General features: G+C 36.5%; 1 protein-coding gene, 1 long non-coding RNA gene and 1 other non-coding gene across 7 annotated transcripts in view; 2 read left to right on the forward strand and 1 right to left on the reverse strand.

Moving 5' to 3' along the window:
* The first annotated feature begins 15330 nt into the window (after window positions 1-15330).
* LOC128119047 (uncharacterized) lies at window positions 15331-62872 on the forward strand. The gene is made up of 5 exons (XR_008221431.1): window positions 15331-15391; window positions 38879-38974; window positions 45284-45358; window positions 56899-57007; window positions 59445-62872. It is a non-coding gene; the product is annotated as an uncharacterized LOC128119047 (long non-coding RNA).
* Window positions 62873-67291: 4419 nt separating this feature from the next.
* Sgcz (sarcoglycan zeta) overlaps window positions 67292-144179 on the reverse strand; it is a 1001745-nt gene continuing 924857 nt past the window's right edge. For 3 of the 5 annotated variants that reach the window (XM_052752060.1, XM_052752058.1, XM_052752057.1), the window contains 5 exons: window positions 119716-119754; window positions 100936-101058; window positions 82472-82544; window positions 71836-71959; window positions 67292-68773 (listed from right to left, as the gene is read on the reverse strand). In XM_052752060.1, coding sequence (XP_052608020.1) covers window positions 68582-68773; window positions 71836-71959; window positions 82472-82544; window positions 100936-101058; window positions 119716-119754 — 551 coding nt within the window. In that variant the 3' untranslated portion in view covers window positions 67292-68581. The remainder of the gene's footprint in view (window positions 68774-71835; window positions 71960-82471; window positions 82545-100935; window positions 101059-119715; window positions 119755-144179) is intronic. The other 2 variants (XM_052752061.1, XM_052752059.1) reach the window with 1 other exon arrangement.
* On the forward strand, window positions 110774-110881 carry LOC128119516 (U6 spliceosomal RNA). Its single transcript, XR_008221550.1, has one exon. It is a non-coding gene; the product is annotated as a U6 spliceosomal RNA (small nuclear RNA).

Below are 144179 nucleotides of genomic sequence, written 5' to 3' on the forward strand. Positions count from 1 at the left end.
TACCAGCATGAAAAGCACAACATACTCTGGCAACTATGATATGAGAACCTATAATATATTGCAGTAAGGAATACTGAGCTTGGAGATGGAATATGGAATATGGTATAAGGCAGGTGATATCTGGCACTAAAATCCATGCTATGTTTCTTTTAGTCTCTTTATTATTAGCTTGTTTTGGCTACTTACAAGTAAATTTTTATTTACCATGGAAGCAACACTAAATCAAAGTATCTCCTGAACAGTTATTTTCAATGGCAATGATAATAAAGTATAAGATTTTACTTTCCTTTTTCAATCCCCCAAACCCATGGGGAACTAAGGACTGAAGGGAGAAGCTCTTGGAAGGAGCAACAGTTTCTTATGCAGTGGCAGTGTTTTGTAAATTTTAAGAAATAAAAAAACAAGCCTTAATTGTACAGATCTTGCTCTAGCAAAAGGCCCTATCATTTCAAGGGTAATATGTCCCACAATGTCTTCCATCCTTGTGATATTCACTTTTGGGTAGAGATGAAAACCCTGTGCTGTTATAGTGGTTATTTAGCAGTAGCAGCATGTAAATCAAGCCATCAGCTAGCAACAAGCATCCAACAGCCATCTGTTTCAAGACACAGATTTTGTTGTTAAGCTACAATTGCAATGCCTACAAGCATGATTTGAGTAAAATTAAATTACTATTAATTAAGCTCAAAATCACATATAATTTAATAGGGTTCTTTCTATCTAAATATAGGAAATTGACTACCTTGAAATCCTGAACATGATACCATACAAAACACCACTTTCCAACGTGATAGTGGTGTCTTCCTGCTTAGCAAGGCTAATAGCAGTATGTCTATTTCCTGAGCATCTACTACACGTCAATGACTCTGCTTAATGAATGCTTCCAGCTGCATTTTATCCGCAAACAAGTGGCTTCATTTGGATCTAACGAAATTATTTATTCAAGTATAGCCTATTATTCTTCATGCTCTCTAAGCCTCCTCCTATAACTCTTGTTAGATACATTTCAAAACTGCCACACTCTCCCAAGACCGTGATATGTCTTTAATAATTTTTTGTTGTTTTATTTCATTTCTTTTTATTTCTGAGATTGTTACTTGCTTGACCTGATGTGATGAGTCCCAAGAGTGCTTGGGCTTGCATTTTCACTGGTTTTCAACTGTGTCCCAATAAAACTCCCCATGATTCCTAAAGGATCTTCAATCCGTAAGAGAAAAAAGCCTTTGTTATCCCTCACCTCCATCTCCCTTGATTTGCTGGTTTTGAAATTAATCTTTCTCTTTGTTCTAACAACGTGACCTTTACTCACTGGCTTTTGTACCTAAAATGTGAATTTGAATGCATGGTTACACATTTATTCTGATAGTCCCCAAAATCTAGGGTCTCAAGTGGGCGCCCCAAGAACCCAGACTCCGGTCCAGTTGATGCAACAGCAAGAGGTTTATTGCGGCTGTACAGTTGGGTTAACTCAGCTCCAGAGAGCAAGAGTCATGCCTATTGCAATCACATGGGTGCTTTTAAAGGAAAAACCCACAAAACCCACAAAATTACAATTTTTATACAATTTTGTTTCGATTGATTTATGTCTAGAGGCTAATTTCATAAGATCATGGTCTGATCACAGAGTGGGTACAGTCCCGCATGCACATTCTTCCTGAAACCTCAAGGGGGGTATCAGGGCGGGAGTGGAGCTTACACAAAGGTCACAGTGGTCCTTCCTGGAACACTTGCAACTATCCCAGTCACAGTTGAGGGAATCTCTTAATAGAAATCTCTTTACATTGTTACATTGTGGCAGGGGTGATTGAGTAATGATTGAGTCAGCTTGCCCTTGGAACTAGATTTTTAATTTCTCATTTCCTGGGGCTTGGGGGTGTAAGCCTGAGGGGTTAGGATCCTTCAATTCAAGAAGTAAACATGTGTTAACCAACTACTTCATTAAGAGCCTTAATTAACGAATAGGAATTGTGTTCTGGTAGTCTTTGTAACAATGACCTAGAATTTGGAGAGGCAATCATTGCTATCCAGATGATTAGATAGATGACCAAGACAATCAAATTCAGTTTCCAAAACCCAAAAGTTCCCAGTCCTGACTATGAGAGTGATATATTGTGATTACTCTTTTCCATATTTAACACTTGACAGCAGAAATAGGAATCTCACTAATGCAGAGCCATGCTTTCTTCCCAAACAGTTTGCTTTACCAATGGTCTTTCATCTTTCAGTTCTTAGCTCATGTGTGAGTATAGCTTACCTTACCCAACAAAATGTGTTCTTTCTTATATCCTGTTCTTTATTAATCCTCTTGAGTTTTACATATGCAGCTTAGTTGTGATGACTAGTGTGATATTCACACCAACATTTCATAAGGACAGGTGTAGTGGGTAGCCATTCCAGCTTTGATCTGGAAGTTCCAACCCCCATTGAGGCTTCAACAACTGTCACGCCTACAAGGCGGGGCCAAGGGAGGCGCCGAGAGACCCGAGATCTGGATGGGCAAGCACGCTCCTTGTTCCTGGACCCTGGACGGTGGAGGTTGACCGAGCAGAGCTCCAGAGAACACCGCTGGACTGCGATACACCTTCCCCAGACGCCGCAACCTACCTATCCCTTCATTTGTAAGTTACCCACTAAATAAATCATCCTTTTAACTATGTGGAGTGGCCTTAATAATTTCACCAATAGACAGGGGCAGTTTTAATGTATCTTTGTTAATTTATTACCAAGCCTCTCAAGTAGCATCTAGTTTCATTCACATGAACCTTATATGGAATGAAGCAGACAAGGTTTTTCTGCATAGCCCTAGCTGCCCTGGAATTCATTCTGCAGACCAGGCTGGCTTCAAACACATAGACATCTGTCTGCTTCTGCCTACCAAATGCCAGGGTTAAAGGCATGTGCCAGTTTGGCCTTCTGTCTATTCTTATAGCAAGCAATGTGGACCACTTATCTTCTCAAATAAGAATCTGACCATACACCAAATCATACAGTAGTTAAGAAAATCTTTTAAAATGAACAAGTAATACATTTCTTAAGATGTTTAATCTATTCTACAGAAAGTGTTAAACACACTCTTATACACACGTGTAACCTCTATTCTCTGTTAGTGCCTTCTTAGGATAATGCACAAGAAATACTGAAAATATTGCAAATATTATTCTACTTATCATAAAAACATCATAAAATTTTCATTTCCTTTTAATTTATTCATTATTTGGTAATTTTATTCATAAACACGATGTATTTAGAGCATATGTTCTCCTGTGTCGTCCCTCATCAATTCTTCCTAGAACTTCTCAGCACACCCCATTCTCAGACACATCCTTTTCAATTTTAAGTCTTCTATTTATTTTGAATGACCCACTGAGTGCAATTAATGCAGTATACATGCATATGGCTGTAGAGTGATCAGAGTTTACTGAGCATGGACATCAGCCACACTGCTGAAGAAAAAAAAAAAACTCTTCTTCTCTTGGTGGTCAATAGTCCTCAGCCAGGAGTGACTTCACATGAGCCTCTTCCCTCTCCATACAGACTGTTAAGTGGCTTGATATTGTATCGGTCTTGTGCTGGCAACCACAGCTGGTTTGAGTTTCTGAGCCCAAGGTCCTTGCATGTCCAGTAGACATTATTTTAGAATCTTGTCTGACCTTTGTCTCTTACAATCTTTCTGCTACCTTTTTTTGGGATGGTCCCTTGGACCTTGGAGATTGTGTGTTGTGGATGTTTAATAATGGCTGAGAACTCTATGGTCATTTATTTTGACCATTTTTGAGTCTGTATTAGTCACCATCTGCTGCATAAAGAATCTGCTCTGATGAGAAAAAGTGAGAATTGCACTTGCCCATGGGTGACAGGATAAGTAATTACAAGGCTGTATAAAATGTCACATATCTTTGAGTATATAATATTTGGGTTTGTTTTCACTCTGTTTTTATTTGTATGGGTGTTTTGCTTGCATGTATGTCTGTGCACTTCACACCTACAGGACCTGTGGAGGCCAACAGGGGGCATCAGATCCTCCAGGTTGGAGTTACAGGTGATTGTGGGCTCCTGTGTGGGTACTGGGAATAGAACCAGGGACCTCTGGAGGAGCAGACAGTGCTCTTGACCACTGAGCCATCTTTCCAGCCCCTGGTTTATTTTACTTGGAATTGTATTCTACTTTAAAATACACTTCTGTTTTTCTTGTTAATAATTTTCTGGTTCTTTAGGACAGAATTAGTCACACACTCTCTGAGTTCCAACATCACTGGGAACCATTTCTATTTTAATATTTTAAGCACAATGAAGTAATTATCATTGATCTTTTTCTTGTCTATTAAGATGTTTAAGTAGAGGATCCATTATTAATCACCTTCACAAACTAACAAAGTGCCTAAAATTTAGTGGGTTCTCCAAGGAAAATACAAAAAAAAATCTAACTGTAGTCATTTTTCCTAGTGTGTAAGGGGTGTTTAGATTTCGGAAACTATAGCACCACACCCTAGTAGATGCAAGCTTATTGGGTTTTAATGCACTCCAAGGTTGGCATATAGTCCCAGAGTTAGTCTGATGATTATATATATTGTACACTAGCACATTCTTTGTATCACTACTGTTTTTATTTCAGGGCCCATATTAAGTCAAATATGGCAACCCACACACAAGGCCTGTGCGACTGTGACAGTCAGTCAACTTAATAACAGCCAGCATCTGTTTGACCAGAGAGCAGGAGAGTATACAGCAAGGATATATGAAATAAGGGAACATTTACATGCCAGGTGCATCTGAGTGGATGATGTGGCATCATTACAGTACTCAGCACAGCACATTTAGAACTTCTGAATATTAACCTCTAGAGTGTTCCATTTTATATTTTCCAACTGATTATATTTTCAGTTGATTGTAAATAAACAAAAATAGAGAAAGTGAAATTGTGAGTGAATGGTTCTATCTATCCTCAATACTGTGGTGGTTTGAATAAGAATGGCTCCCATAGACACATGGGATGAAAGTAGGAGGTATGGCCTTGTTGGAGTATGTGTGGAGGAAGTATGTCACTGGGGAAAAGCTTTGGGGATTCAGAAGCCCAAGACAGACCCAGTAGCTCTCTTCTGCTGCTTGTAGATTCAGATGTAGAACTCTCAGCTACCTCTCCAGCACCATGTCTGCCTGCATGCCACCATGCTTCCTACCATAACAATAATGGATTAAACCTCTGACCTGTAAGCAATCCCCAATTGAATACTTTCCTTTATAAGAGTTGCCATGGTCATAGTGTCTCTTCACAGCCACAGAACTTTGACTAAGACAAATACTATTACTTTTTCTTCTAATAAATTTCACTGTTAAGTAATTTTAAGACAAATTGTCTTCCCTTGGACATGCTTTGACTTTTTCTGTTATTATTTCCTTAAATTCCAAGACACCTTTCAATTCTTCATTTTTTAATCTTTGTTTATTTATTTGCCTAGTCATTTTGTTTGTGTAGCATGTATGTGTACATGTTCACGTGTGTGTATTTGTGCATAGGGATGCATATGTAAATATGTGCTCCTGCATGTGAAGGCCTAATTCAGAGTCAGTTGTCTTCCTTGATAACTCTCTACCATTTAAATTAATTAATTAATTAATTTGTTTGTTTGTTTTTTGAGACAGGGTCTCTCATTGAGCCAGAAGCTCATTGGATTCTGAATGACTACCTAGCTACCCAGGCTTTGAGATCCTGCCTGTGCTTCTCCAGTGCTAGGGTTATAGGAATGAATCACAATACCTGGCTGCTGTGGGATGGTCCTTCTGTATGCTGTGAATATGTGTTGCTCTCATTGATTGATAATAAAGCTGTTTGGCCAGTGGCAAGGCTGGATAAGGTTAGGTGGAAAAATCAAATTGAGGACTCTGATGGAGAGGGGCAGAGTCTGGAGAGACTTGAGCCAGCCACCCAAGAAGCAAGATACCAGGGACCAGTAAAGCCATGGTCATGTGGCAATACACAAATGGATAAAAATGGGTTAATTTAAATGTAAAAGCTAGTTAAGCCTGAGGCACTGGCCAAACATTTTATAATTGGCCAAACAATATATAATTAATATAAACTTCTGTGTGTTTTTTTGGAACCAGGTGGTGGAGACAGAAAGGCCCCGCCTCTGTTTACACCTGACTTTTTATGTGGGTGCTGGGGGTCAGAGATCAGTTCCTCATGTGTGTACAGAAAGCACGTTATAGACTTAGCCATCTGCACATCTCCCGCCACCTGGGCTACACAAGCCCTTTTTCCTAGCTCAGTGACATTGAGACAAGGAAAATACCACACTGAAAAAAACAACTCCTTCTTAAAGTATACTGTTATAAACTTGGCACCTGGCACATTGTTCTGTGTACCTTTATGCAAAGCACGGGGATGCATTATGTAGCATTCTTTTTCTAGCTCATCTATTAAAAGCAATTAAAACAAAAGGAAGAATAATAGTCTGTAGCTGCCTTACCCCTAGGACCTTCCAGTGGGAGGTGTACCATGAGATGAGCTTCAGCTTTCCTATTTCTGTAGTGTGCTGTCTGGTGTGGCTCTTCACGGCGGCTAACGCCACCTTTCACACATACTTAATTAGATTTGATGTTTTATTTGTCTTCATTAGGAGGCAAATTAATTTTTAATTGAAAAAGAAAAGATTACTGCTCCACTGGATTATTAAAAAGAAGCCAACTTTTTCTTGCATAATTGTATAAGGAAGATGTCATTAGAAATGACTAATGCCAGGGGCAATAATCTAACACCTGAAAGAAACCACTTCCCTGGGGAGACAGAAAATATCAAATAATTACAATTGAGGATTTTTCTATATTTATTCTCATGATATACTTAGGGTTAAATGAATACTCACTGTTCTTAATTGTATGAAAACATATTTCACTGTAGTACCTTTTAAGACAACCAGATTTAGGTCAAAAGGCATTTAGTAAGAGAGTGAATCTCTTGTGTCTATTCCTCCCTTCTTTAATTTTTACTTTGGCTCACAGCAGAATAAAGTTTTCATCAATGGCATAAGTGAAAATATGGAACCAAGACAAGAAGTATAGACACGATTAAAGTACCATGTAGTCAGGTCTGCAGAGATGGCTCAGCAGTTAAGCATTCTTGCTGCTCTTCCATAGCATCCAAGTTAGGTTCCCATTACTCATATTGGATGGTTCACAACTACCTTTCATTCCAGCTTCAGGGGATCTAATGGCCTCTTCTGACTCCCTTAGGTACACACACACACACACACACACACACACACACACACAGAGAGAGAGAGAGAGAGAGAGAGAGAGAGAGAGAGAGAGAGAGAGAGATACATTTAGAAAAAATAAATCCCACCCCCTAAAAAATACCATACAGCCATACACGAAGAAATAACTATGTAAAATAGGCTGTGTTATAACTTATAAAATATCATGTTAAGATACATAATGCTTGAAAATGAAATAAGCAAAGAAGATACTTATTTTGAACTCATTGACCAAAACATTGCCCATTGCATAAAGATAAAAAAAAAAAAAGCTCAAACTGTTGATTTGCACAGCTGCTTTGAGTGAGACCAGAGTTGGAGCAATAATGAGCAGAAAACAAAGAACGAGAGTGATAAGAACCTAGAGGTTTTGCTGCTAAAACGTGAAGCACACCAACTGTTTTGTAGTTTAGAGCATCTGCTGTCTATTACCTTGCTGATGATGTTGGTTACAAAACCCTGTGCACTGAGAGCAGATGCACACATGAGCACTCGGAGGGAAACCGAAACAGTGTTTTGGGTGAGGAACTGAGTCCATTGCTGGGAGTTTAGACCTGACTCAGATATTCACTTCTAGATTACCCTCTAAACTAGTGGTGTCAAGATCAACTGAAATCAAATGCCCTCTTTAAAAATTCTTTTCTCCACTCTACATTTGCTCTGTATCACTCCATGTTGGGAGGGAGATGGGAAGGTAAGGCAGGGGAGGACACTGGGGAGTGGATAGCTAATACTAAAGAAATTAGAAAAAGTTATATGGAAGCCTCTTTTATAGGATCCATCCATCTATCTGTCTGTCTATCTATCTATCTATCTATCTATCTATCTATCTATTATCACCATCTCTAATCTCTTATCAAACCCATGAGGAATGACATAAAAATATTTTCTGATTTTGACTACAAATTTTCTATAGAAATTTAGAGGCAGAGCACAGCTAATTTAATGAGAGTCTAATTTACACTCCTTGAAATAAGAGTTATAATAAATAATTTTAGAGTGGTAAAACCAAAACAATTTGGACTCAAAAATTTGTTTCAAATTGGTGCTTTGTCTTTCATTTGCTGGTACTGAGAAGTAAACTCCTAAGGAATACTTCTCTCAGAAATGGCGAGCATAGGGGCCTGCAGACATAGCTCAGTGGTTAAAAGCACCAGCTGTTTTTGCAAAGGACATTTGATTCCCAGTATCCACATGGCAACTCAGAACCACCTGTAGCACCAGTTCCAGGGGGGAAACCAGGCATACATGGTGTATGCTCAGGCATTTATACAGGAAAAATACCCATGTGCATAAAATACCAGAAAATGTTGTAATTAAAAAAATGCCAAGCATAAATATTTGATAAAATACAGATAAGTAAATAAATGTGTAAACACAGAAACATTTGTCCAAATGCTCTCTATAGTGAACGAGAGCAACCAAATTTTTGGCTGGGAGTAAAAATTTAGAGGAAGCACTCAGTAGACAAGGAGTTCCCTTCTTTGCAAGGACAGCTGAAGTCATGCGTGGCCTACTGGTCAGCTGTAATTGATATTAAAGATCTCTTCCCTTTTCATGTTAGTAGAACTAGAGAGCTGCTACAATCAGAGACAACAGAGAGTGCTGTGGGGTTGGGAGTGGCATCCAGATGATCTGCAGTTCCTTTCTCAGACACAAACCCTAACCCAAATGTGTCCATGTGATTGTGGAAAACAATTGGTGTGAGATAAAGTCTAAGAGGAATTCTTATCCAATTTCAAAACTCTTAATAATTATACTTCTTTAAAGAAAAGAGAGAGAGATTGAAGCAGAGGAGGAAACACTGACTGAAAACGACCCAAATGTGATGAGAGATGTAAATTCTACAAGTTAAGTAAACATTAACCTTGGATAGCTAATTCTACCTAAGCTCATCCTGGCTGTGCTGTCAAAAACTAGAGAGGAAAGCACTTCCTCAATGGAGCTAGGAAAAAATCACACGTTACCAAGAGATGCACAGTTATCTGAACACTGTGGGAGGCTGTGGGGCTGGCCTGAAGCTAAGAGGGGGTCAAAGCATGCCTAAAACCCAGATTTCTCATCCTGAGAGCTGCAGGAGTTGGAGGCCTCTCCACCTTGCCCAGGCCTACCCCTGCAGTTAGGCTTCCCGAAGTAAGGACTTGCCTAGATGCACAGAACACAACTCCAGGGAGGAACTGGTTGCTGCTTATCTGACCCAGGAAATACCCCGGATTGGGCTTCCTATATGACCTTGTAAGGCTTCATCCTCTGGCTCCTACGTATGCAAATGAGGCACCATGGATGTTCTTGCTCCAACCAATGATATACTACTTTATGGACTCAACCGGCCACTCTTCCTAGGATATAAATATCCTTTGCCTCCTCCAAACACACAAGCTGTCCACTGACACAGCCTCCTGGGTGTCTTTTTCCTGTTATACTCATGGCCGTTAGGGATCTGGCTTTGACTCTGTCAGTGCTCAGCCCGGTTTCCCCTCCTGACCATGTGGGAACCATGCAGAGCACCAGCTTGACCAAAGGTATTTTCATAAGGGATGGGGATGCAAGGTGTTCATTAAAATTTCCACTCCAATGGAAGCATGCTCCTAGGATGAGCAATGTCAAATAGAAGCATGTTGAAGTACGTATTTTCTTATTCACATTACGTTTTATTGTTTGTAGAGCAATGCATGAGACTGAAATGTGAATTTAGAGGCTGGTGAAATGGTTCAGTAGGTAAAGGCACCTGCCGTAAAGCCTAGAGGTCTGATTTCAATCTCTGGAAGCATTATGGTGGCAGAAGAGAAATGATGCCTGTAAGGTGTCCTCTCACCTCCACACATGCTCCTTGCATGCCTACATTCCCACAAAAAAACTGTAACAAAAAAATGTGAATCTTTAAGAATTAGTGAAGAAACAAACAAACAAACAAACAAAAACAAACCAAGCCGGGTGGTGGTGGCATACGCCTTTAATCCCAGCACTTGGGAGGCAGAGGCAGCCGGATCTCTGTGAGTTCGAGGCCAGCCTGGGCTACCAAGTGAGTTCCAGGAAAGGTACAAAGCTACACAGAGAAACCATGTCTCAAAAAAAAAAAAAAAAAAAAAAAAAAGAATTAGTGAAGAAGGACAAGTGAGATGGCTTAGAAATTAACTGTGAACTGGCCCCTAGAATGTGAGCTTAGGAACGCTTGCCCTGGTCCTCATCTGCCATCTGGAGGTCATAAGAGTGGGAGAGCTGCCCCTGTCCCTCACCAGCTGCAGCACTCGGGAGAGTATCCCTGCATCATCTCACCTGGGCAACATAGTAGAGCTGTGGGTGTGGGAGAGGCTACCCTGAGGACCTAAAAGAAGAATGCATTCCATCTCTTGCAGAAATAAGCAAGGGGTGAGCTAACTGGGTCAGTGCCAGAGTGCCTACCTTGCTTGTGAGGAATGGGGAGAGCTGGAGGGCTGACCAACCCTGCAACTACCCAGGCCCAGCTTATGAATTGGCCCACCCCAACATCCACCCCATCTATGATCTGCTAGAGCACGTGAAGGGGCCCATCCTATAGACCTAAAGCTGCAGGGTCTTCACAACACAGGGTGACAAAAAGATAAAAGAGAAGTCCCACTGAGTGCCCAGTATTGATAGTGTAGCAAAAACCAGAGGCCTTGAACAAGGCCAAAGACTCTTTGCAATTATCATTTGCAAGTAAAGATATATGGGAAAAAATAAACTATGTGACTCACTGTGTCACACTACAGCTTCTATGACAGATTTTTCTTTTTTCTTTTTTTTTCTCTTAAATTTTATTTTATTTTATTTTGGCGGGGTGGGGGAGAGGTTGCAAGGACAGAGGGAACAGGAAGCGACAGGGAGATGAATAGGATTGAGACACATGATGAGAAAGACACAATGAATGAAAAGAAAGTTATAAATAAATAAAAATAATAAGTCTTTTTTTCCTTAGACCCCAAATTAAAATAACATTCAATGGATTACATTTTCTGATTAGAGGCAGAAGTGATGAGAACACACACACAAAAGAAAAGAATAATGTAGACAAGTATGTGAGTTACCTAGCTCCTAATCCACTTAAACTAAAATTCCTATCCACACACAAAACTTCTTAGCATGATTACTGCATTTCCAGGTTTTCAAGAGTAGAACTTTGTCAGTTACAGCTGTAGTGACTTTGAATAATTAGTAAAAACAAATGAATGTAATCATGTAGAGATAAATACTTCTTGGAATATTTGTTTAAAGTCTTTTATTTCTGCCTTTTGTGCAAGTATTGGAGGAAATATGGACTGTCCTATCAAAGCTTACTCAGGAAGAAATAGAAAACACAAGAGCCCTCTAAAGTAATAAAATTGTTTTCCAAATTCTTTCATTCAAAGAAAATTCCAGCTGTTGATGTTTCATTATAATTCTGTGCAAAAGAATTTAAGAACAAAATAACCAATCTTACATAACTTCTTTCATACTTATATAGAATTCACTCATTATCATTCTGGTAGGAAAAGTGTAGTTATTGAATAAAACAATAGACTAATGCCTCCTTATCACAAACAATACTATATTTGATTATGAAGGGAAATAGACTCAAATAATGTTCAAAAAACTATTGGATTATGACCAAATAGGATTAATTCCACATTTGAAAAAATTGATGTAGCATTCTTAAATAAATTTATAAAATGTATCAGGTTTAAAACTGAAAACTTAAAACTGGAAAAAGCACATCATCATTTCTACAGCTATGGATAAGCCACTGAAACATTCAGCATCTAATGAAACATCTTAGCAAACTAGGACTATTAGTGAACATATGGAAATTTCTCCAGCAAAATCATATTTAATTTGTTAAAATGAAGCACTTTTCTTTAAGTTCAGATTTCAAATCTACTTAATTTCAATAAAGCCTGAATTATGTATTCTATCAAATCAAGTAGGAGCAAATTAATATGGTATATATGATCACCTTGTAGACACCTATCATTGATAAGGAGACAGATTATAGGTCAACACATAAATAATATCTAGAAAATAGATAGATAGACAGACATATAGATAATAGGTAGGTAGATAGATGATAGAGAATATCTACATCAGAAAGAAACTCACATTGTAGATGAGAAGAAATGTTAATATTCTTTGTCTTGTAGAGAATATTTTTTGTCTTAAGATTGTTTTCTCTCTATATATAACTCGTTTGTTCCTAAGAATAGGAGCCATATTGTCTTAGGGTCCTACCTACTCTACTATAATCAGTTTTACTTAATTATTTTAATACACAATGATGCTCGTTCCCAATCAATTTACATTTTGAAATAATGGCCATTGGGAATTAGGAAAATCTGTTATTCAGGGATTCCAATTAACATATACTTCAAATCCAGAAACATCTCAAGTATGTACCAACAAGGTAAATGTACATACAATTCTGTTGTATACAAGCTGCTACTTAGCAATAGAGAACAGTGATTAAAGAATTCATATTTTTTCAAAAATCATATATGAGATTTAAAATACTATGAATAAGTGAAGGAAGCAGAAAAATGATGAATTTGCTTTGGATGATTCCACTTCTAAAATGTTCTAGAAAACACCAACCAATCTACAGTGACAGAAAGACCAATCTGTTCCAGTGTATATAGTGACTATGGGAGTGTGATGAAGAGGATCTACAGAGGAGATCACAAAAAAAAAGCCTTAGGAAATTGACTAGTTAAGACATTTATTATCTTGATTGCTTTGATGGTTTCATAGGGTTATATATTTAGATGCAAATATACATCAATTTTCATCACTTTATATTATTTAAGCACAGAGATATTTTAGCATATAAATTGTACTCCAATATAAAACTTCGGGAATCTAAATGTTTTCACAAATCTCCATCTTCTCAATAAGAGTTCAAAATGCACTCAGTAAAATGCTATGGTTTAATAAACATTATTTTGGTTTATAGAAGGGAAAATATCTTTGATTTCCAATGAGATGGCCAAATGTAGGAGATCAAATTGTCATAATTAGTTTGGAGAAATGTGGTTGCACAAGTAAATAAAATTCTTGTAAATGTTTCTTCTAGCTTTCAACTCATGATATAGAAACATGATTGCCCATGTGACAGACTTTCCAAGCTGTTTTATCAACCACATTTATGGTACATACCTGTGATCCCAGCATTCCAGAGGCTGAGGCAAGAGGGACAGCATGTGTTCAAGTCCAGTTTGGCTACTAATAAGTTGATTGTCTCAAAAAAGGAAAGTAGACAAACAAAATCCCATAAACATCACCCCCTCACACAAAAAGTTGGCTTGGTCAAGTTGATAAAAAAGTGCTTTGACTTTAGAAAAAAACACTCTGATTTCTAGGGGATAATAGTGCTTATGTGAGCAATTTGTTAACTGCTAGAAAGAGCATGTGATACAGAAAGAGCATTTCTAATCATGAGTACAGTTTCATATACTTACCAATGTTTCTATCCTCATATGACTATATTAGATGTTTTTTGCTGCTATAACAAATAATGAAACTTAGTGAAGTTTTCAACATTTTGAAGTCCTTACATCACAGTTCTGTAAGTGTTCATACATACTGATGTAGCTTGATGGAGCTACAGCTCCACTCTGGGTCTCTCAAAAGACAGACACCAGTTTATCTTTGAACCTACCAGCATATCTTCTTTTCCTGGTAGTGATTGAATTCATTTGCATGAAGCAACCTTTTAGAAGATTAATAACTTCATGCTTCTTCTGTCCTTGTTCACTGTCTGCTCGGGATCTATCTCGACTCAGATTCCCTTCATCACCAAAGCCAGAATCAGTAGGCTAAACTGTTCTCTGCTCATGCATCACTGTAATCCATGCTCTGTCTCAACTCTTGGACTATTCTTTGTGCTATATCTCTTTGACACTAGCAAGATAAAAATCCTCTGATTTTAAGAGGTGTTCTGATGAGATTGGACTTACAGGAAAAAAATTCTTGTATTTGTTAAGGTACATAGAACATGTCTAGTGGTCTCAAGTGTCAGGCATCTTTATACTTTTATGAGATGGATTGCGTATTGGGAATGGTGGGCATTAGTAGCCTCCCCAAAATCTGTCTATTTCCATTTTATTCACCAAGAAACTGTTATTGCTCAATAACCTTTTGAAAAACAGAAGTACAGGAATCAGTGTAACAATTTTTGTATATGAGACATGAAGGCATACAACTGCCTTTTCCCTAATTATATCAGAATAGCTGTTGTCACTTTCTCTATACTTCTTGTATAACTGTTCTAATATACATTTATCAGTCACTAAAGGTTTTCCCTCTTCATATGGTAAATAAATCAATACTAAAGTTCTAATTCATTTACAAACTGAATGTAATGCCTTTCTCGGATTAGTTCCCCCAATAAACACTATTTTCTTTTCTTTATTTGTGCTCATTATTTTTTTAATTCTTAAATTATTTCTCTATTTTTTAAAAATCGTATGTGTATAAGCATTCTACCTGCATGTGTGTATATGAATCACATGCTTGCCTTTTGCCCAGAGAGGTCAGAAGAGAGCATAGGATCCCCTGAACTGGAGTTATGGATGGCTGTGATCATGGGTGGATATGGGGAATAGAACCTGAGTCCTCTGCGAGAGCAAGTGCTGTCAACCTCTGAGCCCCCTCTTCAGCCCCATGTTTTTAAATGTTCATTTGTATTCTTAATTATGTGCATGTCGTGTGTGGATGGGGCATGCGCACATGAGTACAGCTGCCCATGAAGCTAGAAAAAGATGATAGCATGATGAGACAGGCATGGTTGCTGGAAACCAGACTCAAATCTTCGACCAGAGCAGCAGATACCCAGCTGCCAAGTCATTTCCCAGTCTCTCTACCATATCTGATGTTCTTCCTGCCTCTGTTTCAAAAATCATTGTTGAAACCCCACAGAAACCTTTTTTTTTTCAGGTGTCCATTATGGAATAATTATAGTTCCCATTAACTAATCTCTTTCCTGAAGTAGTCCCTCATTTCTAATTTCATCACATATTAAGTGAACACATTCCTGCTACATTTCTTTGTGTGTTACTGTTGCTATGACAACAGTGAATGTGGTAATTCTTCAGGATAAAATAGAAAGCTGCACCACACTCTCCTGAACCATCTCAGTATTGTCCTGAATAGTAAGTATCTGTTTAAAAGGGCGTGGGCTGATATCAGCTTTTTTGTTCTGTAGATACAGAGGTCAGGCATGCACTGTGAGAGGATAAGATGATTTTTACATTAGACATGGAATGTGTCATTATCTGATTTGCACTGAAATATCAAAAGGAAAGGAAAACGGTAGCTTCAAGTTCTATCAGTGCCCAATGATTTCAATACAAAAGCAAAACACTCACACACAGTCACAGATGCACACACACACACACACACACCTGCGCGCACACACAAACAGCCACACAGAGTCACAATTCTTCACCTGGAACTACAAAGCTCTGTCTTTGAAAGCAAGGAACTTCCGCAATTCACATGACAGTAATAGCTAATCCCCAAACACTTAAGAAACAAAACAATATTACAAATTGATATTCAGTCTCTATTTATGCCATGCTGGTATTGACACAAAGTTCCTCAGGAATTTTGACACAGTTTTTCAGATGCTTTCTCCGAATCTGGACAAACTGTACCATAACTGCAGGAGGTCTTTCTAACATCTGAAATGGAGAGAAAGGATCTAAACTCCCAAGCACATTTATATGAGAAGGTAAGGTTGGAGACAGTTGAATCTCACATCTGTAAAGCAAGGATTTTAGCTTTAAATAATGAGTGAATGATTAAGGTAAATTACAGATTTGAAATGTTTTTCAAGATTCACAAAACTGGAATTTTAAAATTGAAAGTATATATAAGGTATTTGGTATCTTTTTAATAAGAAGTCCATTACTAGAAGAAATAGGGGACTCAATCTATAAGAACAGATGTCCACAACCCAAGTTTCCTGGCCATTCAAGTGTCATAGAAGAAGGTTTTGTTTCCTGATCTCACTGGTGGAGCTGACCTTCTGAATTTACTGTTAACATAGTGTGGAAAAAATGACAAAGGAAAACGATAAAAAAAATCCATTATTAAATATTGTTTAAATTCTTCTATTATCAACTATGTAAATATATTTGTACAACTATTCCTGTAAGATCCTATTATTCTATTGGACTATATAAGACTTAGCATGATTAATTTCATTAAAAACGTAATTTATTAGTAAAATAGCAAATAACTGGCTCTGAATTCTTATCAAAATGCAATTCGATTGTGCAACCATGATTGGTCTCAGTCTTTATTTTACAATTAGTGTTTTTAACTATTTTGGAACTCTTTGAATTTTATTTTAATACAACGGACTTGATTTAAACTTTCTCCTCACATTTGGCATTTCTGGAGAATGGTTTTCTTATCTGCTATGGTTTTTTTATCAGCTATTTATTACAGTTTGAACATGGCAAATTGTTCAAGCTGTAACAAATATGATACTGTCTTCATAAATTCTGTTCCTATAGGATGTGCTCCTACTTGCAATATCTCATATATAGGTGCTCTAATAGAAAACATCACTTGAGACATAGTGTTATACATATGATTTTATCAAAAACGTGCAACAGCATGTTTACCTTTCAGATTATCAGTGTTCTTAGTAGAGGGAAAGAGGATCCTATTTAACAAATGGGTAATGTGAGGGCTAGACCATTTCTGTCATTTCTCTCAGCACAAACAAATAATTTCCGATAATTGAATATTATCTGTAACTATTTGTCACTTCAAGAGAGAAAGGAGCCTTCCATCTGAGCAAACCCGAGTTCAATCCTTGAGACTCACATGGTGGAGAGTACTGACTATGCAAACTGACCTCTGATCATAACAAGCACCCCCTCCAACACACACACACACACACACACACACACACACACACACACACACACACACAAATAAATAAATAAATAAATAATTCCATTTAAATTTATGTAATTGGAAAGTAGAATCATCTTCACCTAGTAAAAAGGGACTTTTCTCATAATTATAAATGTGGAATGTCCTTTCGTTTGGTCAGGATGGCCCATATTCTTTATGTGTATGAGTGCATGTGATTTTGTGTATATATCTGCATGCACTAGTGTTGTGTGTGTCTGAGTTTGCATATATCTAAGGCAGGGATCAACTCAGTTTGTCTTCCTCAGTTGCTTTCCTGTTTGTTGTATGAGACAGGATCTTTTACTTTATTTGGAACTGTGATCATGATAGGTTGCCTGGCCAGTGCATCCCATGGAGCTGCTATCTGCTGCTCCTGTGCTGAGATCCAAACTTGTACAGTCACATTTTCCTTTTTCTTGTGGATCCTGGGGATCAAACTCAGGTCCTTATCTTGCATGCCAAGGCCTTTACTAAAGGAGCAACCTCTCCAGTCCAATTTATTAATTTTTGAATAATAATGAAAAAATTTGACTTTTAGTGGCTTATTTTCCTTTTACCATGTGAATAATTTTATAGAGGAAGGCATATATATGTTAAGCAGTAATTCTATTCTCTGTTGTTTATCCATGAGAAATGAAGATGTGTGATCACAAAGGCACTTGCATGTGCATATACACAGGGTCTTTGGTTTGAATAAATGCTCATACTGGAAAAACATCTATGAAGCCTGAGCAAGTGTATGGATGAGTTGAGCAGCAAACCATGGTGTACCCATATAAAAGAAAATTGCTCAAGAATTTCAGAGACGTATAAATGTCCAGCAGCAACATGGACAACTACCAACACCATTATCCTGATCAAAAGGAGACACAATCAAAAGAGTACTTACTGTATAATTTAAATTTTTGAAACTGTGAAACATGTAAAATTAATCTAAAGTAAAGTTCAACAAGTCAGGCATTATATGGAACTGGGACTTTTTCACTGGAAAGATAAATAGTCCATAAGGGACAGGGTAGAGTTTGCTGAAAGAAGAATGTTTCATATCTTGATTGTCATGTAGATATGTAATTGTGCACATTTGTAAAACTTCACAATTTTATACTTAAATGAAGCCATTGTGTTACAGGTATGACACCTTTCCATTTATTTTCTTTAAAAACTACAGTACCATTCTGTTTTTATGACTATAGCTCAGTAATATGTGTTGATGTCTGAGATGATAATTTTTACAGCATTATTCTTTATGATCAAGACTGTTGAATCTATGTAGTGGGTAGCTGTTCCAGTTTTGACCTGGAAGTACTATCCCCATTGAGGCTTCGGTAACTGTCATGCCTACAAGGTGGGCCGAGACAGGAGCCCTAAAGACCTGAGATCCGGATGTGCCAGCTCTCTTGTTTCCTGGATCCTGGAGCTGGAATGGCAGGAGGTTGTGAGCCACTTGACATGGGAACTGAACCCCGGTCCTCTGGAAGAGTTGCTCAATATTTACAAATTTTCAGCTGGTTATATTGGTATTTTGAATTCTCGGGAATATCTTTCATTTATTACTTTTCAGGTAATCCCCAAAACCTATTGACTGCTTCCATGCCTTTCATGCTTAAGCAACCACAGTAAGTGGAACTGTAGTTACCCTCATTTTATGAGTAAAGAATAGAATTTGAGGTTTAGATAAATCTAAACACTCAAAGCCAACACCTGATAATATAAAAAATATTATCAAAATAAAGTATCATCCAATCTTGGTGGTAGTGGCACATGCCTTTAATCCCAGCACTCAGGAGACAGATCCAGGTGGTACTCTATGAGTTTGAGGCCAGACTGGTCTACAGAGCAAGATCCAGGACAGGCACCAAAACTACATGGAGAAACCCTGTCTCAAAACAAACAAACAAACAAACAAAAAAGTATCATCCAATATGTCAGCTCATATCTTCCTCTTGCATCTGAGAAAATTGTACCTAAACAGGTGTACTCAAAAGTGAACAGTACTCTTACATTCCTTAGTATCCACTCTTTACCTAAATCCAGCTTTCTCAATAAAGAATCAGCACCATTCAAAATAAAGTTTTTTTTTAAATGATATTATAATTACAAAGTACCAAACTGCTGCAAATGATATGCTTCATTGATTCATTTAATCTCACACCACACATGGGGGCACTATTATTTCTATTGCTTTATCCATGAATAGACTGTGAAGAAATATTATCATGTTATTGGGTATGGAGCTAGACAGTGGGAGTTCAGACTTTTTGACCATGTAATTTGTGATAAAGAAGATTAATAATTCCAATATAATTCCATGCACTTATAAATCTGAACATTTATTATCTTACTCTTTTCTAGAAAAGAATTTAATTATAATAGATGTCATGGCATTTCTACTCTAGTATGCATATGCTATTATATTTATTGCCATTGAAATAAGTTACAGATATTTGAAATTACCATTTAAAAATTTTTAAATTATTTCTTTTATTTTTTGACATTATATCATTTCTTCTATTCAGTTCTTTTTTTTCCAAATTCTCCCAAATCTCCCTGCTTTTTCTCTTTCAAATTCATGTCTTATTTATACAGAATTCTAACTCTGTATAATCTCATGTCTATGTAGATTTTCATGCCTGACTATATGGTATTGGCTAATTCATTGGTGTACTCTTCCCTGGGGAAAATTACTTTTTCCACTCTCAGCATTCCTTAGTTGCTTGTAGGTTTGTTGGTAGGGTTGAGGTCTCATGAGCTTTCACCTGCCCACTTAGCATGTATATTGATTGCTGTTGTCTTGTTTAGCTCATGTTTAGGAAGTCATGTTGGTGAACCTTCATTGATGTGGCTTCTGACAAACATAGGAAACACAATCTCATAGAAAACTCCCAATCCTTTGGCTCTTACATTATTTATATCCACTCTTTCATCATAATGATCCCTGGGTCATAGGTGTTGGAGTTGTATATGTGTGTGTTGGGACTGGCCTCCACAACTCTGCATCTTTATTAGTTGCAATTTCCTGTCATAGCCTGCATTTGTTGGAAACAGAACTTTACTTGATGAGGAGTGAGGACTGCATTTATTATTAATATTATTACTAATGCATTATAATATTATTATTAATATTATAATTGTTAATTTGTGTCTTTAGATTCATCAGTTCTTTTCTTTTTGATTTATGAAATCTGATGCCCCAGAGTTTGATGCATATGTGTTTAGGACAGTAATAGATTTTTGGCTAACTGTTTCCTTGATTAGAATGAAGTGTACCTCCTTATCTCTTCTAATTAGTTTTAATTTGAAGTTTATTTTGTGAGATATTAGGATAGCAATGCCTGCATGTTTCCTGGTCTGATTTTTTGTAGTATAATTATACCTCATTTTACTCCAAGGCAGTGTCTATCTTTAAAGTTAAAATGTGTTTCATGTAGACGAACAACAGACAGACACTGCTTCTTGATTCATTTAGCCAGCCTGTGTCTTTTGACTGGAAAATTGAGGCCATCAATATTTAAAGTTATCATTGAGATGCATTATGTTACTGATACAATAATGGCACAAATGTGGGGCTATCTCATTGGATTTCAGGTTCACTCCATGAAATGGAACCCATACCTGACCCTGCTTGGGTGGCCAAGATTCTGAGCTTAGATAGGCCATGAATCTAAGGAAAAAACAAATACTGTTGTCCTAAAGGAACATAGTTATAAAAAATGACTCCTAACAATATTCCATGGTACTCATAGATCTGTGTGTCACTTGCCATCATCAGAAAAGATTCCTCCTGCATAGATGAGAGCTAAGACAGAGACCCACAACTGGGCAGTGTGCAGAAAGTGAGAGACTTTGGAACACTCAGACCTAATTGGGATGTTTTCATCAAAACCCTCCCCTCAGGGTTCAGAGAGCTGTGCAGAAGAGACAAGGAACATAAGAGCTAGAGAAGATAGATGATACAAACAGCGTCTTTCAGACTCAACAGGACACACATACGAGCTCACGGAGATTGTAGAAATATAAACACCATCTGCACAGATACAAGCCAGGTGGGGTCCTAGCATTGAGAGAAAGAAGTAGACCAAGCTTCCATCCCTAAACCCTATTCCTTCAATACAACTGTTCTCAAAGAAAAAATGAGTTACTCCAAAGGAGTTTCACTGGGTAGGCAAATCATACTTAAGGATGGGCCCCATCCCCAGCAGCAGATAACCAATCTAAAATTAACTCAACAGCATTTTTGGAGATTATTTGAGGGTTTCATATTGCTTTATTTGGGTATTTTCAACCTCATTGGTCTTTTGCTTATACATTATGGTTTCCAATTTTGTGCATTTTATAGATTTTATTTGAATATGTCTTTGCATGTGAATTCATTTCTCATGCCTTTTCTTTTTGTCTGTTTTGTTTGTTGGTTTGTTTTATTCTTTTTTATTTGCCTATCTGTACTCTTAAAGGAGAAAGAAAGAAGGTATGACATTGGAAAGAGGGGAATCTGAGGAGAATCCTAGGAGAGATGGGGAGGCATGAAAAAATATTTTCAATAAAAAATTTTAAAAAGGAATGTGTGTGTTAATTGTGGCCATTGTGCTGTTGATTTTGGTGTTGTTTGTTCTCAGTGCCACTTTGTGTTTTAGGAATTATGGTTTCATATTTCTCTTCATAATCTCTTTGTTATGCTAGTTCCTCTCTTCAGCCTGAAATATTACTTCCTGCATTTTCTTTAGTTTTGGTGTCTGGAATATAGTTTTTTCGATTTATTTATCATGGACTATTTTTCTTTCTCCTTCAATTATGACAGATGATTTTGCTGGGTATATCAGTCTCGGTTGGATCCCTTGGTCTTTTAGGACTTGGGATGTATTGCTCCAGACCCTTTTGACTTCCATTCATTGAGAAATCAGCTGCTACTCTGATTTTCTGTTATATGTGACTTGTGCTTTTTTTTTCCTCTTGCAGCTCTTAATACACTTTCTTTGTTCTGTACACTTAGGATTTTAATTGTGATATGCTGTGGGGACTTTCTTTTCTGATCTTGTCTATTTGTTGTTTTGTATGCTTCTATTATCACTATGGGTGTGTCTTTCCTTAGTTTAGGGGAATTTTCTTCTACAATCATGTCAATGCCATTGATTTGGGGATTCTTCTCCCTCATATATGTCTATAATTCAAAGATTAGATCTTTCATGGAATCTCACATCTTATGTTCTTTTCCTGTGTTTTCTTTAACTTTTTTTTACACTCCTTCTTTATTTGGTCTTGTTTTTCTACTTTATCTTGAGTCCAGTTATTCTATCGTTACTGATCCATTCTACTTTTAAAGTTTTTCTTTGAATTTTCTATTTGGGTTATTAAGCTACAGATCTTTAAAATGACTTGACCGTTCACAACTTTAATACAAATTTCCGTTATACAATTTTTTTTTTTGATTTTTCGAGACAGGGTTTCTCTGTGTAGCTTTGCGCCTAAAGAGTTTGTGTAATCACATTTACATTTATTACTGAGGACCTAGGAGATAAACAGACTCCTGACAGACACAGTGATAAGGAGAGCGGTTACATGGAAATTACTAAGATGGCAAACATCTGGCTGCTTATTCATGCTCCTGAGACAAAAGCCTGAGGAACATTTTTTTCCCCCTGTGGGGACCCCTGTGGACCCCTTCTGACTGACTCGACCAGACTGGTCAGATATGCTCAGGGCTGGTCCTGAACATGTTTGCCTGAAGCCATAGTCCTATCAGCCTGCCTTTCTTTGTCTAAGCTGACCAATATGAGATGATGGAAACAAGGCCCATTCAAGGCTACCAAAGCCATTTAGAACATCTTGGCTCTGGGAGACAATATATTTTTGATTTCTGGGTACTTGATACTGGATACTTCCCACTTGGTGGGGAGTCTTTTTCTCTGTATGCCCCTTTACGTGCTTCTTCACTTTTTATGAAGTTTGTTACCTGCTGCTATCTGCAATGCTGGATACTTTTCATGCCTTTGAATTCTTTAGTTGGAAGGAAAAACCAGTAAAATTCCAATCAAGACCTGTAGCCTTTAACATTACAGATATTGCAACTGTATTATCTGCATTTAAAATGGGAGAGATTTTTCAAGATCTCTGAAATGAAAATCACATTCCGTATCAAAGCATTTCTTCTGGTTAGATATTAAAATGTGCCACCTAGAGCAGACAAGGGTCAGGCATATAGCATTTGGATAAAGAGGAAATTGCTCAAACCTAGCATCATTCAATATTGAAAAGTAAGCTCTCATGTGATGAGCCCCACCCTATACAGTAGGAAAATTATTCTTAGAAATGAAGAAAACAGGATTTAGAAAGAAATAGTCCTTTTTTTCACTACCATGATTAGATGGTAAGGCTGAGATCTGAATCTGAACCAGGTCTTCAGCAAAGTTAATTCACCTGCCAGTAGTGCCTATGCTCTGGCTTATTTGTTGATTATGTGTTTCAAATTTCATCCTTCAGAAGGTGCTAAAATGACTGCATTTACCTCTGATCTACGTTGGATATTTCACCAGAGCACGTTTTAGAAACTAGATAGCCAGGAGTCAACTAGGGAACATAAGCTTTAAAGTTCAGGTAAAGGAAAATATTTTCACTGTAAGCTATGAAATTTCATCAGTCTTAAACAGTATTCCAGAGGGCTTCAATGTCTTCTACCATATATCGTAGCCAACCAAATAAGATGAAATGGAAGTTCAAAAGATACGTAGTATATGCTAAAACACATCTGTTAGCATTTACAGCAATTCATTCAAGGTATCAGTGTGCATAATTAATTTAACAAGGCTTTGTTGCTCACCTGCTTACACAAGACTGGGGTGGGGGATGGTAATTGTCGAGCTTTGTTGTAGTAATCGGTAATGCAACAAACAAGAAAGCAGATAAAGCAACTGTAAGTGGAAGATCACGTAGGAGTGGTTGTCAGTGCTTTACCCTGAAGCACCGCCCCTAGTGCATGGCCTAGAAGGGGAACTCTCTTGACTTAGGAGGCTTAGTGCCTGTTCTCTCTCTGCTGCCTTGTGGTCTTGGATGCTGGTGCTGCAGATCAAGGCAGAGCTCTCCTGAGAACCGCGTTGGGCTGCGCCCCACTCCTCCTGGAATTCCCGGACCAACTCAATTATTCTTGTTGTGATTTAAACCCTGAATAAATCCCTTTGACCCTGAAATAGACTGCATGGAATTTCCCCATTAAGATCCTGACCAAATTTGGAGAGGGACTCAACTAATTGTCAGTGAACTAATAGACACACAGTACATCAAGTGGGAAAGTGCTGTGGGAAATGCATCAAGATTCAGGAACGTAGAAATGGAGGACTTGAGACAAGTGTTCTGACAATACTTAGTATTTTCAGAGGAAGTTCCTACACCACAACCATGTTTGGGCAGGTAATTCGGGAACTAACTGAGGACATTTCAGGAGGAATGGCTGAAACTGAAGGTCTGGCCGCAGGAGATGGCACGTCATGCCTAACAATCCAGAAGATCTTTAGATCTGAAGCACAGGAAGAGACCAGAGGATGTCAGAGGAGATATGGCCGGGGCCATGTTAGGCTTGGGTGTGATGAAGAAGATTGTCATTGATCTTATCATCAAGATTCTCTGAGGCTACATATTTGGAAAAGGCTAATGCAGGGGAGAAACAGAGGAAGGCTAGGCGAGTCGTTATGATCAACTAGGCAGGCATATTTTCAGTTGTCATCAACGGCAGTAGAAGAGGTGGATTTTTTTTTTTAATAGTTTAAATCGTAGTAAGACTGGTCTTCTGAAAAGAAAGAGATTGTGCATTTCAGTCTGAGCTCCAAAGGAAACACACATTTACAATTTTAAACTAGAAGATTAAACTAGATAGAAATGAAAGGGAGAAAATAACAGAAAGGTGGGGATGAAGAAAACCCCTTAGAAGTCAAGGGCACAGACTGATACCAGAAGCAGCTGGAGGGGCTGGGCGGGGGGCACGGGAGCCAGACAGAATATGGGCTAGAAGCCCATAGAAGGAAAACATTTAGAAAGTAACTGTCATACTGTTTCACAGGCCCTTGAGAGATCCTGTCTGCCCTGAGAAGTGATTGAAATTTAACAAGAGGCAGGTTGTGTTGGCCTTGAAAAGAATTGTTGGGACCTGATTAAGTCATTATATGATTTCAAGATGGAATGAGCTGAGAGGAGTTGGCTGGCCTTCAAGATTCGCTGACTGCAGAAGCAGGAAAACAGGACAATAACTGAAGGAAGTGATGGGGTTGAGATATTTGTTATTTAAACACTCTTACCCACCAGTGGAAAACATGTTTTTTGAAAACTAAGGAGGAAAACACATCGTTAATTCAGAAGGGAGAGGAAGAATGCTCCTGTGTTCTTGAAGACATAAAGTGAGAGCCTGTGTATCATGGAGAGATGGTTTAGATGGCCTTGGCAGCTGAGTCAGAGGCACAGGAGTCAGGCAGAGGCAGAATGTGCTAGCTGAATGGATGTTGGCTGAGCACATGTGGATGTTGCTCTACACTATTTCTAATCTGCTGGGGAGATTAAATCAGATCACTGAGAATACACAGGAAGACTGTTAAAATTGAGGAGATGAGACATGTCTAGCTAAGGTTTCTTGATTCTTGTATTATCATCTTAAAAAGGCCTTTATTCTCTGCTTTTAGAAACTAGAGTATGTACATAGCACTCTTATGGTTAGTTTGTTTATTTTATTAACAATTCTGATCTATAAACTTTAACCTGTCAATTGCATCTAACTTTGCATTAACACCAAAATATATAAGTATCTGGGCACAGAACCAAATCCCAATTCCCAATATGCTCTTTCATAGTGAAAGAGTCCTTCAACTTTTCTTAAGAGCATGTATACATAGATTTAACGGAACAGCTGACCATCTTTAGTTCCCTCTTAATAGAAATAGAAATATTAGATTGACAGGATTCCTAAATTCACAGAATAGTAAAACTCGAAAGCACATGAGACCTTTGGGTATTGTAGTGCATTTAATTCATTAATGATAAGAAAAAGTGGAAAAAGAAGAATTTACACATTTACAAAAATCCCAAACTTGCTGATGGACTTAAATATAGCTCTGGTTTATATTTAGATGGGCGTGCCTTCCTGTCATCATTATCTTTTGTCTTAAATTTCTTCCTTCTTCAGTTTTACAATGAATTATTATTCAATTGCATGATCATGTGCATTATTCAGTCATGAATTTTTTTACAAACTATATTAAGCAACCAGTACATGTACAGAAGAGTATGCTGCTCTGGAGATAGTGATTAAAAGGTGACTTTATGTTCAGAGTATTTTCAATCCTACTGGTCTCCTAAGCCCAGTAAGAGTTTCTTTATAAATGGCAGAGGTACCCAGATTCCCGGAGAAGGCATTTGAGGATGGAAGCTGAGAAGGGAAACTGAGCCACCAACTGAAAAGTGACAATGGTTATCAGTGTTTATCAGAGAGAAAAACAGAATTTGTGACACTCACAAGCTTTAACACACAGAGTTTTCAGAGGGAACTGACTTTGCTGGCATCTTGATTCTTAGAGCCTCTGAATGTGTGAGTCAATGACTTTCTGTTGTTTTCAGTCATTCTGTCTGTGGTGTAGACCATGTCATTGGGTCACAATGAACAGAGGCAAATCCTTCAGATTCTGTCCTACTTTTCACTCCAAGACTACAGAATATCCCTTCTATCATTGTGTACATCCCAAGAAAGATGCTATGTAACATGGGAAGAATAGTTATTTAATTAGTAGCTAATCTGCACAGGCAGCGTTTGCCTTTAGATGTTTTAGCTCATTTATAACAAAGTATCAACATAGTGTCTGTGTGGCTCACTCAGTCAGTTGGTAAATTGCTTGCTGTGCAGATATGAGGACCTGAATTTGACTCCCCAGCACCCATACAAAACAACAACAGAAGCTGAGGCTGACAGTGTGTGCCTGTAACCTGGAGGTGGAGACCGAAGAAGATCAAGTACTTTCTAGCCTGCTAGTCTTGCTGAATGGTGAACTCCATTTTCAGTGAGAGAAACTGTCTTAAAAATAAGATGTATAGTCATTGAGGAGCACACCTAACACCGACCTCTAGTCTTTACACATGTGCATACACGTGGGTCCAAAATGTGAGGGTATTATGTCAAGCCCATGAAAGCAGATGACAGGATTCAGGTCTTTGCAATTGCAGAGCACCTGTGTCTCTAGCCTATGTTCTTTTGTGTTGTCTAGTTGTAGAACATGACAACATTGAAACTCTTTGTGAACTGCATGTGGCAACGTCCCTAAAGATAGGCTCTGTAGCTTTACTGAGGAAAATAAGCCTAGGATAAGGGTCTGGAGGAGGGTCCAGTGTGCTCTCCAGCCATAAAGCACAAAGGTCATCAGGATAGAATGCATGTCTGCTCCCAGCATTCTGGGAAGATAACAGGTTATGCATCTCTTCCATTGAAGGAGCAACCTGGTATGCTAACATTCAGTGAGAACATGGACCTCCATACGTTCTACAGCGGCTGAGGTGCTCTTAGGAGAAGTTGGCCCATGTTACACATTCCTCCCTGTGTGTAACCTATGGATGGCATCTTTGCTGTCTTCTAGTACTTTGTCTGTGTCACTCTCTGACTTTCTCTTTGCCTGAAGTTTTCAACATCTGTTGAAGTTTAGAAAATTCCACCTGAAACCAGCCTATCTATTAGGTTGTGGATGTATGTATGTTTGTATGCATACATGTAGGATTGTATCAAGGCAGTATCTCACTATGTGATAGCCCCAGCTAGCCTGGAACTCACTATATAGACCTGTCCTCAAACTCACAGAGACCCACATGTCTCTGTCTTCTGAGTACTGGAGATGAAGGCTTGCATCACTACTCCTGCCCGGAATGAGAAAACATAACCGAAACATGGAGGAGAACCCCGGCATGACAAATCCTTCCCATATTCAAGGGGAGAAGAGTATGTGAGAATCAAGGTGATCAATCAAGGTGATTTAGAACTCTTAGCAACATTAATGGGTAAGTATTTATTCATTTCTAGACACAGTTGGGCTGAAGAAATGGCTCAGCGATTAGAATCAAACACTTCAGAGAATTTGAGTTCTGCTCCCAGCACTTATGTTGGGTAGCTCACAAGCACCTTCAACTCCAGCTGCTGGAAATATGCTGTCCCCTTCTGGTATCATTTGGCACTGCACCCACAGGCACAAATCCACACACTCCACACATGCATTCTCATCATTAAATTAAAAAAAAAAATCTAGAGACGCTTACATGTCTTTTGGTTTTGCAATATTCACCCTAGGGGAGATTTCGGAGGTTATCTGACTACTGTTTTTCCTACTCCTGTGAACTTCCTTCTTCCTGTAGGATTTCTCCTTATTTTTATTATGACAGACTCATACATGCATGCAGCTAATTTTATTACCTCTTGCCCCCTGCTACCTTTTTTTTTTTTAAATCTTCTCTTCCTTCCACCACTGGATCCCTTCTTCTTCCCGACAAATTCTACTAATTTCATGTCTTTTTATATCTTTACCCCACCAAGATGAAATAAATTTGCCTGCCTAGCATCGGTGAGAAGTTGCTTACTGGAATATGGACAACTAGTACAGATACCACCTATACAAGATTGGACATCTCAACTTTTCATTACAGGAAGGGTAAGGGCTCATAAGGCCCCACTCCTTCCTGAGGAACTATGGTGACTGGGGGTAGGAATATCACTTAATGTTTTGGATACTAAAGCAGTAACGTGACCTCAGTGTTTTCACGTGCTTGCTTCTCACTTATTTGCAACCCCAGGAGGTGGCTCATCCTACTATAGGATTCAGTTCAGAACAAACTCACTAGAGTAAAATATGAGACCTATATTATAAATAAAATCAAGTGGTCAGTGTTGAGTCTGTGTTTTAGGGTTCAGGGAATATATGTGCCTTCATCATTTCTTTAAGATAGGGTTTGCTTAGCAACTCAAGTATGATCTCCTTTGGGTCCTTACTGAATTAGCCACAACATTACAGGGCAAAAAGTTGGAAACTAAGAAGTACTAGGGACTTTATCTAGCAAAGATCTTCCACTATCTGCAGTCCTGATGGATGTGTTGTGTTGTGGGTTGAGAAATTCATGAAGTCCCTACTTTTTTCCGAAATGGCACATAGCATGAGCATGGCCACCCAAGAGTGTAAATGTTTACAAAATTGACATGTCCGCATTTTACTGGTTTTCCTTGGTGTTTGTGCTTTAGCTTCTGTTTAATAATGTGTTCTTCAAGGATTAACTAAGCAAGTATTTTCTGTGTCACCTAGAATTGCACCTTACTGACATTATTCTCAATGTTTCAAGTTATAAATACAAAGCAAAAGCGGAGTATTAGGTAAAGAAGTGTACTAGGAGAACATGAGAGAGGAGGGTGTACAGTCCTCTTCATGGGGATAGTCACCAAAAAGAAATCAGTGTCAAGTGTTGGATGTATTAGCATTAGTCAGTATTTGCTACAAAACAAAGCTGAAGGATGTAAAGAAAATAGTAGCAAGCTAAAATCACATCTGAGTGTGGCAGAACCATGTGTGTGTTAGAATTATACTGAGTTTCTACTGTGAAGAGCAACAAATCAGAACTCAATCACTCAGAAAACAGGGTCAAGGGCAATTCTCATCCTTACATTTTAGCAAATAGTAGGAAGAAAATGATTTTCTGTCATCTAAACATCAGTTTCCAGAAAAATAAATCAGCAAGCAGCTTATGAAATGCATTCCAGGAAAAAAAATATTCGTCCTTGGGATATTTTTCTAAAGACTCAGAAAGCTGCAAGCTTGGGTAAAAATATAGGAAAATAGCTAACAGATGTCAAAAACATAATCAATGAACAAACCAAAGATTTGGATAATTACATGTAGACAAACAGACACAAGGTTAATATTTAATGCTTATAAAAATTTTACAAAGTGACAGGCGTAAGATAAATAAACAATTAAGATAAGAGCCACTGTCAGAAGAATAAATCATAATATTTGAACATAAACAAATGTAGATGAATTTCTAAATGGTCTTATTAAATAAAAAAACAAGGAGCCAAATATAGGGGTGAAAGCCTTAGATCAGGGAAATAGGGAAAGCCACCAGCCAACCTTACCTCACCAACTCTGCAGCTTCCAAATGCTAGTTACTTCCTGTCTACCCACACCTTTATTGCCTTGCTATTCTTCTCTCTCATTGGCTATCTTAGCCCAGCTACCTCACTTCCTCTTCCGACACAGCTTTGTCACTTTCTGTCTGTCTGTACAGACCTCCAGTCCTCTATGGTTGGTACTGGGATTAAAGGCGTGTGTCATCACACTTGACTCTGTTCCCTAGTGTGGCCTTGAATACACAGAACACCTGCCTGCTAAGTGATAGGATTAAGGGCATGTGCTACCACTGCCTGACTTCTTTGTTTGCTTAAAATGGCTGGCCTTTTCCCCCTGATCTCCAGGCAAGCTTTATTTATCAACACACAAGTAAAATATCACCACACCACATTCCAGCACAAATAAAATATCACCACAACCAAATCCATCCAGGCCTAATGTTGCAGTTCTATTACCTCAGATACTTGACTGGCGGAAGCATTGACAGTTCAAAGCCAGCCTGGATTACAGAGTGAGTGCAAAGCTAGCTGCCTCCATAGGACTGGGGTTATAGCTCAGTGGCACAGTGCTTACCTAGTGTGCAAATAGCTCTGTATTTGATCACTTGTACTCCAAAAAGAGAAATACAAATTCAATTAAGAAGATAGCAATGCTACCTGTACAAGAATGCCAAACAGGGCAAAAAGACAGCAACAACATTGTGAGACATGTGGCATAAGAAAAGGGGAAAGGTGTAATTTCTTTGTTACGTGAAAATGCAAAATTTAAACCTGTACATTGGCTATCATAATTACAAAACAGAACCAAATATTCTAAACTGACATATGGATGAGTTGCTATGTATTACATTGTATTAGGTTTACATCTAGTTATATGTGCATATAGAGAAACATGTAATGATAATGATTTCTGCACAATTAATACTGAACAGTGGAAGAATTAAAACAAATGCAAGGGATGATTTGCTTAATCAGTGAAAGAAACAAAGAAAAGGAACATAAAATAGACAGGAATAGCATATTCACACTAGATTTTTTTTATATACCTCTTTTTCTGTCTAGAAATAAATATATTTATTTTTAAGTGCACTGAATAATCAATAATAGAGAAAGCAGTATAGTATTCCAAAATCATAGAACCTGTTCTTTTTAGGGATGGAATTCAGAGAAATTTTCACTTTTTTTATACATATTGTTTTTCTGTAGTCTCTACTTTTTCATAATGAAATTTTTCATAACTAGTCCAATCTGCTTTAAATATCTTCTATTTTAAATTAGGTAAATATATTTTAAAAATGATTTTCATTTTAAAGAGGAGAAATAAACTCTATTTTGAAATAATATCAATGACTGACAGGAAAGCTCATCATCTAAAGATGCTTATACCAAGCTTGTAGATTTCTAGAAACTACTTGACTGAAGGACTCATAAGTTGTCCTTTGACCTACACACACACACACACACACACACACACACACACACACACACACACACACACAAATGTAATTTAAAAATTAAAAAATTATACCAAAGGGGAGTGGCCAATAGACAAGAATATTTAGTAGATATATCTAAAATAAGAAATTGAAGAAATTGTGACTGTCCTCATGTCAATATACTTTGATAACAAAACTACCAAATCCTGACATAATCTTTATTTAATAGATGAGTAGATATCTTTACTTAGAGGCACACCATTTTAGTATTTAAGATACACAGGGGTTTTGCATTGTTTGGATTTATTCTTAGTTGGAACCCAAAGCACACTTTATATCTTGTAGATATAAAGACATAAAAGACATTAAAATTGATTACTCAAGATTATACATGTGAGAAAAGAATAAATTAGCTATCATATACTCAATCCCTTGATGTGCTGTTATATTCAAATTAAGAAATATTTTTTTAGCATTTGAAGTATAAAAAGACTTACCGTGAGAAATTGCATTACAATAGGTTTACAAGACATGTTTAAAGCATTATAAAGATGTTTTGAGTGCAGGAAAGACTAACAGTAGAGCAAAAGTTTAAAAATAAGTCTCTTAAAGATTGTTTGATTTCAGTAGAATGTAAAAGGATTCCGAAGAACTATTAGAAATGTCAAAGAGGAATATAGTTCACAGAAGAAAGTGTGAAGGACACTTAAAGCTAGTTGAGTTTTTTAATGCTTGCTGTATGTGGGGTACAACTGTCATGCTGGAAATACACTGATATTGTCATCCCTACTGCACATGTATAAGGAGCATAGACTACCAAGAAGTAACTGTCATCAAAACTGATGGCAACCTGTAGCCAGTCCAGTGTCTTCTCTGATTTCTCTTTCTTCCACTTGCCCCCACTGGCAATCTATCTGTCTAGTTCAGTGGTTTTCAACCTTCCTAATGCTGCAGCTCGTTAATACAGTTCCTCATGTTGTGGGGACCCTCAACCATAAAGCTCCTACTTTGTAACTGTAATTTTGCTAACCACTGCTCTGGTTAGCCATGGAAATAAAAACTGGCCCCAAAGTTTCCAGTTCACTGCTATTGCTGTATTTAACTTTACGTTGTGCTTTTGGTAGAAACAATTTCTTTAGTTTTTGTTGTTTGCGATTTTTTTTTTCGAGACAGGGTTTCTCTAGCTTTGTGCCTTTCCTGGGTCTCGCTCTGTAGACCAGGCTGGCCTTGAACTCACAGAGAGCCACCTGCCTCTGCCTCCCAAGTGCTGGCATTCATTAAAGGCATCTGTCACCACCGTCTGACATGATTTTTTTTTTAATTTTGTCTGCTTAGTTGCTTTTGACATTTAAAAGAAGTTTTTTGCTGTGTCTGAAAGAAATTTCCAGAAAAGTAAAATTTGCTGAAGAAAGCATGTCTATTATTTGGGGATGAAGAGTAGGATTTCTACATAAAACAGAAGATGTAATACTTAGAGAGCATAGTATTTGTAATGAAAATGTGGACTCAATAACTGGAGATAGTAAGTTGGGTGGAAAAAGAAAAAATCAAAGGTAAAATGTTTATGTTAGGATAAGAAAAGATAGGGTGGCATTTTAGGCATGGGGGATAGCAATACAGCTGGGATAAAGGATCTCATGAGCAGCTAAACTTCTGTTTCTCAGATTTGTGTTTCGATTTTAAAAATTGACAATTAGCAAACTCTTAATTCTTTCATCAAGATTTCTGAGGATGTAGAATGTGTATTATGTTGCATCCCCAGCAGCAGATTCTAAAATGTACACCCTCTCCATTTCTCCATGTGTCTCCCCTATGCACCAGAATCTAAAATGTACACTTTCATGTCTCACCTAAGTTTTAGAGGAGCTCCATTTCAGGCCTGTCTCTTGCCATGTAGAGCCAAATAATTTATTACAAAATTGATTTTACTTTCTCCTCCATGGACACATCCCATAGATACTACCTACCCAGCTGGACACCTGTTAAGTAGTTCTATATATCATTGTGCTACTCACTTGTCTTGCCACCATTCAAGAGACACATGGATAATTGATGCCGATGCAATGTTGCCAGAAGATCTATTTCGCCAACCACAAGGAACTTTTCAAGTGGTTGCTGAATCCTCTCAACAGTTTCCAAATGATACATGGGAACTCATGCTTTTAAAAGAAGAAAGATTTTTGACCGTTTTAACTTGAGAACAAATCTATGACAAAGAGCTATGGCACCTTCTTCCCAATGCTTCTCTGCATCCCTGCAGCAGCTCAGCACCAGACTGTTGTGTGAACTCTTTGAAAAGATTCTTATGTTCTCTTTGCTTATTACAAACCAGCCCCTGATATCACACAGACCTTTATTAGGACACTAGCTGATTTCCATTTGATCTGGCTCTCTGAATCTTGTCACAAGGATGGGAACTTCATTTCATGGTTGTCTTAATAATAATGTTAGGCATGTCATCCCTTTTACTTTTTAAATTTAGAAGCTAAATTGATACAATTGACTTAGTGCCTCCTTCCTGGATTTCTTAATGCATTCTTAAATAGGTGACAACCAGATTTACGACTTGGGGCATAACCCAAACACATAGAACAGAGTTGGGGTGTGTGTTAAACTCTATTGGTGCTTCATCTCCTGCCATACTTGTGTGGTGTGGAAGATCACAGTACACTTGAGGTCTTAGAATCTCAGAAAAGGCAAATCATGCTAGTTCAGGAAGCACTGCTGCACAAAAACATTTATTATTCACCAAGGTTGATTTTCTGTCTCACGTGTTTATTTCATATTGTTAATTTGCAAGCAAACCTGTTATTGTTAAGCTTTTACAAAAATATCTCTAACAGCATATTATATAAGCCAATCGAAGTCAGTTTCTCAAGCAAGAAAAAGTGCTAAAAGCCTTGTTAAGCATCTCTAATTTTGTCACTGACATAATTTTGCTCTTTAAAAATAATCAGAATAATGAATCACAAACTTAAGCATTATATTTCCCTAACTTGAAATAAATCTTAATCCTAAAGGTTTGAGTTTGAAGAAAGCCAAAGGGGAGTTCAATAAATTTTGTATACTAATCTAACATAAGTTATACCTTGGTTTCAAATATAAGATCAAATTTGTATAACTTTAAGGCTACAGTACAATTTATATGTCTTTCCTTTGGAGATGAAATCTTCTGGCCCTTCACCAGGAGACTCTCCTTAAAGTGCATTTGAAGTTAAGACTCTTGATGAGTAAGGCAACTTCTGCTATGCTAGTGTGACAAGTATTTTACCTATCTCCAGTTTTAAGAGAATATTCTTCAGGAAATGTTTTGTAAGTAGAGTTATTTATATTTCCTCTCTTTGTGTACTGTGCAAGGTACTAAGAAAAACTTTGTCTTGCACATAGTATAATTTTTGCTTTCATGTTTACATTTCCATTATCAGTAATCTAAAAGCTCTGTTATATTTTTGATAAATGCTGTGAAATTATGATTTAATATAAAAACACCATCTTCATTTTCTGAGCTGATGTCAGGGACCAGTCAAATGTGAGGAAAATATGTGGATAAGAAGTTACTTTACTGTACAAATAAATAGCATAATGTCTGTGTAATATGGGAGGAAGCCTTCTAGGTACATTTACAATTAAATATATGAAGATCCATGACTTCCAGGAACAAAGATAATTTTAGACCATCCAGAGCCAATATGCCAAAATAGAGCTGACCTTTTTTGTATGATAAAAAGAGTTTTCTAATATATAAATATTTGTAGTAGACTTAATATCAAGGAACACTTATTTTACACCCCTAATAAATGAAGATTTTATTACTTACAAACAAATTACATTATGTTCAACACTGGACTAGTACTATTCCCTGAAATATAATTGGAATATTTTCTATCTGTTTTGTTGTTCTGTCTTTTGTTGAAACAACATGCTCATTTCTATTTCAGAGCAATGTGAGAATCTGTACTATAGTTTTTCTTATGCTTAAAAACTCCAACCTTCTATGGAAATAGGGCTAATATTGAGTCCAGACACTGTAAGTTATGAATTGTATGTGTGGATAAGTCATTTGAAATCACTAAATTATGAACATGAATCATTGTGGAGATTTTAATGAACTTTACAGTAATTCTATCTGTAACTAGAGGGTTCTCTCCTGCCAGTCAGTCCCCACCCCCCAAAAAGAAGAAACAACTCAGAGGCTTCATATTACTTATAAATGCTTGGCCAGTGGCTCAGGCTTATTACTAACTAGCACTCGCACTTCAGTTAACCCATAATTCTTGTCTGTTTAGTCACATGGTTGGTGGCTTGTTACCTCATTTTCTACATGTCTTCATTCATTGGCAGCTGGCTGGTGGCTGCTGACTATGCCCTTCTCCTTCCCAGCTTTCTCAGTTTGACTTTCTCACTGAAATTCTTGCCCAGCTACTGGTCTGTCAGCTTTTTTTTTAAACCAATGAGCATAACACATATTCACACATACAGAAAGACACCCCACAATATCTATGAACAAACACTAAACTGTCAGCCATTGTAACTTGCACATATAGTCTCAGCACTCAGCTTGCAGAAGCTGCAGGCTCGTGAGTTTACAGACAACTTCATAGGGATTTTCAGGCCACTGTGGGTTATATATCTTGAACTTATTACCAAACATATGAATAAGAAAAAATAAACAATACATTGCCAGGATCATAATAAAGAACTATGTTTAGATGGTCAACGTGATTTTATATCAATTCTTGGCAAGCCCCACAGACCTTTAGAAACACACAAGCATCATAATGAAGGCAAATATACTTCCTGATACTCTAAGAATGAGTTTAAAGAATGACCCAATTTCCTTTTCAGTGTGCTTTTGATGTAACTTGTTTTATTTAATGGCTTGTTTTTCCTTTGATATCAATTAGGACTTAGATTTAATAGTCCATCATGATCAGTTCTATGCTGGGATAAGTTTCAAAACTGAGCAAGAACATACATGTAAAGCAAGATGCTTATTGTAAAGTATCACCATCATCCCCTCCCAGAGATCTGGGCATGATTCAGTGAACATTTTCTGGATTCTTGCCTTCTTTACCATTTTAAACCAAGGAAGTACTAAAAAAGTTTTCCCATCGAAAGAGGACTGGAGGTCTGGTTGCCCAACCACGATAGGTCACAGTTTTCGCTAGAACCAACTAGTTATCACATAAATGACCAAGAATCCCTCCTTTTGCCTATGTCTTTTGTTTGCAATGTGACTTTATCTCTTATGAACCACTTACTCTACATGAAAAAGAGAAGTCACTCTGTCTCATTCCTTCAGAGAAGGTATTCCAACAGAGGAGGTACCAGGCTTGTTTTTATGTACTAATCCAGATACCATTCATGGATTCTTCTAAGGTGCCACAGGATACTTCAATAGCCAAGCTACACAGAAAATCCCTATAGAAGAAATTATGATCCCTGGTATGGAGCGACTCCAAGTGAGTAATTGTGACTTCTGGAGCAAGGAATCTTTTCTCTCTCTTTAAAATACCAAGCAAAAGAGTAAATAAATGGTTCTCTGTCTTGCCTAGTGTGGCAGTAGACTTGGAGGCAGGTTCATTTGATCACAGAGTAAAGGCATCATAAGAGAGCTAACAGCACAAGTGTGTTAAGTGACAAATATTGAAACCTTATGATTTTAAACACCTACTAACTATCTCCTAGAAGTCACATTTATGTCACAAAATTCTGTTTCCTACTGAGCAACTTCTGTACCACAAAAAAAGCAAAATGGATGAGCCATAAATCACCTTAACCATTTCTCATCACCATTCCTAACGTTACTACATCATCTTAAATATAAGGAAGATTGAAAATGTGGTTGATATGCTTTATGGTTGGCTATACTTTTCCTGAATAAATAACTTGCTTTTTATGAATTTTCCTAAGTAAATGAAAACAGTGTGCATAACTCATTAATGATCCTCTTTTCAGCAAGAACATGCTCTTAATTTTATGAATCCATAAACATGTCTTTTCCTCATGTGAATAAAAAATAATATATTGTGTGTCAGAATTGAAATTCAAATACTGGTTTTTGAAGAGCAGAAGTCATGTTAAGAGTTTCAACATTTCAAAAATATTCACTGTAAATTGACATACCTAAAATGTATTAATGGCACAGTGAACTCTTATACGGTTAGCCTTGGCTCATGAACTTCCATGTGAGAGGCCCAATTTCTTCCTTCCTTGTGATTAATATTTTGTATTTTTAATCTGATAAGAAAATGTGGTGCTGAGGAATTATGTTTCTAGACATTCGATAAAGTAACATTTTAATGATTATTATAATTTATAATTATAGAAGTGTGTTTCTTTGAGAAATGTTTTCTATTTCTATGTTTAGTTTTTAAAGGTATTATAATTAAGAAAATTAAAACAACTTGGTGTTTGAGGTAAAATCTTAATCCCACAAATTCAGAAGAAAGACACGACAGTATTAGCAACTTTAGATGAAATATAAATTAGTTTTAAAATATTGTTAGAATGAACTTCATTGAGGTAGTTTCATGTGTGACTTTATTTTTGTTCCCTCTTTGATTAATTCAAACTATAGCTATTAGATTACAGTTATATATAGTAAATTCTACAATGAATCAAAGCTTTCAAAATAAAAAGACATAATTTATCTTTCATATGCTCAATGAGATAACTTAAATAATGAAAGGGAGAATAATTCAATGTAGTAACAGACAAATGTACAATGGATTAGCATAGCACGCGAGCAGGAGTTTAGATATCAGACACTGAGGCTACTCAGAAGTTGTGTATCAACTGAGATTTTTAACAAAGAGAGTTAACTAAATGAGGAGAGGGGCTTAATTCCTATGTAGCACGTGAAGAAATACAGATCATTGATCAAACATTACAGTTTCACACACTGAGCAAAAAGCAAGGACACTGAAGATGTTGGTGAGAGACCAGGGAGTGACCATTTATCCTGGAATTTGGAATTTTGACACTTAACAAGTGAGATAAAGGTTGATGCATAGTTAATTATGGCTAATTATAAAGAGGTTTGCTTGATTCTCAGGTCTTTAACATTCTTTTATAAAAAAAAAAAAAAAAACGTCGACACACTCTTAGTTTTCAACATGCAGAAAAGCCCAATGCCTTTATTTTTATAGATGAAGATACTGGACACAAAACTTCCTTGACCAGGTCCTTAGAGCCACAATGACATGATTTATCAGCATCAGAGGCAGCATTCTTCATTTTCTCAGGTAAGTTATTGGGGATATTACACACCTATTTTTACCTATTTTTTAGTAATTCTATGAGAATATTTTACAATATGTTTTGATTATATTCACATCTCCCCTCCCTCTTCCAAGATCCACCCATCATCCATAATACCCACCCAACTTTGTACTTTGTGTCTGATTGTGTTCTCTCTCTCTCTCTCTCTCTCTCTCTCTCTCTCTCTCTCTCTCTCTGTGTGTGTGTGTGTGTGTGTGTGTGTGTGTGCATGCGTGTGTGTTTTTCTCTCTTTTACCCATCAAGTTCAGTTTGTGCTACCTATTCCTTTGGATAAATGACCTTCCATGGGAGTGTGGTCAACCTGTTAGGCGCCACACCCTTAGAGAAAATTTCCCAATTTCCTAGCAGCTATCAATTGCCAATAGCTCCTTATCCAGATTTGAGACTTTATGCCCACTCTCCCTCTTCATGCTTAGATTTTTGTCTGACTTGAGCTTGTACAGGTCTTGGGCATGCTGTTACAACCATCTTGAATTCATATGTGTATTTACCCTGATGTTTCTGGAAAACATTTTATGGTCATCCACCACTTCTGGCTCTTACAGTCTCTCTACCCCACCTTCTGTCATGATCCTTGAGCCTCGGAGGGGGGTTTTCTGAGCTTGGACCATTTGTTGGTCTCTGCGTTAATTGCCATCTACTGCAAAAAGAATCTTCCTTGGTGAGGCTTGAGAAATACACTAATCTATTGATGTAGCAATAAATCATTAGGAGTGAGTTTAATACTATGCCCATTTAGCAGAGTAACAGTAGGTTATTTCCTAATACCTATGACCTATCTAATCACAGGTTGTTGGCACTAATAATGGTTCCAGCTATAGGTCCCAACATGTAGAGTGGAGCTGTAAATTCAGTCAGAAAGTGGTTTGATATTCCCATGGCATTTTCTGCCACTTTTGCATCAATGTACATGTCTTACCAGGCCAGTTGTTATTAGAGCTTATAGTGTTAACAACTGGTAAGGTTGATTATTCCTTTTCTCCTCCAGTAGTGTGCATACTACCTTTCATGACTATGAAAATTAGCCAGTAGGTATGAAAATTCTAGATCGCAACCAGCACTCCATGTTCTATGATCCAAGTATATAAGGCCTTGAACAACAGGGTCCTATTGTCAAATTGCAGACATTTAATGCTTAGACTATCTACTCCCAAGGTAATGTTGAATAAATTAATAAGGAGCATAGATAAATATTATAGTTATATGCATACATTTATATATTTTAGTATAACTGTAATGGCTGTAGGTTTACAAGCATATAGTCTATGCCCAGAATATACTAAACTTAGTTGTTCAGAAGAAGTCACTTGCCTTATTCTCTTATTAGACAGAAAGTATGTCTATTCCAAGTGGCAGCTGTTGCTGTCTGGTGTGCAGAAAATCAACCATGAAAATGCCCTGTGGACTAGCCATCTCAGTTGCTTGTGCTTTTAAGAGACACCTGTGAATTTTCTTTGCTAGTTTCTAACTTTTAAGTCTTACTCAGCTTCTACAACTTTTAAATCATTATGCATGCAATAGAAATTTTATATCAAAGAAACAAATATTGAAGAAATGGATGCTCTTTCAATTCAGTTAGTCCTGGTACACAAAAATACTTAAATCTACATTCATTCACAATATGTAAAAGTAGAATATGAAGTTGAAATTCTGCTTAAGATATTAAAAGAATAACTTGGAGTGAACTGAATTTAATGATTTGAGCAATGATTGGCTCCTGAATCAGTCATTCTAAAAACCAGGAGAGGTTCAGTGAACTAGAACTCGAATAAAGTTCTTTCTTAGATACTTATTTTAAAATCGTCCATGGCCACAAGAGATCACTCAACTATTCATTCCTTTTCCTTTTCTTTCTCGTTCCCTTTTTATTATCTTCTTGTAGTTTCTTTTAAGGTAGTCTTTACTTCTTTGCATGTCAGTGTGTATATAATGTGTGCATTAGAGAAAACTGAACTTAATGATTTTAACTTCCTAATAGCTCTAACATTCTTTTTTGTTATTAAGCCTAGTCATAATGGTTTTGCTGTACCTTCTCTTTTCAATATACATGGCAGTTTCTGTAGCTAGAGTTTTCCTGCCTGGCCCACAGTCAGGACAAATCTTTGTCCCACAGCCGCTCAGACCCAACCAAGTAAACACAGAGACTTATATTGCTTACAAACTGTATGGCCATGGCAGGCTTCTTGCTAACTGTTCTTATAGCTTAAATGAATCCATTTCCATAAATCTATACCTTGCCACGTGGCTCGTGGCTTACCAGCATCTTCACATGCTGCTTGTCCTGGCGGCAGCTGGCAGTGACTTTTTTTGCCTTCCTAGTCTTTCTTTTCTCCTCTCTGTTAGTCCCGCCTATACTTCCTGCCTAGCCACTGGCCAATCAGTGTTTTATTTATTGACCAATCAGAGCAATTTGACATACAGACCATCCCACAGCAAGTTTCCACTGGAGAGACATAATTTTGTGGAAGCTCATATCATCATGATTCATTATTCATATCAAAGGAAAAGTGGGGCTCCTTCCCTCAGCCATTGACTAAGCTTATAAAAATCAAGACATAATCTGTTGGTTCTGGTAGATCCTAGAACTCAACTCATAGGGTCATTGGATATGAATATCTACTTCACTGTATACTGACAAATTTCTCTCCAGCATGCTTACATGTGTTATGTTCTCTTAGAAAGACTCAACAGTTTGTAATATCCAGTGTTCATGTGATGGCTCTGGAAAGACATATTACTGTTGGTAATACACAAAAAAATTCAAGATACATTGCTTTTATAAGAATGTACATGCATATGTCAAGAATTTAGTTTTTTATGAAAATTCATTTTCCCTCACAAAAGAGTTTAAATTTTAAAATTTTTAATCAAATTTTTAGATTAAAGATTATATGAACCATTATCATGTGCTGACCAAAAATTGTAAACTTTATGGGCATCTGCTTAAGACTCAGAGGTACCAAAATTTGATCATGTTATAATCAAAAGTCTATTTAAGTCATGCATTCAAAGTTTGCAAAACATGTACAGGCTTTATAGCAATGAATGTGTGCATGAAAATTATTTTTGTGCAAAGAAATTATGTCAATTGTGATAAAATGTCTAGCAAACTACTTTTAAAAAAATATGTCAGGAACAAAGATAAGGGCAAATGAATCAGAGATTTATGTGTGAATTTTCACCATAATGATTCTAGAAGAAAATAAAGGTAAATATTTCATTATATTTCAGGTTCAGACATTTTCCAAATTATTTAGGTAATACAGAGATCATATGTAAATAATGATTACATATGAACTGGTAAGGCATTAATTTAAAAGATGTGAAGGCAAACAAAGCTGAGAAACTTTCCTCAAGCTAGCATGCCATCCAAGGCACTAACATCCTCTTTACACAGGATGCTTACAAACCAAACAAATGTAATCAGATAGCAATGCAAATACCAATAGTGAATATAAATTTTATAATACAACTTAAATCACACAGTAAATGGTAGTTTCTGGTAACCATATGCTGATAATACTACTTCAGCATATGGATGAAATCATTCCTTCAATTTACTAATAACTAAATCAGAATAATCTATGTTTCAAAATTTTTTTTCACCGCAATGTGTTCATAAACTGATATGCCAAATTAAATGTAATGAGATGTTTCATCAAATTAATTGTTATTGTTATCCTGTCCCCGAACTGGAAGTACTTAGTTATATTAGTAGAGTTTGGCTAAACTGACTTTTATATTTTAAGCAGCGGCATATGATGAGTCATTAGAAATTCTACATATCTAAGATGTACTTAATACCTCGTGTGCACGCATGTTCAAGTCTGTTTGGTCACACACTTTGCATGTGTGTAGTGAGATGACAAACTGGAGCGTCAGTCCTGACCTTGTGAAGGTGGAGACTGGAAACTATGGACAGGTACACACAGGTGTCGGTACCAAAGGTAAGGAGCACACTGTCCAGCTGTGCTCAATAAAGTTGGTATAAGAGAAAGTGATATGTTTAATAGGATGCATAGTCTTTGCTCTGTCTTCTGTTGCTTCCACAAATGGATGAACATAATGAGAAGCAGGTACTGGAATCCAGGCACTTCTTTTTTTATTGACACAGGGTCTCTTCTATTAACTGTTGGTTAAGCTGTCTTGCGAGCCTGTGATGATTCTTCTGCTTCTATCTTCCTTTCCTTGAAAAGGGCTAGCTAGCCTGGGCTAGAGTTACATGTCTGCCTCTCACACTTACATGGGTGCTGAAATGCTAAACATGCCATCAGGTTTGTGAAGCAAGTGCTTTATGCCTCCCCCATTTCACTAGCCCCATTAATAGGTTTTTTTTTTTTTTTTTTTTTTTTTTGAGTAGGAAACACTTCTTACAAAAACGTAGGGTATATAATCCCTCCTCTCTCTCACCGATTGGACTCCTGGAACTCCATCTGGGGCTTGGCCGTGGATCCCTGCATCTGCTTCCATCAGACACTGGATGAGAGTTCTATCATGACAGGTAGTTCGGCCAGCCGATCACCAGAGTAGGTCACTCAGGCACTCTCTCTATCATTGCCAGTAGTCTATAGTGGAGGTATCTTTGTGGATTTCTGGGGACCTCTCTAGAACTCTGCTTCTTCCTATTCCCATAGGGTCTACATTTATCATGGTCTCTCTTTCCTTGTTCTCCCACTCTGTTCCTGATCCAACTGGGACCTCCCACCCCCATAAGCTCTCTTTCCCCCAACCCTTGCCCTCCACTATCCCCCACCCCCAGTTTGCTCATGTAGATCTCATCGATTTCTCTGTCATTGGGAGATCCCTGTGTCTTTCTTAGGGTCCTCTTTACTAGGTAGCCTCCCTGAAGTTGTGAGTTGAAGTATGGTTATCCTTTACTTTACATCTAGTATCTATTTATGAGTGAGTACATACCATGTTTGTCTTTCTGAGTCTGGGTTACCTCACTCAGGATGATTTTTTTCTAGTTCCATCCATTTGCCTGCAAACCTCATGATGTCATTGTTTTCCTCTGCTGAGTAGTACTCCATTGTGTATATGTACCACATTTTATTTATCCATTCAAGAGATATTGAGACCATGACTGGAAAAAGCACAGGGACAAATAGCCAAACTAGTGGAAACAAATGAACTGTGAACCAATAGCTGAGGAGCTCCCATGGAACTGGATCAGGCTTTCTGGATAAGTGAGACAGTTGATTAGCTTGAACTGTTTAGGAGTCCCCCAGACAGTGGAACCGGGACCTGTCCTTAGTGCATGAGCTGTCTTTTTAGAACCTAGGGCCTATGCCGAGACATTTTGCTCAGCCATGGTGTAGGGAGGAGGGGACTGGACCTGCCTCAACTGAGTCTACCAGGCTAGGCTGACTCCCCAGGGGAGACCTTGCCTTTGAGGAGGTGGGAATAGGGGATGGATTGGGGGGAAGGCTGGGGTGTGGGAGGAGGGAGGACAGGGGAGTCCGTGGCTGATATGTAAAATTAAATTAATTATAAAATAAAAATATTTAAAAAGAAAAAAATGTGGGGTATAGTATACAATTAAAAAGATAATTTATTGTATTGATTTTATATAGAATTATCAGTATTAATTTAACTTATTAAATTGATACAAGACTAATGTGAATTATTATCCATTCAAGATTATATGTAACTGCATGCATATTTAAACATATACACATCCATCTGTCTATATATCTATGTATCTATATATCTATAGATATATGTATTCCACTGAGTGAGGCTGACCTAGTAAATTTCAAGTGGAAAAACCTGCTTTGTTTTTCTCAGACCGGTGCTTCCATCACATTTCATCAGCTCTTCAATGGCTTTCGGGTGATATTTCTGACAGATCCCATATGTATGAGTCTGGGTCACATCAGGGAACAGATGGTACACTCAGCATTGAAATGCAAAAGAGTTTAATAAGTTGGTCTGTGCAGAGATACAGGTAAAATTAAGAAACCAAGGAGAAATTGTGAAGCACCCAGGCACTCTCACCAGTGAACACTAACAAGTTTGCTGGCTTTCTTAGCTACTATTGGCCACCATTGGCTTTCTTATGCATAATCTTTTCCTGTCATCCATGAATCATAGTTCAAGGAAAAATTGCACCTTACAATCTTACAGTGGACCTTTGACTAGCCTGACTAACTGACTAAAACTTTAATGACCTAGAGAGGTTGGGATGCCGCAATCCAGAGCCAAATTACAATGTATTTGTGGCTATCTTTATCCCCTTACTAGGCATTACTTGCTCACATATGTTTCTTTAGAGCTCCTGCATGTAAGGTGGATTCGCTCCAGTCAGATCAGAGGATGACTTCTGCTGTCTACTCCATTCTGTAATTGTGAGTGTATTTCCTCAATTTATAACAATAAATTCTGTTATCTATTTAATAGGCTCAGAGGGGTTGATCGTAATAAGTGTAAATCAAGACAAGTTTCAAATGCATTGTTGGAAATGGCAGGAAGGCAGAATATGCAAAGTGGGGCAATCTCAGCTCTAGACTTTGGATGCTGTCTGATGGCACGTCTAGCTTTTGATGAAAGTTATTGGTCTGTTAATATATTACAAATAGTTTGACAACTGGCAGCCTGGACAGTCACCTAAAGTTTCTCAGCATTGTTGTTGCATTCAAATTGGCTACAGGCCTAGAGTATCTGACAGACCATCTTCAGAAGCAGGTATTTTGGAAGACCATCTTACCCTGTTTTGGCAGAGTTCAGAAGTCACTTTTCCTTGTGTCCCACTCCTCCAGAAAGGACAGCATTTGTACTCTTAAGAGTTGAAAAAGAAGACAAACTTCCAAACAGAAATGTTTTAGAAGCCCAGCATTCTCTCAGGATCAGATTGGTGCTGTCATGAGCAATAATGTCTCACGTCAACAGAAATCTAAGTTATCAAAACATTTAAATGCTATATTCTCTAGGTCTATGAAGTGTTTGAAGATTACCTATCCATCTGACATATGTTTCTGTAAGTCTGGATAACCTAACTAGCATAACTATAGAAATGACAAGCATGAGTGACTATAGCTCAGTAAGTCTTCTCTACTAAATAACTTAAGGACTAAGGCTTCACATCAGCAAGATAAACAGTCTGTAGGCAGATGTACCATATAAGAACAGTGGCCTCAAATTGTGACAGTACACAAAATAGCTTAAACAGAGGTAGTAGTATATAGCACAACATGCAATATGACAATAATCCTAAATATATATCAATATACAAAATATCCTAAACAGAGGTAGAACATACATACAGTATGACAAGTATAATATTACATTTGTGTCAATATACAAAATATTTCAAACAGGAGTATGAATATGTGTATAATACAACGAATAAAGTTTTGTGTTTGCATATAAGGTCATTGGTGGAGTAAATACCACTACACATGCTGGTCTTTGTTCTGTTACTAAACAAGTTCCAGAAACTGTTGTGCCAGTGGAACATGGAATTTGGTGTTTTCTCAAGCTGGGGTCACTCATATTTGGCTCTAGACTCATGTTTAGCTCCAGAATAAACTCTCTTTTACTTCCTCTGAGGTGAGAACTGTGCTTTTTTAATGACATCCCCATCGTTGTGTCTTCAGTTTTTCCAGAAAGGGTCAAGTCTAAGGAATAGAAGGAAGGTAGGAGGGCAGAGACCTTTTGCTCATTTAATTCTGATTCTTGATCTCATTCAACTGGAAAACAGTGCCCATCGTGGCAAAAACAAAACTGATCGACTACTCAGTGAGATGAAAAGGGAATCATATGTGGTGAGCCACGCCCTTGACACAGACCATCACTCTTCAGCTGACGTTCTGAGAAGTTTCTCCATTTCTGCCTTTGGTTGCTATGAGGATTTTGGTGGGTGTCTCTGTGGGTTATCTGCTTGAGCTTACTCTCTAATTCAGAACTCTGTAGCTATAGAAAACTGAACAATGCCAGTGATTCCTGTTCATGGAAATGTAAAGTGTGACACTTTGAATGCAATTGCTTGTCAACCTGTGGATTTTTCCTATTTTGCCTGTATTACGTTGGCATTCCTTGTGTGCTTACAATTATTGTGTTTAGTAGCTTCTCCTTTAAACCACTTGTGACCTCTCACTGAATCTCTTATTGGTAAATGAGATAAGTTCTTTGAGTTTGTCTTAAATGTTGGTCATTATCATTCTATTTGTGGTACTTTGAATATATGTCTCCTCTCAAACTCATGCTGATATACAATTTTCATCGTAATAGTATTAAGAGATGGGCCACACAATTTCAGAGGTTAGCAAAGGAAGTGAAGAAACAAAACTGAACATGAAAAGCTTACTCTCGAAATGACATTTAGTACACTCTCAACTGAACTAAAGGATGAGTCTTTTATGTATTTTACCACATTGGATTTCTTCTAGTTTGCTTTTTGTTTCTCTGATAAAACACTAGACAAAACCCACTTGGGGAGAGCAAGATTTACTTCAGCAGTAGTTCACAATGGAGGCAAGTCAGGGCAGGACCTTAAAGTCAGAACCTTGCCATCAGGAAGGGAAGCAAAGACTAGAGAGGAGCATGATTTTCTGGCTTGCTCAGCTGTCTTTCTTATGTACCTGCCCTGAGCCCTCTCATATCAATGAGAAACCTAGTAAATATGCCACAGATATGCCTCTAGGTCACGCTGATGGAGGCGAATCCTCAGTCGATGTTCCCTCTTGTTAAGTATTTCAAACTGGCAGCTAAAGCAAACAATGACAGATGGGCACTGTGTTAGCTGCTGCCAGCCTGCCTCAGTGGTGGTAGTTACTTCATCACCTGCTGCCAGGTGCGGTGCATTTTCGCCATCAGCTAACAGCTGCATACTTCCATACGGAACACACGCACCCCTAAAAGTATCCGTCTGTCACATTCTCCCTTTACCCTCTTCTTGCTCTCTTGCCTGGATCTCTCTGTCTGTTTGCTTTTCTCATGTCCCCGCTCTGAGATGGCCTTTTGTCTTCCCTGCTCCCCAGTAACCCTCTTACTCTGGAACTGTTGCATGTGGCATGATCTCTTAGTGGCATACCTTGACAAGGTCCACCAAAGGTACCCAGTTGGCCACTTTTTCTTTTCACACTGCCCCTGAGGAGGGTTGTCATCTGGAAATGATAACACTCTTTAGCCATGTGAAAGTTGTGGGTAGACTATTACTAAAAAACCTAACACTTGCCTCTTAGGACTCTTAGTCTCATACTGGGTTGCCTCGCCAAGGGTTTGTGCCTAGTTGTGTTGTATCTTGCTATGCTGTGTCCCACTGATATTCCTGGGAGGCCTTTTTTTTCTGAAGGGAAATGGAAGAGGAGTGGATCTGGGTGGAGATAGAAGGTAGGGGGGTGACTGGGAGGGGTGGAGGGAGGGGAAACTGTGGTTGGGATGTACTGTATGAGAGAAGAATAAGTAATGTTTTAAAAAAGTTGAAAAAATATATGATTCACACAAGAAATATGTGGGCAAAGCACCATAGAAAACAATACAACTATCTTTTAATTAAAAACAAGAAAATACTCTTTTTTTCATTCTTAGCCCTTATGAAAGGTGTATGATGGAATCCAAGAGTCTTTTTGATTTGCATTTTCCTGACAGCTAAGGATGTTGAACATTTCTTTAAGTGTTTCTTGGCCACTTGAAATTCTTCTGTTGAGAATTCTCTGTTTAAATCAGTACCCCATTTTTAATTGGACTATTTAGGGTTTTTTTCATATCTAGTTTCTTGTGTTCTTTATATATCTTTGAAATTAGCCCTCTGTTGGATGCTGGGTTGGTGAAGAAATTTCCCATTATGTATCCCTTAATATCAATTCATCTATAAAAAGACACAGAATAACAGAACGGATACATTAACAGGATCCATCCTTCTGCTGCATACAAGAAACACATCTCAACCTCAAAGACAGATATTACCTCAGAGTAAAGGGTTGGGAAAAGAAACTTTCCAATCAAATGGACTTAAGAAACAAGCTGATGTAGCTATCCTAATATCTAACAAAATAGACTTCAAACTAAAATCAATCAAAAGAGATAAAGAAGGGCACTTAATATTCAGCACAGGAAAAATCCATCAAGAGGAAGTCTCAATTCTGAACATTTGTGCTCGGAGATTAACACTATTAAACTTCACAGTAGAAAAGATGCCTTGAATGCAAGACCCCACCAATCAAAGGCTCATACTTGTAAAGATACAAATTGATGTGAAGAAAGTTAGCCTGAACTGAGAAAGCATCTGAATAGCTTCCCTGTTCCTTGAAAGCAACTCTGTTGGGATGTTTCTTCAGACTCAGTACTGAGCAGCTGACGTAGCTCTGATCCAAAGAAGCCAAGCTCAAATCATGACCTGGCAGCAGAACATGACAATGTCATACCCTTGGTACTAGTTTTGAAGGCAAAAAAGTTAAAAGATTGACAGAGTTATGGATAGAAGCCGACACAAGGCAATGTATCTCAAGGTTGGAGTCCAGGCAAGGAAGCCCTGAGAGGCCATTGAGTCATTTTCTGAAGGTGAACCCTAATTCCCAATGGAGACTCTAGGATTAGAGATGCCAGGGACATTGTTGCAGGCATGGAACAGAGATGGTCCAAGAGAGAACCCATGTGTATGATAGGCAGCTGAGCTGTGAGGCTGTGGCAACCTAAGCCATTTGGAGCCAATTTCATCATTGAGTGAAAAAAGAAACAAAACAGAAAGGAAAGTACATGACCGCTCCTAGGTATGGTGGAGGAGAAAGTTTATTATAGATAAAAAGGAGAGTGTAGGTAGAGGCAGGGACATCTGGGAGAGTCCAGAGTGGACATGACCAGACTGAGCTAGACCATGTGGAAGATGGGGAGGAGAAGAGATAGAGGGTAGGGTATGCCAACCATACCTAATTCCATTTTTTTTTTAACAGTAACCAGTGTCCAAATTTTTCAGTTCCTAGTCTTACAAACTGTAAATTGTGTGTGGGTGGTCTACTTTTAATTATGTATTAAAGCCTGTTAACATCTAATTAGCTACCTACTAGCAGAGGTTTTTGTTGCTGTTTGCATGCTTCATACCTACTTAAAATGAATAACATGATAGTATCAACTAAGAAGTAACTGAGTGTCCACAGTATTACTAATATATTAAGTACAATTGTTCTATTAACATGATAATAGCAGGGTAACAAATTTTCTGTTTGAGAATCTTTCTTGGGAGTATTGGTAATTATGTTATGCCTAATGCAACAAAACTACTAACAATTTTACAATAGATAACTAAATGGAAAATTGCCAATTAGATCTTATAGTATGTACATATTTTATTTGTTACTGGCTATTATTCAACATTATGCTTGCAATAATTGTCAGCATTCTTGTACTTGCACAAAATTATCCCTTCTTTAAGTGCATGGTTTAGTTAGAAAGAGAATAATGCACTTGCATAAAAATTCTCAAACAAATGTCATTTATTTTTGTTTTAGACGCAAAATTTCCAAAGGCCATGTAGCCATGAAAATGACCCTGGGAAGCTTATATGGCATAATACTTTATTACATTCATCAAAGAACTGCTACTGTGTTTAATATGACACCATGTTTTAAAGACAAATTTGTAGCAAAATGACATATTTTTAGTCTATAATCTTTGGTACGTAACTTACATGAGTCATATATTAACATTAGCTAAAATACACAATATGCATGGCTTTAGTTATTAAGTGTAAGAATAATATCTTGCTTTTCTACAATCAGAACACAGTATATAAACATCATTTTGTCAACTGACAGCAATGTGCCCAGTTTTCCTTAGTTTCCAGTAACACTGCCAGGGAAGAATATCTTGGGTTATAAACTAAATTGCAGTGAAAGTGAGAAATATACATACATCATGTAAAATGTCTTCTGTGGTGATGACACGATAGTTTTAGGAATCAATAGCAATAAAAATGGAAGCTTTTATAAATTTGTGGATATAAACATCATGTTCTTAATCAACAAATGTACCAATGAATAAATAAAAATGGAAATTAGAAAATACAGATGAAAGAAAAGAAAAATATAACATGTTAAAATTCATAAACATTCCACTTAAAGAACTGGGAGAAAAAAGAACAAATTGACCCTGAACATCAAACAACGAAAAAGTAATACATACGACAGAAAGGTTAGTTTAAATAAAAAATAGTAGAGAAATACCCCAAATCAATGAAATGAAGTATTGATTCCTTGACACATACTGAACTAAATGGAAGGGTGAGGTAGAAAGACAGGGTCAACTAACTGAAATCAGAAATGAATTTGGGACGGTAACACTGATTTCACAGAAATTAAGAAGCTAAAAGTTGTTACAGGGGAGTATCGTGAACAACTGGGCATCAATACCTGAGATAGGTGGCAAAAATGACCGATCCCTAGAAACATAAAAGCTACACACAGAGGAAGAAGGCCACTGCAAGAGCAGCCCACAGGAAGTACGTGAGGGGTTCCTGCATCTTAATTACCTTTGTTTTATATCTAAACTTATTCTCACTGCATCTCTCAATTGAGTTTTAAATAGTGGGCAAAAGTCTGCAAATACGTCCCAATGTGACCACCTTCCTTGCAAAGCCTTCTCTTATTTCTACAGAGCAAAACTCTTGATCTTCAGAGCAAACGCTCCATTAAATTTTCTCCAAGTCCTGCTGTCCCTGCAGATGAGATGGACTCAGCCTTCTTCCTCTGCAGGCTGAGCAGACCTGGTGACTTCTGTGATATTTCCGATGCCCGAAGGCATTCTAATTTCATGATGCTTCTTGCTCTGAGTTTCTGACCCAATTATCTGCTAGTGTTAAACTCGGGGGGTGTTACATTTTTCTTTCTGACATTTCTCCAAATGTAGAGACTAGGGCTATAAGTGTATAAAATACAATACAAACAAAATAAGCAAAACTTATTTTTGTCCAAGGGCTTTACTCTTAGGCTCTTTTGGAAAACAGAAAGGATTTATTTGAAAATCAATATAAAATTTAACATGTCCTGAGAAATCCTTATGTTACTCTATTATGTCTATAAGCCTCTGTGCTTATCATCAATTCTCAGGAGGAATACGAAACAAAGCAAAACCAACACATACATACCAAAATTCTAAAGTAGTTTTCTGTAGCTAAAGTTTTCCTGTGTCCCACCTGGTCCATGGTCAGGGCAAATCTCTCTTACCTGCTGCTCCTGCAGCTGAGGTAACTTTACATCTTGCTTCTCATGGCATCGGCTGGCAGCGTCCTTACTCAGGCTTCCCCTTCCCAGAAGTCTCCTTGTCTGTTTGTCCTGTCTATACTATACTTACTGCCTGGCTACTGGCCAATCAGCATTTTATTTATCAATCAAATCAGAACAACACACATTCACAGCATACAGAAAGACATCCCCAGCAGATTTCTATAGGGTAGTTCTCCATTTTGTCTTAGACTTTACAGTACTTTGTCCTGAGACCTTCATATTCCTACCCAGAAGTCCCTGAGGGGTCTTCTCTGAATGTATGAAATCTAAGGATTTCTGGTGGTTCTGGGTTGTAGCATATTACCTGTGAGTTACCCTCAGAAGTGTGCTCTGAGATTCAGTAATGGATCCAGAGAGCAGCAAGCTCCTGATACAAAATTCATTGGTTTCAGGAGTCATACAACTCCTGAAAAATGTATCGTTCATATGTAGTCCAGCCCAGTTTCACAAGTGTTTGAACTGCACTTCCATAGATGGATCTGACTCACAACATTTTCTGTCCAATATGCTACTACTGAATATTGCTTGCAAACAACCACAGTTATCTTAGATATAATTGAACACTTTCTTGTTATATGATAACACTTATGTTCATAATTCAAATACACACACACACACACATTCACACATGCACACACATACCATCTTGCAGTACTTCACTTACCCTTATAATGGAATTATTCGTATGTGGTGGTGATCATATAGTATGCTATCAATTTATTTATTTTTATAGGTAGGCATCTGCTGAGCTCATTTGAACTGGGATAGTGAAAACAGAAACAGTCTTTAAAAGTTTGGCCTGTATAATGATATCTCTCTCTCTCTCTCTCTCTCTCTCTCTCTCTCTCTCTGTGTGTGTGTGTGTGTGTGTGTGTGTGTGTGTGTGTGTGTGTGTGTGTGTGTGTGTCTTTAAATACAAGTGGAAGAGAATGATGAAGGGGCAAAGCCTGTATGCCAAACTTATCAGACTGAGGATTGATACTGACAGTTCTTTTACCATCACCATCAATAAAGTACTGGCATTTTGCCCTTCAGACTTTTTGTTTTTAAAATATAAATGTGGAGCTCAGTGATTAAGAGCTCTTGCAGAGGACTCAGGTTCTATTTCCAGAACCCATATTAGTGAGTTCCAATAGATCTGACACCCTCTTCTGGCCTCTGTAGGCACTTAGGAGCTTGTGTGTGGAGCACACAGCCACACTCATTGTCAAATAAATAAATATTTAAAATACCAAATTTTGTTGACTTATGGTCTCATGTATTATGATGTTTAATTGGCATTGTAACTTGATTGCATTACAATCACTAGCAGACAAACTTTTGAGTCTGCCCGTGAAGGTGCTTCTAGACAGATTTACTCAAGATACAACTCAATTAGAATATGGTCAGTACCATGCCATGGAGTGAGTTCCCCTGGAGTGAATAAAAAAGAATGTGGAATACCAAATCAATATTAGCTTCCTCTATATCATGACCCTCAGGCTTGTGCCACCCTGCCTTCCCTGTGTGATAGATGGCACCCTCAAACCGAGAGCCCCCGCCCCCATCACTCCCTTCTTTGAGTTGCTTTTGGCAGATATTTCATCACAGTCAGGAGCCATATAACTAATACATATAAATATCCATCTCTTGGTGGGAGGTGAAGGATGGTCGTGGCCTGGTGGTTCCTGGTCAACCTGAAATTGACTAATGCCAACTTGACACTTGTGCTGGAGGTTAGAGCATGCCCTATTAACAGAGTAGTGGAGCCTTCGTTAACAAACTTTTGACATTATTAAGCACTGTGTCTTATCTTAACCCATCACAGTTTCAAGAAAGAGTTCCTTGAGAAGCAGTGTGGAGAAAAGCAGCCCCAAGGTCAGCAGCAGGAGGGAACTTTAAAAATGTATGAAAGTTCTATGATGAAATACGGAAATGCTTTGCTTTGTAGTCTAATAAAGAAATAAACAAGTACAGTGAATGGTACTATCCTCAATAAAAAACAAACAAATAAAACCCAAACCTGCTCTACCTGATGTACACAATCTTCCAAGTGAAACATTAACTGTTACTGTTGGTGACATACCTAAGTAGATTGCATTACTTTGTGAAAACAATGCAATGTTAACCTATGTAAAAGTGAAAACTGAAATAAGAACTTGTAAAAACTGTAGGTTGGAAGGACACATGATGCAATGTGATCATCACTGGCCAGCAATTCTTTGCTTAAATAGCAGTTACTCAAATCTACCTCATTCTGCAAATGATTTGGTCAGTGTTAAGAGCTTTGACAGGAAGACAGGTTGCTTTCTATTTGCAGTTACGTTTATTTTGTTTCATTGTTTATTGTTGCTTGGAGGTTTTTGTTATTGTTGTTTCAAGGACCATTTTCTACCAATTTTTTTGGTGGGGCTGGGGTTTTATAGAACAAATGTTCAGGGACACAGATACTTCCAAACAGTTTTTTTTTCCAATGCTAAACTCCTTTCCCACTGTGACTGGGAATGGAGACTGTGGTCTCCTGCATGCTGGCTCCAAAGACAAACTGGTGGTAGAAGTAGGTATTTCCATAATGTCTTCAGTAATGAAAAACAAAAGCACAGTATCATGATAGGAAAAAAAATGAAAAGCTCTGCTTGCCTCCTTACTGACTATTTAAGTCCAGAATTCATTTGGTCATATAATTTGATATTATATGTACCATTATCTCATAAAAATTATTTCTAAAATGCTTAATATTGAAAAAGCATAAACTTTCTATTTAATATGAAACAGAGATTATATGTGACTACAATTTTCACAAAATACTTTATGTGTGTCTGAATATGCTATGCGTTAGAGTTAAAAACATACATTATGTGTATATATTTAATAATCTAGTATGAATATTTCTAAAATATATAATATATTATGTAGAAACTGTTTATTATAGCAACAATTTAGCTAAAGTGATTTTTAAAAATTAAACTATGCAGTATACTGTTGAGAGGTATATACCATAAAATTATATTAGTGCAAATCAGGCAACTGATTGATATTAGCCTCCATAAGTGGGCTTATATCATAAAATTTATTTTCTTTTTACCCTAAAAGTGGGAACTATTAAATTTTTGTTTTATAGAATAATTTCAATTTATTAAAAAGTCTAAAATGTACTCCACTATGCAAGTATGGTTTTATTCATTTTATTTTTAATTATATGCATGAGGGGGATATGTGTATATGAATGCAGGTGTCCTCTGATGAATCAAACACATTGGAGCTAGAGTTACAGGGAGTTTGATCTACGAGACAGGTGCTGGGAACTGAACTCAGCTACTCTGCAAGAGCACTATGTGCTCTTAACAGCTGAAACATCTTCTTCGGTTCTTTAAAAAAATGTTTTTGAATACTCAATAGTATTTTTTAACAATACAAGGCTTTTGAAACAAGGTTATGAAAGACTAATGAAAAATGTATTAAATTCCCAGAACTTCTTACATCACACATGGTTTTTTTTGTTTGTTTGCTTTCACGTTGCTAAAAACTAGCTTTGCAATCAAGGAAAAAAAAATCCAGAGAGATAATAAATGTCACCTGGAAGAGCTGTCATATTCCTCCTCGGTTTCCCAAGTCTAATTTAGGATGTGTCACAATCAGGTAATATAGGAATCCTACACACTTCAAGTAAGCAGAAATATACTTTGATTAGTGGCATTCTACCTATCTATATTTATTTGAAAGGTTAAATTTTAGATGAGTAGAACAGATGTGCATTGTTGTATGATGACAAGAGGATTAAACTACTTTAATATAAAATTTCGATAAGTAAGCTATTATAAGTTTCGATAAGTAAGCTATTACAAAGAGAAATGTACTAAAAATTGTCCCCAATACCTATTTTGTGATAGGAAAACCCAAACTTTTAGAAAGGGGTTTTTATTCTTGTAATTGTTACTGCTTTCCAAATAGAACATCTAAGTGAATTAGCTGAAAGCCATAGGCTCAAGATTGCCTGAGTAAAGGAAAATTATATTATTCTGTATGATAAATATTTTGGAGAAATGTGCAGAGAATATAATGAAGAAAGTTATGTTTCTCATTAATTTTTATATAAAATTTCAATGTCTTAAAAAGTCTAAAACATACTCCAATATGCAAATGTAGTTCTATTTTGTTTCATTTTAATTATATGTGTATATATGTGGAGGGCTGTGAACATATAAATGCAGGTGTCCTCTGATGAATCAGACCCCACTGGAGCTGGAGTTTCAGGCAGTTTGACCTACCAGATCAACTGGGCCCTTGTCTTCAGAGTACAAGGCTCAGGAAAATTCCAAATTTTTCAAACAAAATATTCAATATTTGAAACAGGTAATTTCTTTCATATATATGTAATATTTATATGTATATTTCAGACCTATTATACTTGAGATTATTTTCCTTTTCTGGCATCATAATGCAAGAAGAATAATCCTAACACTGTGTCCTGAGAAGCTTGGCCTGTAGAAGTACAGAATTTAAAACAGTCATCTCCATTTTATATTATATATTGAAAAATATTTAATTGACTGCAGTTATCATGGGTGAATTCCTATATACAAATACCAATGTTTCATCTAAAGTCAATTACGTGTTTTAATTGAGAATGATTGAATTCAGCCTGTGACTGATATTTCTTTTGTTTTGTTTTTTTTGTTTTTTTGAAACAGGGTTTCTCTGTGCAGTTTTGGTGCCTGTCCTGGAACTCACTCTGTAGACCAGGCTAGCCTCAAAATCAGAGATCTGCCTGGCTCTGCCTCCTGAGTGCTGGGATGAGAGGTATGTGCTACCACTGCCTGGCTCTGTGACTGATTTCTGATAATCCATTTTCATACCACAACTAAATTTCTACGATGCATTCACAGGTTTGAACACATAGACTCTTTTCTGAACAATGAGGGATCACTGGTCTGTTGCCAGGAGCTGTTTGCTGCTCTCTGATCACCTCTCTGCATAGCAATGTACGACTGAGAGACCTCAGCACAAGAACTACCTCCCCCTCATCTAGATAAACAATTTTCCTGCGTCCATAGTGGCTTAATGCATGCGCCCCTCATAGCAAAGGAATTCGTTGAAAAGAAAATGCCTTTCTTTGGAAGTTTTAAATTACAACTTTAATTTAAAAATATGTAGATGAAGAAAGAATCACTAAGCTTTAAAATAGCTTCTAGGTTCAAACACTATTCTAACTTTACTTTCACACAATCTTTAAAAATCAACAGTTTTGCATTTTTAATATAATCACATTAATCCCACGAGATTGACTTTACTTCAACTCTTGTTCCATTTGTTATTTTACTATAATAACATTTAGGTCCGTTTCATTGTTTATTCATCTTAACAGATCCGTATCAAAAGGAAAACAGGTTTTAAAAAAAGAGAAAAGAAAAAGAAAAAGACATCCTTTAACATGACATGAATCACACTTGATGCTCTCAAGAATTTTATTAAGGCAAAAATTCAGGGTTAACTGTGACTTTCTGATAGAATACGATAACACTATCATTTGAGACTCCTTTTTCTGATATGAAAGCTCTTCATTCTCATTAGAATATCATTTTTCCTGAGAGAGACATTCCATACTGAAATAGAATTCTTGTAAGTGTTCGGGAATTTCTTACCCTTACACTCAAATAAGTACAGTTTTCCACATGTGACCAGGAGACAAAGTCAACAGCTGTCTTGGTGTGTGTCAAAAGAGGGCCACTGGGTCTGCGGAAGACAGAAAGTCAGGATGGAAGTGTTGCCATCAGGCTGTGGTTTGGAAGTCAGGTGTTGATTAAAAACTGAAGTGCACATTTGCATTTGATTTTGATTCCCCCTTTCAGAGCATGTTTTGATAACCTTAAGGCTCAAGAAGTACACTGCAGCAGAATGCTATGAACATGTGAAATGAGATTTTTATGGCTTGAAATCTTAAGTCTCTTTATTTTTACTGTGTTCATCATTATCAGAATATTCATCACCCCAACCATCTCTTCCGTATTGTCTCATTGAACTTACTACGTTATGATATATGTTTATTCATTTTTACATTGCTTATGATCTGCCTTTGCCCACCATCATAGAAATACCAACTTTCAGTCCTGTCTATTCTTTGATAAGTATATTTTTAATAATTTCCACAATTGTATCTGATGTCCAGGTAGTCAACGTGATATATTAAATAAATGACCAAGTATATGCACTAAAAATTTAAAAAGCACTAGAAATTGGTTACTTAATTTCTTTAAACATAGCATTTTTGTGTGTGTATAAAACCAGGAGTAATTAGGTTTACTCTAACTTATTTTTTTTAATTGATATATGTAATATTTGCTAAATGCATGTCTTTTGTTCAAAGTCTTGGAAAATAGTTTATCAAGTAAAACCATTCTGAAGAGATTAGACAACTTTCATAACTGATATAACTTCATTTTGCATTACATGATAGAACATAATTTATCAGGTGCTTGAAAACTTGTCATCTCGATTCCTCATTCCCTCTATTTCAGTACTTTGCTTCGATGCCACACTTCCTCATTAGAGTAAAAGGAAATTGTGTGTAACATATGAAAATGTGCAACTCTAAGCTCATTCAAGTGCCACCGATGTGTCTGAAATAAGCCCCTTGGTTTGTAATTCAAGGAATTAAGTGCCACTGTCCACTGGCGTGAATGCCAAATCCTATCACTGCTCATCTAGAGCAGATCTGACATAACCAATGGATCACTCCAGATCCCTTGACATGTAGTCCTCAAGTCACTCTTTCCTGAAGAGCTCTTGGAATCATTCTTCAGAGTGCTCCATTGTTGATAGCTCCAGGCTGCTGACATGAGAGCATGAAAAGTAGTTCCATGTTTGCTATAACCTGCTTCAAGCCCTCAGTTAGTTTAGGAGTAGCTAAGTCATCCCAGACACTCAAAGCAGCAAGGCAATTAGAATCTTACGTTTTGATTGTAATTTTCTCCCCTCTCTAAATTGTCAAATCCATTTTATAGGTGAGAATTTTAATTCAAGATGGACAGGGGGTTACAATAAAAACATGCAACTTTAGAGTATGAAAGACAAAACATAGAAGGAAAAGTACTTGGTTTTAACATTTTACTTTGGTGTTTAAAGATTACGCATTCATTGATCTTTCTGTTAACATTTCCCTTTTATTTTGATTGAAAACAGATTCTCGTCTCATACAATATAACCTGAGCACATTCTGCCTTCTCTCCGTTACTCCCAGGTGCCCCTCACCTCCTCTCTCTCCCTCAGATACACCCCTCCCCTCTCTCCCAGATACACCCCTCCCTTTTCCTTCAGAAAAGAGCAGTCCTCCAAGAGGTGGGATCCAAATAGGACAAAACAAAGTGCAGTAAGTCAAGGCAAGCATCCTCAGGTGGAGGCTGAACAAGGCAACCCGGCTGGACGAAAAGAGTCCCAAGAACAGGCGAAGAAGTCAGAGACAGATGTGCTCTTTCTGTTAGGAGTCTCACATGTAATCTCCTAATATCTTGTCTTCTATATTTATAAACAGTTAATAGATGAGAGAAATTTTAATAAAATTTGTAAAATTTAATAAAATTAAAGTTAAATATTAAACTAAATGCATGAAATAAAACCATTTTCTTGTAACACTTTTCTTCACTTCAGAATAAGTATTTAAGCAATAATAAATCTTTGAACTTAATATGAAAAAATATATATGGAGTAATGGTAAATTTACTTTACTTAAATAAACTGCTGTGACACTGCTTTTTATTCTTTCTTTGGGGATTATTTATTAATTTTTGGCACAAGGGATTGATTGAATCCCAAACCTAGAAAATGTTAGACAAGTGAATTCCCACTGGGCTATATTCCCAAATCCTTTCAAGTCTCTCTCTCTCTCTCTCTCTCTCTCTCTCTCTCTCTCTCTCTCTCTCTCTCTCTCTCTGTGTGTGTGTGTGTGTGTGTGTGTGTGTGTGTGTGTGTGTGTGTGTGTGAAGTCAAGGTTTCACCCTACTTCCCAGACTGGCACTGAGAATTTTCTGTAGCGCTGGCTAGCCTTGAACCCACAATTCTCCCTCTTATCCTCCTGAACTACCCTGTGTATACCATATGTCAAGGGTATCTCTTTAACTGTTTGATTATTATGTGATGTATCTGTTAATTTATACTTTCAACTTCAAGTGATTCCTGCGTTGAGTTGAAATAATTTTCTTACTTGACTATATTTAATTTTTTAAAATATCAACATTAAATCATTTAGCAGCAAGACCTATTTGTGATTATGAAACCTATTTTCATGGCAACTAATTGGGAGGGAAAGAATAATGTCAAAATACATCTTCCTTTTAAAAGTTTGTCCCATGGACTGAAAAGATAGTTACTTTTGACTGGTGATTGGGGGATACTTACTAGACTTCTAAGGTTCACAAGGGTGATGTTTTCTGTAGCAACTTTTTTTTAGCAGGATGGCAATGATCTGAAATGTAACAGTAGAATTATCTGGCTAAGTATCCTTACCCAACTTCCATTTTCCAATATCCCCAAGTGAAATTATACATATGGATACACATTAAGGTTGCAGTCCACCGTGTCTGGACAGCTCTCTGGGCTCCGTGCAAAATGGAAGATTCCTTTTCCAGTAGGACTTCCTCCAGACCTGGATATTGTCTCTAGGATTGGAGGCCTGACCCTATCTGGAAGCTGTCCCTAAGCCTGAATGCCTAACCTATCTCAAGGGAGGCCTTTGACACAGATTCCTGCAGACACTCTCGCCCTGCTGCCCATGTGATAATTCAGTTTTGTGCTCCCAGCTGTGTGGTAGGACAATGTTGCCAAACGCAAATTAATTAGGTGATGCCGGGGATGCTGTTCCCATCCTCTATATCTTCCCTCACTCTGGAATAAAAGTGAGCTGTTACATTGAAGCAGTCTCCTTGAAAGTTATTTCCATGGTACTCACAAGCCCTCTAAACTCTGTTGCCTGCTTCTGCTTCCTCCTCCCTCGTGGACTAGCTGCCAAAGATGCCAAGGAAGAGGGAGACCCACATGCCTATTCAATGCAACTTCTTACAAAGTCTTGAGGTCTGAGTTTTAGCCATTTGCCACTTAGTGAAAATGTCTGTGGAAGCCTGCCCACTCCAACTCTACACTCTGGATCCCTTCAGAACTCAGCCACCATTGCGTCTTCTTTGAGTTGCTGATTTGTAGCCTTATACTATCCTTTGCAATAAATGAGCAACAGTTTAGGTGGGATGCTTTCCTGAACCACCCTAACAAATTACTGAAGCTAGGGAAGGGTCAAAGGACCTTCTGATTTGGAGCCCTTCCAGTCAAAAGTTGTGGGTAATCTGAGTTCTGCCTGTGGGAGGGAGGTGTTGTAGGAGTGAGCTCTTGTCCTATGTGGTCTGAGCTCACAACAGTGCCACAGTTGAATTGAATTGTAAGATAAACCAGCTGGTGCAAGATGGTTGGTTGCTACAGAAAGAAAAATAAAAGATCCCCCATGCATCTTGTTTCGTAAGCAATAGTGTGAACAGAGAGAAAACTGCTCATTTTTCTCTCCCTTCTTCTCTCTCCCTCCCTCTCTCTTTCTCCCTCTCAAACCTCTTTTTTTCAGGAGAAAAGTGTGTATCAATCCAGACATTACTATATTACAGTGGTTTGCTGGCAAATAGCCTGAGGATTTGAAAGGAAAAAATATGCAAACAAACATTTGGAACCATTCAAATCATTTTGAAGGTTAAGTGCAGCCAAGGAGCATATATTATCCTCAGTCTAAAAGCAATCCTTTGTGTTCTACTTAGAAGTAACATTTGAAAGATGTGGCTAGGTATAGATGTTCTATTTTTGTTTTAAGTATTTGGACCAGTTTATAAGAATAAAGGAGAAATGAAGGTTATCACTGTTTTCAAAAAAGACTTTAAGTGGATACTAACTTATTTTTGTAATCGATAAAGAACAATGTTACTCTCAAAGGATTATAGAAATGAATTGTCCATATGGTTACATAGTAACAATATTCCTCTCTTTTTTTTCAAACTGTACTGATTTTTTACTGAATATAATGAAAGAAAGAAGATATGAAACCTAAAATGGAGAATCCTTATTAGCTTGAGTTTCTCTTTACTGTGGTGTTTGGGGCTGTTGTTTAATAGATACATAAACATATAGATGTTTGTATACACAACAAACTTTTCTAATTTTACACCAAGTACAAACCATTAGAATTTCAGAACAGGTAAACTATTTGCTAATTTCATGGTAAGTGAATTAATCTTATTGTTAAATCATTTTAAGATTCTTAGATCACTGGGTGTGAGTTTCAGAGGAAAACTATAGTGAAGAATTTTATCAAGTGTACATATTAAACTTAATTTTGTCAAAGCACATATATTCATGGAAGTGATATTTATTGGACAACACATTATTGGAAAGGTCTCTGTTCAAGGCCAATATTCCCCCAAACTGTTTTTTTTTTTTTTTTTTTGTTCAGGAAGATAAATGAAATGATAGCACCTGAGTTCAGGTTTTCTTTGTTTGACTATCACATTTAATCATGGTTACACAGTAGCACCGAAATCAGGACAAAATACAAGAATTACAAGAGAGATCTTAAATAATATGGGCTCATTGCATGCTTTGTAAGGATTCATTTCTGAGAAAAGAATTCCCATTGCCAAAATTTTGCTGTGTTTTCACTCAAAAGAAATAGACCCCGCCCAAACTAAACAAAAGAATACAATAGACTTATTTTTGAATAGATATGTTAACTACAGTTCATAGGAAGGAGTCCCTTTAAATAGAAAAATGTTTTGTTTGTTTTTTTTTTTTTACATAAAGCAAGATAAAGTACAAAAGCACAGCTTTTGTAATTTTGGTAATTTTGCAATTGTACAAACATATTGCATAGTATGTATAAGAAAATAGTTCCATTTTTCATATATCTATATATACAAGAAAACATTTACATGAAAGTTACAAAACAAAGTAAATGAGTAGTGGACCTGATTTAAAGAACTATAGAAATAAAGAAACAAACTCCAAGTTGTGGATCTCCACTGTTAGTAAATGTCCTTGCACATCTTTAACCCTGTTTGGCTTTTACTTACAAATAGTCAAACAAAATTTTTTTTTTAAGACGGGAGATCAAGAAAGAATCACAGTTCATTGTACCTCACACCCTTCAGTGTTTGTCCTTACTATCCGAAAGACTGACCCACATCAATTAACACTTAAAAAAATAGCCCTCCTGTTCTAGAAGTACTTCAAATTAATTATTATTTTCCAGAGATATTTTTTGGCAAGCAATGAAATTTTAAACCCAACTAAGTTAACCCATCCTGAGGCCGTTTTGGGTGTAGTCTTTATATCCTGGTTTTAAGAATACTGAGGCATTCATTACATGTATATAAAAATATGCAGAGCACACTACTGAAGTCTTCTTTCTAAAACTAAAGAAGTAACTAATGGCTGTAGCTCAGATTCCTGCAAGAAGCATGTTTACTTCCTTGTGTCATAACTATAACCCCTATTTATTTCAATAAATTAGTAGAAGCAATAGTGGTCTAGAGTTAAATACAACAGAATTTCTGGTCTTTGGTCTTTGACATTTCAATGATTACTAGGTTGCAGGTTAAAGCAATGTCTAAAAATGTGTCCAATGAGATCATTCATTAATTTATAATTGGAGATAAATGTGATATTATTTTCCTTGTTATAATGACATTCTGCATGAATCATTAGCATAATATATGCTAGTGTATGCAACAAATGACTTAATGAAGGGTCACATGAGCAATTGTAATGAGACCAAAGCTACAGGCAGATAAGGTACCAATACCTCAAATGTACAAAACTCAAAAATGAGTTTGGTGATGATGGTTGTATATAGAAGATTAGGCCATTAAATACCTTCAATTATAATTTAATGTGATATTGAAATTGTATGCTGTAAACAATAATTCTAACAGCATCAGATATTCTCCTGGCTATTGCTACCTTATGAAGAGCTACTACATTTACAATGATGAAGTCCATTAGAGATATTATTGTACCAATGGTGTGTTTGGAAAATGAAGAACTGTTGAATTGAGACATTAAAGTAGTAGTCTATGAAGGAATTTTGATAGGCATAAAAAGTTTAGTACTTGGCCATATTGATTTAAAAAACATATTTTTCAAATACCTAAGGTTTTGAGTTTGATGAAGATCAATAATAATAGAACAGAAAGCAGGTTGCTTATACATGGTGGTGTTATTTTGAAGTCCTAAAACAGGATTTAAAATAAGAGCCACAAGCATTCTTCTTCTTAATATCATCCATATCACAGAATACATCAATCAAACATGAATTCCCCAAAGGGAACTGATGTCCAATTGGTAAGAGCACAATCAGGTATAAGGAGAAAAATAATAGGATGCTGGGAAGATTTTCTTTTTGACATGGATGAACAGCTTTTTAAGGAGTAGATCATTGCAAATTCTAGCTTGGCAGAGTCTGATGAACTCAGAGAAGGTCATTAAACATCTTTAAAGAATCAGTGGAATTAAGAGATGGACATGATCAAAGAGAACACCTCACTTAATGTACCTTTCTTACAAAGAACTATACTGCAGCCAAAATGATTGAGTATTTCTAACACAATTAAAATCATTACATGCAGCCAGAACCCAATTCAGAATTCCTGCAAATATTTTCAAAGATCCAGGGCTGTATAGTCTAAGATTTGCAAATTGTAGTGTCACTGAATGTTGTTAGTGTCCAAACTCAGAGAAATGATTATTTTCCATATTGCAAAAATATGACTCACAATAAAAACCAAGACTAAGACCACAGTGCAGAATGTTGGAGATACTCGCCACATGGGCCACGAAATCCTAAAAGAGTATTTGTTTGGTGTTTAGTGTGTTTGGATTGTTTTGTGATTTTTTTAAATTTCATCACTGAAGAATTATGAACTCAAAGTAATAATGCATACTCTTTATATCTCTTTGAGCCCCAGAGACACTGAACTTGAAATGTATGTGCGTTTATCCATTTCTAGATCATGATTGAAATGCCAGCAGTTTTCCTTCTCCAATACCTCCGTTTCCCTCCTTGCCTGCAGGATCTAAACTAAATATGATGTTAAGATAGAGGTAACATCATGGCTGAGTAACGTTCATGCGGCACACCTAAGAGTAATATTTTTTCCTTGTGATTTAGAGAAGAGAGAATTTGCATCATTTAAATAAGCTACAGTGTGTGTGTGTGTGTGTGTGTGTGTGTGTGTGTGTGTGTGTGTGTGTGTGTGTGTTTGTGTGTGTGTGTGTGTGTGTTTATGAACATTTGGTCTCTAAAATTTAATTTGGAAAGCAAAGAATAAATTTGTTCTTCAGCTCCTGGAACTTTTTATTGTCAAGGAAACAATGATTCTCTGTTAGGAATTCAAAGACTTTAGATTTCATCTTCTAAGCCTCTAATAAAAGCTTAACCTTTGAGATTATTGTACCTGAAGAATCTACAAAAGTCAAGCCATCAATTCAAGTCATTTGTTTAGTATTGTAGAAGGAAGTCATCTATAGCATTCTGTCTTTTATATTTAACAAGTATTTGAACAACATTCTGAATGTCCCAAGTTTCTATGATATTTTCATGTCTGTACTTTTCAGAATATCATCAAGTTGAAAATTTTACCAGCCTTGTACATGTGTGTGTTTTGTTTTCTGTTTTATCTTTGAGACATGTTCTCTGAATAGCCCTGGCTATCCTGGATCTCCTTCTGCAGACCACACAGGCCCTAAACTCACAAAAAAATCTTCCTGTACTGCCTCCCAAGTGCTGGATGGAATTAAAAATGTGAGCCACCATTTCCAGCTTATAATTTGTGTCTTATCTCCTTTTTTCTCACCACCCTTCACTCTTGGCATCTTGTGATATGCATATAAATTCTCAGTGTTCCCTTTTACCTTTTGAAATATATGTTCTTAGAACATGTTAGTGCTTGAAAAAGCCTTCAGATGATGTTTGATTCGGTATTTTTGTTGTTTGTAAAGTGTTCATTTTAAGCTGAAGCCTGGAGAGAGTCTCAGATTGCCCAACTCAGCTTGATTGATTAGTAAAAGACTTTAGAAATAGGGAGGATTATGAATCACAGTCATTAATATCCTTTCATTAGGAAATTTTCTAATTGTTTTAATTTAGCATGGCTAAAACGCTGGTATGTCTCAAATTAATGCCCATTGTCTTCTTTACATAACACAGTGATCAGCATCCATGGCTCTCAAACTTTTTGTCTTAGACACTGTGAGACTCTTTTGTGAAGACTAATGTGTGAACTTCATATATTAAATTTTGTGAAAAATGAATTAAGCTCTTTGTTACGACTTTTCAAGCAATTATATATCTCAACTTTTATTTTGATTTTAATTTACAGACTTATATAATAACCCCGAAGAGCCGGGCGGTGGTGGCGCACGCCTTTAATCCCAGCACTCGGGAGGCAGAGCCAGGCGGATCTCTGTGAGTTCGAGGCCAGCCTGGGCTACCAAGTGAGTTCCAGGAAAGGCGCAAAGCTACACAGAGAAACCCTGTCTCGAAAAACCAAAAATAATAATAATAATAATAATAATAATAATAATAATAATAACCCCGAAGAACAAGTCCAATACTACTTTAAAAACGATCCAAGTGAAATACCTTACAGAGACTTCTGCAGAATGTGGAATGTGCTCAGTGATAGGGAGCTTTGCCTGTTATTAGAAGTGCTAGGAACCCGAACGAGATAACTTTGGACAAAGAGGTTACTTTGCCGGTTGCATTACCCAATTTTCTAATATTTGCTAACCAAATTATATCAACATGTTTCAATCTTTTGCTTCATTCTCAGCTACAGAGGACAGAATTTCAAAGATTCTGCCATCACAGAGCCCTAAAGTGCAGCTTCCACACAGCTGTTAATGGTGTGCACAGGTGCCAGGTGGGAATGATGAGACAATTAAAGACTTACCTTGTAGTCATCAAGTCACGTTCCCAAACTAGGAAATCTAAAATACAAGTTTACATTCTTGTATTCTGTCGGTTTCAATAATTTGAGATTAAGAGTACTGTAATGAACAAATCTATAATTTTCTGGAATTATTTATTGGGAACTCAGTAACAAAAATAAACAGCGGAGAATGGAAAGAGCTACGGTTCATGATGTCATGGTAACTTAACAGTCTAATAGAAGTGACTAAATGTTAACAGTCAAAGAACAGAGGCGTGACTAGATTCCTAAACGGAGAAAGCACTCATCCAACACTCTGCTGAACCCTTGTCTTTTTACCATTTCCTTTTCTGGAATTTATAATTTAATTTCTAACCTTCTTAAATATGAACCTGAAATTAAAAGAAGGATACTTAATTTGAAGTTGATGTCCCTGTGGAAAGTGAACCCGTTCTCAGCATTATGCATAACATTAGCATTTAATTAGAGGCTGGTTTAACTTTAGCAGTTAAAAATCGAGTTTAATGTAAATGGAGCAAACAAAAGAGTATTATTAAAACCTAAGGGTAAAGGACACCATGTGAATTATTAACGAAATAACTGATGGGTTCCACACTGTAAGTATATCCCTCCTATCTTATATTGCAATTGTTCCGATGTTTTGTTAAAAGCAAATGTGTCACATGCAATAGCCACATAAATAGAAGGCCATCCAGATCTGACAAATGAGAGCATAATGGTATTTTTGTTAATTTTGTAAAGATTATATTGCTGAGCGCTTTTAAAATTATCTAATGTACAAAATTCCAGGCTTAGTAGACAAAGAGTACCAACACACTGAATTTAAAGAAACAAAAACAACTCAGGGACTCTGTCTTGTCTTGTTTCATTTAGTTAAAAACCATGTATTGAATTTAATTTTTTAGTAAAGCAAGCATTACATAATGCTTCAAAATTTTAAAATTCGGGGATAAAAGTTTACGTCCAAAAAAGATGAATGGAAAATTGTGCTTTCGGACTGCAGAATTAGTCTTCTGACGGGGGTCAGCGTTTCATGTCACCATTGGATTTGGGAATTTCATCTGGTAATGTGTTCGTGCGCAGTTCGTAGCCAGGTTCTGCAAAAATCTAAAACTGTGTGCTTCACTCCGCGTAGCAAAGGCACCTAAGTTATTCTCCTTTTCGAGCAAATGTCATGATCCAGGTTTCCTGCTGGAGATGCTTCTCCCACGGCCGAGTCAGTCACACTGTGTTGAGTCAGGTGAATCAGGAGAAGGTGGGCGCCAATCCCTGCTGATCCTGGACAAGTTTGCTCTGTGGTCCATCTGAAGAAGCTCTGCACTGATCACACGGGAAAACGAGCAAAACTGTGAAGCAGACGGACGGGAACAAAAGGCTATTCTGGTGTGAGGAGAAATCAGTCGCTTCAGCTCCACAAGCAAATGCTGCTACTGGACTGACAGGTGGAGCCTACTCCAGCTGGAGAAAGATAGAGTTTGCCATTGGGGCAGACACACAGTTCATACACTGTCTGTCGAGAAGTTGAGGAGCTGGGTGAAGAAGAGAAGGAACCGGTTGGTAGATTTCCTAGCCGGATTGTATCTGCATTTAGAAAAATCTAGGAAGAAAGGAAAAAACAAATCTCAATTTGTTTTCAGCATGGTACCTCCCTCAGAACGTTGCAACTTGGTTTGTCATGGAGTTATGAACAGGTTACAAGTCTGTGTGCCATTTAAAACCTTTGCTGCGGTCTCCACTTTAAGAGTCAGAGTTCGGAGAGCAACTGTTCAACATGAAAGGCAGTACTGAGTAATTTGCTCATGGAGCCAACAGTTACTAAAAACAATAAGAACAATAGAAAGAGAAGAGAAGAGAAGAGGAGAGAGAGAGAGAGAGAGAGAGAGAGAGAGAGAGAGAGAGAGAGAGAGAGAGAGAGAGAGAGAGAGAGAGAGAGAGAATGAATACCAGTTGGGCTGATATTAATGAAGAGGGAGGGAATTAATTAAAAATATACTCCTTCACCTGTTTTTTAATCTTTGTGAAAGAATGAGTAAAGTCATTTCTAAAACAAAGTCTCACAGTCTAAAGATCAGGTGATGTAGGAAATCATGAGAACTAAGAGATAATTCTACATATTATTATGCTTGAATTCTCTATTAAATGTTACTGGTTTCAGCAACTAATTTTCTAATTTTTCAATTTGGGGAGTTACTTCCCTTATTTAAGTATTTCTATTACACTGATTATTTTGTGTGTGTGTGTGTGTGTGTGTGTGTGTGTGTGTGTGTGTGTGTGTACTAGTGTGCATGTCAGAGGACACTAACCAAAGTTGGTTCTTACCTTCCACCCTCTGGTCCTCGGGATGAACTCAGGTCATCAGACTTTGCAGCATGTGCCTTTACCTATCATGCTATCTCATTGACTCTTAACTTATTCTGAATTATAGACTCCCAAAGTTGACAGGAGGATGAGAGAGTGCTCAATTCTCTCCTTTCTTTACCTTGTTATTTCTTTTTTTTTTTTTTTTTTTTTTTTTTTTTTTTTTTTTTTTTTTTGGTTTTTCGAGACAGGGTTTCTCTGTGTAGCTTTGCGCCTTTCCTGGGACTCACTTGGTAGCCCAGGCTGGCCTCGAACTCACAGAGATCCGCCTGGCTCTGCCTCCCGAGTGCTGGGATTAAAGGCGTGCGCCACCACTTAATAGTACTTCTGTTGCAGGCTTTGAGGCCATCCACATCCATTTTGTACTCTCCTTGTCTATTCATCACATTGTTAGGGTGAACTTTAAAGAAATGTAAATTGAACAATGTTTCTCTAATACTCAAAGCTCTTTTATAGTTTCCCTCTCATTTCAAATAAAAACGGATTCCCCCCGAGGCCATATATCTTGCATGATCTGCCCTATTCCCCTAACATCATCAGCTGTAGCTCATCTTGCTCATATTGTGTATTTCCTATGACTTAAGCAAAGCACATGTTTCAGAACTGTTTTATATTTTATTCTCTCAGTGTGGGGAATTTGTTTTACATACTTACAAGTTTATATATATATATATATATATATATATATATATATATATATATATATATATATATATATACACACACACACACACACACACACACACACTATATGCTTAAGGAATATCTTCACTCATGTAAAGGGGATATTTTCATTAATAAGTCCATTCACATTGGCTGCTTTCATTTCTTTCATTCAGAAAGTTGGCAGGAAGTTAAGAAAACTGAGATATTGAATGAGAACACCAAATGTCTGAGCCTCTCCAGGTTGCAGCAGTGATGGGCTTGCCCACCTCTTTCTCTTTTGCCAAGGCAGTTACAGTGATGTTGTTCACTTTCCAACTTCTGAAATTGGTATATCTGCTCTGTATTGCCCCATAAACAACATAATCCATCTGCTCTGAAACTCAATCCTGTCACTAGAATGGTATCCCCAAGCTTTGAATTCCACACTCCCCATCTTCTCTCTAACAAGAACTCATTTATCTCATTCATACCTGTTGAAATCAGTGGTATTTGTCTCTTTGAAAATGCTAATCAAATTTTTGAATATAAAGTCTCCCTCACCAATATTCCAGCATGTATACTGTTGTGTGTTATAGCCCTGTGGATATAGTCATATCACTATAACCCTTCATTTACAGTTATGACTCTTGTTTCCTTCAATGCCAAATTGGAAGTTCCTTGTAGCATTGAATCTAAAATGGCATTGATTGTCCACAGCACAACCTTGGATTTTCAGTACAATTCATTTCTCTTCATTTTAACTACTATGTGTAATGCCTGAATGCAGTATCTTCATTTCAACTACTATGTGTAATGCAGTATATTATTTTGAATAAAAACAGACCAGAAAATTAAAAAAAAATACTCAGAGTCTCACTACTTAGTAAAATCTACCACTAACCTTTTCCATATAGTATCAGATGGAGTTTAGACTCCATCTGAATGTTGGAACTTTTGTTTTTAATAGTGATCATTTCTCCTTTTGTGGTGTAGTTATTGTAGAACACAGAAATGAACAAACATACCAACATCGAAGTACTTTGGCAAAAACATTTCCCTTCTTTTGAATGAATTGTAATTAGATATATAAAAGTATAAAAAATGTAGGTTAGTGGATGCTTACAATTTTCAACATATGCATGCAATGTATAATATTTAAATCAGGTTCACTATATTTAGCTACTCAGAGAATTATTTATTTTTTTTATGGTGAAAACCTTCCAAATTTTGTCTCCAAGCCTTCTGAAATGTCTACATCATTATTGTTGTCTATAGTGGCCCATTTGGGCAACAGCAATGTATCCAAAATTCTTGTTCCTCTCTGACTCAAACCTACCATTCAAACAGATTAATCTATTGAAGAAACATTCTGAAGATCCACAGAGAAAAGTAAAAAGGGGCCGTTTTTCATTTTAATGTTTAAAGCTGATATTGAAGCAACAAGAATGTGGAGGCCTGTTTCAAACTGTCCTGGGAATGAATACTTTTCAGTAGAAAGTAATAGCTGCTTGATAAATCCCATAATTAAGAGGATTCAAGATTTCCCAGGTTTGCAATTTCTCATGAAGTGGCTCCTTGTGACTTGTGGAACCTGATGCATAAGAAAGACATGTAAAACAGCAGCTTCAGCATCTGAGGGTCAGCATGGACACTCACCTCCCCTTCTGTAGACTGCAAGTGCAGTTCCTTCCTGCAGGCAGCCTTGAAGTCACCTGCAGCTGCGCTCACCTGGACCCCTCGTGGAGCTTCCATTATCAAGGATCTGGTTGGTGATTCAAGCCTAAAGGAAGGCAAAGTATCATTTACAAACGAGAGAAAACTTATAATGAACTGGAAAAAAGGCATTAGGATTTAACTAATCTTTACACAAAGCCAGCATAAATCCACATCCTCACAATGTATTACAAGGATTACAAGCCCAGTTAAGTTTTAGGATATTTTTCATTACTTTATCATTTTTTTGGCTCATTATAAAATCTTCATTTGTTCTTATCAATTATTTACTCTCATATATAATAATTTAATAACATTTTCTTATGGTAGTTCTCTTTATCACGCTCCAAAAGTAGGTCATTATGAGTTTACATGTTTAAATCTTTAATATATTATCAATATTAATGATGAAGTTTTAATAAATAAATTGGCATAATTTAGCATGCACATATTTTTCAATAAAGAGTTCCAACTTTGTATGAGAACCTTAATGAAAATCATTAATATTGCAATCCTTCAAGAGTGCACCCTCAAAATTTTGTGAACTTGAAAATTTTCAAAAGGTGCATTAAAAAATTTGGAAGTTAGCATAACAAAGATCACCATTTTACATGTTGAATGACCTTCATTGGTTCATTGCAATGACCCCAGACTAAATGACTCCATTTGCAGAAGAAGGAAATCAGCGGACAACAGAATGCAAGCTATAAAATCCCTAGCATGAAAACTGGTGGACACCAGCTGGTCTTTGGGGGGCATGCTCTTCTGTTGCTGATGCAGCTGCTTTGCTTGTTTTCATCATAGGACATCAGGAAGAGGCTTCCCTCAGTCTTACTGTCACCAAGTTCCAGAGTCACTGCTTTCCTCTGAGACAAGATCCAGAGCTGTTTTGCAGAAAGAACTCCAAGCAACGGGTCTCTGAAATGCAAGCACTCAATAGAGGAACCACATTTGCAGCCTTGAAGGTGGCATCCAAGAGGAGAATCATAATTAAGAAGTGATTTCAATAATTGTAAATCTTGGCCTTATTCCACCGTCATTAATAAAAACAACTTTGAAACTTTTACCTCTATTGATCACTTGAACATCTTCATAGCATTCCTGGAGCTGAAAAGCTATACAAATACCTGTTTTTAAGCTATGCCTATATATTATTTTGAATAAAAACAGACCAGAAAATTAAAAAAAATACTCAGAGTCTCACTACTTAGTAAAATCTACCACTAACCTTTTCCATATAGTATCAAAAATTAAAAATCTGAATTTTGAAATTGTATTTTATAACCCTTATACAATATACAATACTGCCTTGAGTAGTATAACTGTGGTCAATGCCATCTTAGTGTTTTGTTGGATAACAATAACTTTATAATTGTTGTTATTAACAACAACAACATTATTGAAATCACTCATGATTGATATGATTGAATCATTTGAATAACAGTCAGATAAGAACGTTTAAAAAATAAATTAATAACTTAAGACAAATTATATATTTTTTATTCATCTATTTACTTTAATCCCAGCCACAGCCTCCCCGCATCCTCCCCTCCTGGCCCCTACCCCTACCCCCCCTACTTCCATCCTCCAATCCCCTCCCTCTTCCATCTCCATCCAGAAAAGGGCAGATCTCCCATGAGTATCAATAAAACATGGCATATCAAATTGCAATAAGACTGACCACCTCTCCTTGTATTAAGGCTGGGTGAGGCAACCAAATATGAGGGGTAGGGTTCCAAAAGCCAGTATATAACTCCAATATTCATAAAAGGTAACTTGGCACATATATAAGTAAAGGGAAAAACAAACTAATTTTACCCAGTAATCAACATGATTCAACTTATTTCTGAAGAGTCAAGCTTATTTCTCATATATTTGATAGCCAATTGCTCATATAAGATTTGCAAAGGTTTCATTTATGCTGTGTTTGACATTTAGTAAAATAACATTAAACACATTAAGTATGCTGAGTGTTTGAGATTTTCTAATTTGATCTTTATCAAATGATTAATTAGGAAATGCTAGCTATATTGTATTTATTTTATGCATCAGATACTCATGGTCAAACTGTACTAGAGTAGTATTGATTTAAAGGCTCTGTGTCCAAAATATGTAAAGCTCAGGGTGTTCAGCCAGAGATAATGTCTCAATTTTATCTGCTCTGAATTGACAATTACCATTTCCTCTGCGAACTGAGCAAAGCCACACCTGAGCTAAAGATTCTGTTAATCTGATTGACTTATTAGCGCTTCCATGATGGTAGAAAGTAGGAATGTTACTGATCCAGAGTTCAATTATCTTGGGCTGTCTTTTACTCCCTTAGTGGCTACTCACCTAACACCATTGTGACTATCAAGTGCATCATTTTGGAATTGCCTCATTTTCCAGCAACACCCAAATTCCAAACAAAGAATACCATCAGAAGCATCTCAAACCTGTGACAGAAATGTCCCCCCTCTGCTGCACCTATGAGACTGAGCCTTTCACCGAGGGTATTTGAAAAGTGCTTCTAATTTCTTTTCTTCATTAACAACAACAACAACACAACAACAACAACAAAACCATTTCCACATTAAACTATGGATTTTGGAGGAAGTCTGAGTCCATATTCTCAGGCCATAGTCACTCATATTTGGCTCGGAAATGTATTTTCTTTGAGGTGAGAATTGAGTTTTGTTTCGTTGCTGTAAAATTTCAGTAACATGATATGTGTCAGAGTGTGATAGCATGTGGTAGGACAATACTTTGTGTTCTCTCTCTCTCTCTCTCTCTCTCTCTCTCTCTCTCTCTCTCTCTCTCTCTCTCTCTCTCTCTGTGTGTGTGTGTGTGTGTGTGTGTGTGTGTGTCCCCATTTTCCTCAAATCCCTCTCCCATGACCACCTATTTGTTGCTCATATACTTGTTGACAAGAATGCCATCACATATGACAGAAACTGATCAAAATCATTTGGATTGCCTAAACTTAAAGACATTTGGAAAAACCAGAGCCATTTTGCTGTAGTGGAAATCGTTTTGAACATAAGTGAAAACACCAGAAGGAGGAAGGAAATGGACAATAATTGTTTACTTCTACCTCTTAAAGAACTGCTTGCTTGATTCATAGAACAGGTAGACACAGATGGAAATTAACAGTTTAAAGAATTCTCTATGTTCCACTTCCTGACATCAATCATGAATAGTGGGATGCCGGAGGTAGATTTCTCAGAATAATTGCGGGTACAAGCATCAAAGTACAAAAACCCAGCAGTAATGCATGGTGAATGAAGTGTGAGGGAATATTGGGAACCTTTTAACAGATGAGAGCTCGGATCTCTGAGACATCCATTGACCAAATACCAATATAAATGCTTCAGTGCTGAGCAAGCTCTTTGGTTCAGTGACTCAAGACTGGGGAAAATAAATCAGATTCTCTGAACTTAGTTTCTAATACTCAATGCATGAAGTTCAAACTTGCAAATTATGTTTTATGAGAATATTTTTATTTTATCTGAAACGAGACTTTTTCTGAAAATATGTAATTGCTAAATACTTGTATTTATGAATTGCCTGCTATGTACAAGCATTACCAAAATTGTAGAAACTTTATACTACTGCAAAATTCCTTAAGTGCTGAGGTAATTAAGACTTTGAATTAAATAAGCCTCAGTCGTATACTTTGCTAGTATTGGTGTAATAAAATGTGATAATTATAAAAAAAAATTCAAGTGTTATTAAAATAGCACATTCTGTTTTGAATAATAAGCAATACTCAGACAAGCAATACACACAAATAATTTTAAAAGAGAATTTAGTTAAAGAGTATGTGTAATAAAACTTACTAGACTAGTTGGAGGATTTCTTACATTTTTAGTTTAATGTTGAACAAAGTAAGTGGCATTCATCACGTATTTCTTAAGCACATGAAAACTGAAGCAATCTGAAGCATTTTGATAAGTTTTTCTGACTACTTAGTGTAATTTTTTTCATGGGAAAAAACATCATGTAATAACATATTAACCTGGTGTATACATGGTTCCAGAATCAAAACTTTCCTAACTTTACCACTGGCATTTTTGTGAACTGGAAGGTTTCATTTTTAGCAATTAGAGATGCAGATTATCTGAGTTATCTACCTTCAGCATTTATAATGACCAATAGGGGCATGGACTTTAACTGGAGTAGGACATTGTCTCTCGTATCGTGTGTTGAATGGGTAAGAAGCCACCTCTTCACACAAACATTATACCCACAGGGTGTTGTCCCTCAGGTATACCACAAGAGGATTAAAATTTTTCATATGTGGACAATAATAAGACAAATTTTATACTTACTCAAAAGTTTTATCACACTTTTAAAAGGCATTAGAATCCTTGCAGAGTCCACAAACTACATTATTGAACAAACATATTTAGACAAAGTTTCCAAGATTTGAAGTAAGAAGCACTGTAACTAGCCTTGACAACTTATCAAAATAGGTTGGACATTGTGTAATTATGCATTTGATTCATATTAATATTTCCAAGGCACTTATTAGAAGCTAGTGCTTCTAGGAGCTATGATACAAACTTCAGGATAATAGAATGACATCCCTTACTTTGAACATGCTGCTGCAAAGTCTTTCATTGTGCCAATTACTCCCAAAGAGCAACAAAGTAGCAAATCGAAGTATAAGCTACTCAAACCAAATTACTATGTGCAAAAGCCATATCAATCTAATGAATGAATTCAACACAGGAATTGAAATAAGAAACTACGAATTTTCTCTACTTCAAATATCAATTGCTGTTATACTTTCTAGTGATCAGCCATCTACTCATAGTTTAAAGCATTTTCAAAAACGGAATGTTACAGTCCTCACAATACGTAGTTAGAGTTTTGTCTTCTATAATAATTACAGTAACGTAATATGAACTAACTTCCAATACTGGAACATTGCTATATAGTTAAACTACAATTATTACACCCATACTAAAATTGGATGCTCTAATTATCCATATGGTACCTATAATATACATTATTATAACTTAAATATTACAGTGGTTGCTTCATTTCCTCTGGGTTATGCTGCTAGTGCAACCATCCCTAAGTACCCCAAGCAGTAATCAAGACAGAACTGACACTGTTCCACAACTGATACAGTGAAATAAAACGTGTTTTATAAACAAGTTGTTTGACTTGTACATACAACTGACTTGGACAGGGGCAGTGAAGTTTTTCAGAGAAGAAAGCAATGTCTTTGTCACAAATAATACTGGAATAACTGGATATCTATATGACAAAATAAACTTCAGTATCTACCATACACTACCATACAGAAGTTGAGGTCATAAGGCTTTCAATAGAAAATATCTTCGTGGTTGGAAGGATCACAGTGTCACAGGCCACAGCATATACTATTTATTACACATTTAAAACTGTGTTCGATATTGTCAGATTAAAGTGTACTTTCAAGATTACCACAAATGAAGTGAATACAAAATGGACTGGAAAATAATATCCACAACATGATATATCATAAATACCTGGTACCAGGATATGTGAAAAAAATCATCCAGTATTTACAGAATACGTGAACATGTCAGGAAAGGTACATGACTTTCAGATATGTGCATGAAAAGTGGTTCATATTGTTACCTGCTGGATAATAGCAAACAGCAGAAATGCAACATCAGCCTGTTCTCTCTGCAACTACTTGAATCAGTAAGCTTGCTAACACCAAATATTGGTGAGACTGGACAGCAACTGATAGTATTTATTTTGGTGGAAAGATATTAAGCATTTCTGGAATAGGCAGTTTGGCATAAAGCCTAACAAGCAGAAACATCTTACACAAAGGTGAATGTGTGTATGTGTGTATGTCTACATGTTTGTGTGTGTATATAACATTATAATATTAAATAATAGTGTGCATATGCACATATAATATTGCATATATATTATACCTTTATCAATACTTTGCTTACTTAAGAGTATTTTTGCTATATAAGGCCCTAATATGCAGAAATACTGTCTTAAAAGTAAAACAAGTGTGCATTTGAAGTTTCCATGAAACTTAGTACAGAGCTCAGAACATATTAAATACTCATAAAAATCTGTTGAATAAACTCTACAAACTCACATTTCCAAAAACAGATGTCTATTCTCTATTGCATCTCATAAAGACTTATTCTTGATAACATCATCATGACTGTGTACTGCTTTATTTACTCAGCCAAACCCATTTCACTTGCCTGATGAGCATCGCATCAGCTAAAAGAACTTCCTGTTGAAAATTGTCAGCAACATCAATATGTCAAGATCTCAGGCATTCTGTTTTAGATTCGAGTACACAAATGAATAATTAAATAGCCCAATTATCACTGTACTGTTTCTGCTTCAGTTTTGAAATTTAAATTAGCAACCCTCATCTTGGGAGTAGTCAGACTATTTTAGCTTTGGTGATAAGTCAAACCTATTCAGCGTTAAAGTAATGGGTGATCAGAATAGAAAAAAAAAATCAGAAACACCATATACCAACTATAATTTATTTCACACATATACTTGCAAATTTTGAGACATCTGTAGGACATTTAAAGTCACACATAGTGCAATTCCCATAGTAGTAGACTTTTCATAATAAGATGATATAACATACACATAATGACTAAAATTATAGAACCAAAATGATTATTTTAGGACTCACAAACTAACACAAAGAATTAGTCTCTTCTAATACATACAGTTTTTATTTAGGTATATCCTAATTTTGCACATACATTTGAATACCAAATTTAAATTAATTTAAACATTTAAATGGAAAGAAAACAGATATCTTTATAGAATCCTGGGAATATTTGTTGACTTACATATATCATGCATTGCTGAAATCAGATTGAACACAGTTTTCTCACAAAGCCTTCACTGCCCCTGCCTGATGGAAACACTACGAGTCATTTCCTCTAGCTTTCACATTATCTATGATCCACTTGCTTTGAAAAGGGACACCTGAGCATCTCAACTATAACTATGCATCCTTGACCAACATCTTCTCAATCCACCCTTCTCTCTCATATTCAGCATTTGAAACCATTCTGTTTCAAACTTCCAGAGGTTGGCTGTGTTTATATGCCACATGAGTGATAACATGGACTACTGTATATAAAAGCTACATTAGACCAGTCTACAACAATTGGAATTGATGTCATCCATATGCATCCAGAGGAGATTTAATTTCTTAGATCACATTTATTTAGTCACTGTCTCATTATTTGGAGACACTTTGTTACAATCATTCAAACTGACAACTACCTTTCACACCATGACACATGAGATACATTGTTTTCTGTTACAATATTCAGAATATGCAGAGAGCATGTGAGTCCTGTATACCAGGAATGTACTCTCTAATGTGGAGAAGGATCACAGTTATCCCAAACATTCTAAATTCCTAAGGGCCATGAATGTGAGTGAGTGTGTGTGTGTGTGTGTGTGTGTGTGTGTGTGTGTGTGTGTGTGTGACTATGTATGTGCCAATATGTGTGTTATGTCTTTGTAGCATATGTAGTATGTATGTGCACACACATGTGGAAGCCAGAGAAGAGCATTGAATGTTCTTCTTTATCATCTATTATTTTATTTCTTGAGACAGACCCTCAAGACTAAAAGTACATTAAAAAGTGTGGTTTATGCACTGCCTTTAACATTTCTCAATCCCTCCAGGTTTTGCATAGAATATGTAGTTTGTGAATTAATAGTTTGATTAAAACTAAAAATTAAGGATCACATAAAAAAACACCTTCTGGTAATAATCAATGGATTATTGAACCTGTGTTTCTCCATTAGTCAGAACAGAAGTCACAGAAAATAGGACAAGACTATGAAATTCTGAATATATGTTATTATAAAAATGCTTGTTCTTTTGTACTAAAATTTTCAACTCATTTTGCAGGTGTGTGACAAGATACTCTGCAGGCTATGGAAAGAGAAACCTGGACACCACAACCCTCCACCTTCAATGTGTCCTGTGTGCAAGATATGCTGGAGCAATGGAGGAGCAGAACTTGTGGGAGGGACCAACTAATGTTTGGTTTAACTTGAGGCGCATGCCACTAGAGGGAGCCCATGTTCTACACTGCCTAGATGGCAAGGAATCTGAGTCTGGATGGGCAAGCTACTTAGGGTAGAACCAAACACAACTGGCAAAACCAAACCAAACAATGAGAGAGAGAGAGAGCGAGAGAGAGAGAGAGAGAGAGAGAGAGAGAGAGAGAGAGAGAGACAGAGACAGAGACAGAGACAGAGACAGAGACAGACAGAGAGACAGAGAGAGAGAGACAGAGAGAGAGACAGAGAGACAGAGAGAGACAGAGAGAGAGAGAGACAGAGAGAGACAGAGACAGAGAGAGACAGAGAGAGAGACAGAGAGAGAGAGAGACAGAGAGAGAGGGAGGGAGGGAGGGAGGGAGGGAGGGAGGGAGAGGAGGGAGGGAGGGAGAGAGGAAGGGATGTAAGAAAACAATGAAATGATTCCAAATGGTATTCTGGTGTATTCATAGATTGGTGCGTTGCCCAGGATTCATCAGAGAGGCTCTCTCCCGCAGTAGATGGGAGCAGGTGCAGAGGCCAATAGTCAGACATTGGCAGAGAGAGAGTCTAAATTGGAGGCCTTTTTCAGATCCCTCCCCTCAGAGCTCAAGGAATCCCATGGAAGAGGGGGAGGAAAGAATGTAGGAGTCAGAGGAGATGGAGGACACCAGGAGAACATGGCCACTGAATGAACTAAGCAGGGCTCCCAGAGACTGACTTGACAAGCAAGGGGCCTGCAGGGGTCTGCACCAGATCTTTTGCATGTTTTGTTATGGCTGTTAGCAGCTTGGTGTTTTTGTGGGACTCCTCACAGTGGGAGCAGGTGTATCTCTGACTCTTACCTGCTCTGTATCTGTTTTCCTCCTATTGAGCTGCCTTGTCTAGGCTCAATCTTTCTTATTATATCTTTTTTTTTTCCTGTTTGGATGTCATCTCTTAGAGACCTGCTCTTTCCTGAAGAGGAAATAGGATTGGGAGTTGATCTGGGTAAGAGGGGAGGTTGGGGGTGGAGGGAATGTGACTGGAATGTATTATATGAGAGAAGAATATATTTTAAATTTTAAAAAAAATCACCTCTATTTTCATTTGACCATGTTTCTGTTTATTCAATGACAGAAGCTGACCAATGACTTTCATAAAATAAAATGTGTGTGTGTGTGTGTGTGTGTGTGTGTGTGTGTGTGTGTGTGTGTGAATGAATGTGAGTTTGCTTTTTGTTTTTGTAGCATATGGACTGTTCATCTGCATGTTTGTATCTGTGTGCTCACACATACACATTTGTGGACACATGTGTGGAAGCCAGAGTAGAACACTAAGTGTTTTGTTTTATCACTTATTGTTTTGTTCCTCTCAGTCAGACCCTCTTTCTGAATCTATAACTAGGCTGATGGCCAGGAAGTCATGGATCTTTCTATTTCCCCACCCCACCATCTCTCTCATAGTACCGAGGATACAGTCATATTAGCTAAGTCATGAATAGCTCCTACACACATGTTATTTTTTGCTTTCACATCATTTTGTGAGTATGTCAAGAACTCTCACTCCCTTGGCCATCTCTCTAAACTAGACATCAAATGTTTTTATTAAGAATCTTACTGAGTATTTTTTCAAGAGATTCTATCTCTGATACAGTTATCTCATAATAGTGATTTTAATATTAGATTTTTGCCTTTTACAAACCCATTGCAGCAGATACATTTTGGAGTGTAATTTTCTGAACAGAAATCAAGTAATCCATCCTATTCCATCAAATGTTAATATATTTGTTGAATTAAGAATGTCTGTGCAAGCCAGGCGGTGATAGCACATGCCTTTAATCCCAGCACTTGGGAGGCAGAGACAGGTGGATCTAGGTGAGTTCGAAGTCAGCCTTGTCTACAGAGCAAGTCCCAGGACAAGCTCCAAAGCTACACAGAGAAACCTTGTCTCAAAAAAAAAAAAAAGAGTGTGCAGTAGTTATAGATATTCTTTCATGTTTTAATACAAGTTTCCATGACTGTCTTGGAGAGATCTCTTACAATGTTGTGGGTAGGGATAGCTTTTGCATGGCATCAAGGCTTAGACAGATTGCAGTACTATTAATATTATACTGAGGTACCACGGCATTATGCTGAGGTACTACGGCATTATACTGAGGTACTACGGCAGGACAAAGCACTATTAAATGTTTCTTTCAGTGTCTCTTTTGCTCTGTGTTCTACCTACTTCACATGTCTTGATTCTTTGATTTTCTCTCCCGATCCTTCTTCCTTTGTTTCCTTTATGCCTGTTCATCTATACTTCCTCAATTGCTGTCTCTTTTCATTTGCTAAACTCGTTCTCATTATTTTTGTGTTCATGTCATGTATGTTTGGGAAAATAGAGAAGTTAGAATAACTAACTATCTTCCCTTCAAATATCTGACTACTATGAAGTTATGAAATGTTGATTTCTGTTTTGTATAGATTCATAACACAAGCACCCTTTTACTTGTCCATACGTCTAAGGTGGTAAATAATGAGGGGAACTATGACATGGTCCAAGGAGAAGGACTTACCTGAGGTCTTGGGATGGCTCTGCTCTGATATGAGGTGTTTCCACAGAGTGCCCAAATACTGCTCCTTCAGTTCCTGAAGACAGCATGAACACAGCAGTCAGTATAAGCAAATCTGTATACACAGTGGCTCTCATCTGAGTCTATGCATCAATATTCTTCCCTGAACTGAAAACAGGTGCAGGTCAATTGAAAATTTAGCATTGGAAAAGGAGTACAAGACAGAGGGAGACAGGCCAAAGAAGGTGGATATGAATACTGTGTGTTAACTGCTTTTATGATTAAATTATTACTACTGTAGATAGAGACAAGTCACCTTCTGTTCCAATCAACGAACAAAGACCCCTCTCTTTCATTGCTTTATTTCAGAGCTAAGTGGATTTGAGAAATAGGATAGGCTGAAATACTTAGGTCAGATTTCCCATATCTCAAGAGCGTGAAGAAACTGCCGTTGGTGAGCTCAGGTCAGCACGGTGCTGGACATTTACAGACAGGTTTCAAATAGCACTTAGCCACTGTCTACCAGAGAGCTTTGCAGAGACCACAGAATCCATGATACTTTGACTTCTGTAGAGTTAAGGCTCTATCTAAAACTGAGAGCCACTTTAATTCATTTCATTATAGTTGAGTTCATCTAGGGTCATTGTTGTCTGAAGAGGTCAGGGACTCCAGTGTCTTGTTCAGATAGTAGAGTGACACCTGACCTGAACATACTTACTGACTGATTTTCCAGACTACTAGAGCTTTTCTACAATTTGAGTGAGAAAAAGAGAGTGTTTTTCTTTCTAAAAATGAAGGGAAGTCTTTCTCTTTTAAAGTTATAATGACAAAATTGCTTTGCAGTAAAACTCAAGCAAATGTTGTAAATCTTTTTTTCAGATTACACCTTATTTTCTTTTGATCTAGCTTTCTTCATATATTTTGATGTAAGAATGTCATGCTTGTTTCGTAAATGTCATGAAGCCTATATTAATAATACAGTGCAATTCAAAACTTTTCACTGAAATCCGAACAAATATGGCTGTACCATCCTGTGGAGGAGAATATAAAACATGTCAGTTCTTCAGGCAGGACCGGTATTGTCAGGAGTAAATATTGTTAAGGCTTAAATTATCTTAAAATAACTAATGACACAGGGAAATGGATTAGGTCTACTTAATGATCTTTTAAAATAAATATTAATGCACACCTGGATGTGGAGCAATGGAGGAAGACTACTAGGTCCAGAGGCAAAACTATTAGGTTTTGCCTTTGTAACTCCTGTATTACAGATTTTACTTCCTGGACTAACAGCTATTGGCATCTGCCTGTCTCTGAGCCTTAATAGATATTTCTCCATGTAACAAAAACTCTGTAGAGCATACAATGCTTGTTTGCTTGTTTTTTATAATTTTATTAATTTAGAGTACTCATTGCTTTAAAGGATTCATTCTCGTGATACTTTGATTCTGCAAATGGGAAATTCCTTATTATGGGTATGAAAGGTAACATAATTGTTTCAGCTAAGGTAAATTAATAATTCTGTGATTTGGCTGGGGGGGTTGGCATTTGAAAGAATATCCCCAGATGAAGATTTATATATATCAAGGAGAGATATTTACATATATCAATGACTGACATTTTAATACAGACTGTAACATCCTGATAGGATAGTTATCCTTGCGCAAAGTTCAAATACTAATCTTTAGTGCTGTGTGATTATGAAAGTTTCCTAGACAAGGTGACAGAAATATGATTAGAGAACAGTGACAATATTTATTTTCAAACACTGGTTCACACGACTAGTAACAATACAGGATCTGTATGGCTGAATGCAAGAGCAGAAATCAACCAAAACTTCAATTTGTCAGTAAAGATTAAATCCAAATGAACACAATTAGAGATGGTGAAGGGGCCATAAGAACAAACACCAAGGAAATCCAGAGAATCATAATAGCGTACTTTAAAAGCCTGCATTCCACCAAATTGAAAAATCTAAAATAAATGGCTAATTTTCTCAATAAATACCATCCACCAAAGTTAATGAAGATCAGATAAAAAAAACTTAAACAGACCTATAACCTATAGTGAAGTAGAAGTAGTATTTAAAAGTCTACCAACCAAAAAATAAATAAATAAATAAAACCTAGGTGTAAGTGGTTTTATTGTCTAATTCCCCTGGGCCTTCTGAGAAGGGTTAACACCAATGTTCCTCAAGGTATTTCACATAATAGAAACAGAAGGGACATTTGTTTCATGAGGATAGTTACTCTGACACTCAAAACACACAAAGACCTGACAAACAGAACAGATTATACATCAATTTCCATTATGAAACTGGGTGCAAAAAATCTCAATAAAATACTTGCACACTGAATCCAAGAACACATCAAAAAAATCATCCGCCCTGATCTAGTAGGCTCCATCCCAGAGATGCAGGGATGTTTCAACATAGGAAAATCTGTCAATGTAATCCACCATATAAACAAACTGAAAGACAAAAACCACATGATTATATCTTAAATGCACAAAAGGCCTTTGCCAGAATCCATCACCCCTTCCTGATAAAACCGGTGAAATCAGGAATATAATGGACAGAACTTAACATAACAAAGGCAGTTTAGAGCAAGACCATAGCCAATATCAACTCAAACGAAAAAAAAAACCAAAAAACACTCAAGCAATTCCACAAAAATCAGGAGTAAGGCAAGCTTGTATCCTTTATCCATATCTATTCAATACAGTACTTGAAGTCCTAGCTAGAGCAATTCTAAACTGAAGGTAATCAAGGTGATATAAATTGGAAAGGAGGAAGTCAAAATACATTAGTGACCCTAAAAATTCTACCAGGAAACTCTTACAGCTGATAAATAAACACTTTCTGCAAAGTAGCAGGATACAAAGTAAACTCACAAAAATCGGTAGCCCTCACGTATACAAAAGGACAAATGGACTGAGAAAGGAATCAGGGTAAAATCGCCTTTTAAAATAGCCTCAAATAATATAAAATAAAACAAATTGGAATATCTCTAACCAAGCAAGAGAAGGACTTGTATGATTAAAAAGTTTAAGACATAAAGAAAGAAATTGAAGAAGATATAAGAAGATGGAAAGATCGCTCATGTCCATGGATTGGTATTATTAATATAGAAGAAATGGCTATCCTACCAAAAGCAATCTACAGATTCAATATAATTCCCATCAAAATTCCAATACAAATCTTGAAGGGACAATTTTCAGCTTCACACAGAAAGACAAAAAAAAAAAAAAATAGTTAAAACAACCCTGAATAAAAAGAACGAAAACAAAAACAAAAACAAAACAAAACAAAACTGCTAGAGGTATCACCATCCCCAACCTTAGGTTGTACCAAGAGGTACAGAAAAAAAACCAAAATATTGACACAAAAACAGGTATGTTGATCAATGGAATTGAACTGAAGATCCAGACATTGGCAATAATTAAAAATCACTAAAATGATCTTTATAGGTATTAGATCAAAACTGTTTACGCTAGATGTTCACTGTAACATTGGGGAATCTAATGTCAAATATTAATTTTCTTTTAATTAGGAATTCTCTCAAGTGCCAGACTGCTATATTTGTCATGTTAGATAGGCAACTGAGTCAGTTCTGAATTTCAAATAAATAAGAAATCATTTTAATCTAATTGTCATTGCTTTTAGAAGTTATACACTAAATATATTTGAATATACAAATACATTTAAACTGCATTCAAATGAGTTGAAAATTAAATAAAGCACTATAAATTTATCTAAAAATATTATTTATAATAATTGGTCATTATTTATTGGGACACAGTAAAATTTTCTTTTGCCTCACTCCAGCATATGTCATGAACTCACATGACAAACTATAGAAAAATATGTATTATGCTGATTCATATGCAGAAGAATGTATAAGATATCAGTCAGGATGTTATCCTTTATACATCTCAAAAAACCATATTTAATGAAATAGAAATGCCATTAAAGTTAAATTTATCTCTTTTTCCTCCTCCTCTTTTTCTTCCTCATCCTCTTCCTGCTCCTTCTTCTGAGACAGGGTTTCAATATTTAGCTCTGGCTGTCGTGAAAGTCACTAAGTAGAACATGCTGGTACAGGACTGGGTTTCAACATGTTCTTACCCCTAAGGCTTGGAACTAGAAGTGAGCACTTCAACACCTAATTTCAATGGACCTTTTGACAGAATAATCTTTATTCTCTACACCCTGAATGTGTTTTCCAAATCATTAGTCACTAGGTACTCATTATCTACTCATTGGCTTATATGTTTTTATGGAGGCCATTTTCTGTCTAAGTCCAAGCAGAAGAGTTCTACAGTGAGGATCACGGTGACAGTGGACAGGAGACATATAGCCAAGTGGAAGAGAACAGTTGGGACACCTCAGTTCTCTCTTTGGAACTTAATCAACATAAGAAATGTCTCGATTATATTTGTATTTGTTCTTATATTTGTCAAGAGGAATTTCTAATTTTTAGTTTTTCTGTTAAAATGACAATGACCATGAATATATTTCGCTTCTTTTTTGAATGGAGGCAAAGAAGAAAGTGACTTTTGCATACAATTATGCTTCTCCTTAAGGACTCCAGAATCTTAAGACAAAGGAAGTAAGAAGAACAGGAGGTTGTAGTGTAGTGCTCTAACTCTCTTTGCATAACCAATCACAACAGTAGTTAAAGACTGACTCTCATTTACAACATTAGGTTCCGGACAACACGAATTTTCAGACACCTTCAATGTCTAACAATTACAGTAGGCTTTTGTTTGTAAACACATCAAAACGTGAATACTGTAATTCACCTCATTTCTCTTTCCTCTCAAGTGGGATGGATTTGCTCCTACAAATGGAGGGAAAATACATTATGTTGGGCACAGGATGGAATAATCATATTAAAAATACATTAGCTATGCTATTTTTACTCTATTTAAATGTGCTTCTCTAATTTAAAAGGCATTCTCTCTTAAGAAAAGAGACAGTGGGGTCAGGAGGTAAGAGAAGACTAGCAGGGTAGAGAGAATATGAAATGGGGACCTGTAATGTGGGGTTCCAACGGGGGAAGAGCAAGGAAGATAAACACAGGAGAAAGAGGGAGGAGGGACAAGTAACACAAAGGTTGTTTGATAAAACCTCAATGAATCATACTATTTTATATTTACCTAAAATTATGCTTCATACATACACACACACACACACACACACACACACACACACACACACACACACACATTCTGTCAATATCCTCATATAATAAGAAATCTGGAACTCTAATAACTTCAAGATATTCTTCTATCAAATCCAGACAAATAAAATAAGAAAAGACATTTAAAGGCTTCTGTTTATTCATAGAACAGGTAACAGTCTTATAACAATGTTATCATGCTGAAAACAGGAGGTAATTCTTCAGAATATATTCCATGAATATAAATTTGTCTTAACATTACAAAATCAATCAATAAAATTAATATTAGCAATTTATTGATGAAGAATATTACATTATAATATCTAAAAATATAAACAAAGCAATTCAAACTTTAATATTTGTTATATTTTGATAACAAGCTCCAAAATCTAATAAAAAATATCGTGGTTTCTAGGGTGACATTATTAGAGGGCTGTACATCTTTTAGTTGGTGGAGACAAAAACAATATTCTAGGTCATGTGATGTGTCCAAAGGGATTGTGGGTCTGTGGCCACTTCCTCTTCCTGGTGCAAGAACTGAGCAGGGTGTTTACCTTCTGTTCTCGATCCTTAAAATCTAGTATTCCTCACAAAATAGTCCAAAGCAGTGGGTGTACATACCATTGAGCTGGCACTTCTAAAATTATGAGTCAATATAAACTATTCATCTCTAGTTATAGACAATGTCAGTTTCTCATTATAGTGAAATGACCCTAATTATTTTTCTTCATCAATGTCAATGATAATTAGTATCATTCAGGTAAATAGCAATGAGAATATACTTCCTCTACCCAACGGAATCATTAGCAGTAAAATGTGCAATGTACTCTAACTTATTGGTGATATGCTAAAACATTTTATTTAAAGGTAGTCATATTTCAACTAACCACATTGAATAAAATATGATGTGATTTTGTCGTTTGGTTCGAATGACCACTTCAGCTCAACTTTGTGCAGAGCTGTCTTCTTATTAACCACATTGTAGTTAGGAAAATGAAAATATATCAAAAGCATACTGATTTGGACTTCTACAACAAAAGTTTAAAAAGATCCTACATTGGTAATATGAAATAAATGAAGAGTTGAAAATAGATGTTATTCTAAAAATCATTTGTAATTAACTCTTATGCTTTTTTAAAAATCAGTTAATATTTGCCATTTTGAGAAATTCCACAAGCACTTTAGATGGGTCACTTTGAAAACACACTATGTAAGACAAACATTGAGAACCTCTCTTCTCATGTTCTCCAAGGCTGTAAAATCACATATGACCTTGTCCTCCATACTCCACACAGGAGACATACTCAGGAAAGATTGACCAGCATAGACTCCAGTTCTGTGTGTGTATACTGTTTGGTTTGGTTTGGAATTTTTCTCTTATTGTTTATTTCAATTTTGTTTTTTTGTGTTTTGTTGTTTCTTGACACACACATACAGAAGAGAAAGAGTGAGAGACAGAGAGAGAGAGAAAGACAGAGAGATAGAACCTGAGGTAGGGTGGATATGGAGGTCGGGAGGATATGGGAGGAGTTGGGAGAAGGAGAAGAGTATAAAAAATATATTATATAAAAATTTTAATAAAAACATAAAGAAAAAGAAAATAAAGATACAAATGCCAGAAAACATGTGAGAAGGAATCTAGAAGCTGGAAAAGGGAAGGTGTGATTCTTTCAGAAATCTAACACCATCCAGCCAACACTTGAAGATAGTGAAAAATGCTTCAAGCTTCTAATGCCTAGAATTAGAAATAATAAAAAAAAGAAAAATTAGCAACATGGAACTAAGATAATTAATTAGTAATTGAAAAATGTACAAGCAATTAACTCCAAAACATGTTTTTCTTTTTTCTCTTTCATTCTCCCTTTATGCCTCCCTTCCAAATTTTACAGGAAATGAAACACTGCACTGGTTATCAGGGACAAAATCGTGATCCTGGAGAGCTTTTCCAGCTTACACAAAGCGCACCCATGCAGATGTGTTCAGATGAAGTTGGGATGAAAATTTATTTTCACAGGCCATAGTGAGTTCCATTCCAGGACAGTGTTCAGCATGATGATGGGGGTTCAGCTGACCCAAAGCTAAAATGAAGCCTTTCTCAATATGCAACAGGCATTAGTAACCAAAAACCAAATTCATCCATTCTGTCCTCATCCATTAGGCATTGCCAAGATTTCCATTTCCACAGCCACTTCAAGACACAAAGGTTATTTATGCTCAGGGCTATCTGTTATTTAGTTGAAGAGTCCAGGACAAAGTGTGCTCAGTTATCTTCACCTCTAACTTTACCAGACAAATATGGCCAGTCAATTAATCAGATCTTAAAGGTCTCAATCCTGCTGCAGAAATGCTTATTCAAGGTCAGGATGTGTTGTATAAACAGATGAATACTGACAGATAAAATGATTTAGACATGAGAGTAGATGATAAGCAAGGAGACACAGATCTAGTTCCCTCTGTCTGCCACTGAGCACAGTATTCATTTCCTGAAAGTAGCTTAACTAGAGACAAGGTGAGACTAGTAATGCTAATAAAACACCCTCATTATTGAGGAATTAATAAATTACTGCAAATGCCTATTATCATCAGTGGCAAAACTTATGCTTGTGTTATGAATCAGATCACATGACATTAATTTGGCTAATTTAATTATGATAAAGTTCTAATTTTTTTTAAAAAATACTGTGTAATGTATTTTCAAAAATTTCCCTTATTGTCATGTTTTTCACTTCAGCACCTTGAAATATCTAACAGTTATTACATTGAATTCAATATAATGCATATAAAATGGTCTAAATTATTGTGTATAGTTATATGAAGTTTAGAGAAAGAAAAGAGAAACTAAAATGATAAAGAAGTGTAAGATGTCTTCACAGGAAATGTTTTAAGAGCAAAAGTCATTCCACTAACACATAACATTATGATGCTTATTTATTATTCACTTTAATATCTGTAATAACCTCCAATATCTGCTGATCTATTACTATGTGCCAAGCATCCTGTTTACATGGACCAGCTCACATTACTTCAGAGCAATATTCATCAAGGTGTTATCATTTATGATCCTCACATCCTATGACTGAGGAACTGATGACTGAGACACTGATTACCTTCATTGGTACAGGGTTACTGTATCATTAAGCATTGCATCTCCAGTATCAAAGCATCTGGGAACCAAGCCATTCGAAGCCTTCATCACTGTCTAGCTGGATCCTGCCACAGCCCCCTGTGGTGACCGCAACGGAAGACCCCCAAACAAGACCACCGCAGAGCCAATATCCGATGCAAAACACAAAGGGGTTTATTGGTAACAAGCAAGCTCAGGCTTGGTCCACGTCCAACATCCAACATAGCTGGTGGAAGAGGAAGGCCCGAGCACTCACTTGAAGGGGTTTGTATAAGAAAAGTTTACATGCAGTTTGGGATTGGACGAGGGCCCTCGGGGTGAGGTAGTTCTTTGAAGTTACTGGCTGAACTTTAAGCATGAGGTTACTGATGGCTAACAGGATTCAGGGTATTTATAGAGACATAAATTTTTACTTCCTATGTCCTGCTTTTGTTGAACCCAGGATATATACATTCAGATTTATTGTTCCAGTCCTACTCTCCCCTGAGTTCAACTTCTGGTCAGTTGAGCCCCTTACTCCCCATATCTTGTTTTGCCAAGTCCAGGATATATAGATTTATTGTTTCAGCCTTATCTTCCCATAAGTTCAATTTCTGGTCAGTTCTAAAACTGCTGGTCAGCAAATACCTTTGTGGGGGGTGACATCTCTCAAGATGGCTACTGAATTTTCCCTTTCACCCCCCTGTAGCAGGAATCTTAAAAGTTCCTTATTAATAAAATCAAACCTGAGGCCAGTTATTGGGGTGAATGCTGGAAGATCAGAGAAGCAGAACAAGCCACAGCTACCTCACCTCTCTAGTTCCTCAGCTGATCCTGTTTCCTCAGAATGGAAGCTTCTCAGTCCTCATCCAGAATGAATCTCAGCTGAACTGTGCTGCTCAAAGCCTAAAAGCTTAACCAGCCAAAAGCTTCTAGTTTCTGGTCTTCACGTCTTATATATCTTTCTGTTTTTGCCATCACTCCCTGGGATTAAAGGCTCACTTCTTGGGATTAAAGGCGTGTGTCACCATGCCTGGCTGTTTCCAATGTGGCCTTGAACTCACAGAGATCCAGAGGGATTTCTACCTCTGGAATGCTAGGATTAAAGGTGTGAGTGCCACCATTTTCTAGCCTTTGCATCTAGTGGCTGTTCTGTCTCTGACCCCAGATAAGTTTATTAGGGTGCACAATATTTTGGGGAACACAATACCACCACACACCCCTTTTCCTGATTTACTCCTCACAGTAGACATAGTTATCAGGGCACTAAGAATGATTGTTTCAGTCATGTGTTATCATTAACACAACCTGATTTTTAAGTAACTCTGATATTTAGCTCTTAATGAGCCAGAATTAAATATTTTTAAGTTTTTAAAAATATTTAGTGTTTTCCAGTATTGTAAGGAAACTGATAGATGGACTTTCAAATTGCATGTAAACCCTGTCACCACTAGTATGTATCAACACTTAATTAGTGTGTTGGACTTAGATCTACATTTTGTGCCCCTTTCTATGAAAAGTTATTGCTAAACACTTGTGGCTAATAATATTTGTTATTTCTGTATTATTAACTTTTATCATAGTGTTCAATTAGCAAAACTATTAATATCAGTTTTCAATAAAAATTAGTGCTTCATGGTAGCTGGACATTTAATTTCCTCTTTACTATAAATATCTGTTGATTTCTTAAGTGCTATAAAACTAATAACTTTGAAGGTACTGCTTAACACTGAAATTTTAACCAACACATATAAACATAAAGATATACATCTTATGTGATATTGTTGATATTTTGATACAAGTAAACATTATTTTCTAGTTTTTAAATAAGGGGAAACCTATATTTTCAGACATCATTTCTTTATGGTGGCAATCCTTCCTTGAAGCTTTATTTTTTTTAAGTATGCAGTGTATAAAGTCTTGTGGTCTGCAAGAATATATTATAGAGATTCAGGTGTGTATTCAACCTATACTTTGACCAGCCAAGGGTCTGTTGAAAGGCAAGCCATTTATTATGACATTTGGTGATATCCAGCCTTTAGTATTTCAGCTGTCTTCTGCTATGAAATCCTTGCATGCCCAGACCAACTGGCAAACAGTTCAGCTCCCTAGACCTGCTGACCTACTAAGTTACTAACTCCCCTGCTGAACTTAGGAGACAAGCTGGCTTGTTTCTTTTGCTAATGAAGCTCAGACCATCCCCTTGCCTTGAGGAGGCCTGGTCGTTTTCCAGAGCAATTGACTGAGAACAAAAGAGGTTTTTTACTTATCAAGGTGGGAAGTAAAACAACACTCCTGAGGAGTCAGAGAACCACTCGCCCAGGGAAAGAAAGGGCAGGCAGTTTCTGTAGACACAGACAGAATGGTATGGCGAGAGAGAAGAGAGGAAGACAGAGGTTCAGTAGAGGGTAAGCAGATCTCAGGTAGAGTTTTCTGAGTGCCAGGAGTAAAGAATGGCAGAGATGGGGAAAGAGCATACAGAGGGTGAAGATGAGGCTGGAAGTATAGGAGTTTAGTCGTTAGCAGGACTATGAGCTAGGGAACTGGACAGAACTGTAGTTATGGAGACAGGATTTCATCCCAGAGAAATAAAGTAGATGGATACAGAGCTTGGTATGTCTAGAGTTATTCCTGCCTTGAATGCCTGGTGGAGCTATAGCTAAATTGATAGAATTTTGTCCTAGAGTAATAAAGTCAACAGACATAAGAACATAGTGTACGTAGAATTTTTTCCCTCAGATATCCCATGCCAGATGTAGCTAAACCCCGGGATCCCTGGGAACTCCATAATAAAGGATTTCTGATCATTTTATAATGGAATGATAACACAAACATTTTACTTCTATGGAACTATAATGTGAGGGTTTTCTGTAGCCATGTATGAGTGTGCTATAGTTATGACTTGAAGGAGAGTCCTTGTTAAAGGGCCACACAAAGCCTGGTATTGTCTAATAGGTGATATTTAAAAATGACACTTCTATTTTGTTTTTGTTTTAGGGTTTTAATATTATTAAGTCACTTAAAATATTCTAAATTTACTTATTTTTATATGTATGGGTATGCGGCCTGCCTTATGTGTGAGCAGTTGCTGGCGGAGGACAGAAAAGGCCAGAAGAGGGCGATAGAATCTCTGAGACTGGAGTTTTAGACAGTTGTGAGACACTAAGTTGATGCTGGAAGTTAAACACATCTTCTCTGGTAGAGCAACATTATCTTAACCACCAAGCCATCCCTCTAGCCTCTACTGGGTCTCTTTTTTATTTTAATGGTAGAAATAGTTTCTTATCTACTTCATTCTGCTTTTATTAATTTTTTTACCAAAAGGCTTAGGATCCAGTAGAATTTAGATGCCATTGTTTACCTTACAGGTACACACAAACCCAGTTTTAAAATGAGATAAATGGGATATATAAATGACAAAGCTATTATATCTAGGTTGTAATGATATAAAAAATATTTTCCATATATCCTTTTTGTGCACACTTCACCCATTCTGGAACTCATGATGTTTTAGTCAGGTTCACTATTGTAATGAAACACCATGACCATCACAACTTGGGGAAGAAAGGGTTTATTTAGCTTATTCCTCCATGTCACCATTCGTTACTGAAGGAAGTCGGGACAGGAACTCAAACAGAGCAGGAACCTGGAGGCAGAAGCTGATGCAGGGCCATGGAGTTTGCTGCTTACTGGCTTGCTCCCCATGGCATCCTCAGCCTGTTTTCTTATAGAATGCTTGGACCACCAGCCCAAGGATGGCCCCTTTCATAATGGACTGGACCTTCTCTCATCAATCGCTAACTAAGAAAATCTCCTGAAAGTTTGCATGCAGCCTGATCTTGTGGAGGCATTTTCGTAATTGAGGTTACCTCCTCTCAGATGATTTTAGCTTGTGACAAGTTGACATAAAACTAGTCAGAACACATGGTATATGACAGCTTCAAGTCTATAACCAGAGACCAAAACTGAGGATTATTGAGGTGTAAATCTCTTACTCTTCAGTGGCTTATAACATCCTTGACTTTCAGGGTCTAGTCACATGGAATGCTGCATAAGAGAAGAATAAAACACCTATTGTCTAAGTTATTATTTGGGTGATACAAATAATACTACTTTTAAAAAATTAATATTTTATATATTCTTTGGCAATTTTAACATGTATACAATGTATCTCCATCAAATCCACCACACTTCTACTTCCTGCCTTCCACCTTTTGCCTGAACCACTGTCAAAGAATCCACTTTCTGCCTTCATAACCTCTTTTATTTTTATAACTTACTGAGTCCAATTCTGCTGACCATATGTGCATGGGTGTGCATCTATCGACAGAAGTATGGCAACAGACCAGCAGCATGACCCTGAGTGAAAATGATTCCTCCCAGAACAGCCAGAAACTGTCATGGGAGTCACTTTATACGTTCTCCTATTCTTTTTATTTTTACTCAAGGAGTTTTTTGATACCTCCAATTATGTATTGATGAGTATAAATTTACATTTGCTATTCCAACAGCATTTTTTCTACTTCTTAATTGCCATTTTCATATTTCAGCCAATATATTTTATTTTTTACAAGTACTTAACAAATTTAAAATGCATAAGAATAGCAGTAACATTTAAAATTACAATTTTAGTAGAAATTGCATTTGCTAGATATAAATTTGACCCAGGATTTTTCTTCACTTAGTTTTATTGTCTCTTTTCTTTACCCAAACCCTACCTGTTAGACATTAAAAAAATAATAATACTTAAAAGAAGAAAACCAGACTTGAAAGAATCCATATTTTTCCCCAGTGTGTTAGGTAGGATAACAGTGACTGTTGCCCATCAGCCCAAGGAGTTCATTCCTTGGGTCTTTGTGAATATGGATAGTATGTAGTATATATGTTATGTTACATGAGAAATGTGATTTATTCAAATTTATCATCAGTGAACTAGGAGTTTTTTCCTGGAACGTCCAGGAGTTTGATAATGTAAACTGAATAGCATAGTGAAGTGCCATTTGCGGTACCTAATTTTATGTCAACCTGACACAAACTAGAGTCATTTTAGAAGAAGGAACCCTAGTTGGGAGAATATCCCCAAAAGAATGACATGTGGGTAAGTCTGTGGTGCATATTCTTTGATTTAAGATCAAAGTGGTAGGATCTAGGCCACTGTGGGTGGTGCTACCCATAGGTTGGTGGCTCTGGGTGCTATAAGAATGTTAAGTTGAGCAAGTCATGGAGAGCAAGACAATAAAGAACATTTCTCCATGGCTTCAGCATCAGTTCCTGCTTACAGGTTCCTGCCTTGAGTTTCTGCCCCAACTTCACTGGATGATGGACTACAAAATATAAGATGGAATAAACCTTTCCTTTCAAGTGGCTTTTGGTCATGGTGTTTTATCACAATAATAGAAACTTAACTATGGTACCAACATATGAATCATTAAATGGGGACATTTCCCAGCTGATGGAAGAAAATGAAATGAGAAAAACATAACAGAAACGAAGCTGAAGAAACCCACATTGGGAAGAGGTTGAAGACACTCTGCCTACAGGTAGGATCCACTGGAGTGTGTAAGAAGCAGAGGCATCTTCTAGGAGCCATAGCCATCATTCTCTTACCCACAGCAAGTAAGGAAAGAAAGATATTGCAAAAATGCCCACTAAATCTGCAATGCATAAGAAATCGGACAGTTCATTTATGCTACTGCAACATTAATTATATCTCTAAGAATTTTCCTAGCTCTAACACAAAGAAGAACGTTGAGCATCAAATGGAATCCGTTGACTGCACTGAACAGAGATGTTCCCTTTAAAACATAAAGTTTTAAAATTTGGAATTAAAGTACAATTATATAAATTTCCCCTTCCCTTTCCTCCCTCCAACCCTTCCCATGAACCCCTCTTTGCTTTGTCTTAAATTTGTGGTCTCTATTACTTTAATTGTTGAGCTGTATCAATGTAATATATATGAATAAAATAATATACATCAATATAATACAATATGTACACACACACACACACACATACACACACACACACACACACACACACACACACACACACATATATATATATATATATATATATATATATATATATATATATACTTCCAAGTATATAAATACAACCTGATCATCCTTATAAAGTTTTTTACGTGTATATGATTTCGGGGCTTATAATTAACTTGGAGAGATGGGTCTTCACTAGAGTAGACTATTTATCACATTCCCAGCATTCCTTTGTTGCCTGTAGTTTTCTGTCTGTGGTTAGTGTTTGGAAGCACATTGCCTTTCATTATGAATATCTTCATACTTCACATTATGCAGTTGTATTTTCAATATTTGCTTTAACAGAGTAAGAAATAAGGAACATTTCCTTGAGACCTTGGATAAAAATAAGTGATGGAAACGTCTGCTAGCAAAGACCTCTGATAAAACAGCTTATTTGTGATAATGGCTGTGACTTGCATATGTACTTCAAAACCGGAACTCAATTTCCATTTAGAAATTCATAGGAGCATAAAACAGTGTTTCCTCATGTCTCTGAAGTCCCCATCACCAGGAAATTTAAGAAACAACTAGAGGCCGGGCGGTGGTGGCGCACGCCTTTAATCCCAGCACTCGGGAGGCAGAGCCAGGCGGATCTCTGTGAGTTCGAGGCCAGCCTGGGCTACCAAGTGAGTTCCAGGAAAGGCGCAAAGCTACACAGAGAAACCCTGTCTCGAAAAACCAAAAAAAAAAAAAAAAAAAAGAAACAACTAGAAAGCTGAGTTGAGTGATTACATCAAGTGTATAAACCTGAATAGTGTCACTAGGGGAAATTAAGGGACCATACATCACTTTTCTTCACCTGACTTAGTCAGTTCTCCAGCAGCTTTTCAGACAAACTGCTTTTTCCTGGTGTCTGAGTGTTATTGCGGTCTCAGCATTTGGACAGCTCTGAGGAACAAAAGCCCTACCTTAAGAAAAGCTGATTGTAAAGCTGACCTCATCACAGTAGGCTAGTGTAATGGACAAGAATGGGGAAGTAGAAGCCAGGTAATAAAAACAAACTAGGAAATATTGATTCCAACCCAGCAGCACCCTGTTTAATTTAAAAGACAGCTCCTCAGAAAATCCTTTCTTGTGTTGTCAAACAAGCACTGGAACCTGTCTATCCTTCCAATCATTCCATTAGAAGCACACGGAGGTGAGATGCTCTTGGCTTTCCAACAAACAGGAGGGCATAGGGGACATGCAGTTGGATTTCTCTATTCTTACAGACTGCCACTTTTAATTGCTGCTATTTGGGGAAAAGAGAGATACTTTCTTCTCATACACTTCCCTAATGTCTGCTTTCTGCCAACGCAAAACAAATGTCTGTGTCCAATTAATAGTTTTCCTTTAACTTGAAGACTTTCACCTCCCAAAGTCAGACTTATCGTTTAACCTTCTCTTTGTTTGCTAGGTTTCTATGGTACGTGGACTCCAAGTGAAAGTGCTGATTGTATTTGATGGATGCAGCCTGAAAGCACTGAACTTGAGTCTCCTCTATAGAAAAGTTTCTGTCCTTTATGTTCTTACTGGGTCTCAGAAGATAATTGCATTAGGCGATATCTTGAGTTCATAGTAGGGAATACAAAACAAACAGAATTGTAAAGGATGTAGATTTGAAATAAAGTCTAAAACTCCTTTTTATCAAGGAATGTTAAGGAATATTAAGAACAAATACACATTTTAGTTATTTTAAGCAAATTCCTACCAAGAACAGCTAATCCATCCGAGAACACCTTAATTATGATTCTCCCCCCCCTTTTTTTTACTAAGAAGTTTTTATTCATTTTACATACCAACCACAGATCTCTCTCTCTTCTTTCCTTCTGTTCTGCCCCAAGCCTTCTCCTCCCAACCCACCCCTCATTCCTTCTCCTGAAAAGGTTGGGGAATCAGCAAAGCTGGTGCATTCAGTTGAAGCAGGACCAAGACCCTCCTCTTGCACCAAGGCTGTGCAAGGTGGCCCACCATAAGTAATGGGCTCCATAAAGCCAGCTCATGCACCAGGAATACATCCTGATCCTACTGCCAGGGGGCCCCTTAAGCAGACCAAGCTACACAACTGTCTCATTTATGCAGAGGGCCTAGTCCAGTCCCATGCAGGCTCCACAGCTGTTGGTCTAAAGCTCATGAGTTCTCACTAGCTAGGTTCTGTTGTTTCTGTAGGTTTCCCCATTATGATCTTGATGCCACTGATGTAAAGCCAAGGATAACCAGACTACAATCCAAAGCTCCACAGAAGCTAGCTAACAAGGAGGACCCTAAGAGAGAGGCATGGGTCACCCTGGGAAGAGGAAATAGATGAGATCTCCTGAGTAAGCTGGGGGTGATGGGGGGCAATAGAGGGTAGGGGATGGGGGATGAGAACATAAGGGAAAGGGATGGTCAAGCTGGAACAGGGACAGAGTGTGAGAGCAATGAAAGAGGTATCTTGATAGAGGGAGACATCATGGGGTTCCAAGAAACCTGGTGCTAGGGAAGTTCCCAGGAATCCACAAGAATGGCCCCAGGTTACTAGTAATAGTGGAGAGGGTGCCTGAGCTGGCTTATCAGATTGGTGAATACCCTAACTGTCATCATAGAGCCTTCATCCAGTAACTGATGAAAGCAGATGGAGAGATCCACAGCCAAGCACCAGGCCGAGCTTCAGGAGTCCAGTTACGATTCTTGAGTAAGTGATTATCTATTATGGCAATAGAGTGACGATATTGCTTATTATGGCTTGAATCTCAAATTTCACCCTGATTGTTTATGTGTTAAAGGCTGGCTGAAAGCTGATCCTTTAAGTGCTCTATATTCCTCATGGATTAATTGATAGAAGAATTTGAAGGTATGTGGAGCCTGGCTGGCTACAGATCACAATAGAAATGACTTTGAGGGATACATTTTCATTCTGACACTCTTTCTCTTCATGACTTTGTTTCTCATCTGCACTGGGCAGGACTTATATTTAACACCCTTTTTGCTGTGAGGCTCTTCAGGACCTCTGGCTTAAAACGATTGGAGCTGTTCAAATGCAAACACGGGCTGCCAAATCTCTGCAACAAGGGTCCAGATTCTTTGCTTCTCTCAAATTGGTGTTAAATAGTTAGTTAGATTGTTTTGTCATCGTGTATTTTGTTGCAGTAATGGAAAACTGAGGCAGTGATGTTCAGATTATGGTGTGATCTCTAATTTGTACCCACCTGTATTCTAAGTAGGCTAAATATAAATATGCTAAAATCTATTAGCACTGTGATTTGGTCTCAGCCATTGTATAAATCATCCTCTTCCTTCTAAAACAAGAGTCCCTCAAAAAAGTTGTTATTCATAAAGTGAAAGAAAGTGAGAAGGGATTCATCCTAATTTTAATTCCTAAGGATATTGCTTGAATGGGAAAACTTTCATGCCACTAATTTACAATTCATACGGATCTTTTGTCACAGGTACTTTGAATAGTTACCTAATTTATAAGGCTCACCCTGGAGTCAGTGTCTCTTTGTAGTGTTATTTATCAAAAGACTGGGGTCTTGCTTTAAAGTATATGTGAGGGGACCAGCCAATCCCTTGCCTTCATAATGCAGTCTATGCTTTGTTCAATTTTCTCTCCTATGTGTGTGAAATTATAAACTATATTCGTCTTTGATATTTTCATTTTAGGAGTGTCATAGACAAGAGTGAAGCAGTTCTGAAGTTAAAACATGCTATCCTGGTAAAGGAGGACAGATTTAGTGTGAATTTGTATGTGTCTCTGTCTGTTTGTTTCTCTGTGTGTTGGAGGGAGAAGGCTGTGTAAACAGGGAGGGTTCACATACAGGGAAGCCATTCACAAAAAGATTTTTCTCCTTGGAACAATGTATATAACACTTCTAGATTTATTACCTTTACTCATATCACTTCATACCACCTAACCTATTTTTCTTAGTTTATCTGAGTGACCCAGCTGATGACTTTAATTGAAGTTATTTGAAAAGTATACATATATATATATATATATATATATATATATATATATGTGTGTGTGTGTGTGTGTGTGTGTGTGTGTGTGTGTGTGTGTGTGTGTATTATCATATGGGAGACTCAATTTTGAGGAAGGAAGCCAGAAATCCTGCCAAGGACCTTCCAGGCAATGGCGTATGCTTACGTTAGGTAAACCACATTCAAAGATCTCCATGACAGTACCTGTAACCTTTAGCTTCTCAGCCCCAATAGTTATCTCGTCTTCATCTGCAGAGAACAGCACCCTGCCATCTTCGCTTGCTCTTACTTCAAATCTTTTACACTGCGCCTCCACAGCCTCAGCTCCTGCAGTCAGAGGGGAGGTTTGAAAATGAAGCTGGGAATGCAGAACACCATTCACATATATATAATTTTTTTTATAAACATAAAAGAAAAACACATATTGTTCAGCTTGTTCGTCTCAGCTGCAGGTTTTACATCCGAATGAACACTTTTAAGATGTTATCATTTTCAAAAAAATCCCTGATTGCACTGAATATTTCCAGAGTATATTAAATGGCCATGCCTATTATTTCTAAATGTTTAAGGATGTTTTAATATAGTGTATGCACTTAGCCAAATAAAAAACACCTGATATAGTCACAGGGGAGGCAATGTCTTCTTTGATCTTTACTTGGGTGAAGATTTGTCATTCACTTCAATGGGCATGTAGTATATGCTCAATAAATGGGGCCCAAATGACTCACATCTTTTCACAGTGCAGACCACAGAACTCACATTGCTACCTCTTTGTGGGTTCTAAAGCATCTATCACTTGTAAATCTTTAACTATTTCACATTTCATAGATTTTAGGGTAGTTATCTTCTTACCCTTTAATAACAATGAATTTTAATCCATTTTATAATAACTCTTTCAATGGATTTGTTTTCCATAATGAAGTTTTAATAATTAATTTTCCATATTTATTGAACTGTAAGGAACTTAACTACTCTAAAGTAAGCAACTTAACTACTCCAAAGTTTGATTCAAAGTAGAAAGAGGAATCCCTCCAATATGCCCCTCACCATTCTCCTTCAAATTCATGGCCTCTTTTTACTAATTGTTTTATATATATATATATATATATATATATATATATATATATATATATATATATATATATATATATATATACAACCTGTTCAGTCTATATGTATGTTTTCAGGACAGACCATTTGACACTGTTATTCCCTGGGGTAGACCACCTCTCCCAGCTTTCCTCGGTTGCCTATAGTTCTTTGTTTTGTGGGCTTTTCTCATTCATGTTGGCATGTCATTTGGTATAGTTCCTGTTCAGCTCATGTTTGAGTAGTAATGTTGCTGAGACGTCATGAGTGTGTTTTCTGATATTACAATGAGACACAATCTCACAGCAACTCCCTGATTCTCTAGATCTTAGAATTTTGTCATCTCCTCTTTCACAAAACAACCTATTGCCTTTGACTTTGGTTCTCCTCAGAGATGGAAGGTATGTCCCTATTGCTGTGGACACTATATACTTCACAAACAGGCCCCAGAGACCCCTGAGTTGGAACTGGACACCCTGTCTTTGAGGACTAGCTTTCATTGTACCAGGAGGTATAAAGCTTCCAAAGGAGAGAGGCAACCAACAGTCCTACCCAGCTTTGATGCCTATGGAGCATATCAACCTACAGCATGACAATATAACCCTAAGGGTACAGTAGTGACACACACACACCTCCACGTTAATCATTAGTTCTCTAATTGGAATGAGATGCACTTAAGAGCAGGGAAACAATTCCTGGTACTGGAAACTTAGCTAACTACTCAGTAATAGTGAATTCATGGCAATTGGAGGAGAACCTATAACCGCTAATTTACCAACCCAACATAATCCCTAACAACAATCTATCAACATTTGTCCTTATAGACAAGGTAGTTTTCACCCCTAATTAAGAAAACTTTTGTTTGCAGCAAATGGAAAACCACAACCAGTTAAAATCATTGATCTTTTTAAAATCAACTATCTTTTCTTACAAAGTTTAAAGACGATATTGAGGTGAACACTGAAGACTTTGGTCATCATCTTGACTTGGTGAATATTATTTGAGAAGGTGGTATTCACTTGAATGTTTTGTTGTCTATTTTCAGCCTAAACTTCTATGTTTGCGTTTAGTCATTGCAGCACAGTAACTCAACTGAGAGTCAAAACATGGAGGCCAATGTGTTGAGAAATTTGACTTCCAGGTTTACCTACCTCTGCACTTAAATCTATCTTCAAGAGACTTGGGCACACTTTAAGCCTCAGTGACCTTTGAGTTATAGATCTTTTATAACATTGATGCCATATTGACATCTTCAAATATACTCAACTGCTGAGCTGAACCATTTCACAAGTTATATTTGATGTCACGGACGTGCATTAGATAGTTACATGCATATAAAGGCATTCTATGCACACACAGATTAACAAGAATTTTCTAGGAATAGTGATTAATATCTTTATTCAGAAGATGCTATAGAAATATTAAAATATTACATGGCATGTCACAGAAACTATTATAAATAAACTATTAGAAATAGCTATTAGAAGCTTCATAGGGTAGAGTCTGGCTCTGGCAAAGGAGTTGAAATTTTAATTCATTAACTTTAAATGAGCAAAGTCAAATAAGCAAATTGCACAATATTTATGCATGCGGAATTGAGAGATGCATCTAAGTCATAAATTAATGCATGCAAAAACCATCCAATTGAAAAACAGATATAAAATTAATACTTCAGAGTACACTTTATTCACTATATTAGCATAATTACAGATGGCAAAATTGGAGGCAATTAGTAATGACTTTATAGTAAATAAATGTTTTATATCAGAAAATAATTACATAGCATCACATTTACATGCACTGTTTTTCTTTTCTACAAATGAAAAATAAATAAACCTATATAATTAGAGATATATTCAGTAACTGGGACTATCAGTGTTTAACATTAATATATTATATATCATAATACTGAACTTAGTATATTTGAACTTGTTTTTGGTGGCCTATCATTTGTTTGCTTCTAGTATCATGTTTTATTAGGCAAGGTTCAATTGGCCAAAGGTACAATTACGTTAAGTAGAAAATGAATAATGAACTATTGTCTTTGCATTTTCTACATTAAATTGATAAAATACTAGAACTGGAAATTCTTTTTTGATAAGAACATCCATGATGCTTATATAATACACTTGCAAGGGATTTCTATGTTTCCTTTAGGACTGATTCAAAGAAAACTAAATAGCGATCTAAGTGGTTATGTCTGCCTGTCTCTGATGTGTCTTTCTCAAACATTGCATGATCTGTTATTACAGCCTACATAACTTTGCACTTTAATTTTATATGTATTCAACATTTTCATGTTCTTGAATATCTTTAAGAGATTAGAAATTCCCACAGCAAAATAAAACTGGGATTCACAATTCTTCATTCAGAAATTACTGTTTTAAAATTACCGTGTGTGCAGATAAATTCTAAAAACAAAAAAAATAGCAGCCAAATTACTATGAGCTATGTGAATAAATTCTAAAAACCCAAATAGTCACAGCCACCATTGGAGACCGACAGCCATGGCTTTGAAGCACGTCATGGCTACAGGTCTCAAAAGGGCCACAAGATGTAGATGAATTATCACAAGCTTGCACAGAGAGAGCGTCAGCTAACACACCAAGTTCATGTGGGACATGATGTGATGTGTGTTGCTTTGAGTAATACACCATGGAGCTGCTCAGGATCTTCAAGTGTGCCCTCATGATCATCAAGATGGTAGGTATGTACATCCATGCCAAGAATAGTGGGAGGAACTGAACAACAGTCAGCTGCTATGAGGAAAGGTGCAGCTAAGGACTGATTGCCCCTATCCATTCCTCAATAAACATTTATGCCATGTGAGTGTGCACACACACTGTACGCTGTATGTATAAACATATATATATATATATATATATATATATATATATATATATATATATACTTTTCTGAATATAAAAATGACAATAAATGTTCAAGTACACATGTTTATCAGTATATGTTGGACTTTATTTTGTTATATAATACAAGTGTCATCAAAAACTTACATGTGAAATGTATCCTAGGAAGGTCTGTCATGGTTAAAGATATGTTAGAGAATGAAGAAGAGCAACTTCAAGCTAGTCTGGAGGATTCTCCTCTCCTGACTCTGAAGGCTTTGGTATTTGTAGTTCTCCTGGGATCCTGTGAGAGTTATGTTTATCCCTACAAGCACTGACCAGTGGATCAAGACCAGAGCTGCCCTTTGACCTCCAGAAACTAATATAGTGATGGGAATACTCAAATTCAGGGGGTTACCTTTGCCCTTCTGTTTCTCTCCCTGATAACATTAATCAACTTTTGTCAAAACTAATAGTTTGTATGAACTAGTTATTCCCCAATAAAAGTTTACTTTTAGTATGTTGTGATGAATGCCATTATTTGTCATCATTTGAATTATTTCCTTACCTATAATTCATATCCATACCTCTTGATCTCCATTTTTGTTTAAAAAAATCAACTAAGAAGTGGGCTGTCGAATTGGGTTGTGAAGAGCACTTGCTGCTCTCACAGAGGAATGATATTTGATTCCCAACACCAAAAGGCAGCTATCAACTACCTGTAACTCTAGTTAGGGGATCCTATGCTATTATCTGGCCTCCATGGGCACTAGAGGTACATAGTGAACTTACATGGCAACAAAGCACGCATACATATAAAATAAAAGTAGATAAGGCTTATGAAATTATCTAAAACTTATGCTGATAAAAGTATGCAAATACTTTTGCCTAGTGCCTCCTGAAAGAAATAGCTGTTACCATCAACATTGTTGAAGTCATTATTGTCACTGTTCCTTAAGCACGTGTCTCTCCATCCTGGTCCCTGAGAAAAGTTTAGTCTGCAGAATAACTTATAACCACTTATTTATTGTATATTTTTATGATTTATAACTCAGATGTAGATAATCTATTTTAGGGTCATTAATATTTCAAAATCTATTCATTTAAACTTAATTAACATTTAAACTTCTGATGAAATTAGTTTTTATCATTCTCATCTTCTAAAATGTTACTTATGTGTGGTGTCCACTACTGGTGGAAGTATTAAGGCAACTCCATGTAGTTAAAAGGGAGGTTTATTTTGTGGGGTAACTTACAAGTAAAGGGACTGGTTAGAGGGTCCAGGAAAGGTGTAGTTCAGTCCAGTGGTGTTCTCTGGAGAACTCTGCTCAATCTACCTCCATTGTCCAGGATCCAGGAACCAAGAGAGCCAGCACATCTGGATCTCGGGTCTTAAGGGCTCCTCTCTTGGCCCCACCTCATAGGCATGTCAGTTACCGGAAGCCTCATTGTGGGTAGTACTTCCAGGGCAAAGCTGGAACAGCTAACCACTGCACTTCACTTTTCAAATGCTTTCTTAGTTGTGGTATATAAACACATTCTTATTTCTTGTGTTAATTATACTCTTATTTTTTTGTGTATACCTCTCTGCCTCTCTGTCTCTCTGTGCCCCCCCCCGCCGTGTGTGTGTGTGTGTGTGTGTGTGTGTGTGTGTGTGTGTGTGTGTATGTGTGTGTGTGTGTGTGTGTGTGTGTGTGTGTGTGTGTGTGTTCGTGCGTGCTTGTGTGAGGGGTATATTTAATTCAAAGCCTCATACCTTCTGAGTTTGAATCTGAAAGGTGGAAAAAGCCACTGCCAGGAATCACAAGATTGTTGAGTGAAAATCTCAGTACCAGGCATGTGTTATTTCACAGGTTTCATATGTAATAAAGATTATTGCAAACCTGGGCATGCGTTTCATACTGTAATCACAGGATGGGAAGTGGAAGCAGAATGATTATATGGATATGGAAGCAGAAGTATCAGGAATTCAAGGCCATTATAAGAAGTAAGTTGTTGTGGTCCATTATTTTTAATTTTAAAGCATCAGAAATAAGCAGAAGATATTGGCACCTCTCTTCCCTAGCAGGCAGCTGGTTCTTGTTTCTCTCAGAACTCCAGGGACTAAAAAGTTATAGGCAGTCTGGTACATTACTGTGCCCAGGATGAGAAAGAGATGTAGCCTCAAGGCCTAGGATATGCGTTAGACAAAGATTTGTGTAGAGAATTTGGGGTGGGGACTGTGTTTGAAGAGCGTGAAAATTGTACCAGCCAATGGGACAAAGAAGTCAAGGATGTCCCAGCATCAGTAACCTGAAGACCACTCTCTATTGCCAATTCTCACACCACCCATTTCTGACTTTTCTCTAAGGTGGCATCTCAGGTCTGCGGAGTTGCATTTTGAAAACTGTTTCACTTTTGCTATTCTTTGAATTTGCAATTACACTATGAGAATTTTTTTTTTCTCGCAGTCCTCCACAACCACTTAGTGAGTTCAAGATGAGTCTAGGATGGGCTACATATAACTCTGTCCTCAGACAAAGACAAACAATAAAGGAAAGAAAGAAACAAAGAAAGAGAAGAAAGATGACAAAGAAAGGAAGGGATGGAAAAAGTCAGGAAGGAGAGAGGGAGGGACAGAGGGAGGAAGGAAGGAAGGAAGGAAGGAAGGAAGGAAGGAAGGAAGGAAGGAGGAAGAAAGAAAGGAAGGAAGGAGGAAGAAAGGAAGGAAGGTAGGAAGAAAGGAAGGAAGCAAGGAAGGAACAAAGGAAGGAAGGAACGAACGAAGGAAGGAGAGAGGGAACAGTGACTGTCATACTGCTGCTCATATGAAATCTCCACTATTAAAGACACAACGTACTTTGGCACTAGGATCTGGAGAACTCAAACAGACAAGAGCCAGAGCAACTCCCTCTGGCTGGTGCTTGTAAAGCCAGAAGGGACTAAGCAGGGTTTTGGAAAAAAAAAAATTGTCACTACCCATCTTTCCGCGTCACAGCTTCTTCATACTCTATTATCAACATAACTGGCATGGTGTGCCTGTTAATTCAGTTGTGACACAGCTATTATGATTACAACAACTGTTTTGTGATTGGATTTAATGTGCACATCACAGGAAAGAGCTCATGTCGGATACTGAAAGCCAAGGCAAAAGCCCCTAGGCAGGAAGGACAGAATCACCAGTGGAGAAACAAATGCTACTGTTTTGTTAAATGGATATCATGTGCCCATGAAATTGCCTCCTACACATTAGCATTTATACTCACAGCATATGATGAAGAAAAACTTTTCTTTTTTCTGCTTTTTATTTTGATAGGGTAATGGATGTGCTGGGACTAAGCATTCAACGAAGTGCTGAGACTAGGTGATCCTTACCAGGACACAGTGGCCACCTTCTCAGCGATATACAGAGGAGAATAATGAATTTTATATCTCTTTCATGTCTCATGAAAAAAGAAAGCAGAAAGAATGTAAAAGCTCAAGATGTCAGACCAAAACACACATATATATGGGCAATATGGTATGAACTCAGCAGGTTGTTTTTTAATAAATTTAAATAAGTATATGTATATCTGTAATAACAGTAATTAGAGAATAAGAGGCCATACATTTGAAAAGGAGGTGGTGGGGAACATTGAAAAAATTAGAAAAAGGAAAGAGAGATAAAAAATGATTTAAACACGGTACTCATGTATGAAGTCCTCAATAAGTGAATAAATAACTATTAAAACTAGTAAAAGCCAGAAGAATGGATAGCATGTTGTGCAGATATTTCCTCTGAACTGAAACATTCACTCCTGGGGGAAAGGGCTAGGGTCCAAGGACTCAGGGCATTAATAGGACTTAGAAGCTCAGATACCTCAAGTAACATAAGAAAGCTCTGAAAGTCCAAAGATTCACCAGTCCTGACTCAAAAGGAATGTAGACAGCAATGACCTGCTGGGGAAATGAGAAATGAGGCTAGAGTGGAGCTGCTTGCAAATTTGCCAGGGGTGTAGGGATCCAGCTTTCATGAGCTGATACCCATGCTGAGGCACTTTTTTTTTAGGTGATGCTATTGCCTTTGAGTGCAGTAGATCCTCTAGATAATTCATCCCTTAGTTCCTGTAAGACTGTCTGGTGACCTCAGTAATTTGCTAGTTTAGGCCTGGTAAAATTGTTTCTTTGTTTTTCTACCTATGAGTTATCTAGAAGGAATACATATTTACCAATAAAATATTAAATTAACACAACAAAGAATTTTTGAGAGTTTGATACTTGTTCTTGGTGTGAAAATTTTAACTTGCTAAAATAAATAATTAAAAGTTTTAAGTTCGGGGCGGGAGAGATGGCTCAGCGGTTAAGAGCACTGACTGCTCTTCCAGAGGTTCTGAGTTCAATTCCCAGCAACCACATGGTGGCTCACAGCCTCCTGTAATGAGATCTGGTACCCTCTTCTGTCCTGCAAGGACACATGCAGGAAGAATACTGTATACATAATAAACAAATAAATCTTTTAAAAAAAGTTTTAAGTTCTATCTTTCTTCTCAGAATGGTATGCATCAGTTAATACTTTTTCCCTAGGAACTTACTCATTTGAACTAATTTATAATATTGTGAAACATTTTATTAAGTTACATCATATATATATATATATATATATATATGTGTGTGTGTGTGTGTGTGTGTGTGTGTGTGTGTGTGTGTGTGTGTGTTGGATTATGTGCATTAGTTTATTAGGTTTGCTGTAATAGAGTAAAACTGATTGACTGCCATCCCCACAGGTAGAAACATTTAGCCTTGCACTGTACAATGACATGAGTCAGTTACTTCCCTGTCCTCATTTTTATTATATCTTTTCTGTTTTGAAGTATCTTTAATTACAGCCTTGCAGTTTCTCTTTCTAGTTTCTTTAAATTTTCATCTTCCTGTATCATTCCTTCTCTGGCTCTCTGAAGCCTGTCTATATTAAGGAATGTCTACATATCTCCTTCAGCACTCTTCTCCCAATACACAAAGACCATCAGTCTTGAGTTGTAAGGAAAAAGAAACTTCCATAAGTTTTTCAGAAATTATCCATGGGGAAGCATAAAACTAAGCAAATTCCTGTAAGGTGCAAACTGAATTTCTATTTAAGTGAGTTCGATCCTGCCTCCTTTAGCAATTATATAATTATGTAATATCATTTACAGTTTTCTCTTTAGCAGTTCCTGAAACAAGATCACATAATTGTACTGAATAATACCTGTGACAACTAATGAGGTCTTCTATAAACTATTTTTTGCTTCTTGATTTATATTGAACGTTGAAAGCTTCAGGTAAAAGCTGCTTCTTAATATCACTTCTATTGTTCGAATGGTTTTTTATTACTATAGCTCTGTAGTAGAGCCTGAAATCGGAGATGCTGATACCTCCAGAAGTTATTTTATTGTTCAGGTTGTTTTAGCTCTCCTGGATTTTTTGTTTTTCCATATGAAGTTGAGTACTGTCTTTCAAGGTTCATAAGGAATTGTGTTGGGATTTTAATGGGGATTGCATTAAATCTGTGGATTGATTTTGGTTAGATGGCCATTTTTACTATGGTAATCCTATGGACTCATGAGCATAGGAGCTATTTCTATCTTCTGATATCTTCTTCAATTTCTTTCTTCAAAGACTCAAAGTTCTTGTCATACAGGCCTTTCATTTGCTTTGTTAGAATTACACCAAGATATTTTATATTATTTGAGGCTATTGTGAAGGGTGTTGATTCTCTGATTTCTTTCTCAGTCCCTTCGTCATTTGTATAAAGGAGGGCTACTGATTTTTTGAGTTAATCTTGTCTCCTGACATTTGACTAAAGGTGTTTATCAGTTCAAGAAGATCCCTGGTAGAGTTTTGAGGGTCACTTATGTATACTGTCATATCATCTATGAATAATGATACTTTGACTTCTTTCTTTCCAATTTTTATCTCCTTAATTTCCTTTGGCTGTCCATTTGCTCTAGTTCAGACTTCAAGTACTATATTGAATAGGTATGGAGAGAGTGGATAACCTTGTCGAGTTCCTGATTTTAGTGGAAAAGCTTTGAGTTTCTTCTCTCTATTTAATTTGATGTTGGCAATCAACTTGCTGGATATTGCCTTTATTAGGTTAAGGTGTGTCCCTTGTTGCTTGCTTCAGCAGCACATACTGAAATTCGAACAATACAGAGAAGATTAGCGTGGCCACTGAGCAAGGATGATGGGCGCAAATTCTTGAAGTGTTCCATATTAAAAAAAAAAAATGTGTCCCTTGTACCCCTCATCTCTCCAAGATGAAGAGTTGTTGAATTTTGTCAAAGGCTTTTTCAGCATCTAACAAGATGACCATGTGGGTTTTTTCTTTCAGCTTGTTTATATGGTAGATTACATTGACAGATTTTCTTATGTTGAACCATCCCTGCATTTCTGGGATGAAGACTACTTGTTCCTTGGTGTCTCTTTCCTTTCTGGTCTTCCGGCCTAAATGGCCAAGGGTTCTGGTGGCTGGCATGTCTTCAGCTCCCATATGGTATCCACTCTGGGGTTTTTTGGGCTAGGGGTCCCTAGGTCTAGCCTGGCCTCTGGGAAAGCTGAAGTCTTCTTCCGAAGTTGTGGACCAGGATATGGAGCCTAGGGGAGAGAATGTAGTCTATGGTCCCTAGATCTAGTTTGGCCTTGGGGTCTCTAGGACCAGCCTGGCCTCCAGTACAGCTGCAAGGGCTTTGGTCTCTAGATCCAGCCTGTTCTCTGGTAAAGCTGAAGTCTGCTTTGATGTTATAGACCTGGGTTCCCTAAATCTGGCCTGGACTCTGGTAAAGAAGATATCTTCTTTCGAAGTTGTAGACCAGGATAGTTGTAGCCCAGGGGTTCGGGGTGTAGTCTGGGGTTGCTGGGAAGGATTAAAGGGGTTTGCTGGGCAGTGAACAATGTGTTCCCTGGGGTTCCTAGGACCAACTCAGCCTCTAGTAAAGTTGAAGTCTTCTTCTAAAGCAGTAAGCAGGGATATGGAGCCCAGGGTTGGGGGTGCAATTTGAGTTTGTTGAACAGACTTAAAGAGGTTTAGTGGGCAGTGGATGGTGTCTTTCTTGGACCCATAGCATCACTCTGGCCTCCAGTAAAGCTTCAGGGGCTGTGTACTGTAGTATGGAGCCCATGGGAGGAGGTGATCATATTGTTTTTGAAAATAAATTCAAATAACACTGAAGTAACATCTTTCTAAGTAAACCAACTGAATAATACATTCAAAGCATTCTGTTTATTTGAATATTACACAACCCAGGCCTCTATCATTTTTATATTCCCTAGAACACAAAGTTGGTAGGCAAGAGTTTACTCTGTAAATTCTTTCCATGCTTTATTTTCATCCAAGATGATTCATTGCTTTTAAGGAGAGATCAGAAGCAAACTGTGAGAACATCTTACCTAATACTGACAGAAAAGCACTGTCAGTATTAGGTAAACAAGAAGCCCTGAACAATTAGTAAAAGGAAGTATCTTGCTATTGAGTTTTGTTCATTCTTCTGTAATAGAAAATGAAAAAAAAAAGATTGATAACCATTTATTCGCTCTCTCTCTCTTGATTTCATATTTTGTACTTATTCAGAATGTGTAATATGTTCATATTTCTTTTGTGGAAGATGAGAAGGTAGGATAAGAGTGGCAATCTCAGTAATGTAGAATTAAAACAATTTCCATCACAATCAGTGACTTTCTTTTCTATTTTATAAGGAAGAAAATAACTAATACATCAGACTTTTCTCTTGTCCTCTCTTCATCAACTTTCTGTGAGATTTGCATATATATGTATATGCATATATGTGCATATACATATGCATATATATTATCAGATAGAGATGTAGCCACATATATAGTGTTTTAATACTTTGTAGTTTTATATGCATTTGCTTATTGTTTTCCAAATAGCAATTGTCAATAAGATATATCAGTATTATATCTCAAACATTCTTAAAAATTATGTGATATAAACATTTTCTTATATTTTAATGCCTATTTACTCCAAATTATATGCAATACAATTAAATTATCTGTGATACTATACATTGCAGCTACATTCAAGTAATCATGAGGTCTTGTGGTATCAATTAAATTATAAACATTATACCAAATTATAAAATTATTCTTCTTAACCTTTGAAATTCATTTTGACAGTTCATTGGATAAATATAATGACAATCATACTTCCACTTCCATATCCCTATTACTTCCCTTTTAGATTCCTGTCCTTTATTATTTTTGTTCTAGCTAACAAATACAATAGAAACCATGCTACAGGAAAGATGTGTGACCAGTTAAGTATTAGTTATGTCAGAAATTGTGGAACTTTTATTTGGAATAGGGCATGTATTTTCATTGTCTAATAAAAGAAAACTTGCATAGAAACCATTCCTGGTCGAAAAATGTATTCTTGAAAAAGTCACTAAAGCCTTTCCCTCTCCTCTAGAAAATGACACACAGTGTGTTTAAACTGCCATTCAAATGTTTTCATAGAGACACTGATGTATGCTTACTGATATTTTAGGATTTTTAGTTTTTAACATAGTAATTTATATTGCTCTTTAATCTAAATGATTGTAAACTTTCCTGTCTTCTCTCTGAAATCCACTTATTCTGTAAACATAACTTTTAGTGTTGAAGCAAGTGAACCTAATAGTAAACAAGAATAATCTTCAAAGAAAACAATTTAAGAAATCATAAGACATTGTTATTCTGTCAGGTAAATAATAATAAACTGTCTTTGTGAGGTAGCTATTCATTGTTTGTGATGCTTTATTGTGAATTCAGTCACTGATGGTTACATGAATTCTTAAATTTCTTTGCTTTGAAAATCATTATTTATGTTTCCTAAAGAGGCACCAAACTCTCTTTGGTCTCTAGAGAAATGATGAGGTGGTGTGTTTGGATTACAACCTTTCCATTAAGAAGGATGATTTAGCTCCTGATACAATGTAAGAATCTGGCAGATTTTAATGGCTGGCTTCAGCAATGCTTTATTGGTGCTTTCATCACTGTGGCCAGTCAGAGGAACATAGTCTGAAGGCTTCATTTGAAATCATTTTTAGCACTCCCAATTTTAAAATGAAGTATTGGCATATATTGAATGCTTAGAATAAAAGATTTCTGTGTGATAATTCTATATGAAATGTGCACTTTGATATTATTCACTCTGTTTTACTTTCTTTTCTGGCTGTGAAGACAGAGTCCCCTACAAAAGGGTTTGTTTTATTTCACAGTTTGAGAGCAATGTGTATTATGGTGGGAAAGTTATGAGGACAGGAGTATGATATAGCTGGACACAATGTGTCTAAATATAGCTGGACACAATGTATCTAAATCCAGTAGGAAAGGGGAGATGAATGCAGACAATCACTTTAGTTTCTCCTTTTTATTTATTCAAAGATGAAAATCCATAGAGAATTGCTGTCTACAATTAAGTTTTTCTCCCTATCAACTAACCTAATCTATAGATTTCCTCATAGACTCACCCACAATTGTGTTTCCAAGGTGAATAACCCAGTCAGGTTGACAATAAAGATTGACTATCGTTCACTCAATTACTCTTTCTTATCCCTTCTGGCATTCTTCAACTTCCATATCCTTATTGTTCCCCTTTTAGATTCCTGTCCTTTATTATTTTTTTCATAGCTAACAAATAAAATAAAAACCATGCTACAGGAAATATGTGTGTTCAGTTAAGTATTAGTTGTGTCAGAAATTGTGGAACTTTTATTTGTGACTGGTAGTACAGAACTTTAGTATCTGCTCCATGGGATACTAAGTTAGGAAGATGGCATGTCCAAGTTCTCCCTGGGCTGCAGAGCAAGCTCAGTCAAACTTGAGCAATCTAGTAAGACCATGACTCAAAACAGATCAACAAACCAAATATCAAAAAAAAAAAAAAAAAAAACAAAGACGTAAAAATGTACTAGTGGTGAAGGTTAGTGGTGGGCATTTTCTTGCCATGCATGAGGCCAGGGTTCTATTTCCAGTATAATAAAAATAAGAAAATTAGGGAGATTAAACAGGAGTAGAAATAGCAGGAGGAGGAGGGAGGGAAAGAGGAGAATTAACAGTGAAATCATAGAGTTTTTATCTGACCAGAGTGCAATAAATCTTTCAACAGCAGAATTTGACTATGGAAGTTATTATATTTAAAAGTGAACAGGTTCATTTTAAAATGGGCCATGAGAAAGCTTAGAAATGATAATGGGAAATTGTGAAATATTTCAAACTGAACACTAGTTAAATGTTGTTATTCTCAAATCTTATGAAACTATATGAAATTAGTACTTTCAGTGAGATTGATGGTCTCAAATGATTATATTAAAAGTGAAGAAAAACTAAAAAAGTTACTGATAAAAAATCTCAGTTCAGAAGTTAGAAAATAAGTAGAACAAAAAAATAGAACCAAAATACAACTCTGAAAATGTAGATAGTCAGTTAAAGATGAAGAAAAGGGTAGGTGGTAATGCAATAGAATGCAATTATTGTGATGTATTATCAACAATGCTAGAAGTAGATTATTATATCAACTAATAAAATTTAACAATTTCTGGTAAACTTGGTCACAAAAAGGTAAAAAGCAATACATAATAAATATCAGTAATCAACAAAGGGCTATTGCAACAGATCCTAAAGGTGCTAACACAATCTAAATACTTTGTAGTAACTTTATATGAGCAAATTGAAATTTTAAATAAGAGAAACAGATTGGTGGTTGCCTATAGGTGGATTTTGGAACTCTGAGTATTAACCCTAAGATTATTATAACTTTTTAAGGTGATAGGATTACTCTAGAATTGTGTTGCTAGGATTGCTACTGTAGTGCTATACTTAGTTTCTTTTCTTGTTGCTGCATATTTCAGTGTTTTACTTTGAAATTTGCAAATGGTTTAAAGAAAGTTTACAGCTTCATTGTCATGTGGACATTTGGTTTTTCCAACATCATTTATTGAAGAGCCAGTAATTTCCAAATACAATGCCCTCTTGACACTTTGTTGCCTAAATCATTTTAAGAAGGAAACAGTTTCTACTGCTTGAATTTTAGATGTGAGGTTTTAGTGTAATTAAATAGAATTCAAAACTGTGTCCATTAATACATAATTACTTCTGATGCCTAGGAAAGAACCTACGGTGAAAGGAATAATTCAGAATTTATTGAAGAAACTGTTTATAAATTTATACAGGGTGAGACGTATTTTTAATTAAACATTTCACTAGGCCAATTATTCTTTCAACAGTCCAACTGATACAAAGCTCAGGGAGATAGTTACACAAACTAATATGTTTTTATCTATTTATGAATGAAAATGTTGGAAAATAACATGTCTTCTACATTAAAATGTAAAATCTTAATTAATTATTTCTCTTAGAACCAACAAATCAGCTTGTGGTTTTTCTCTTGTGTATGAAATGATTGCTTCATTACATTTTATAAATTGTGTTAAGACATGCATACATGTAAATTTAAAGTTTAAGCTTTACTTTTCACTTATAATCATGAGTATGGTAATATTCTTATACTTCTTAGAATCTTGAATAGTATCTAATTATTTTTAATATTTCAAAATGTTCAGAAAACAATTTTAAAGAGCTCAAATCCGTCTTCACCAGTCTATAGAACAGGGCAAGAGATGATATATCTGGTGAAGCTGTTTGTGGAAATATTTAGGGAATATTGATACTGTTGAGAACAGTAACCTGAGTTCCTATAGATATGACTTAAATAATTGAAAAAAATCTTACAAAAATGTATTTGCAGGTTTTTAGTTTGCTGGTTATTTATCATAGTTTATTTCTATATCTTCATCTCCCTTTTGTTCACAATATGTCCACATAATATCTTTTACAGATTCAAAAGAAAAAGGAATTCTAAAATAATCTAACCTCTCAGTTTTTCTACATAAAGTATTTGATTATTTAATAATGTATTTTCACATTTTTAGAATCCATGAATACTTTTATCTTCAGTTCTCCCAGGTAAGTATAAGAATGAGGTAGTGTAGCTAAATGCAACACATCTTTAACAGTAAAAAAAAACCTCCTTAGTTGTCTACCCTCCACCTGTCTTTAAAGCCCATGTTGATACTCAGTGGATCTAATTGAGGAAGAATTTAAATGTAATATCTGAAAACTTGAAAAAGCTATGTGATAAATTCTAAAATATTTTAATTACTAGTCACTTGTTTCAGATATGAAATAAAGACATCTCAAAATTAAAAATGTATTTCTGGACACTTCACTTAATTTCTGCATACTCAGAACTTCTGGAACTCCCCCCCCCCCCCGCTTGTATCTGCATTTTGTTTGTGGTCTGTTATTGAAATTCAGTAATGAGAACACCATATCTCTCCCATCTGGTTGCTTTCAATATGTTTTCAATTTGTAGTGCCACTTTGGTGGTACTGGTTACTTTAATGGTATCAATCCACATGGACAGTGGGATGGTAGAGTATAGGGCTACTTTTATTTTGATTTTAACATTTAATATTCAATCCAGGTGGTGGGTAGCACATGCCTTTAATACTAGCACTTAGAAGGCAGAGGCAGGCAGACCTCTGTGAATTTCATGCCAACCGTGGTCTACAGAGCTAGTCCCAGGACAGCCAGGGCTATACATAGAAAACCTGCCTCAGAAAGCCAAAACAAACAAACAAACAAAAATAACATTTAATATTCACCTTCACTTCTAATTTCTGTTTGTTGCTTTCTGTGTGGTGTGAACTGATGTTGTGTGTGTGTGTGTGTGTGTGTGTGTGTGTGTGTGTGTGTGTGTGTGTAAGAGCTCTGAGTCAGGGTGTCAGTATATCAACCAGGCAGTACTTCAACTCTCCTTGTACCAATTGGAGGAAGAGGGACTCCTGGAGGCACAGGCTCCACCTGTATGGATTGGAGGAAGAAATGGGTAGAAGGCAGTGAAAGAATATATTCAACAACATAAAGAGCAATATGACCAGAAACTAGTAGTTCTACAATAGCAAAACTGGAACATCCCAATGCAGATGAACCAGAAGAAAACAATGTTAAAAATAACTTTATAAAGATGATAGAGGCCCTTAAAGAGGAAATAAAAATTCCCTTAAAGAAATGGAGGAAAAGACAAACAAAAAATTGGAAGAAATCAATAAATCCCTTAAAGAAAGCCAAGAAAAAACAAACAGGTGAAGGAAACAGTTCAAGACTTGAAAATTGATATAGAGGTTATAATGAAAACACAAACCTAGGGAATTCTAGAAAAGGAAAATCTGAGTAAATAAACAGGAAGTAAAGAGACAAGTATAACCAAGAGAATACAAGAGAGAGAAGACAGAATCTCAGGTGTTGAAGATACGATACAGGAAAGAGATTCATTGGTCAAAGATAACGTTAAAGCCAGCAAATATTTAACACAAAATACCCATGAAATCTTCACACCATGAAAAGATCAAATCTAAGAATAATAGGGATAGAAGAAGAACAATTCCAGCTCAAAGGCACAGAAGATATATTCAATAAAATCATAGAAGAAAACTTTCCAAACTGAAAGGAAGGCATGTGTATGAACGTGCAAGATTACAGAACACCAAATAAACTTGACCAAAAAAAAGTCCTCTTGCCACATAATAATCAAAACACTAAACATACAGAATAAAGAAAGAATATTAAGAGCTGCAAAGAAAAAAGGTCAAGTAAAACATAAAGTCAGACCTACTAGAATTACACCTGACTTCTCAGTGGAAACTCTGAAAGCCAGAAGTCCTGGGCAGCATTCTGCAGACACCAAGAGACCACTGATGCAAGCATAGACTATGATAGCCACCAAAGTTCCTAATCACGATAAATGGAGAAAACAAGATATTCCATGACAAAGCCAGATTTAAACAATATATATCCACAAATCCAACCATACGGAAAGTACTAGAAGGAAAACTCCAACTCACAAAAACACAGGCAATAGATAACCTAATACCAACAAATCCAAAAGAAGGGAAACACACACACACACACACACACACACACACACACACACACACACACACACTACCATCGACAACAACACAAGTAAAAATGACAAAAATTAACAATCCCTGGTTATTAATATCTCTTAATATCATTGGACTCAATTTTCCTATAAAAAGTCACAGTCTAACAGAATGGATACAAAAAAGAGGAGCTGTTCTTCTGTTGTACATAAGAAACACACCTCAACCTCAAAGACAGAAATTACCTAAGAGTAATAGTTTGGGAAAAGATTTTCCAATCAAATGGACCTAAGAAAAAAGCTGGTATAGCTATCCTAATATCTAACAAAATAGACTTCAAATTAAAATTAATCAAAAGATGGAGAAGGACATTCATATTCATCACGGGAAAAATCCATCAAGATGAAGTCACAATTTATGTCCCCAATACAAGGGCACCCATATTTGTAAAAGAAACTTTACTAAAGCTTAAATCACATAAAAAATCGCCCACACTAATAGTGGAAGACTTAAGCACCCCATTCTCACCACTGGATAGGTCTGCCAGACAGAAACTTAACAAATAAATAAGGGAACTAACAGATGCTATGACTCAAATGGACCTAACAGACATCCATAGAACATTTCACTCTAACACAAAAGAACACACCTTCTCAGCATCTAATGGAAACATCTCTAAATTTGACCACATACTTGGTAACAAGGCAAATCTTAACAGACACACAAAAAAATTGTATTTTATCTGTACTGTGTATCTTATCAGATCACCATGGCTTAAAGTTAGAATGCAACAGCAATACAAATTGCAGAAAGCCTACAAACTCATGGAAACTGAATAATGCTCAACTGAATCATCACTGGGTCAATAAAGAAGGAATTAAGAAAGGAATTAAAGACTTCCTAGAATTCAGTCAATGAAAATGAATGCACAACATACTCAAACTTGAATGAATACACAACACACTCAAACTTATGGGACACCATGAAAGCAGTGCTAAGAGAAAAAAAAGTTCATAGCACAAAGTGCCTACATAAAGAATGTGGAGAAATCTCACACTAGTGTCTTAACAGCACACCCAAAAGTTCTAGAACAAAAGAAGCAAACTCACCCAGGAGGAATAGACGACAGGAAATAATCAAATTGTGGGCTGAAATCAATAAAATAGAAACAAAGAATCAATGAAACAAAGAGTTAGTTCCTCAAGAAAACCAACAAGATTGACAAAAACCTTATTCAAACTACCAAAAGGCAGACAGAGAATATTGAAATTAAGAAAATCAGAAATGAAAAGGGGGACACAATAACAGACACTGAGGAAAATCAGAAAATCATTAGGCCATGCTTCAAAAACCTGTAGTCCACAAAATTGGAAAATCTAAAGAAATGGACAATTTTTCAGGATAGGTACCAGATATCAAAATTAAATCAAGATCAGATAAACAATCTCAATAGACCTATAACCCCTAAGGAAATAGAAGCAGTCATCAAAAGTTTCCTACCCTGCCACCCAAAGAAAATCCAGGACCAGATGGTTTCAGTGCAAAATTCTACCAGAATTCAAAGAAGAGCAAATACTAATACTCTTCAAATTGTTCTGAACAATAGAAACAGAAGGAACACTGCCAAACTCTTTTTACTAGGCTACAATTACCTGGATAACCCAAACCACACAAAGATAAAACTAGGAGAGAATTACAGACCAATCTCCCTCATGAACATGGATGCAAAAATACTTATAAAATACTGGCAAACCAAATTTAAAAACACATAAAAAAATCATCCACCATGATCAAGTAGGCTTCATTCCAGAGATGCAGGGATGGCTCAACATACGAAAATCTGTCAATGTAATATACCATATAAACAAACTGAAAGTAAAAATCCCACATGATCATCTTACTAGATGCTGAAAAAGGTCTTCGACAAAATCTAACACCCCTTCAGGATAAAGGGTTTGGAGAGATCAGGGATACAGGAACATACGTAAACATAATAAAGTCAATATACAGCAAACCAACAGCCAACATCAAACTAAATGGAGAGAAACTTAAAGTGATTACATTAAAATCAAGAACAAGACAAGGCTGCATACTCTCTCTGAATCTATTCAATATAGTACTCGAAGGTCTAGCTAGAGCAATAAGACAACAAAAGGAGATGAATGGGATACAAATTGCACAGGCATATGTCAAACTTTTGCTATTTGCAGATGATGTGATTGTATACATAAGTGACCCAAAAAATATTACAAAGGAACTCCCACATCTGATAAACACCTTCAGTAATGTGGCAGGAGACAAGATTAACTAAAATAAAAAATCATTAGACCTCCTATATACAAATGATAAATGGGCTGAGAAAGAAATTAGAGAAATATCACCCTTTAAAATAGCCCCAAATAACATAAAATATCTTGGGGGTAACTCTAATCAAACAAGGGAAAGACCTGTATAACAAGATCTTTGAGTCTTTGAAGAAAGAAACTGAAGAAGATATCAGAAAGTAGAAAGCTCTTCCATGCTCTTGGATAGGTATAATCAACATAGTAAAAAAGACAATCTTATCAAAAGTAATCTACAGATGCAATGTAATCCCCATTAAAATCCCAACACAATTCTTCACAGATCTCAAAAGAACAATGCTCAACTTCATATGGAAAAACAAAAAATCCAGGATAGCAAAAACAATCCTATACAATAAAGATCTTCTAAAGGCATCACCATCCCTGACTTCAAGCTCTACTATAGAGCTATAGTAATAAAAACAACTTGGTATTGGTATAAAAACAGACACATGGATCAATAGAATCAAATTAAAGAACCTGACATTAATATGCACACCTATGAACACCTGCTTTTTGACAAAGAAGCCAAAATTGTAAAATGGAAAACAGAAAGCATCTTCAACAAATGGTGGTGGCATAACTGGAATGCTGTGGGATGGTCTGTATGTCAAATTGCTCTGATTGGTCAATAAATAAAACACTGATTGGCCAGGCAGGAAGTAGGCAGGACAAGGAGAGAGGAGAATTCTGGGAAGTGGAAGGCTGAGTGAGGGAGACACTGCCTGCAGCCGCCATGACAAGCCGCATGTGAAGATGCTGGTAAGCCACACAGCCGTACAGTTTGTAAGCAATATAAGTCTCTGTGTTTACTTGGTTGGCTCTGAGCAGCTATGGGACTGGCGGGTGACAAAGATTTGTCCTGACTGTGGGCCAGGCAGGAAAACTCTAGCTACATTGGAACTCAACATATAGAAAAATACAAATAGATCCATATTTATTGCCATGCACAAAACTCAAGTCCAAATGGATCAAAGACCTCAACATAAATCGAGTTACTCTGAACCTGATAGAAGGGAAAATGAGAAGTTGCCTTGAATGCATTCGCACAGGAGACCAATTCCTAAATATAACACCAATAGTACAGACATTGAGAGCAACAATTAATAAGTGGGACCTCCTGAAGCTGAGAAGCTTCTGTAAGGGAAAGGATGTGGTCAACAAGACAAAACAACAGCCTATAGAATGGGAAAGGTCTTTACCAACTCCACATGTGACAGAAGGCTGATCTACAAAATATATAAAGAACTCAAGAAACTAGACCTCAAAATAGCAAATAATCCCATTCAAAATGGGGTACAGATATGAACAGAGAACTCAACAGAATAATCTCAAATGGCCAAAAGACATTTAAGGAAGTGCTTAACATCCTTAGCCATCAGGGAAATACAAATCAAAACAACACTGAAATACCTTCTTACACCTGTCAGTATGGCTAAGATCAAAACACTGATGACAGTTTATGTTGGAAGGGATGTGCAGTAAGGGGAACACTCCTCCACTGCTGGTGAGAGTGTAGTCTTGTTTAGCCACTCTGGAAATCAGTATGGCATTATCTCAGAAAATTGAGAATCAACCTACTTCAAGACCTAGCAATATCACTATTGGGCATATACCCAAGGGATGCTCAATCATACCACAAGGATACTTGTTCAGTTATGTTCATGGCTGCATTATTCATAATTGCCAGAAACTGGAAACAACTTAGATGCCCCTCAACCAAAGAATGGATAAAGAAAATGTGGTCCATTTACACAATGGAGTATTACACAGTGGTTAAAAAAATGACATCATGAAATTTGCAGGCAAATGGATTTAACTAGAAAAAAAATCATCCTGAGTGAGTTAACTCAGACCCAGAAAGACAAACATGGTATGTACTTACTCATTAGTGGATACTAGATGAAAAGCAGAGGATAACCAGACTACAATCCACAACCCCAGAGAAGCTAGGTAAAGAGGAGGACACGAAGAGGGATATGCAAGGATCACCCCAGGAAGGGGAAAGGGTCAAGGTCTTCTGGGTAAACTGGGAGTGGGGGAGTAGGGATGGAGTTGGGAACATGAGGGTTCGAGATGGCTGAGTTTAGGGAGGGATGGAGAGGGAGAGCAATGAAAGAAATATCTTGACCCAGTGAACCAGCATGGAGTTAGGGAGAAACCTGGTACTAGGAAATTCCCAGGAACTCAAAAGGATATCCCCAGCTAAGATTCCTAGCAATGGTGGACAGGGTGCCTGAACTAGCCTTCCCCTGTACTCATATTGGTGACTACTCTAATTGTCATCAGAGAACCTGCATTCAGTGACTGATGGAAGCAGATGCAGAGACCCACAGCCAAGCACTTGGCCAAGCTCCAGGAGTTCAGTTGAAGAGAAGGAAGAGGGATTATAGGAACAAGCAGGTATCAAGGTTATGATAGGAAAAACCACAGAGACTGCTGACCCGAGCTAGTGGGAGCTCACAGGCTCTGGACTGACAGCTGGGGAGCCTGCATGGGACCGAACTAGGCCCTCTGAATGTGGGTGAAAGTTCTGTGACTTGATCTGTTTGTGGGGCTCCTGGTAGTGGGAGAAGGACTTATATCAGGTGCATGAACTGGCTTTTGGAGTCCATTCCCTATGGTGGGATTCTTTGCTCAGCCTTGATGCAGTGGGAAGGGGCTACTTCTTGCTTCAACTTGGTATGCCAGACTTTGTTGACCATCCAAGGGAGGTCTTACCTACTCTGAGGAGTTGATGTGGGGTGGGATGTGGAGGAGGTGGGGGGAGAAGGAGAAGGGAAGAGAGAGGGAACTGAGGTTGGCTCATAAATACAATTCAGGGGTCTAAAAATTAAAACATCAATTAGAAAGTATTTAGAGCACAATACATTTGTAAGCAGTAAGATGGGACCAATTACACATTTAGAACACTTAGCATTTGTTTAAGAAAAAGAGAAGAATCAGAATTCTGCGAGTTCAGTTTTCATTCTAAAACAACAAAAAAGCATATTAAATCCAAACTTTTGGCAAAAATAGCACTTAGCAAAAAGAGAAAATAAAGTAGAAACCAAAGAAATGGAAAAGAGGAAAGCAATAGAAAATATCTATGAGAAAATTAGTATGTTTGATAAGTATGTAGCTAGATTGATATGAGAAAGGAAATTGGAAGACACGAATTATTGTCAGATGTTAAATAAATTGGCTTTGATAGTTATTCAAAAATCAAAGAAAAATATAAACAACTTAGGGCAACAAATTTCATAACACGGATGAAATAAAAATTTTTCTTGGAAGACACAAAGTCCCACTGCTCATTTAAGGGGAAAGATACATCATTCTGTATTCATGAAAAAAGTGGGTTTTTATTTAGAACCATTTCCTGGAGTTTTAAGGATCCATTTAGAAGACAAACAACACAATTCAAGAAGGAGATCATGTGCAAATAGATTATTTTTCACCATGAGAATGGTACTTAATAAACCCACATGCAGATGTCCTCAAATACTAATAGCTAAATGGACATTCCATCCAGAAGTAAGGATTCCTTATACACACTGTTCCCAAGGAGAAAATAACAAATGTTGACAAATTTGTGGAGACATTTCAAATGCAGTTTCTTCTCAGCTACTTTGAAAACAGTGCAACAGTGGCTTCAAGTAAAAATATTCGAGTCTGGGAGACGGTTCAGCTGTGAAAGGTGCCTGCCAGGTAACCCTGGCAGCCTGGGTTTGATCCACAGATCCCACTTAACGTAAGTGGGGGACACTTCAGTATGTCCTCACTTCTTTATGCAGACACGGCTTGTGCATCTCCCCCACTAATAAAATATAAGAACTCAAAGGAAAAGTAACTACATGACTACACAGCCCAACACCTAATTATCTACCAAAGAAAAATGAAAGGTTAAGCAACACACAAAATTTGCCCACAGATAACCCTAGCAACATAATGTAAACTGAAAATGTTCCACAAATTCATTGCCTGTTGAAATGAAGCATCATGGGATAAAGACATTCAATCGATAATATTTTTAAAATAAAAGTACTAAAATGGGGGCTGGAGAGATGGCTCAGAGGTTAAGAGCACTGACTGCTCTTCCAGAGGTCCTGAGTTCAATTCCCAGCAACCACATGGTGGCTCACAACCATCTGTAATGAGATCTGGTGCCCTCTTCTGGCCTGCTGTCATGTATGCTGTATACATAATAAATAAATAAACTTTAGAAAAGAAAAGAGAAGCAGTATTCAATTCCACATTGTACTGTCAATGCATTGAGCTGTTTCTTACATTTAAAAAAAAAAATTGGTTTGGAAGAATGTCAAGTAGATCCACAATTTAAATGCATCATTTGTAAAAGATAAAATGATGTATATGTAGATGAAGGACAGGAAATGAGAGACTACTTGAATGATTTCATTTGCTACATTTATATCAGATAGCAGCTTTGACTGAATTGATATATGTGGAAAACAGTTGCGTATCAGAGTTAATTTGAAGATTGAGAAACTTCAATGCTATTTCCAAGATGTTTTGCTCCCAGTCACGGGAAAAACTTAGAGCTAAGATAAGGAATGTTCTGAGGGAAATTTTGAGTTGGATTTGGAAACTCAAGGTAACATTTTATCGTACATGTTTCAAATAACATAATTAGTAAGTATGTGAATTACTATGTCTGGATTAAATGAATTTATAATAGAGTGGCTGGACTTGAAATTAACTGTATAGATTTGAGTTTTCTGTTACAACAAATGGAAACATTCTGAGTAAGTTGTAAAGAGAAATGATGGAAGGTTCATGTCCTTAGAGTATGAGAAGCTCTCAATGAAGCCAAATCAATTATCTTTTAGAAAACAACCCTTTTAATAAATGTGTAGAAATTTTAAAAAAAAAAGTACTAAAATGTTGATTCATGTTGTAGCAGTGATGCAGCTCATAGATATATGATGGATTTAAAGAAGCTGGGAAGAAATCAAAATGACTAGCAGACAGTTACACATGGTAATAAATGTTGCTTAACAGTGGACTGAGGTGTTGTAGTTTAACAATGAATTCACTTAACATTATTAAAGTAAATATTTTAGAAAGTAAACTTTAGCATTTGGTTATTGAATATATTACGTGAAGCCATCAAAAATTTCCCTAAGAAAAATTTAAGATCCAAATGACTTTCCTTATGGAATAACCAATCTATTTAAACTTTTCTTTTATTGTGTTTACTTTTTCACTTTTTAACAACAACAACAATAAATAAATACATTCAAAGCTAATTATAAAAGTAGAGAGATTATGTCACAGGTTACTGTGAAGTATTTTGAAGATAATATTATTTGCTACAAAAACCAGAATGATATCATATAAGGACACATCACTACAAGTCATCATATCACATTGAAAATACCACCATAAATTCTGCAGTTATGTGAAAAAATATTTAAGAAATTATAATCCATAAAAATCTCACTCTAAAGATTCAAGGCTGGTTTGCTCATTATTTAGAAATCAATCAATATGTTTTACAACAGAGTAATAAGAAATAACATCCAATAATATCAGTACTTAGAAGAAGAACACTGTCAAAATTCATGTTGCATTAAGTGTAAAAGCCTTGCTAAGCTGGCAATAGGAAGTGACTTCCTCTATCCGATAAGTAATTAATGAAGTTTCTAAATCAGATAAAGTCCCAGTGTTTTCTCCCTGAATCCAATGATGAAGAGCAAGAACTTCATCCTTCCTCCTGTTAAATATTATACTGCAGGATCAAGCAGAAAGATTAAAAATAAGCAACATAAAATATGGAAAAGATGGAGTAATATTACCTGTGCAGAAGGCATGGTTATCTACTTCAGAAATTTTGGGACTTTCACTGCTAATCAACTAAGTAAAGGCATGATTATTTGGTAAATTCTCAAGATACAAAGTAATGAAAAAATTAAATGCAATTAATTAATTGGCATTTTTGAAAGTTTTAATTAAACTCATTGCTATTTATGATATTGCTATAACAAGCACTTGGTTTTAATTTGGTATACAGTCATGTTTTACATGCTAGAAATTCAAATTAAGAAAGCAGACGAGATCAGTCAGCTCAACACTGCGCAAGAGTGGAGATGGATGGGGTTCACAAGCCCATCTCTAGCAGAGGAGCTATTAGCAGCAGATAGTCACTGGGTGGAGAGAATCCTCCCTCCCTCCCTCCCTCCCTCCCTCCCTCCCTCCCTCCCTCCTTCCCTCCCTCCCTTCCTCCCTTCCTCCTCTTTCTTTCTTTCTTTCTTTCTTTCTTTCTTTCTTTCTTTCTTTCTTTCTTTCTTTCTTTCTTTCTTTCTTTCTTTCTTTTTTTCTTTCTTTCTCTTTCTTTCCTTTGTACTGGTGGGTTGTCCATCCTCCACTTCATGATTAGGCAAACTCAGAAAAGGGGAGAAGGATGAGAAAGAGGAAGTGAGGTAGGAACTGGAGGAGGAGGAAGAAGAGCAGGAGGTGGCAATGTTAGGGGGCTTGGTGGATGCTTAGGAAGTGTTAGAAGCGAAGAACAAGGGGTGGATATGATCTGAATACATTATATTCATGTCTGAAATCATCAAAAATATTTTAAAAGAAAGAAGCCAATGGGGACTGGAACTACTGGGATGATTTATACACTCATGTATAGATAGAATTAATAGAAACCAAATGTCCAAAAAAGAATTTTATATCCAATGTTTTCTTAATCAAGTCACAGCAAAATGTGTGTAAAAACAGATGAAAACCTTTGTGAATATTTAAAATATCCAAAATGTACAAAACTATTATCACATCTGTGTTGGAAAACACAAACTTCATTGCTCATTATGTAGAATTAAAGGTAATACATTAAGAATAATGACTTTGAAATATGTATAAAATGAACAGCCAATAGACTAAGGAAAATAGATTCACATCTTTAAAATAATTTTTGTCCCAAATGTCGTCTGAGAGAGGATGAATAGTCTGCAGTGAAAATGATAAAAGTTATTAAGTCAAATGGCTTATAAACTAAACTTTTGAGCAGTATGTACAAGAAAAATTTAATGACTTTGCATGAGTAAATATTCTTTTTTATAATGATATCAAATTTTATCCATTAAAATACTTATGAGTTTAAGTTTTTCAAAATAAAAATGTTCTTTAAAGAATAAGCAGATGCTGCATAAAGGAGAAAACAACACACATTTGAATAGAGAGAGATGTAAAATATGTAAAAATATCTGAAAATTCCATAATTATCAAAGAAGCTTCAAGTAAAACTCCCCAAATTATCACACAGACATCTCATTAAGATGATCACCAAGCAGAACACGATATCATAAAAACTGAATCAATATAATTACTCATTAAGGTGATGAAAATTAAAACCATTACGTATTTGCTAGACTGGCAGAAATTTTTAAAAATTTAATGACTTTATTCTTCTGTAGAGACGGAATGAGTGCAAATGTTCATCTAGGAGGCAGTAAATACTGTATGTTCCTGGCAAAACAGTTCTCACATTTGGACACACAGGTACTTGTCCTCATCAAATGGAGTCTGAATCCATAAACTTATAGTAGTTTTAATTCAAATCAACATTATTGTAAAATGTGGACATGAACTAAGTCTCCTTTATCTGATAAATGGATAAACAATCTATGGTACAACCAAGAAACAAAATATCCTCAGTAGTAAAAGGGAACAAAGGAATAAAATTGCTGACCAGCAAAATAATGTGAATGAAAGTAAATACACTAAATGAAAGAAACCAACTCAAACTGCACAGTGTACAACAATACTCACATCATGTTCTAGAATTGGTGAACCTATTCCTATAGGAATAGGATCAGAGAACTGAGGGAATTCAGGGACAGGATGGCTGTTGTGACTACTAAGAGCCTGAAGTTTGTTTTTATTAATTATTTTCAAAATTAATATAAGTACATCATTTCTCCCTTCCCTTTCATCTCTCCCATATACACCTCCTTAAAATCTCTTCACAATCATGGCCTCTTTTTTATTAGTTGTGTTTTATACATGTAAGTGTTTATCTTTATGACAGTGGTGGTTATTGGTCCTATGCTTCTGTCAAACCACAGATAATATTAAGATTAGTTTTAATTGTACAAAAGTAGACTGTTATTGGTTGTTAAAGTCAAGAAGTAGGAATAGAGATATTAACATATCAGGTATACGACGAGTGACATCTGATTAAAAATAATTGCTAGCCAGGTTTGGTGGCATGAGTCTTTAATTCTAGCACTTGGAAGGCAGAGGCAGGCAGGCAATCTCTGTGAGTTTCAGGCTAGCCTGGTCTACAAAGTGAGTGCCAGACAGCCAGGGCTGTTCCACAGAGAAACCCCGTCTAAAACAAAACAAAACAAAAACAACAATAAAATAATAATAATAATAATAATAATAATATAATAGTAGTTAAAATAGTCCTCTGGAAAGGGGAAATTATCCCTACACCCTTGCCTTAGAATTTCTGAGTACATTCTTTGGAAAGAATTCTAAATGGCCAACACTAATCTAAGGAGAAGATTGATCTCAATCTAAGAACAAGGGTCCATGGGATTAGGAGGCTTCAAAAGTGATATGAAGCATATTCTCCTAACAAGGCATTGGCAATTGCTGTTGTGAATATAGTAAGGACCACTAACCAAGAAATTAGGGAAACCTCTCAAAAAGACAGAGACCATATTTGCCACTATGATCCCCCAAAAGATTCATTGCCCTGTCAACATTTTGATTTTAGAATAGTGACAACTACTGAGTCTCTTGCTTCCAAAGGACTGAATAATAATTTTGTGTTGTTTGAAGACACTTGGTACATGGAAATATGCTGTATAAGATGGAAATAGCTAACATGTCAATCCTGTCTAATTATCTCCTGACTTTCACCAAAGAAAAATGGGAACAAAGGTCATTTGCAGATAATCTTTAATAGCTCTCCTTGATGAAAGGATGTTTCTTCTATAATAAAGTTGCATTGATGTGAGAATAAACACAAATGTTTGATTAAAATTTTTCTATGTAATATCTCCTTTGCAGGCATTTTATGATTTATGGACCCACCTGTATTTTGTTGTATTAACTAGTGAAGGGGTTTATATTAAATTTCATTTCTATACACACAAATTCATCTGTCTCCTAGGAAGATCTATTCTGACACATTTTAAAATACTAGAAAAAATACATTTATTTTAGTCTTAGTACTTACAGGTGATAGATTTGTGTCTCTGGCATTTTGTTAAAGTAAAATATGTAAAGATATATTAAATAGATATTATTTAATACAAAATTTTGATGTACACTGTAATATCAGAAGGGAGCTAGAGATTTTTCTTCTTATTCATGTTCATGAATGAGCAATTTTATTGGGTCTACTGATGACATAATCACTTATTTTGGTTAATGAAAAATGTTTTCCATTTCCTCTACTTGATTTTCAATAAATAATATACAAGATTCACATTCTCTCACATGGGTATCTTTGGCTCATATGCTCATAATGTATACCTCTCTAGAATCAATTGTAAGCTCTCCTAAATTGTATTTTTCACATATTTTTAGGGATTCTCTGTTGATGAGTTAAATTGAAGTTGCTTTAATAATGAGAAATTCTGATCAGAAGTTCCAATGCTGTACTCCAGACTGCCCAAATTTAACTACTTTCTTTGATGGTACATTCAAGTTGCCATGAGAATGTTTGTCTGAAGTTGAACACAGGCAAAAATCATTGGAGTGAGAACTAGGAAGATGTTCTCAGTTGAAACATAGCTTTTACCATCAACGGTCTTACAGCTTAGAGAGAATTGTAGGTAAAGCACTAGGTTATTACACCAGAATCAGTAGTTATAATAGGATGGATTGGAGAGTACATTGAAATACAAATAAATTAAGGAGGAGTTATGTGGAAGTGAAGATTGAGACAGAGAATTGCAAGCCCATTGAAATAGAGTATTTCCACACTGATCGTTAATAATTTAGGGAACTGAAATTATTTTTGTCCTGTATTAGGACATTTGCACATTGTAGGCAGGAGAAAGTAAGGTATTTGGAATCCCCTATTCTTTCTGCTGTAGCTGGTACTTGAAGTTGGATTATTTTGCTCTTTAAACTCATCTAGCTTTTTTTTTAACCAGATTTTTTTTATTAGCTAACACACATGCCCATATTTGATATACAATCCATTATTAATCAGGTTTGGAGTGTTACATTCTTTCTATTATTTTATTTGAAAGACATATTAATGAGAAGTCCATGCCTACATGTGATTCATTTTAATTCTTCCCATTTGTCTGTTAACATTGGTGTTGATCCTCCCTTCAACAAGTATGGCATAAATGTCAAGTTTTCCCCACTTGCTGGTCTGGTCTTGTGATAATTGTCACCTTAAATAGATTAAAGACACATAAAAGGGTAAAGTCTTAATTTAGGATGTGCCTTCGAGGCTGTTTCCAGAGGAGACTAGGAGAACAGAGTAAGAAAGACATGGCATTAATGCGTGCTGGCTCTATCAAACCAGAAAGAACAGAGAGGTAGGGAAAGAAATGTTCTCCCTTGTTCTCTAGGAACTGTAAAACCCTTCTCCTCAGAACGCGAAAGTTCCTAGCTTTAGATTCTAGGACCTTTACCAGTGCGACCTTAAGTTTTCAAGTCTTTAACCTTAGAGTCAAGTTGCACTATTGGATATCTTGTTTTCAGTTTTTGGATATGGACTTAGCATTACTGAAGATGCTTTAGCCTCTCTGGTTTGCATACATACTGTTATGGGATTCTTCACCCTCCTTTACCAGATAGGCAAATCTCTTTAATACTTTTATTATCTATCTATCTATCTATCTATCTATCTATCTATCTATCTATCTATCTATCTATCTATTGTCTGTAGATGAATTTCTAAATGGTCTTAAAAAATCATGGAGTCAGATACAGGGTGAAAGCTCAAGAGAGATCGGGGAAACAGGGAAAGCCACAGCTAACCTTACCTCACCAACTCAGCAGCTTCCAAATGTGAGTTACTTCCTATCTATCCACACCTATATGCCTTGGTGTTCTGCTATCTGCTTTGCTCTCTCTGTCTAGCTACATCACTTCCTCTTCCTGCCCAGCTCTGTCACTTCCTATCTGTCTGTATAGACCTCCAAACCTCCATGGTTAACTAGTGTTGGAATTTAAGGCATGTGCCACTACAATTGCCTGTCTGGTTATCTATCTACGATTTATGTATGTATATATGTATGTATGTATGTATGTGTGTGTATGTATGTATGTTTCTATCATCTATGTGTATATATATCTATCATCTATGTATCATTAATCATCTATCTATCTATCTATGTATCTATCTATCTATCATCTATCCATCTATCTAGCTAATCAACTATTATCTACCAACATCTATTTACTATCTATCTTCTATCATAATCTGTCATCTATCTACCATCTATCACTATTATTTATCTACTTTCTGTCATCTACTTCCTATGTCCTATAATTTGTGCACCAATTTTTCTATCATTATCTATTATTTACCTATCTATTTATTATTTCCCTCTTCTCTCTTGAAAAAGCTTTAAAATACTGTGTATTATTATGTTATTCAAGGTTCATTAAGCCAAGATTAACCTACAGTTCAGGGTAAAGAAGAATATTTCTTCCTTAATGAGTCAGTATACTTTCTTTATGGTATCAAAGAGAAAAAAACAGTGAAATAATAATCATTTTTTGCTTGTTTGTGGTCTGTGTTTTTAATCTAAGTCCTCAGCCATCTGAAAACCAAATTTAATTCTCAGTTTAAATATTGGCTTAATGTGGCACAATTGAGTGGTAAATTTAAAAATATTTTCTTCTTAGCTGTGTTATTTCTTTAAAAAATGTCATGTTTGTCACACTAGATGTTATACATTTCATCAACAAGCATTTGAAATTCAGCATGATACTTCCACTAAGAAGGCAAACCACCTAATTTTGCTCATAGTAACCTCTTATAATGTTTTCCTCTATTGTGTTTGTAAATAGTTTGAGGGTCAGATAGGTCAAGAAAACTGGACAAAATTCTTTAATCAGAGATGATATTAAATTCCATTCTCTTGTGACCTAATTTAATGCTTTCTCCATTCTACCATTTTCTAATTAAACACAACATTTAATATTAAAAATGTCTTGTTTGGAGAAATAAATATACTAGGTTTCTAAATAAAGAAAGTAACTTTAATATTAGATTACAATATAACTTTAAAGTGAGGTTAAAACCAGCATTGTTTTCATAGACATTTTGTGCTGGCTATCTTTTGTCAATGTGACACAAACTAGAGTCACATGGGAGACAGGAAATGGAATTGAGGAATTTCCTACATAAGACTGGCATGAGCACATGACTATGTGGACATTTTCTTGAAAGGGGAGGGCCAAGATTACTGTGGGTGTTGTCACTCCTAGGTAGGTGGTGCTGGGTTGTATAAGAAAGCCAGCAGAGCAAATCAGAGGTAGTAATCCAGCAAGCAGCTTTCCTCCATGGTTTGTTTTTTCATTCCTGCCTACAGGTTTCTACCAAGTTCCTGTTTTGGCTTCCTTCAGTGACTAACTGGTACTTGGAAACGTAACATGAAATAAATCATTTTTCCTCCAAATTACTTTTGGACATAGAGTTTATCAAAGCAACAGAAAGCAAACTGAAACACATTTCCTAGCATTAGCAAATTTTACCATTTCAGAGTTGTTTTGATTTGCATGAAGACCACATGAGAATAGGAAGAAGCAAAGTGCTAGAGAGGCCCACAGAAATCCACAAAGATACCCACACAACAGACTGCTGGCAGTGGTCGAGAGACAGCCCGAACTGACCTACTCTGGTGATGGAATGGCCAAACACCCTAATTGTTGTGCTAGAAACCTCATCCAACTACTGAGGGATCTGGATGCAGAGATCCATGACTAGGCCCTGGGTGGATCTCTGGGAGTCCAATTAGCGAGAATGAGGAGGGTTTATATGAGCGAGAATTGTTGAGACCAAGGTTGGATAAAGCACAGGGACAAATAGCCAAATGAATGGAAACACATGAACTATGAACCAATGGCTGAGGGGTCCCCACTGGATCAGGCCCTCCGAATGGGTGAGACAGTTGATTGGCTTGATCTGTTTGGGAGGCATCCAGGCAGTGGGACCGGGTCCTGTGCTCATTGCATGAGTCGGCTGTTTGAAACCTGGGGCCTATGCAGGATTGTTTGGCTCGGCCTGGGAGGAGGTGACTAGACCTACCTGGACTGAGTCTACCAAGTTGACCTCAGTCTGTTGGTAAGGCTTTGCCCTGGAGGAGATGGGAATGGGGGGGTTTGGGGGGAAGGTGAGGGGGATGGGAGGGGGGAGAACAAGGGAATCCGTGGCTGATATGTAGAACTGAATTGTATTGCAAAATAAATTTTAAAAATTTTACTATTTATATTATAATATAATATAATATAGAAATTAAAGTTTGTGTCATTTAGCCCTATGTATACAACGAACATTTATTTTGAGAAATATGTGTGTGTTGCACAGTCAGCCAGTCATTCAATACTTTCATACCTTGCTGAATTTAAATATATGTAAATAAATAAGTAAATATTACTAAATAAAAATAGACACTTGGATAAAAATCATATAAAATTCTTCACTTAAAATAGTAAAGAAAAAATCTTAGAAGGTCTCAAAATTTATAGAAAAATTCAACTATACCAGGAGAAAGAATTGAAACATTTCATGTCCAGATCTGTAGGCATTTTTTTATTATAGTAACATGTCAGTGGATTTGAAAATATAGACTTGAAGTTCAAAGTGTGACTTTTACTGAAAGGTAGCTAAGTATGAAATTTTTGCTAGAACTCTGTTCGTTTCATGCTCATTTCCATGGATTCATTTCATGTCACCAACTATCATTTCTGGATGGCTTCCTGGTGTCCTATAACTGATAGGAACATTAATCCACAATCACATGCTTCAGGATAGCAAAGACATTTTATTTCTAGAAACAAGTAATCGTCCTGCATCTCTATTTTTCTTGTTTTAGACAACTCATTTGTGTCTATCTCTTCTAAACTTTGAATCTCATATTTTTGAAAATGGTGGATGATTTGGGCACAGACCACATGGCCTACCATTTGTAATGAGACAGGCAAATTGTCCAGAATGGCATGTGCAACTTGGTCATAGGCACCTGCAGCTAAAAATTTACATCTAACTTTGAAATATACCTAAGGAATTTTGTATAAATTTTGTATAAACTGAGTCACTAGTCAGTTGTCTGGTTAATTTAAAGCTATAGTTTATAATATTAACAACGGAGAAACAATTTCCACAGATGATGGCTACTTAAAACAGTTAATATTTAACATTTTCTATTTTTCTCCTTGGCTTAAATTAGTTTGAGATGCAGTCTGGCTTTTTCACCAGAGTATGAAATTAACTGTCAATCAAGTTTCACTTAACCAGTTCTCAATTTAAATACAAGATTTGATAACCCTTGATGAAAATGTCTGTTCACTGATTGAGTTTCTTCATAATTAAGAGCTCTGCTCATCATTGTCTTTAAAACTATCCTCTCTCTACAGTGCAACAGCAGCAAGATTTGCCCCAATCTTTTATGTCTTGAAAACATTTAAGTGCTATATATATAACATATAAGTCAGGAAAGAAATATTCTTGCATAATATTTGGCATTTAAACATCTAGGGCTTAAGTTATGCTCATTAAAATAGAGCTAACATTGGACAACATTTCTATATTTGAGATTTCTATTTACTTTTTTCCAATAATCCTTATTTAATTAAAACTCATTTCTTTAAAATCCTCAGTTCCCAGTATGATTTTCTGAATATGGGGGAATGGATGCTCCACTATTAAATAGAAGGTTGGTGATTCAAACTAGGTTGGTTACAAAGAATTCATGAGCTTGTATTATAAAAACATATTATTAAATGGATTCTGTCTACCAGAGTGATCATCCATAGACCGTAAACTTACATAGTGTCACTTGTTTAAGTACAAATGATGGAGAAGCAGTTTGGGATAGGATTGGTGCACCTACATTGAGTTTGTACTGGCTGATGGTGATGATGAGCAGAGTCTTATTTCCCTACAAGATTTTCATGCCACTAAATAAGGTAAAATACGCTGAATTCTTTTATACACAGTGGGATGCTCTGTTAATGGTTCCTTCTCACAAAGAGAAAATGAAACTGAATTAAATCTAATCAAGTTTCATTTTCTACAAAAATCTAAATGCCCGTATTCACTGTATTTCTTACTAACCATGTTTAGCTTAACATAACAAAATGCTTTTATTGAACTCCATTATAGTAGAAGTTTGCCAGACAACCAATCAGCTCTATTGAAAGTTTCAGACACTAAATTTCCATGCTGATTTCAAAAGAGACCAGATAATTCAAAAGAAATACACATAATTAACATGATTAACTAACATTTGAAAATGTGTGCATCACTTTTTAAGACATTAATTACATTGATTTCAAGTAGAAATCTGGTAGCATGAAACATTCAAAAGGTGGTAATTTAGGACTATGTGTGAAAGAGAGATTGCTCAAACACAATGTGAAGATATCTAAAGTGAGCATGCAGATGAGAAAAAAAGGCAAGAGAAAGAAAAACAAATATAAAGAGCTAAAAACAAAAACATCTTCCTCAGCTACATTAGCCACTTACAAAGGAGATAAACAATGAATACCCACTCGTTATCAAGTAGTCAAAGGGGCTAGTTTGTTTTACTGTATCAAAATCATTCTCAGGTTCGAATGGATTTGGATAGGTCCACTCATATTTTATTAGCATGAAGATTTGTGTTACTTTTGTTAGAGGCAAATTTGGAACAATCAATCACATACAGATTGCTATTTGTTTGTTCTTTAAAAGAATTATTAAGGGCGGTGGTGGTGCACGCCTTTAATCCCAGCACTTGGGAGGCAGAGCCAGGTGGATCTTTGTGAGTTCGAGGCCAGCCGGGTCTACAGAGGGAGATCTAGGAAAGGTGCAAAGTTACACGGAGAAACCCTGTCTCGAAAAAAAAAAATGTTATTAGCCAGGCAGTGGTGGCTCACACCTTTAATCCCAGCACTCGGGAGGCAGAGGCAGGCGGATCTCTAAGTTTAAGGCTAGCCTGGACTACAGAGTGAGTTCCAGGAAAGGCACAAAGCTACACAGAGAAACCCTGTCTCATAAAAACAAAAACAAAAAAAATATTAAAAAATTACTTAATAGTTGACTGGAAGTTTATCCCACAGGAATGGTCCTGTCTTTGCTCCAAGGGTTTCCTCCAATGTTGTTGATGTTAGTGTTATGTATAATGATGGAATTTAGCCATAGGTAGTGAGCAGTGTTTTTCTCACCATGTACAAAGTAGTTGATAATTAATTGAATAACCAAATAATAGAATGCTGTTTGAACATTTACATCATGCTTTTGATGAATGTATAATAAAAGAGAAAATGTTTAGAATACAAAAGTGAAAAGATAAAATGCATTTATATCCAATAAGAACCTCATTTTTATTAACAAACTTATGATTTATATTTATGTGATACACATAATAGAAAGCTCTGTAATGGCTATAAACAATTATGTAGTAATTGAGTAAATAAGTAGGAAGCATGTCAGTACTGATATTTTATGAATTTCACACATTCATAAAAATAGTATGAGCTAATAAATTATAAATGGCTTATCCCATCTCATGAAAACTTACAAGAAAGAAAACACTAAGTTTTATCTGAGTAAATATATCCTTCCCTCATTTCTCTTAAATGGCTGTTACGTCTTCAAGTTCTAAAAAAATCATTCAAAGTGCTTCTGATATTTGACATGATATTTTAAAATTATCAACACTATGTTTTGAAAAATTTTTCACTATGTCCCCAAGTCATCTACCCTAATTCATAGTGACTTTTAATAATTCTATTTTTGACATGCTTCTTAGAATATCACTATGTAGTGTATCCTTTATATTTTTCTCAATTACTTCTAATTTATTTCAAATACTTGCTCTGTTGTCCCAATTATAGAATGCAACTGGGGTAAGTCATGCATCACACCTGAGTCTTTGCAATAACTAGTAAATGGTTTTCTCTCTTGATCATTTCCCAATATAGTCCAGCATCATCTTTGTTGCGTTTGACATTATCTGTTGTTTTAGAAATTTAGAAAGAAACTCAATTCCATTTACTATTACCATCAATAGCAACACAGTATCCTTGAGAGAATCTTGTTCCCAAAGAGAGTACATGGGGTTCTATTTGTAGTTTCCTAGTTCCAAATGTATGCCTTTTGCTAGTCCTGTGAAAGGGAGCCCAGACCTCTGCTTTGGCTTTGACAGGCAGCTGGCATGATGCTATATTTTGTCAATAGAGGTTGTTGCAGGAGTGTGAAATAATAAATGCAGCTTTATTTGTAATGTAGTGTTCTACTCCAGTGGGAGAAAGTTCTTGGTGTTTGTCTCCTACAGTGGGAATCACTTCTTCATATGAGAGCCTTTACAGCCCCTTCAATTTCTCTAGTTGTTAGGCTCTGTAGCAACCAGGATTCAGCCATGTTTCCCATCACCCTTTCTCAGATGGTTCACAGCAAATGGATTTGGGTGAGATGTCTTCTTTATAGAGATTTTAAGCACCTATCTAGAAGATAGCTTTTTTTTGTAAGATCAAGAGAATGAAAGCATCTCGAAAGTATGAGCAGAGTGATGTATGATGACTTATCTGCCATCAAGTGAAATTCTCCAATAAGTTCTAGATCTCAGTCCTGGAAAGGACAAATCAGGGCCCCTCCTTTAATAACCAAAATCACCCTGAGATAATGATGAATAGTTATTCAAGATATTTCTGCATTATTTATTCTTAATTCTTGAATATTGTGTTTCAGGTCTCATTCCTTTAGCAGGAGGTGATCTATATCAGATCTGACAAAACAGCAAAACACAGCCAAGTCCTGATATTTCTTCCTCCTCGAAGCAGCAGAAAGGCACACCAAATCTCCCTTTTCCTCTATGCATCACTAGAGATAACTTTAAACTTTCAGAAGTAAAGGTAAATGGAAAGTTTGGAGGGTAACCTTCTCCAAACTGTTGGCCAAGACTCATCAACTCCTTCCTTACATGTGAGCTATAAACAACCTTTAGATATGTTTGCTATTCTTTCAAGAGACAAGAGACTTTAGCAGGCATCAAGCATCATGTAGGAACCAAAACCATGCATGTATCAAAAACACAAAACAACTCAATGTTGACAAATAGTCCAAGGGCTCTGAAAACCAAACTGTAATTAAGACTAATGTCTTTGAGAGAAATTGGCTTGTATCCACATGCTACACCTAAGTGAAATGTGTGCTTATAGGATAGAATTTATAAATAGAATCAAACACTTTTGTGTATTTTTAAGTCAAGAATATAACTGAAAATCATTCATCATGCCAAGAGTGGAGAAGATGGTAACAAGAATGAGTAGATAGAATTAACTGTGACCAGTATTAAGATACATCAGATTCAAGGCCAATCAATGCTGCCATAATAAAATTTCTTCAGTAGGCAATACAAATTCTCTGGAATAGAGTTAATCAAAAGAAAATCCAGGTAAAGTAATAGTGATTATGGAGGAAAATGAAAGTATTAGAACTGAACCAAAGAGAATGGAAATAAATAATAGTAAAATCTGCTGCATTGTTGAATAAAGATGACAGAAGATGGAATCAGTGAATTTCAAAATACGCTAATAGACTTCTCTTCTCTATCTATTCAACCAGCAAGACTCAATCCATCAGTCTTATACCTAGAACTGCAACAGAACACCTTCTTCTCTGCCCACATTGCCTGTGGGTCCCACAGACCATTCACTCCTAAGCTCCCTCTCCCTACTCATCCCTGGATCCCAGCCTCCCTGTGAACACACCAGTCTAGCAGTTCAGTAAAACAGGAAACACAGCCATCATACTCTCCAAAAATAGAGAGAGGAAAAAGAAATCAAGGAAAAAATTCCCGACCAAAAAAGACAAGCCCCCAAATCAGCCCCTAGACCTATAATCATCCCAAACCCAGATGCCTAGACATCAATATAGGGACACAATCAGTAACAACCAGGACAGATGTCTCTCATAGAGGCCAGCAGTCCTCCCAGACCAGGTCCTGAATATTCCCGAACATAGCTGAAGCACAAGAAAAAGACCTTAAAACCAACTACATGAAAACAATAGTGGTCCTTTAAAGAGGAAATGAATAAAACTCTTATAGAAATCCAGGAAAACAAACAGTAGGAGGATATAAATAAATAAATTCCTTAAAGAAAAATCAAGATAACACAAAAAAGCAATTGAAGTAAACAAATAACATTGTTCGCTTCCTGAAAATAAAAAACAGAAGTAATAAAGAAAACCTAAAGAAGGAGATGCCTACAAAGGTATGAGAAGTATAAAGAACAACAAATAGATTGTATGAGAAAAGAAAGTCCCCTCTCCACATAATAATCAAAATACTAAACATACAAAATGAGTAAAGAATATTAAAAGCCACAAGGGAGAAAGACAAAGTAGCATATAAACGCAGACTTATTGGAATTACACCTGACTTCTCAATGGAGACAGAAGGGCTTGGGTGGATGTGCTGTAGACTCCAAGAGACCACAAATGCCAGTCCAGACTACTATACCTAGGAAGCCTTTCAATCACCATAGATGGAGAAAACAAAATATTTCATGAAAAATACATATGTAAACAATATCCATCTACAAATCCAGCCCTACAAGAGGTGCTAGAAGGGAAATTCCAATCTAAGGAGTTTAACTATATCCTTTACACCATTAAACCAAAAGAAAGAACACACACACACACACACACACACACACACACACACACACACACACACTCCACCACCACCACCACCACTAAAAACAAAATAACAGGAATCAACAATCTTTGGTCACTGATGTCTCTCAGTATCAATTGTCGTACTTCCCCAACAAAAAGAGACAGATTGGCAGAATGGATATGAAGCCAGAATCTGTCCTTCTTCTTCATATAAGAAACACATGTCAACATCAAGGACAGATGTTACCTGAGAGCAAAAGGTTGGCAAAAAATATTTCAAGCAAATGGACCTAAGAAACAAGCTGTTGTAGCCATTTTAATATCTAACAAGGAAGACTTCAAATCAAAACTAACCAAAAGAGATGGGGAAGAACACTCCATACGCATCAAAGGAAAAATCCAACAAGGTAACATTGGAGTAGAGGGAGGGGAGCTTTAATCAGGATATATTGTATGAGAAAATAATCTATTTTCAGTAAGAAAAAAAGTAATGAATAACTATGTTGATAGAATTAATCAGAACAAGAGAAAAGAAAATTTGAGTAATAAGATCTGACTCTTCGGGATATGGGGACAATGGAAAGAACCTAGCACTTGTATCAGTTTCATAAAGAGATAAAGAGTGAGGATAAAAAGATTTTCCAACAAATAATGGATGAAGTATCCCTAATTTTAGAGAAAGTCATAAAACAGATACTCAGTAAGCTAAAATTGAGTAAATCCAAAGAAATATGACACTTGAAAATTACACTTCTGGACAAGATCAGCAAAACACTGAAATCAACCAAACAGATGGAATGTATTAGCCATCAGGAAACACCTGCTCCCCACGAGCCCATTTGTCATCCAAAATCATGGAGTCCAGACTGAAGTGGCTTAAAAAAATAAAGTGAAAACATCAGATTCTACATGTGGTTAGGTCTTCTTTCAGAAAACAGCAGGGAAAGAGTGCTCTCAAATAAGGCAAAACATAGGAATAAGTTACCTTTAAGTCTAACCGTAAAGAATAACTGCAAAGAAGCTCTTGAAGCAGGTAGCATGTACTTTTGGGAAAATGAAGAGAAAGAGAACAGTAAAGATGAAGGGAGACATGTAGACTAAAGCAGAGGATATCATTTGATACATATTTCTTCATGTTTGAAAACTACTTATAACTAGATTATGGCTCAATATTTTTTTTTTTTTTTTGGTTTTTCAAGACAGGGTTTCTCTGTGTAGCTTTGCGCCTCTCCTGGAACTCACTTGGTAGCCCAGGCTGGCCTCAAACTCACAGAGATCCGCCTGGCTCTGCCTCCCGAGTACTGGGATTAAAGGCATGCGCCACCACCGCCCGGCTAATATTTTTAAATGAAATAAAGTTGATTAAAATTTATCAATGAGTACTTTAAGGGGTCCTACATGGAAGCATATTTTCAATGTTGTACTTGAATTATAATAATATTAAAGTCTTTGTTTTATCATAAATGTGTGTATATGTATGTATGTACATTTACATATGTATATTTCAACAAATGTGCGATAAATATTCTGTATATTTATATATTCTTATATAAATATGTAATACACATATGATAATATATAACAACCCCTAAGAAAAACATATATAATAATATATTAAAATATACTCTAAATAAATCAAGATAGAACCCTAAAACTAATGGTTTGGTTCTCATGAGAAGATAAAAAGAGAAAAACAAGGTAATCACAAACAAAACGCAAAGCATTAAAAATCAAATTAAAACTTCAACAAAGCAATAATCAATCCATGTTAAATTAAACCTCTGTGGTAAAGATAGATGAACTAAAGTCATAAAAGGATATGAGTAGGTGTTGGAAGGATAGCTTACATCTTGTTGACTAAGAAAGAGGGGATAGTCCATGTCAGAAAAAGAAATTCTAGAAAACAGGAAGGAAGAAATGAATTTTATCTCCTTTAGTGGCATAATTTCATTTGCAGAATATATGTTCAAAGTAATAGTCAAATTTTTGAATTGCCTAAGTGGATATTTTTATTGAAAATTATTTTAGTATATATTCTGATCATAGTTTTAATACAAAGTGATTTCCTCATTTGCTTGCAACAATTAGCAGAGAAAATTCAAATTGTACAAATCTTTAGAAAGTATCTCAAGGAATAAAACTATTGAAATATTTTCAAGTCTATTTTCTGAAGACTAAAATTGCTGATATAAACAAGAAATGACCTATTCAATGGGGACACTCTGTGACCCATGATTGACAGACTAAGAATTATAGAATGAAAGCTTTTCCCTAAATTAACATATAGAACTGTACTTCTACTTAGAAATTTCTCAATAAGATATATAAGACTCTATAAAAAGACTTAATAATATTTTTATACTGTCATGAAAACACCACATAGAACTTAACTGAACAATCATTGGAAAATTAGGTGGATGGACTATTACATATTTATGAAAGGAATATTTTATTCAAAGAAGCAAGCAGTAAGGTGTTGTACACATAATTATTGCAGAGTGTCACAAGCTATTTCAGGCTTTGATGCAGATACTGCTTATAGCAATTGATAATTCAGATGTCAACCCACCAGAAGAATGATTCTCTGATGGAGTAGAATCTAGCTCAGGAAAGGCTTGTGGGACCACTGACTCTGGAAACGGTTGCTCCTGTCTGTAATTTCACGCATGCAAAAGCCACTATGGTGTCTCCCCAACACTGTAGTGTGTAATTTCATATGATATGTAATATGATTAATATTATATATGTGTATATGTATATATACATATATATATTATATATATATACAATTATATATATATAATCTCACGATTGCATCTCAAACTTATGGGCACATATACACATGGATGGTCAGGAAGATAACTTCTCATTAAGCTGTATAATTTTGGTGTATATATTATGATATACTTCACAACTAGATCTATTGTCCTATGAGGACTCTAAGACATTTAAAATCCTGCTTTGTTACTTTTACTCAGACTAACACAAGAAAACAACAATTTCTCCCCGTCTAAGATAGGCTACACACAATTAGCTCATTTTCATCTCAGAGCAAGTTCAAACTAGACTTAATGGTTTTGCAAAAAGATCTTTAAGCTAAATACACAAGGTCAGAGTCACAGATGTCTAATCTAGGTTATTAATACAAAGCGACCTGAAAAATTATGTCAATCCTTGCTAAGTCTGGCTGATAGGGACCTGGCTCTCTGTAGATCTCTCTGCATCTTGTCTCACCAGGCACTGTGCCCCCAGCCTCAGGTCACAGTCTTACACCAGGAACCTTGAAACATTCTATTGCCATGGTATATGACTCTGCCCCTTATCATTTACTCAAGGAATGTGCTATGACCTTCTGAGGTAGATTTGTAACTCTTCTTTTTATTGAAAAAAAGCTTCCTGCATATATATATATATATATATATAT

This window comes from Peromyscus californicus, unplaced genomic scaffold (genome assembly GCF_007827085.1).
Source record: "Peromyscus californicus insignis strain IS unplaced genomic scaffold, ASM782708v3 Scaffold_23__1_contigs__length_62951481, whole genome shotgun sequence".
NCBI lineage: Eukaryota > Metazoa > Chordata > Mammalia > Rodentia > Cricetidae > Peromyscus > Peromyscus californicus.